This window comes from Mytilus galloprovincialis, chromosome 13 (assembly GCF_965363235.1).
Source record: "Mytilus galloprovincialis chromosome 13, xbMytGall1.hap1.1, whole genome shotgun sequence".
Lineage (NCBI taxonomy): Eukaryota > Metazoa > Mollusca > Bivalvia > Mytilida > Mytilidae > Mytilus > Mytilus galloprovincialis.
In genome coordinates, this window is record NC_134850.1 from 12,673,612 (window position 1) to 12,817,790 (window position 144,179).

General features: G+C 33.0%; 2 protein-coding genes across 5 annotated transcripts; both read left to right on the top strand.

Annotated features, from left to right (window-relative positions):
- Window positions 1-21,073: 21,073 nt before the first annotated feature.
- LOC143055964 (solute carrier family 2, facilitated glucose transporter member 5-like) lies at window positions 21,074-55,835 on the top strand. Of its 3 annotated transcripts, none has more exons than XM_076229025.1 (12): window positions 21,074-21,294; window positions 24,932-24,980; window positions 37,113-37,220; window positions 37,780-38,075; window positions 40,932-41,056; window positions 42,790-42,930; window positions 44,019-44,156; window positions 45,590-45,777; window positions 48,983-49,213; window positions 51,105-51,180; window positions 53,608-53,735; window positions 55,588-55,835. In XM_076229025.1, the coding sequence occupies exons 2-12, from the start codon at window positions 24,966-24,968 to the stop codon at window positions 55,792-55,794; spliced, it is 1,653 nt and encodes a 550-aa protein (XP_076085140.1). In that variant the 5' UTR covers window positions 21,074-21,294; window positions 24,932-24,965; the 3' UTR covers window positions 55,795-55,835. The 3 variants fall into 3 exon arrangements, with proteins under 3 accessions (XP_076085140.1, XP_076085143.1, XP_076085142.1); XM_076229028.1 differs by having other exon boundaries at window positions 21,169-21,291; window positions 24,930-24,980; XM_076229027.1 differs by lacking the exon at window positions 21,074-21,294 and adding an exon at window positions 21,946-22,131.
- A 6,193-nt stretch (window positions 55,836-62,028) lies between these two features.
- LOC143055965 (solute carrier family 2, facilitated glucose transporter member 1-like) lies at window positions 62,029-98,255 on the top strand. 2 transcript variants are annotated; one of them, XM_076229030.1, is made up of 11 exons: window positions 62,029-62,085; window positions 86,963-87,070; window positions 87,757-88,091; window positions 88,917-89,041; window positions 91,375-91,515; window positions 92,093-92,230; window positions 92,713-92,900; window positions 93,864-94,094; window positions 94,479-94,554; window positions 95,186-95,313; window positions 97,867-98,255. In XM_076229030.1, the coding sequence occupies exons 1-11, from the start codon at window positions 62,074-62,076 to the stop codon at window positions 98,059-98,061; spliced, it is 1,677 nt and encodes a 558-aa protein (XP_076085145.1). In that variant the 5' UTR covers window positions 62,029-62,073; the 3' UTR covers window positions 98,062-98,255. The 2 variants fall into 2 exon arrangements, with proteins under 2 accessions (XP_076085145.1, XP_076085144.1); XM_076229029.1 differs by lacking the exons at window positions 62,029-62,085; window positions 97,867-98,255 and adding an exon at window positions 72,092-72,152 and having other exon boundaries at window positions 95,186-95,471.
- Window positions 98,256-144,179: the final 45,924 nt, after the last annotated feature.

A 144,179-nucleotide genomic window follows, 5' to 3' on the forward strand; every position in this document is an offset into this window, starting at 1 on the left:
ATCATTAAAATATGTTCATTATTTTGTTTCGTCTTTGGCAAAGGGCCCATAAAATCTATGTGGACTCTTTCCATAGGGTACCCAGCATGGTACTTGGTCAGAGGACATTTACTATGTCTGCTGGCTTTCTTGTTCTTGTTACAAGTATCACAACTAAGTACAAACAAGTTAATGTCTTTGGTCATGTTATACCAGTGATATTTGTCCTTTATCTTGGACATGGTCCTTGATACACCTTGATGTCCTGCACTAGGCAGTTCATGACAGAGCTCCATTACTGTTTGTCTTAAAGAAGCGGGTACAACAAGTCTTGTATTGGCTCCCTCTGTTTTGGGTCGACTCTTTAAAATACCATTGTCGTCTAAGAAAAATCTTTCTTTATTAATCCAGTGACTCTTGGCTGCTGGTGGTGCCAGGAACAAATCATTGGATAGTGGTTCACAGCCATCTTTTAAATACGGGAGGATAAACATCAAGTCTAGATCACTCTCTTGGCCTGTTTTTATATCCTCTTCACTGAAACCTGAGATAGTTATGCCCTCTTCTTGGGCGATTGCTGCCACGACACAATCAGAAGAGTCATCCATTACAATTCTTGCCGTTGATGGAGTAAAAATCAATTCCATACCTGTACTGAATAGTGGTAAATCACATTCCTCAGATGACTGGCTTGCTATTGGCTCAATTGAGTTTAAGCTGCTAGTGTGACAGCAGTCTTCCGTAACTGCAGATTCAACTGGTACTGCAGGTTGTTCCAAGATTGAAACCTTTTCTGGAGTTTCAAATAACATCATCATTGCTGTTGCTACTCTTTTAAGTAATCTTGGCTTTTGCTTCCTTTTTCTAGCCAGTGGGACTGCTTCATCTACATCACATAAAAACTGTGCCCAACTTTGATGTGCTCGCTGGCAGTAATTACAGCCCTTGCAAGGTAAACTTGCCAGTATGGTGTCTGCAGTATAATGTGGACATTCTTTTAACCTATCCGGGAGACGAGACAAGACATCTGCATCAATGTGTTGTTTACCTGGCCTATGCTTTATGACCAGGTCATATTGGCTGAGCTCTTCCAACCATCTAGCTAATTGTCCCTGGGGCTCTTTGAAATTGACAAGCCATGTCAAACTACTATGGTCTGTCCTCACTGTGAATCGTCTTCCCAGAAGGTAGTGTCTGAACTGTCTAGTAAATCTAATTACTGCCAACAACTCCTTTCTAGTTGTGCAATAACGTTTTTGTTCGGCTGTAAGTACAAAGCTACCATATGCTATGGTCCGTTCCTCTCCATCTTGAACCTGAATAAGTTCTGCGCCTATTGCATTTTGGGAGGCGTCCGTGTCCAGAATGAAATAATCCTTGTTGTTAGGCAAAGTAAGTACTGGTGCAGATAGCAAGTTGTCTTTTAACGTCTGAAATGCAAGTTGACGTTCATGGTTCCATGAAAACAAATTTTTTCCTGTCACTTCATACAGTGGAGCAGATATTTTGGCATAGTCCTTGATAAATGAACGGTGGTAGTTCACAAATCCCAGGAATTGTTCAACTTCTTTTGTGCAAGTAGGCACCACCCAACCACTAACTGGTTGCAAATGTTGCTGGCCTATTTGGAGGCCCTGGTTACTGACACTCCTGCCTAAAAATTCTACACTTGTTCTGAACAGAGCACACTTTTTAGGCTTTAATCTAAGTTCATACTCTCGAAATCTAGCAAATACATTTTGTAGGTTAGTGAGATGTTCATCAAAAGATGGTCCTAAAACCAGTATGTCATCAAGGAAGGCCAAAACAGTTTTCCACGTTAAACCTCTGAGGACAAGGTTCATCACTCTGGCATAAGTACCTGGTGCGTTGCAAAGTCCAAAAGCCATCTTGACGCACTCAAACAATCCATATTTGGTGACAAATGCGGTCTTCTTACGGTCCTCTGGCTTGATCTTTATTTGCCAATATGCGCTATTAGCGTCCAGTTTGGAATACCATATGTTTCCAGCCAAAGTATCCAGACATTCGTCTATCAGGGGCAACGGAAATAAATCACGTGATGTGACTGAGTTGAGCCTTCTGAAGTCTATGCACCAGCGTACCCCGCCATCTTTCTTCCTGATAAGCACTGGTGCTGAAGCCCATTCTGATGTTGAAGGTTGTATAACTCCAGCATCTAACATTTTCTTGAGGTGTGCCTCTTCCTCCTGAACAAAACAAGCTGGTGTTCTCCGCATACGGAGCTGAATAGGCCTGGCATCACCAGTATCAATTTCATGTTCTACATGACTAAAATTACCAAGGTCAAACTCTGTCTTTGCAAAGACATCACTGTACGTGTAAAGCAAAGTTCTCAATTTTGATTTCTGGTCTGTTGTCAAATCCTGACTGGATGTTGTAAATAGTTCTTGAAGGTGATCTGGTAGATCCTCCTGTGGGGGCGGTGTACCTTTTTGACTGTTACCTTTTTTACTGGTTGAACAAGTGCCAACACTGAGCTCCTGAGGATCATCCATAGATTCAATTACTGTCACAGCATGTGCCTCAGCTACTTCTATTCCACCCTGGAGTCGGACAGGGTTGTCCGTCACATTCATAAAACAAACAACTGGACTTTGTCCTTTAGCACAAACTGATCTGGGAATCAAGAGTGTAGTCTTCGAGTTTGGTTCTATCACAAAATCATTATCCTGTACTGGTACTGTACAATTCATTTGCATTACTGAATTAGGTGGGACTACTACCGAGCTTGGTATCGTAATTCTGCTGACTGAGGGTTGAGCAGATGGTGTCTCTCCTCCTAAGACTAGCTTAACTGTCTTGTCGTTGATAGACATGTATCCTTGACCAATGTTGAGTATAACATTATTACTAGCTAGGAAGTCATGGCCCAGTAGCATCTCACAGTCAATTGGAGCGATATATAAGTTGTGATTGAAAAGTAGGTCCTGTATACTAAACAGAGTAGGATTAGTAATTCTGCAGGTCATCTGCATTTCTCGGCCTGCTCCATGCATAAGTGTCTCTCTAATGACATAAGGTTTTTCTTTCAGAGAATCAAAAACTTTGTCCTGCATTATGGTAACCTCTGAGCCCGTATCAATCAATGCAGTTACTAGCTTGTCCTGGATTTTTACCTGTACTCTCAACAGTTGAGCAGTCCCAATTGTTCCTACCACTGTAAACCCATTAGATGGTCCCTCTGTTGCTTGGTCCTCTGGCAATTTCATTGTAAGTGATTTGCGTTCTGTTTGCTTGTTCTGAGTTGGCGGTTTGCTGCCAGGTGAGTTATTTAACTTTGGGCAATCTCTTTTGAAATGTCCTAGTTCATGACAATAAAAACATGCCCCGTCTGGGGTTTGTGACCTGCGGTTACCAGCACGATTATTATAACCACCTCTTCTACCTTGACCACGTCCACGTGAGGTATTGTCTGATCTATAGTCCCGACTGGGCGAAGTACCACTAGATCTGTTTGAATGTCGCATTTCCTCTGTAAGTGAAGCCATTGAGGACAGTAGGCTTTGCATCTGTTGCATGCTCTGTTGTTGCTCTTCTCGTTGTTGACGAAGCTGTTGCTCCATTTGAGATACTCGTGTGTCTATGTTTGGTTTAGATGAGCCTACCCCGTGCACTGATGGTGTGTCACTAACTTGTGCTGTTGGTGTTGGAGCTGACGCCTGTTTGACTTCATGTGTTTTTCCTTGAGCAATATGAGCTTGCACAGCCTTTCTTGAATGCTGATACCACTTAATTATATCAATTGCATTTTCAACCGATACTGGTTTAAATCCACATGCGTGTTGTCCAGCCTCTGGGTCGTTGCAACCTTGACAAAATTTCATTACTGCTTGTTTTGTCATGTACTCTTCAGAAAGGTCTTTGAAGGATTGTGTTGCCAGAGATAATACACGATCCGCCCAATCCGCCAGGGATTCCTCTGTCTTTTGGGTAATAGTCTGAAACTGTATCTGTGAAGTTTCTTGTGGTTCTTGAAAACCAAAGCGTTTCACCATTTTAGTCACTACTGTACTAAAAGCAATGTCTTTGTTGGATTCCAGTAGCACTGTATAAAAATCACTAGCTTTGTCCTCCAAGCACCAACAAAGCTGTTCTCGTTTTTGTTTGTCCGTCCAACCGGCAGCCTCAGCGTACCCGGTGAACTTTGTGTAAAATGCCTTCCAGTTGCCTTTCCCTGTGTACTTAAGGTTCTTGGGCACCGAAAAGAAAAATTTCTTGTCCTGTTTCATTGGAGCTGGCTTCGCTCTATGACGGTTGCTTGAGGAATGGTGACCATCCGTTTCCGACTGACCATGTCTGTCTGACCTCCTTTTGTCATGCTTCTTGCCTGAATTCTTTCGGTGTGGCGATGAGTGTTCACTAGCCTCCTCCTCCACTGGTGAAACATGTCTGCTTGATATACTGAGTCTAGAGTGTGTTTTGTTGCTTCTACTCTTATGACGACTCCGACGATACACTACCCCTGATGTAGAACTAGATGAATCAGAATCACTATTTGAGCAGCTCGTAATACTAGACATACTGCGTTGATCCTGAAACTGAGTGTGTGGACGGTTATTGTACAGCTGTTGTTGTGGGTACACTGGCAAGTGTGGAGCTGTGTCATAATACCCTGATTGAGTCATTCCTTGTACAAGATTTGGTGCTGTTGAAGGCTGATAGGGCCTCCCTTGCTGATATGGTATATTTCCAAATGGCTGTTGAGTCTGATGTATAGGTGCAGTAACATTTTGGAGATGTTGCACCGGTTGTTGCCTGTAAACTTCCTGTTGGTTATGTATGGCCTGAGGCGGTTGCCCCTGCTGACCCATTGTGTTGTTGAGTGGTTGTTGAAAACCTGACTGGTTGGTGTTAGGTTGGTATAGACCTGTTCTGTTAAATTGTTGTGTCGGTGGAACATGGCTGTTGATATGTGGTATATTAACTGGATGGCTGATCGGTGGTTGATGTTGTTGATTGTCAATCACTCTGTTTTGTTGTCCGGCTGTACCGACTGGAAAGGTATAGTTTTGTTGTCTAGTTGACTGTAGTTGACCTGTTGACCTGGGACAGGGTGGTTGATTGGCCCTGTTGGCGGTCGGTGGAAGTTGTTGATAAAGTTCCCTTTCCCTGACGGGTGGAGTAGACCTAAGTGCAGGTAAAGGGTTTGACCTGTTGATGTTGGGTTGAGGTGGTTGTTGACCTGTAGCCCTGTGGTTGATTGGTTGGTTGGCAACAGTCGGAGGTGACCTGTTGAAACCTTGTTGAGTAGGCAATTGTCCGGTAAGCACGGATGTGCCGTGTGATTGATGTGGTACGTTGCTAATGGTATGCCGGGTTGATTGTTGAATTGATTGTTGAATTGGTTGTGTGTTGGTGACTGTATGACCACCAAGTAGATGAATGGCTCTAGTATTGGATCGTGGGTAGTTGTCATTATGTTCAACAGGGAGTTGAACAGCTTGCTGTCTTTGTTGGTTGTGGTTGATGACCTGTTCAACAGGTAGTTGAACAGCTTGTTGACGCTGGTTGATACGTTCAACAGGTAGTTGAACAACTGGTTGAGGTTGTTGGTTGAAGTTGACGGTATGTTCAACAGGCAGTTGAACAACTGGTTGAGGCTGTTGGTTGAAGTTGACTGTATGTTCAACAGGCAGTTGAACTGTTGGTTGTGGCGGTTGAATATAGTTGACAGAATTTTCTAACAACCTACTGCGCTGATTGATTGGTTCCCTAGTCTGGCTCTGTTGGAACCTGTCGTTGAGGTGGGTGTTCTCGAAATGTTGCTCTTTCATAGCGGTTGACGACTCGTGCTCTGTACAATGTTCACCCACTAACCTTGGTTGTTGATTCAGCTGAACCTCTATCATAGTGGTGCTATCATGCTGAATACTCATAGACCGATCTAGACTTGGCAAATCTGGCTTATCTGACGGTTCATATTCTACATAATGTGGTCCGTATGCTGGGTCAATTACTTCTGGTTGTAAAGTTCGGCTGGGAAGTAACGATTCCTCACTACAGGACAGATTATCGTCAAAAATTCTGCAACGGTCCATCTCTTGGGTTGGATATTCATTTTCCTCGATGCATGAGGGCATGGATCTCATTGACGTGCGATCAACCTGCGAATTCCACACTGTATCCATGGCAATCTCCGAGTCAGAAAAAACCGGTTGATTTAAATAAGGTTTTTGATAAATTTCACCCCCCTGGACAGGTGCCTGTGTGGAACCGTGTTGGTCTATCCACCTCTGTGTATCGGTGTTAAATTCTTGCAAATGAGCAATTTCCCGTCTAATAGTACCCGGGGTGAAGGGTGTGGACACAAAATTTGCTGCCCCTCCCTCGTGTGATTTTACATGTGTATCTGTCTCATAGTCTTGTGACTCATGTGGCTGACCTTGATACCTGACATCAACATTGTCCATGTCATTGAATTCACAAGGAGAAAAATCAATCATATCGGACACAAGGGACATTTTATTTTTCATATATGGTATTTGGGCCAATATTTCTGGTGTAATTGTTATGCCATTATTTCTCATTACTATAATTCTACGAGCAGTAGCCGTACCAATGCCAGGTACATGTAGGAGAACAGACTCCGGACTGGAGTTTATTTTGATTTTAAACCCACTCATTGTGCTGAATATTAACCTATATTCAGTGATACTCTCACTATAAATAAATGACAAAACAATAACAAAATAATAAACAAGTCTTTATTGATTTAAATCCCGTTTACAAATAGCAAAGATGTGTATTGCATATGTAAACAAATCACGGAAATCACTTCCGGTATTGATCTCAAGTATCGCTGTTACCTGGTAACACGAAATCACGCGAGACTCAATCTGAAAAAATCAATGACTTGAACAAAGTTTGAAAACTTTCACAGACAGTGAAAAACTTATCATACAACGCTTGGTACCGCTTCTAAAGCTCTTCTTTTAAGCCTAATCCCAATTGCAAAGTCTCAGAATAGCCAAATTAATTCTGCCAATCACGCTTGATTGCACCTGGTCAGAATCCCCTGACCAAAATGGCTAACTAGGTCACACCATGTGTGTTCGAACCACCCGCAACTACCAATAATGTGGTGTTCGTCTTGGGGAAAGACTATTTCCCTTGAAAGGACCCGACCTGGACTGTATGCATATAAGAAGGACTTAGGCTTAAGTACTGTGTAATTACCTATTACTCGGGCGTTGTAAACTGTATCTTCGTATGCGTCTAGCTTGTAGTTGACCATTGGCTGAAGAGGGCGCTGCAGGCGTGCGCAGGCTCTGACATCCGCTGTATCCAACCAGAGGCCCATTGGTGTCCATCGTCTACTCCTGGCAGGGAGAATGGTATCAGTTGTCTACTCCTAATAGGGAGAACCCGGGCTTAGGGTAAAGATACAACAGTTATAATGAATCTTTAATTAAAAAAAAATGTTTTTATATTATTTGGTTTGATGGATAACTATGCAGAAGTGCAAGGGTGGTTACACTGAATGACATGTTATATTCATGATTGTATCAAAACTGTCAACAAAAAGTAGAGGGCTAATACAAGCGAAGTCTAATAGAGGCTTTTAAAGTTTTGTAAAACCATAAAGCCTATCAGTGATGCTCAGTTAATATATATAAAAAGATCATCCGAAAAACTTCAATTAAAAAAAAATATGCATATAATTTTTTATAATTAAATGGCTAGTTTTTATGATAATTAGTTATCAAAGATACCAGGAGTATAATTTAATTTTCGTCTACATAAGACTCCTCAGTGACGCTCAGATCAAAATAGTAATAAAGCCAAAGAAGTACAAAGTTGAAGGGCATTGAGGATTCAAAATTCCAAAAAGTTGTACCAAATACGGCTTAAGTAATGTATGTCTGGATAGAAAATCTTTAGTTTTTGAAAAAATCACAGTTTCGTAAACAGGAAATTTATAAAAAAAAAAAAATACCACATATGGTATTTTTGTCAACACCGAAATGATGACTACTTGCCTGGTGATACCCTTGGAGACAACACGTCCACCAGCAGAATCAATCCAGTGGTGAAAATAGTTGTCAAAGATACCAGGATTATAATTTAATACGCCAGACGCGCGTTTCGTCTTCATAAGTCTCTTGTCAAAATAGTTATATAATGCCAAACAAGTACAAAGTATCAAACTTTTTCTCAAGAAAGTTCTATAATTTGTTCAAATTTAGAAGACACCTACTTGTTTTATTGTTTGCTTCTAGTCAGCAATTCGACGAGATGTTTTCCGTATACAATGAAATCAGTGTGACCTTTCACGTACAAATCCGGTGATCGCAATACCCATAGATTTGTCATTGAAATGAAATATAATCTTATTGTACATGTTATACACGTGCTCAATATCGATGCTTCTTTGTTGATTGTTTCCAAAGGTGACTATCGGTAAACAATATATTTAAAAAACGACATTTCATTTGCTGCCATATTTTCACAATCATAACAGATTGAGATATTTTTTTGACGATTATACGATATGGATGCGTAAAAATGATAAAATCGTGCACAGAAGACCAAGTTAATGGTATATACATGCATTGGTTCAATAATTGGATAAACATTCTTTTTCGCCAGTCACTCTTTTCATATGACTTTAAAACTCATATATATTGTAAACTCACAAATAGCAGTTGACAGCACAAAATACAGTTATTGCAGGTACAAACGTTACACACAAAGATTCACATTTAATTCAAATATAGGGAACGGATTAGTTTTATTTCAAGACGCCACCTGTATATCTACAGAACACTGTAAGAGAGGCAAAAGATACCGAAATTACATGTGAACTCATTAGTCGAAAATAAACGGTTGTCAAATGTAATGACCAAAAAGAGAAGGCCAACAGATAAACACAATATAGAAAAATAAAGAACAAGCAACACAAACTCCGTCCAAAACTGGGGTTGATTTTCGTTGAACCGAAAGGGTAAGCTGATCTTGCTTCACATGTTACGGGAATTCGTCGTTTTCATTGCTCATGTTAGTAAAAACCCGATTTTGAGCCTAAATCAGCAGGTCAAATTCGGGGAAAGATACGTTCAATGGCTCTTCAACACAGCGAAAAAATACCCCACCGGTAGAGGAATTCAGCTGGTCCCTTAATAAAAATGTATATAAGTTCGGCGAAATGAACGCAAACTACAAACATCCATACAAATGAAAAAAAAGAACCCAACATATTACACTAACAAAGGCTAGAGGTTCCTGAATTGTAACAGGCGCAAACATGCAACGGGAAAAAAACATGCTTTGTGAGATCTCAACCATCTCTAGCTAATGTGAATAAACAAAAACACAGCGATACACACCGAGAACTTCGAGCTCAGTATAAGAGAATTCGGTGTCTGATGATAGAACAGGTAACAGAAAAATAAACAAAATGATAATGATATTTCAAAGGCATGTAATTTTTTTTTAGAAATTATTGATGTGCACTGGTTTTCGAAATTGTCAAAGATATTGATTATATAAACCTTTGATATTCATTAAATATATATTTGCCAGAATTGTACACATAACATATTTGCATAAGGGCACTTTAAAGGATATGTTCCCAAGAGGCCTTATTCTTTTGAAAAAAAATCAATGAGAAACACTTAATGTTTTAGGATACTTAGCAATTAAACAATTAGGATACATAATGCTACGGACGTCAGAGAAATGTATTTCCCTTAACATCAGCACGGATACAATCACTATTCTTTTGTTTAACAAATGTCACTCATATCACAATATTAATGTAAAACATTCTTATCATATTACACATTAAGTGACTCCCAAAATTCTCAACAGTTTTGTTTGTGTACCATCGCGAAGTATAGAGAAAAACGTCATGTTATAAAATAATTCCCTACTCGTATTCAAAAGTTATTTAAGGAATGACTGTAATATTTTTTTCTGTCTATGAAGAAATAACATAAAAAATATGGTGCACACTGAATAAAGCGCGTAGCTGGTTATTTAACAGTGTGCACCACATTTTTATGTTATTTTGAAAAGACAGAAAACATATTACAGTCATTTCTTATAATTTAATTCTAAATTCAATTTTAAACCGTAGAAAACCATGAAAAAACGTTGATGACGTCACGGTCACATGACTAAATTATGTCTATCGGCTCATAACAAAATAACGTCAGCCAATCAGAAGACGCGTTACATCCAAAATTAAATTATTTCCTTTTATTAACCCTTTCGGCGCCAAAACGACATTTTTGTCGTTTACCGCTAGCACGCCAAAACGACATTTTTGTCGTTTTTCAGTAGAACATACGAAGCACTACAAACGTATATAAAAAACTTCATTTGACTGCCGAAACCATATTAGGTTTAAAGAAAAAATAATTGACTTTGTTCTGTCATGGCAAAAAAATAATACTGACCAAAAGACAAGTTAAATGTACACAGGCAGAAAAGAATACTCAACATCAACCCAACCAAAAACTTGGGGAGATCATATATACATAACTATTGTATAAGGCATTACGACGACCCGTAGTTTATAGCCTTGTCCCGATGACTTTGGTGGCTATAAGTGACTCATTTGTAATCATTACGTGCAGCTATCATGACTTATTATAGCGAACTCTTTCCAAAATAATACTGGTGCCAAAAGAAAATTCTGAATTGTTTATTTTAACAACCATTATTGTTAAAAAAAAACAGCTAAAGAATAAAACAATATATAAACACGGACGGCAGTGCATAATTCTATAATACTAGTACTGACAATTCAAACCCAACACATGTAATTGATATACGAACTTTGTATATACAGAAGTTAGCATGCAGATCAGTCCATCTGATCCATTAAAATTATTGCACTATTGTCGTCATTTTGAATCGGTGTTTTTCGTTACTAAGAAAGACTAAACAAGACTGCAATCTAGCTACTTCGTATGACTAAATATGAAAAAGATTAAGAAATAATCAAATAAAGCTAAGGAAAAGAGATGAAAATATAAAAACATATAATGAGGCATCTCTTGTAATTCCAGTGTTTTTAAATGTTTCCGTTTGGTTTAAAAATCAAATTTTCAACTTGAAAAGAAAGGGTCGTCTAAATTTGCGTATTATTCACTCAAGTCCAATCTTCTATCTAACTATGGATAGGATTTGAATGACTTCATTTTAACCCGGGACCATTTATCTGTGTCAGTCAACAGCGATGTTTTCCACTCATGTCTGAGAGTTGTTTTATTGTCCCAGTCCAGTCGTTGTTTTCCATAGTAGTGAGTTGGTTTTTTTTTTATTGTCTAAGCGGTTGTGTTCGTTAATATCAGACTTCTAAATTTTAATTTAGGAAGTGAATGGTATAACAACTATGTGTAGCCTCCAATAATTTATTCGCAGCCAATTTATACTTTTGCTTTTAGTGTTTGAAATATCGTATAATGCATATTTCCGACTATCTTTTTTTTGACTAACTAAGTTGACCTATATATATCTTTGTAAATTTGTTTGTGTACTGGAGTTAAAGTCTCATTTTCACTGAGTCTGGCATGCATGGATCTCTGTTTAAAGTATAGAGAAGGGCTTTTAATGTAAGTCGACCAGTTTGTGATTATATTTGTGCATTTATTAAAATCAAATTCATTACTTGAAGAATTAATCTCAGTAAAAAGGAAAGTACGTTGTTCGTTATTATGATTGGAGTAAACTATTGGTACCAACATTTACCTCTTTTATTTCAAACTTCAAACTAACTGTGTACATGTACTAGTAATTAGACACTATACATCCTAATGTAGGAATCAATGAAGGAAAATAGTTCAAGCATTTAGGGCTATATCGATTTTAACGAAATCCCTAAATAAACTCTTGCCAAAAGAATGTGTATTTACGATGAGAAAGTTTCTCCTCATTTTCTGCCGAAATCACACCCAAGAAAAAGGGGTTCATATTTGATTTTTCGATGTCAATGATCGCAACAAGAAACATAAAATTATTTGAGCGACAGGCCCCATTTAATGACAAAACTGAGTTTATATAGGTCAGACATGTATTTAGCTCAGCAAAGTATTTCTTAAAACTGTACATGTTTAATTGTACACTTTTTAGAAATAGTATCTGGAAAAAATCGGCTTACTCTATAAAAAGGTCAAGACAGTTTAAACCACAGGTATTAATACATTAAATTTAGACACCAAGTGCTTCATAAATAAATATTTAGTGAAATTATGAAAATTTGCATGCCGTTGACATGTAAAACATTAATTGACTTGAATTATAGAATATCAAAAAATAAAATAATTTTAGGCTATATAAAAAAAGAAGCAAAATGTATGCTAAATATTCACAACTACATGTACTGGTCTAGTCAGAAAAGTGACATTCTTCAAAACCAAACCGGAAAATCAAATGAAAGATAAGTCACACAATTGTAATGTTAAAGCAAACTTATTTCAGATTATACATCAGAAAAAAGATAAGTTAGTGTTGTGTATTCGTGAAATATTTGCCGCTGAACTATTTATTACTCAATAAGTTGAGACTTATATGATGGTTGAATTATAACAATGCTATATACTGGTATCCCTAATTTTGTGGTGATATGCAAAGATCTACAGTGTTCAGTCGAACTCTTCATCGATGGTGTTTAAGAAAAAAAAACAGACCCGCGCCAAGTATGAAGAAACTGAGAACACTGCTCGTTTTTTTAATTATTCGATGATATCAAATCTTAAATTTGATGATGCTTTATAGAGGGGCGTAAAGAGAGGGGGTAGGCTCTTATCATAGAGTATAACCATACAATTGATTTTGGTATTTGTAGAACACTGTATACACTTAAGTATCGCATGAAAAAGTTTCACGAAAGTTGTGAGGGGAAAATGCATCAGCTTGAATAGTTCTTATGGTGCGAGTTACACCATGTTCCCTAACTACACGAAAAAAGGCAAAATAAAATTGCCATTTAACGATGAACGAACAATTAAAACTTTCTTGCACGTTGGTCTTTTTACCGATTTCACAAATTACGATGAATAACGACAACCTTTTTCACGGCTGCACGTGGAAAAAAATGTCAAAACATGTTGCAGGAAAATAACCCTTTACATGTACCACCTTCTTTATATCAAAATACAGAAATTGAGCTATAGTTTCATCAATATGTCTTCATTGATAATGATATTCATCATGCTGTAAGAATCTTCATTTATTTCCATCATGATTGTCGGGTGTTTTAAATAGTATTCTAGAAAAGGATAAAAAAAAATCGAATTCTAGCCTGAAAATTAAACAAAAATCACTGGAAATACGCATTCGCTACGTGAACTCAAGTTAATTCAAAGGTGGCCGGAGATATGGGAAATTTCCCCGAATATATGAGATGTCCAATTAATCGATTACGGAGGATAGCGTGCATGTGCTTGTACGGTAATGTGTTGACGTTACGTTACGTATCATTTTAGTAACGTCATTGAAATATGTATGGCAACGTAATCATGTGAAAAAACAACGTCTCGGCGCTGAAAGGGTTCGAACAGAACGTTTCTGACTAACAGTGCGGAAGACTTGGTTCACAATGCATAAGAAAGGACATTGAAACTATATTTGTCTTTGAAAGCAAATACCGGATGTCACCTTTCCTCCATTGTCACTTAGTGGCAGCCATTTTCGAAAATTCTATACAGTGAATGCACATATGTGCATAGCTTTACTTGCTAAATCCTTTTTTAAATTTTCATTAAATTTAGGGGATTTGGATTTTTTTCACATTTTAGCCATTTTCATGGCAACGACAGCCATTTTAGAAATTCTAAAGTCCAAAGTCTCTTCTATACTTGCCAAATTAAATTCATAATTAGTTTCATAAAGTTCGGAGCATTTTGATTTGCTTGAGACTATTTAAAAAATAATCATGGCAGTTCCTACATTGGTAAATAGAAAAAACATATCATTCAAGTTTAAATGGATTTTATCTACCATTTTAAGAGAGGAAATACTTCATGTACTTCTTAAAGGTTTAGGAGGATTTTGACCATTTTTGCATTGTTTACATAGTAACAGCAGCCATTTTGAAATTCTACAAAAGCCGATCATTGTTACTGTGAAGTTTCATAATGTCTTCAGCATTTTGGTGTAGTTTACATGGCAACAAAGTAGTTCCAATGATAGCCTGTGTATAGTGGACATCTTCCTTGTATATTCTTAAAAATCTATTTGTTTTTAATATTTTTTTCAGTTACCATGGTAAAAGCAGCAATTTTTTGGTGCCAATGTATAATTTCAAATTTACAAATGATGATAACCATTATGCTTAAAATTGATTAACATTGGTCGGTCGGTTCTACAAGAATGCTCCGGACAAAAAAACGATGGAAGAATAATAACAAGTAAATTTCCCATTGTAAGCAATATCAGATGTCGCCACCCAATCCCCATGCCACTAAGTTGCAGCCATTCAAAAAAAATAATAATTAAAAAGCGAATGCACATATATACATGGCAAAACATCTTTCTGTAAATTTTCCATAAATTTGGAGCATTTTGCAATAAATCATATTTTTGGAAATCCCATGGCAAAAGCTGCCATTTTGGAAATGTTAAAGACAAATAGTAGCTCTGCATATCCCACTAAATATTTTTGTAAAGTGTAATCAAGTTTGAAGCAGGTTTTTTTAAAATGTTTTGTATATGTGTTGTTTCCATGCATACATGGTTGCAGTGACCGATTCTTAATTTTGAAGACAAATTCCACATGTACACATGACCAGGAATATACGATGAAAGAATCACGGAATTTGACCTATCATTTTAAGTGAGTATATGCTACTTTAAAATTTTCCCTTAGGGTCTGATGGTAAATGTTTCCATTGTAATGGCAGTCATTTTGAAATTTCTAAATATGGTCAACACAACTTAGTATGCTAGTGAATATTCCCATAAAGTTTCATCCGGTTAAGTCTTATAATAAAACAAATAATGGAATTGCAATTATTTTTTTTCCCAACATTTTGTATGTGTCCATGGTTACGATAGCCATGTTTTTGTTCTAAAGTTACACTGCAACTCTAAAGTGTGCTTGTTAAATTGAACAATCATTTCGATATGTTTCATTGGCTCTAAGAAAAGACCCGGACAAACATTTTGTAGTTGCAAAAAAATAATAATATTAATATGGAAAAAGAAAGAGGAAAAGCAATATGTCACCCGATCTTGTCTATCGGGTGATAAAATAAGAACAGGGAAAAAAACGGAAGAAAAGCAATACTAGTCTGTTATCCGACCCGTCGATCGGGTTACATAGTAAACAAAAGAATTCACCCTTCAGCTAACTCTATTTAATATTTTTTTTCAAAATTCCATTCTTTTTTCGTATATTTATCAGATACTTTTTTCGTTTATGTCAATTTATAACTAGACACATAATGATTAATGATTTCCTTAATTGAAAACCTTTATTCATCGCAATGCATGTATAAAATACGTGCACGCAACATGTATTTCTGTTTAGATTTCAAGATTTGGAAGACAACAATTAAAAAAAGTTTTATTTTTCTTAATTTGAACAAATTATAGAATTTCTTGTGAAAAAAGTACAATGAAGTATATGTATACATACGTTTCATAATAAAAACTAACCGTTTAGTTATCAAAACATATGCATATATATTTTATTTTAATTTGAAGTTTAATATGACTTTAAGCACATGCATGTTTCGTAATCAGTGTATTCACACAGAACGAGAGACAAACTAGAAAAAATTAGCGGTATTCAATAACATTCTAATTCTGTACTGTATCTTCATTTGTTTAACAGACTGAACAAAGCCCGATTGTAGAATTTTGTCAAATTTAAAAGTACTTTTAGCAAGTTACAATATATTATAATAACTTACATATAAATAGGAACGTTATTTAATCATAGTTATCGTTCATAGTTTCTAACAACACTTCTTCGAACGCAAGTCATCTCATGAATATTATTGCCGGCTCATGAATATTATTGAAGGCTGGCCTCATGAATATTAACGCCGGCTGCTATGAGTTAAACCATAAATCATAAGGTCAAAAGAAAATATTTCAGAGGAAATGCTTATAGATCTTTTAAAAGTCCATTCTATTACTATTGAATTGGTGTAAGATACTATTTATTAATTAAATTTCAGGATTGCATAGAACCATGTTTAATAAATAATTGTCTTTTTGTGTATAAATGTTTCTACTAAGCAAAAAAGTTTGGGACACAAATTGAAAGAAACGCAAAAAATAAGTACAGAATTCCTGCAAGCTGTTATTATGGGGACGGCCGGACGGACTTTAAACATTAAGTTCCTTGAAAGAACATCGATAGTATTCTAGTCAGGAGCCAGTAATTCAGTGGTTGCCGTTTCGTGCTGTGTAACATATTTGTTTTCGTTTATTATTTTGTTTCGAACTATGACGCTAACTTTCTCGTTTGATGTTTTAACATTTGCCATTTCGGGGTCTTTTATATTTTACTATGCTGTATGTGCTTTGCTTATTGTGTAAAGCCGTACAGTGGCCAATATCTGATAAATTATGTGTTAATTGGTCACTTGTGGCGAGTTGTCTCATTGACAATCATATCTCATCTCTGTATATTTGAATGTGATGTTTGGCCCACCAATTTATTTCCTAAAAATGCTTGTATCAAGTCAGAAAATTTATAATTAATTTCTATTCGTTCTGTTTGTTGATAAAGATTGGTTTTATCAGAGTTTATGGACTCTTACTATTTTAATTAACCTTTAAGTTTTATAAACTTTTTTTTATTATACTGTGTTATATTAGAAATTACATCAACGCTAATCTTTTCTACACTTTATGTATTATAAGTCACAGACTATTGAAATGTATTTTAACAATTTCAATAATGAAAGTATCTGTAGGTTTTAAAAAATATGAATAAATTAATCACAAATCGTGACTTTTATGACAAAAGCCTATTGGTGAATAATTTGGGGGAGGTTTTCCCCAAACACATTCTCGTACGTAATTATTTTACAAGAGATCTTTTGTTGTCGTGAAAATAAAAATCTGGTAAGGAGATCTTGCAAAAGAAAATAACTTCTTAACAATATATAAACCCAACATGCAGACATCTTTTACGTTCAGGTATTTCACATCCAATCTTTTATGGTAATATTCTTTACAAAGCACAAAAATGTCAGTATTCACCTCAAATCTTACAAAACCTTTAAACAGACTTATTAAGAAGGAATATAGTTACGATACTGTTGTCAGGTCATTAAAGATTGCATATTTTGGCTTTAATATTGATTCACTTATAAGGGTCTTTGCATCGGAACTAAACACATTTATTTTTTGAAAAACAGTTGGTGGCATGACAAGGGTTTTGTTCTTCTCATATATTTTATGATAGTATGATACTAAACCCCTAACAGGAGGGATTGTGCCTGATATTCATATGTTGAAGACATAACCTTTCAAACAGTTTAATTGAGGTCTGGAGCTTGCATGTCAGTTAACTGCTAGTTGTTGTTATTTATGTATTATTGTTATTTTATTTATTTTCTTTTGTTACATCCTCTGACATCGGCCTCGGACTTCTCTTGAACTGAATTTTAATGTGTGTATTGTTATGCGTTTACTTTTCTACATTGGCTAGAGGTATAGGGCGAGGGTTGTGATCTCATAAACATGTTAAACCCCGCCGCAATTTTGCGCCTGTCCCAAGTCAGGAGCCTCTGGCCTTTGTTAGTCTTGTATGATTTTTAATTTTAGTTTCTTGTGTATAATTCAGTGTTTAGTTTAACGTTTATTATCACTGTACTAGTATACATATTTTTTAAGGGGTCAGCTGAAGGACGCCGACGGGTGTGGGAGTTTCTCGCTACATTGAAGACCCATTGGCGGCCTTCGGCTGTTGTCTGCTCTATGGTCGGGTTGTTGTCGCTTTGACGCATTCCCCATTTCCTTTCTCAATTTTATTATTTATTTACTTATGTTTATATTTTTTTTTCACTTTTTGAAGTAAATAAAATTAACTTGTACAAGTAGTACCCCTGACTGTATTATCAAAGAATTGTTAAAAACAACACAGAAGTTTTCTTTCTAACTCATCTAGCCCCAAGCATCATGTCGGGCATTATCATTCCTAAAAAAACAATAAATTTCTTCTAATCTGAGAAACAATTTGACATTTTAGCAGAATGTTTTACTAATGATACTGACAATCCACCACAAAGTAATATAATAGAACCATACAAATACATGTACATGTAGTAAGCAAATACAAAATAAAAGGTGTGGTACATGTATGATTGCCAATGAGACAATTCTCGAAAAGAGACCAAAATGACACAAAAATTACTACATGTCACCGCATAGTCAGCTATAAAAGGCCCCGAAATGACAATGAAAAACAATTCAAACGAACTAACGGCCTTATTTATGTACAAAAAAAAATTATGTAACACATAAACAAACGACAACCACTGAATTACAATTATATCATGTTCTCAGATATCATCTTCCATATAAGAAAAAATACTTGAAAAAATTAACCTTTTATGTGTTGCCCTCCTAGCTACAAAATGTATCCAAAATCAAAGATGTGGAACATATTCTATCATAATCATTTGGTAATTAATGCAATTAGTATCTCAGTTACACAATTAATAACACCATATAGGAAAAACATAGAACTCCTTTAGTCGTATAAAACACGGTCAAACATCCAAACATACTATCCACACTCATCTGTGTCTACACTTATACTAGTAATATGATATATCTGACTGGGATCAACCTGTACTATTCAATATGGAAGGATTGACAATTTTGACAGGGAACAAAGTGAACTCTAATTAATCTATGACTATCAATCAGTATTTGACTGAATCAGAGGCGTAAACTATCAACATATTTTTAAATATAACAATCTATATTTTTGCTTAATTATTGAGGCGTTAAAAATAAAGAAAGTTGAAAAACCTTTGAAAAAGTTATAATTTCATCATTTTTTGGTTGTGTTACTATTACAACTGAAAATATATAATTTATTATCCTTATGCTTCAACAAACTTAAATCGTGAATTGAGAACAGAGCGACAAAATCTTGACATTTTATTAATTAATTTACTTGCATGACTGGTATCTATGAATCGATGATTGAAAGAAAAAAATATATGGTGATTTTCGCTAACTGCTGAGTAATTTATTTTGCTCATTTTTGACTGCAGAAATGCTTATATAAGTTGGATTATCATAATATTTGTTTACATTTACAAAGAAGCCATGTGTTGTAGCTTTGAAATCATGGTATTTGATCTCTTTTTGTCTGTTAGAGAGTAACTCTTGCACATCAGAATTCGAAAAATGCAAAAACTTGAATTTTTCATCTTCTTGTTCTGTTGCCATGGTAATCATTGTTCGTAGAAACAAAAAAATTGCATTCATTTGATCGTATTGTGAAACTGTATTATTCTGTGTAAGTTTAACAATGTCACACTTTGTAAACAAAAAATTCTCTGAAACCGATATTATCAAGATGCTTGATTTCTTGATTGACAACATATTTGTAACGTTCGGAGGACGTGTTTTTCAACAGACTGTTGGCATCCCAATGGGAACAAACTGTGCCCCTCTACTTGCCGACTTGTTTCTTTATTATTATGAGGCTGACTTCATGCAGGAACTTCTTAGGAAGAAAGATAAGAAGTTAGCCATATCCTTTAACTCTACTTTCCGCTATATAGATGACGTTCTTTCACTAAACAATTCAAAATTTGGTGTTTATGTGGAACGCATCTATCCCATCGAATTGGAGATAAAGGATACTACAGATACAGTTAAGTCGGCTTCATATCTTGACTTACATCTAGAAATTGACAATGAGGGTCGGTTGAAAACAAAACTTTACGACAAAAGAGATGATTTCAGCTTTCCAATTGTGAACTTTCCATTTCTAAGTAGAAACATTCCAGCAGCACCTGCATACGGGGTATATATCTCCTAATTGATACGATATTCCCGTGCTTGCATTTCCTATCATGATTTTCTTGATAGAGGGTTACTGCTCACAAGGAAGCTATTAAACCAAGAGTTCCAAATGGTGAAGTTGAAATCATCCCTTCGTAAATTTTACGGACGCCATCACGAGTTGGTTGACCGTTATGAAAATTTTTAAAAAGATATACAAAGAACTGCTGTTGATCACATTGTCGTAAAGGGTCACGAAAACGATTTTAGGTAAAAATGGTGACCCATATTTTTATCTATATTTTTTTAAAGCTCATTGTATTGACCATTTTATGTCAATTTGTTTTAAAAATATTCATTGGACCATTTTTTTTGGAAATTTAAGTAAAATTGAAATTTTTGACAAAATCTGTGTTTTTTGTGTGCAGCAGTGTTAAAGAAATTGGAGCCGAAATTAATAAATATGAATATGCCATTATTTGTGTTTTATTTCCATTGTTAATGTTAGTTTTGTAATAAATAGAGAACAATAGAAAAAAAGAAGAAGATGTGGTATAATAGCCAATGAGACCACTTTCCACAAGAGACCAAAATGACACAGACATTAACAACTATAGGTCACCGTACGGCCTTCAACAATGAGCAAAGCCCATACCGCATAGTCAGCTATAAAAGGCCCCGATATGACAATGTAAACCTTTTAAAATACTTTTAAAGGCTTGAAAAAAATCCAGAGTTTCTAAATCAGGTATGTTTGGTGACCGTTACCATGGACACGAGTCTGGTGACATACTATTTTTAACTCAAATTTTTATAGAGGCCATAACATAGTATATGTATGCAAATTTTAAGAAAAAGTTGAATGGTTAAAAAAATATGCTATATCTCATTCTGTAGGGATCCACCTTAATATAAAACAGAAAAATATATGTAAGGGTTGCGTTTCTTTTATCACTCAGTATATGATTTAACAATGGAAACGAGATAGTACGACAATTAAATGTGTGCAATGTATTGTTACTAACGAATAAATACAGACGTACATGTTTGTGTTTTCTCTCAAGTTACTAAATATCACTTCTATTTTTTTTAACTTTTAAAAATTGTACATGCCACTTTTTTTATCACAAACTTCTGCCTATGTACTTTAGTATGCTATATTTGGGACACAGGTCAAGGTTCCCTCTACTAACAAACTAAGTCAGCCGACCGATTTGGCAAATGCTTGCGTTGCATTGTGCAGATCTATATATGTTTTAGTCTTCAGTAAAGACGAGCAGTACTGATTTTGTAGCTATCCTTAAAAATGTGATAACTGTTATCTATAGACACAGGTGAAAGGGGCGTGTCCATTCAAAGGTAAGAACAGATTTTTTCAGTGATTTATTCTTATTAAGTACAATTCCTCCAAGAGTTACTGCAAATAACTGTAACGGACTAAAATTCATTTTGTTTTAAATGCAGAAATAACGTGTTACTAATGTAGAATTCTCGAGGTAGAATTACTCTTATCAAATGTTGTAGATTTCAAAAGTTCAATGACACGCTAGTTGTGTATGTTATTATGAGACAACTGTGTTAATAGAACACTTATAAATTTTTTTATTTACGTCCCAAATTGTAAAAAAATGTTCATACCATCCCCTAAGTAAGGAAGAGAAACATTTTAAAGTTTAAGGACAGTTATTAATGTACATGTGTTTTTTTTTTATACATCCTCATTAAAATGGCTATATCAAATTGCACTAATTTTAAATGTCCGTTTAAACATAATTGTTTAGAAATGGTTTAAGTAAATGTATTGATCATTCATTATTCTCATGGCATCATTCATATAACATGACAGGTATTATAATGTCTGAAAATGTATTAAAAGAATGTGAGAAAGAGAAAAACTATTGCCCATCAGTACTTCTATCTGTGAAATGAAAGAACGGCAAGGACTAATTTTACCTTTTTAGAGGATTCAAGGTTAGATAAGAGCAAGTGTGTTACCTATATCATGCATTCAACAACATAGTAATACTGGAATTTGAACAAATTATCAGTGTTGTCTCCATTAAAAAAAATTAAAAAGCATGGTCCTCGGCATGGTCTATAGATAAGTCCTTTAAAAAGAATATAAGGATACAATGTATTAGTGTATGTCACATTTATTATCGGTTAAACGTTTGATACCGTACAGGACATAAATCGGTGAGTTTTATTATTTTTCTTTTTGTTTCGTATTAAATGCAACCACAACGTATCCCTGTGTCTGATTGTTTGGTATATTTAACCCCCTTTTTGAGAGTGGCTAACACAGGGTAGTTTTTCCTATCAACTATTAATTGTGACTGTTGCTTACTTTATTTCCAGTGGGAAATATCGCAAAGACAAAGTCAAATATTTCATTAATATTAGGTATGTTAGGGGCGGGAGCAATATTGGTGTTGATCGGTAAGATTGCTGTTCTTCTTCCGAATACGGGAGTGAACTCCTAGGTGTAAAACTTTTTTGAAAAATGAGGGTATATATTGGAACCATTACAACAAGCTTTCGTCGCCTTCTTATGGTAAGAGTTGTCACAAGTGTTCTCAACATGCAAGCGCTCTCAGCGTGGCATCAAATCTACGCAGTTCCCATTCTGACAGGTTCTATGTGCGAATTTATACATCGAAACCAAAAATGCACCTGAGAATTTGTCGTAAACATGGTAAAAGGAGAAATAAACTACATTTTACACTTGACACTCAACTGCCTATAAAATAATAGTCTTCCATGTTTAGAATCTCCTAGGTCAATTTGCTCAGTCAACTTGTCGGTGAAATGTACTTAAATCATAATTTTTTTTATCCTCTCTAATTTCGGCTGAGTTATCTGTAATTTATTGAAGTTAATAGTATAAACAGATTATGTAAATTAACGTGTACCTTCAACTGACACTAAGACTCCATGTAAACTAAGATAGTGAAAAATATCTTATTCAAACAATTCGTACACATAATGAGGTCAAACATCTGTGTGTATAAATGTTTATTCACACTGACACATTGTTAGAGTGTTCTATGGAGTTATCCAAAATATTAACTGTTGCTTGGTACACTTTTATAATGCATATAATCAGAAAGAAAGAACAAATGATAATTATATCTCAATAGGTTCGGTTGAGCGGATCGAAGTTTCGACTGATTATATTTTATTTGATCTATGTCCAGTGGCGAATATTTCATGCATATTCAGTAAAATCCAAGGTTCGAGGAAAGGGTGCGTTTGTATCCATAATTGTAAAAAAAATAACAGCGAACTAAGCATGAATTGTTTTTCCCGATTAAACAAGAGAAGCAATCGTTTACTACCATATGTTGTTGCAAATGATGTAAAATAGAAGCGAAACAAGATTTTCAATACTTCCCGTTGCCTCGCAGTACATCAAGCTTATTTTTATTCAATTATTCAACATTTATTATATACAATGTAAACTATGAATACATGGAAAATAAAAAATGCATACACTTTCTACTATAATCCTTGTCTCTCGTTACATATTAAGAGATTTATTAAACACGACATATACATTTGGTGAAGTTGAACACGTACTGTACAAATCACATTGTTTCAATTTTATTTTCAAATCTACTTCTGAATTTTAAATCAAACCAATTTGAAATACTATTTTTGTCAACAATATGTCACAAATCTGATAAATAGAAAGTACAGACCATAGGCCGGTTAAAGGGAAGCCACTTGATGTACTACATATATACTTAATATGGGTTATGTTGTCTTGCTGACCCCCTTTTTCAAGATCCGCATGTGTTCACGATACTAACATGCGATTGATAAATGGATACCACATGAAATCACTTGAGAAACATATGATAATAAAGTTTTAAATTGCAAAAATCAATAAGTATAGTCGGATTTATTTACATTATTTACATAACAATTTCTGAATTCTGTGTTTTCCTCTGAAAAAGGTAAGTCCAATTTTCATAACACAGCCCCTTTCCTCCAAACTAATTATATTTGTAAAGTTTTTAGAATTTATCAAAATGTGTTTTTGACGATCGTGTTATGTAACCAAAACCAACATCTTATTATCATATTGTTTTCATTTTACTTGGCATCTCATTCATATTAACATTAAATGGCTTACGTCATTTTGTCTCTAATATGGTAATCATAACAAATGTTCTTATTTTTATATGTACAGTACAGGAAATTAAAACGAGGCCTTCCTTCGGAACATGTTCTCGCTCTCTGCTACGTCCCTGGCTTTTCGCCCAGGGCTATATATAGTGCATTGTCAGAAAATATAAATTTATTAATTTTGACGTGCGTATTTGTATTTGTATTGCTGCGTGTCCGGAGTGAGAGTAAAGATAAGTCGGATGGAATAAGAAATGGGTGTGCTGTACTTGCAGACTTTGCCTTTGTGAACTATAGCACTTAAATATTTTTTCTCAGTCTATAGGTCTTGTACAAATTAAGCAGGGTTTATACTCATATCTGAAATAATAATGTTTTCGTCCTTAATCCACGCTTCTTCATTATCTACTATGTATGACCACTTTAAAATGACAGCCACAGGCACTTGTCTCAGAATAAAAAAATCTTATACCTTAAAATGTAGACACTTGTCATAGAAAATAACTCTCCTATTTACTCTAATATTAAGGTACTTGTCATAAAAAAGTTCTTATATACCTTAATTAGTATAAAGGTATACAGGAAAAAAATTCGGAGCCAAGTGCAGTTGACGCAAGCAACACTCGAGTCGAAAGTATACGTCAACTTAACACGGTTATATATCTGTAAGTAGTCTTATTTGACCTTGAACTAATTTTAAGAAACACGAGATCTTTGGAAAATAATACATCTTATAAAATAATTGCAGACTGTTCCTTAACATGTATATTAAAAGATGATACCAGAAAGTTAAACTAGTTGTCTTTTAATTAGAACATATATATACACCGTACAAATGTACTGAATATTTTATAACATTTTACAGGCTAGCGATCTCAGGGCATTAAACAAAGGCAGCCATGGTTGTGACAGAGGTATGTTTAATATAGTTTATTATTATCTCAGATCAGTAGCTCTAGGAGATGAACATGAATAATATATGTGGGCTTTTTTTTCGGAAAATATTATACCAACCATAACTCCTAGAATGGGACTTTATTGCACTCACCTTGTCCGTCCGTTCGTCCAATTTATAAATTTCCGTATTTTTTTCGGGATTCACTCGACAGAATAATAATCTTTTTGCCACACCTTTCTCAGCTCTACTTTGCACGTGACTTTATATTGAGTTTGACAGTGATGAGTAGTATCATGTCAGCACCTTTCGAATTTGTCCTACACTTACATTTAGTATTTCCGGTTTGGATAAAACGAACACATAAGTTGCTTTATATTACAATTTGAATACTTTTTGAATATAAATGCATATTTTTTTTGTGTAACATAATTAATTTGCATCGTATATCAACAGTAAATATGAAATCATGATAAAAATAAATATAATATTGAGTTCTGAAAAAAAACCCAAATACTTTTCTTTAATCAGATTATTTGTTTCGCGAGAAAAGATGACCCTCCTCTCCACGATAGTTTTGCTGCATGCCATAATATCAAAAGTTCTTACAATCATCTAACCCCTAGGCTACTTAAAATCAGACATGTTCTACTTTAACAATATATGGAAATATATTCAATTATAATAAATGATTGAATGTATTCGAACATTAAGATACACATTATAAATCGTATTACTCATTTCTTCTCAGGTCTAAAATAGTCGTCTTGAATGGAAGATCACATCTACTTTGTCCTGGTTTTTAGGTATATGTCTCCTATATACACCATTGTTTAAGTCATGCAATTAATTAAGTGTCTGCAATCTAGATACTAGTTTTAATTCAGATGTCTGAAAAGCCAGAGGTCAGGAGTTAAATCTAAATAGATAATTATTTTGTATTGCGTAAAAAGATTTAAATGAATGTTGTTTTAAACGTAAGTCGTTGTGCGTTTAAGCTATGGAGAAACATGCTAGTCGAGAAAAAGATTTTCTGCGGTCCCTCTTATGAGAAGTGTATGATCCACTGCAACCTAACTTACGAAAGGCAGCATAAGTCAACAAATTTGATTAGCACCCTGTTATATTAATGTTTAAAATCTAATAGTCGTTAAGTAGGCAACTAGAAGTCTTACTCTTAACAACAATTGATAGTTTTATGCCTATACGCCGTTGCCGTTTCCGTTTTCTATTTTTGACTCAACGAAATGTTATGAAACTTATACACAATGCTTATTACCACAAAATACAGATCAAGAGTGAATTTTGGTTGTGTCACTTTTAAAGTTCTAGAGTAACTAGTATTGCCCTTTATAAATGGAAAAAATGTTGCATTTTTATTTACGTTCTCTTACTTAAGTTTGACACAATCAAATGATATTAAACTTATACACAATGCTTATTGTCACAAAGCTCAGAGCAAGTACATTTGGGTAGTTCTTAGTAATGTCCCTTTTTTAAATGTTATATGCAAGCAGGTGCATTTCGTGTCTGGATTATTCTTTAGTCTAAAATCCTAGCCAGATCCTCGATAATGTGAAATGGGTTGGCGTTACAGCAATGTTGAAGAATTGGGAACTGGTCGTTCAGACTTATCAATTGGTCCACCATTGTGTCTATACACCATATATTATATATACAGTCCAGCATTTAGAGAAGAAAAAAACACTCGTCAACTGTTTTACGGATGAGCATCCTAGTGTGTAAATGTAAATCTTGGTGCACCCATTAAGGAGGAAAACATAATTTAAGTTTGTCGAGAAACTCCCTTCCCTTTTTAGCTCACCTGGCCTAAAAGGTCATGTGAGCTTTTCTCATCACTTGGCGTCCGTCGTCGTCGTCGACGTCGTCGTCGTCGTCGACATCGTCGTCGTCGTTAACAATTTTTCAAACATCTTCTCCTCTGAAACTACTGAATGGATTTGAATGAAACTTAGCATGATTGTTCCTTAGAGTATCCTGCACAAAGTGTGTGCTTCGATTTTTGATCCGTCAAAAAACATGGCCGCCGTTACTTAAAATAGAACATAGGGGTCAAATGCAGTTTTTGGCTTATATCTCAAAAACGAAAGCATTTAGAGCAAATCTGACATGGGGTAAAAATGTTCATTAGGTCAAGATCTATCAGCCCTGAAATTTTCAGACGAATCAAACAAACCATTGTTGGGTTGCTGCCACTTAATTGGTAATTTTAAGGAAATTTTGCAGTTTTTGGTCATTATCTTGAATATTATTATAGATAAAGATAAACTGTAAACAGCAAAAATGATCAGCAAAGTAAGATCTACAAATAAGTGAATATGACCAAAATTGTCAATTGACCCCTTAAGGGGTTATTGTCCTTTAATGACAATTTTTTCACAATTTGTTCATCATATTTGCTAACTTTAAAAAATCTTCTCCTCTGAAACTGTTGAATGGATTTGGATGAAACTTAGCATGATTGTTCCTTAGATTATCCTGCACAAAGTGTGTGCTTCGATTTTTGATCCGTCAAAAAACATGGCTGCCGTTACTTAAAAAAGAACATAGGGGTCAAATGCAGTTTTTGGCTTATATCTCAAAAACGAAAGCATTTAGAGCAAATCTGACATGACTTATGTTCATTAGGTCAAGATCTATCAGCCCTGAAATTTTCAGATGAATCAAACAAACCATTGTTGGGTTGCTGCCACTTAATTGGTAATTTTAAGGAAATTTTGCAGTTTTTGGTCATTATCTTGAATATTATTATAGATACAGATAAACTGTTAAAAGCAAAAATGATCAGCAAAGTAAGATCTACAAATAAGTCAATTTGACCAAAATTGTCAATTGACCTCTTAAGGAGTTATTGCCCTTTAAAGACTTTTTTCACAATTTGTTCATCATGTTGACTTACTTTAAAAAATCTTCTCCTTTGAAACTGCTGTATCAATTTCAGCCAAACATAGGCTAAATGAGTTTTAGAGTTTCAGAGTATCTAGTATAAATTTTATATTTCATTTCCTTGTATGTCAAGAAACATAGCTCCTATGGCTAAAATAGAACATAGGAGAAAATGATTTTTTTTTTGCTTTTGAAGAAAATAGGACGATTCAAAGAACATTTAAATAAATTGAAAAGCCAAAATAATCATTGATATGAGATTAAACCAAAAAAAATTCAGGTGAGCGATTCAGGCTCTTGAGAGCCTCTTGTTTAAACAATGCAAACAAAAGAAAATCAAATCGTTATTTTCTGCTAACTATCATCAAACCATTCATTCGAGTAAAATATTTCGTCCATATTTTTTTTTCGTTCAATTTTGTACAACAATTAGGGCATTAGTCTTTTCGTTTGATTTGCTTTACATTTGTCAGTTCGAGGCATATATACCTGACTATGCGGTTTGGTTTTTGCTCATTGCTCAAGGCCGTACGGTGACCTCTAGTTGTTAATTTCTGTGTCATTTTTCTCTTGTAACGAGTTGTCTCGGATGCAATCACATCAAGTCTTTATATATATGTATTTATATACAACTCGTCTAAACATCAACCCAACAATCTATATATATATATTACAGATCTAACATTGTAGGGTTGATGTTTAGACGAGTTGTATATACATAATGTTCACAACCATGTATCACCATCACTGCTGGTGATCCGATGGATAAATTTGTTGTAGAGTTGTCACTGGCTCAGACGTACTTATAAATATAATTATTTTCTGTGACTGTATCTTACATTAATTTGCAGGATCCTTTACTATAGATAATTTAGCTGATCTATTAAAATAACATCTCCATGCCTTATATATCATGTACAGTAGTACGACGCTAGATTAAAACTGACGTGGAAAGGTAACACTCGGCCACCGAAAGCTTCATTTTTATGAAGCCCAGGTGGTCGTGTGGCCTAGCGGAACGGCTACAGTGCAGGCGATTTGGTGTCATGATATCTCAGTAGCATGGGTTCGAATCCCGGCGAGGGAAGAATAAAAAATTTGCGAAAGCAAATTTACAGATCTAACATTGTTGGATTGATGTTTAGACGAGTTGTATATATATATATATAAATGACTGAATAAATAGTCAACAATCAATCTTACAGGGCGATGGATCATGTAATATGATTCTGTACACTACAAAATATAATATATAACAATTCAAAAAGGTTTGTGCTGCAGTCATGTGGTAACAGACGTTGTCTGACTTGTCAACAAATACTTAATACTCAAACATTTATACTTGCCACTCGACTGTGTACACTATATTTTGCAATGTAACTTGCAAAACCCAGAATGTTGTATACCACTTTCTGTGTCGATGTGACAGGCAGTATGTTGGCGAGACAGAGCAACCATTCAGCAAACGCATGAATGGTCATCGAAGTGACTACACTTGCAAGCCCGACCTACCCGCAAGTCGTCATTTGAGATCACCTGGGCACACACAAGCTGATCTCATAAACCTTACCATCACAATCATAGACCACAACGAGGGTTGGTCGAAGGTCGACAGAGTCGCTCGGGAAAGATTTTGGATAAGAAAGTTACGGACAGTTTCCCCAGAGGGCATAAATGAAAAAACATAGAATAATTGCCAAACACCCTAAATTATCCAAGATCTTTCCCAATCCTCCTGTCTTAGTTTTTCGGAGACCAGCAAGTCTGAAAGACTTATTTGTTAGAGCTGACGTCTCCTCACATAAAAGCTGTTCAATTGCAGGATGGTGCAAGTCATGTGGTAACAGACGTTGTCTGACTTGTCAACAAATACTAAATACTCAAACATTTACTTGCCACTCGACTGGGTCTGTGTACACTATATTTTGTAATGTAACTTGAAAAACCCAGAATGTTGTATACCTCCTTCAGTGTCGATGTGGCATGCAGTATGTTGGCGAGACAGAGCAGCCATTCAACAAACGCATGAATGGTCATCGAAATGACTACACTTGCAAGCCAGACCTACCCGTAAGTCGTCATTTGAGATCACCTGGGTACACACAAGCTGATCTCATAAACCTTACCATCACAATCATAGACCACAACGAGGGTTGGTCGAAGGTCGACAGAGTCGCTCGGGAAAGATTTGGATAAGAAAGTTACGGACAGTTTCCCCAGAGGGCATAAATGAAAAAACATAGAATATGTCCCTCATTTTCCTGTCATCACTTTACTGGCTTTACAGTTCGAAATTCTTTTTAAAATACCAGTTTAAATTACAGGGCTCTATTCATTCGGGATGGATGTATAAGTACGTAGCCACGTTCAATTATTTTACCTCATTAGATCAAACTTATTCTTCTAATCATTATTAGACTGCTATTCGTTAGGGAGGCTTAAATATGTAGTTTCTGTTGCAATTGCCCTACCGTTGTCAAATTTGAAATATTATACAAACTTGATTTTTTTATTTGAGGACTGCCCTCAATGCAGTTATAACATCTAAACTGTCACAACCTTTGGAAATTTAGAGTTGTGCCAGTTCACATCGAAAATAACTATTTTCATTTGGCATATTTTTGTATTCTTTGCGCCGTGTTTGGAAATTTTAAAATTGTATCAGCGTCTGTGGTGTTCGCTTAAATTGTATAAATTTCAAGATTTAGAAAAAGTTTCTCAGTTTGAATATATTGACATGATTCATTTGACATCGTGCTATTAATGAAGAAGGATATCTGTTATCCGAAATATCTAATATTTGTTCATTTTATAGTTATTTAATGGTGATGTTGTACCCTTTCTGAATTGTTATATATATATATATAAACGCCTAAAAAGTGCACATAACAACACCAAAAACATAAAAAGGAACTATAAATGTAATTATTTATAAATATTTCGGATAACAGATATTACGGGGCGCCGAATGGGACTCTTGTGGTTTTGTACTCAAAATTCAATTTTGTACGGACAAAAGTGACTTTTGTTCAACAAAAATAAGTTCAGTTTAACAAAATTTGTATCATACTACAAATTTAAAATTTTGTCATACAAAATTATCTATCAGCGGACAAAAGTCACTTTTGTCATGACAAAATTCATTTTTGTTAGTACACAGACTTGAATTTTGTTACCTAATTTGAAAATTGGGCGACAAAAGTCAATTTTGTATTCAAATTAGTTTAGTTTGGTTTCTGTGAACTAATTTGCATACAAAATCGACTTTTGTTACACAAAATTGACAAAAATGAATTTTGTCTCAACAAAATTGACTTTTGTCTCAACAAAATGGACAAAATTGACTTTTGTCTCAACAAAATTGACAAAATTGACTTTTGTCTCAACAAAATTGACAAAATTGAATTTTGTCTCAACAAAATTGACAAAATTGACTTTTGTCTCAACAAAATTGACAAAATTGACGTTTGTGAGACAAAATTGACTTTTGTGAGACAAAATTGACTTTTGTCTCAACAAAATTGACAAAATTGACTTTTGTCTCAACAAAATTGACAAAATTGAATTTTGTCTCAACAAAATTGATTTTTGTCTCACGAAAGTCAATTTTGTCACATAAAAGTCAATTTTGTTGTTACAAAATTGAATTTTGTCGTCACAAAAATGAATTTTGTCGTCACAAAATTGACTTTTGTCTCAACAAAATTAACAAAATTGACTTTTGTCTCAACAAAATTAACAAAATTGACTTTTGTCCCAACAAAATTAACAAAATTGACTTTTGTCTCAACAAAATTGATTTTTGTCTCAACAAAATTGATTTTTGTCTCAACAAAATTGACAGAATTGACTTTTGTCTCAACAAAATTGACAACATTGAATTTTGTCTCACAAAATTGAATTTTGTCTCACTAAATTGAATTTTGTCTCACAAAAGTCAATTTTGTCTCACAAAAGTCAATTTTGTCTCACAAAAGTCAATTTTGTCTCACAAAATTGAATCTTACCTCACACAATTGACTTTTGTGATTTAATTTCCATATCAGGTAACAAAAGTCAATTTTGTATGCAAATATGTTTAATATATTTGCATACCTTTTAGACAAAATTGACTTTTGTCATGACAAATATGAATTTTGTCTACAAAAATGAATTTTGTCATGACAAAAATGAATTTTGTCATGACAAAAATGAATTTTGTCTACACAAATGAATTTTGTCATCACAAAATTGAAGTTCTCACAAAACAAGTCTGTAGCACATAGTTTTGTAAGACAAAAATGATTCGTTATGACAGAATTGAATTTTGTACAAAACCACAAGAGTCCCATTCGGCGCCCCGTAGATATCCTTCATCGGTATATATGATTGTGGTGTTGAATTAATCAATTATCAAAGGTTTCTGGTTCGATTCCCGTCTGGGATGAAAATTTCAGGAACTGAATTTTCGGCTCTCCCTTGACACCATTTGCGAGTATGGTCTCGAGGAAACGATGATAGTCCGTCGGAAGGGGACGATAAATGGCTGACCCGTGTTAAGAGAGAGCCATTATCTTGCACGTTAACCCTTTAGCGTTCCTACCGGTCAATTTGACCGATAAGCAAAATTTGTGGCGGAGTAGTTTGCATGAAGTTTTGTATCGTTGACAATTTTTAACGTACATATGTGGTTGTGGGCTCAAATTGAAGATCAGTATACCACCAACTTGATTTTTGGTGTCTGAAACCAACAAAATGCAATGCATCATGTCAATTTGCCCTATATTGACAAGATTTTTTTGGGGGAAAACTGTTTTATTTCTATTTTTAAATAGAATATTTTCACAAAATGTCACAAGACAAATTGTTGCTGTTTTTTGTTTTAAAATGACAATTTTGATAACTGTGCCGTGATCATTTACAAGAATACTATCAAAACTGTAAGTAAAACTCATACACATACAAAAAATCTGATTCATAGAGTATCAACACTGAAACAAACTCAAATTACAAGGAATTTTCATGTTTTGTTTTGTCAGTTTTTATAGCAAAAGAGATGAGAACATCCAAAATGTGTTAAAAATTGTTAGCCAAGTCGAAATAGCAATAACAAATCTTTGTTTCTTTAGTGTCTGGTTATGAGGATGTTGGATATCGTATCGCTAAGGTATAGAAATAGTGACATATAGACGAAAAAACGAACATTTCTGAATAACTTTCTTACAAATTTGCTTCAAAAAATAATAATTTTCAAAAAATAGCTTCTTAAGAAAACGAAGTTTGATTATGTTCTCCCAACATTAATTTCTAGTCTTACAGAGAAGGTGACTTATATGCTTAAATTTCATAAGTTTTCCAATGGTTTCTGTGGCTCAGTGGAAAGATGCACAGTCTAACACCCGGATGATCGCGGGTTCAAACCTCACTGCCGGAGGATGAAAAAATTAATTCCTATATTAAATGTAACTTAACTTAACTTACTACTTTCAATTTCAATTAAGACAACTGAAATACATGATTTACATTAAAAAGAAAAATCCCCCCCCCTTTTTCTCCCCTCTCTCTGTTTTTGTTACATTCTTAGCCTGGGCACTCAAAAATACCAGATTTTCATTCAATATTTACTCAAAATTCTATCCTAAAGGCTTATTCTGTAAGCAGTTATGAATAGAACATCTTTAACATAAACTTGGGCCATTTATTTGACTATGACAAAAATTCTCAAAAAAATCCACTATTTTTCGGTGTTTCGAGTCTTGATATTTCTACCAATCAGACAAGTTTTGCATCTTTCTGTATAAAGTTTTCACCGATAACGTTTCCGAAAGTCGTCTTGCATTAATTTAACACTAAAACTATGTTCTATTTTTGTCACTAAATGTCTGTAAAACCGCTTTTCCGCTTGAATTGTACATTTTTGTCACTTTAATTCAGCATGTCACGTGACTTTTGAGGGATATCACGTGACCAACGTAAGAAATTATTTTCCTTAAATCAAGTTTTCCTGAAACCTTGGTCAATTATCTATCAGATGAGTCTAACTTGTCCTTTGAGTGAGCTTTTTATCGAAATGTGCAATTGATTGAAAACAGATATCCTTTATTCGGGAAGAAAAGGTAAAAAATCCTTGAATGTTAAAGGGTTAAAGACACCCTTGTAGATTTCGAAAAAGAGCAGGCTAATGCCGCTACAAGGCAGCACTCGCACCCGCAAAGTGGAAAGGAATTAATATAAGTTGCAAAAACTTGTTTCCCAATCCACTATAAATAAATATGTTTAACTAATCAATTATCAGTCGACTTAGATTAAGCTGTTACAATCTTGAAATTTATACAATAAAAAAGTCAAACCAAACATCAGGTAAGACGCTTGCACAATTCTAAAAATTTGTGAAACACGACATACAATGTAGGTTATATGACTAATTACATCAGAGAGTTCAAGTATATGCTTTAAATAAAAATAATAATGTGCGATATGAACTAGCACAATTCTAAAGCTTTAACGGTGTCGACAATTATGATGTTACAAGAAAGATTGCGTCAATAAGAATTCCAAATAAACAGCACTGAACGATCTAAATTTGTAAATATTTCAGATTTGACAACGGTAGTGTAGTAACATTAGAGTCTGCGATGTTTAAAACAAACGGCCGTTAAAATGTAATAAAAAAATTTGACTAGAGTAAACTAGTTGAACGTGGCTTGGTACTTATACATCCCTCAAAAAATTAATCAATTTAAATTGTTATATTCAACAGATTTATTTTAGAGATGAGTAAGGTAAACATGGTAAAGAAATAAAAACAGAGACTGTAATTATAAGTAATATAACCCAGATGTGAAGCACTGCATGGTGTCGAACTTCATCTTTTCATTGTTAATTTAGACCATTACAATCATTGACCACAACTCTGCATGGTCAAGGGATGATAGACTTACTCGGGAAAGATTTTGGATAAGAAAATTAACAAATGAAATTCTGACTGTAACCCTGGATACTGTCTTAATAGTTGAGTGTCTTCTCAATGCGTCTAAAAGCATCACATCCGTATCAAAATCTACAAAATGACATTTTGGATATGAAGGTTAGATTATGGTTACAGTTACAATACATTTACAATTCAGCAATTTAAAGGAAAACATAAAACCAAGTATGACATTTAATAACAGTTATCTTATTCCTGTAAAGTTAAATTTGATCAGGTTACGTTTTTATGTAAACATGTTGCTAGTAATTAAATGTTTGATCAGATGTTTGATATGCGAGTCTCTGGAGGGGGGTCCTTCATATCTTTAATCTTAAAATCTTTAGGCCATTCTCTCTATTCTTTCTATATCTTAATGTCTCCACCGCAGAGGATGAGAAATTAAGTGTTACCATTGGCCTTCTGTACATCCGTCCTTACACGTCCGTCCTTAAAATGATTTCTCTAATATTAGTTTGCCTCAACTTAACTTAATGAATCTAATACACAATGGTAGCATTTATTACCACAATACTCAGACCAAGTTAGAATTTAGGTGGCGTCCATAGTGGCGTTACTGCAATGATGGCGTTCTAGAGTAATGCCCCTATATATATGAAAAATTGCTGAAATTTTCGTGTTTGTTCTCGTAACTTCAGTTTGCCTTAACACAATATTGTAAAACATTAATATTACCGCAAAACTCAGTTCAAGTCAGATTTTGGGTGGCGTAAATATTACATTTTTCTAGATATGTCCCTTTTCAACGCCATGAACATCATCTGTGTTCCATGGGCACATTCCCCATGTATTTGCCCATAATTCTCTATATTCTTTGCATGTATTTCATCTGCTTGTGTTGTAAACGTATTAAAGTGTCAATCGACATCGATGACATATCGTCGTCATCATCAGATTCAGATTCATGGGTTTGAGAATCCCTAAAGTCTTTGGGTATTCTAGTATCATCTACACCCTTTCCAGATTGCTGGCTAGTGTTAGGGTTATAGTCATCATCAGTTAAGTTTAATGTCCCACTTTTTGGATCATCATCAACCTGAGATGCCATTGTGCAACAAGTTATATAACTTGCACTTACGTGGTTACGTACTGAAAACCGTGATTTCACGTTAATCTAATTTCAGAAACGCCAAAACTTCGAAATTGATAAAAGTTTTTATAAGTTTAAATCCTGGCACTATATAAAATCCAAGAGTTCTTCAAGACAAAAATTAACAAATGTTAACAATATAATAGACGAGCATGTTCTGACATCATGACGAGGCTGTTCATCTCACGTGACAGCTATGTACCATATTTGTGAAATGGAACTTAGTATACATGTTCCCTATGATATGATCTTTTTAATTTTAATGCCAAATTAGAGGGTTTACCCCAATTTCACGGTCCACTGAACATAGAAAATGATAGTGCGAGTGGGGCATTCGTGTACTGGGGACACATTCTTGTTTCTTGCTAATTTTTTGCGCAATATGGTCCATAATTCTCTATTTTTTATACTTTTTTCTCTATTTTTCAAACCAATTTTTCTGTAGTATTGGTCCATTATTTTCTACTCAGATTGGTTGGTTGATGTTTACTTAACGCTGCTTCAGTGCAAAAGGATATATCGCATTATCAGTGCCAATTCAGCATACCAATGCTGTATGTCGAGTCGATTACATATTCTGTAAACTCAATCTAGACCCTCATGACTATGTCAATACACGGTTCTTGCTTTATATCTAAAGACAATTGTGTTATCAGACAATATTTGTACAAAGCCTCATCTAAAAGCAATTATACTTTTAAAAAGATTCATCAGATAAAATTGTTTTTCGAAATAAAAATTATATAAAAAAAAACATAATTTAGGACCTTTTATAAGCTATTTACATCTTCTATGAAAAGAAAAGTGGTACGTGATATAGGGCAAGCTATTGTACCCTGTATCTTAGCAAAAGAACCAAGAAGTACGAACATCTGACAAAAAATCCTAATCCTGACCGGACTACATCCTTAACAAACCCATCGTCGTTGTTTGTATAAGACACAATTCATAAATACAATTAAAGGCAGATGTAAATATAGATGATAGAGGACAGTGAGACAACAACCCAACAACAAAAGAGGCAATTTTAATTTTGAGTTCAATATATTATAGTCTGTTTTTATAAAATATGTATTTTTTTAATAAGTCGCTTAGAGTCTAGAAAAGTTCATTTGATTGTGAAAGTGATTATACATTCGTTTTAGACCATTATTCTCACGACCACAAAAAACCGTTATTCTTTTCAGAGGAAGGTGAAATACACAAGAACCCTTTTATTTAGTATATTTATCGCCGTTTTTGGAAATTCTTTCCTCTATGGATACAGCATCGGAGATGTCAACAATCCTGCCGGGGTGAGTGTACTTTAATATAAGTCAATTTCTTTTTTTGTTTGTTTAATAATTTGTTGAATACGCCACTGGTGGCAGTGGTTGTTAAAATAAGAAATTAAAAACTGGATTGACTAATACTACTTGGTTGAATATACAACAATGTAGTTGAAAATAATTGAGAAAAATATAGCCACTCTTTTCTGGCATGAATAAATTGCCCAAATAAACCAAAAGTAGACATTCAAGAAGTAGTGAAATTACTAAGTTGCATAGATCAAAAACAGCGGCTTTTTAGTCTCATATTACTTATGAAGCAAATCAAACCTGTGTTGAAAAGAGGGGAGAGAAACCAAGGGGACAGACATTCAAAACTCAGAAGTCGAAAAGAAATCTGACACCGTCATTGCAAATAACGAAAAGCGACAACAAAACGCTGAATTGAAACTTGTTTACTACTTATCAACATGAATAGGTTGTATTGGTTCTTCATTTTAACAAAAGAAACAGAAAAGAGGGGTTTGATCCATAGAATCCACACAGACCTTCTTTTAATTCATACATATGACTTTTACTTTTACAGGTAATGAGAGTTTTCTACGTTAAAGTTCTGTGGGAAAGAGCTGGCAAAATACCAAAAAACTGGGATGGAAGCGACATATCACCGGTAGTTGCACAAAATGGAACCGCCTCTACTACTACACTAGGGCCAGTATCTAATTCAACAAATACGTCAATGAGCTTATTAGAACAAATGAAGAAATATTCAGAAGAAGACGATTTTGTAGAGCTTTTATGGTCAATAACTGTTTCTATTTTTGTATTATTTGGAATGATCGGATCGTTTATGTCAGGAAAACTTGCAGAAAGACTTGGAAGGTATTATAAACATGACGTTATTGATTTGATAAGAAGCTTGGTTTTAATTAATTTATTGATTGCTTTTTTTTTCTTCCACTATCAACACTTTTGGCTGGTTTGTGGCGGTCAGTTTTTATTGGCGGAGGAAGCTGGAGTGCTCGGAGAGAACCACAGAACTTCCAAAGGAATGCTTACAATCCTAGCCAGTTCATATTGGGGTCTAATGCACCTGCCACGCACTATTTGAAGTACCAGAGTCTTCGAGTTAATAGGCTAGTGAAACAATTGTTGAACTAGTCTTGTTAGACTGTTTAACGACACACCCCCCTACTACATCATATAAAAAAGAAGATGTGGTATGATTGCCAATGAGACAGCTATCCACAAAAGATCAAAATGACAGACATTAACAACTTTAGGTCACCGTACGGCCTTCAACAAGAGCATGGCCCTTACCGCATCGTCAGCTACAAAAGGCCATGAAAAGACAATGTTAAACAAGTTTATTTGATAATTGGTATTTTGATCAATAATTATTTCAACAATATAAAGTTGACTTAGAATTATCATCGACCGACGATGTATTTTTTTTTTCATTAAATATCAAGAGTACCAAGTTTTAAAAAGTTATAGACTAAGAGTTAAATCAAAAAAAGATAAAGTTGAATTATATGACAATGATAGAACTAACCGTTGACGATGCAATGTTGTTTAGATGAGAAACACTATGTCACTATATGACTTTCAACATTATGCCGACACGGAGGTGCAAACAGTTTTACCCTTGTACTTACATCCCAAAATTAGTTGTCCTTCTCTGACTTTCGTTTGCCGCAACAAATTGTTATGAAACTTATACATGATGTATATGACTACAAAACACAGATCACCTTTGAATATAGGTGGTGTCAAGTTTATTATGATAGAGCTAAGCACTTTTCAAATGGAAAAAATGCTGAATTTTCGTTTCTGTCCTCTCAGTTTAGTTTGCCTCAACTAAATATTATGAATTTTATACACAATGCATATTGATACCACAAAACACCGTTCAAGTCTGAATTTTACACTTTTACAGTTCTAGAGCTTTTCACATGGAAAAAGTTGATAATTTTTTCGTTCCCGTTCTTTTACTTAAGTGTTCTGCAACCAAATGTTATGAAACTAATACACAATGCTTATTACTACAAAAGTCAGATCAGATACAAATGTGGGAAGCGTCACTTTTAACATTCTTGAGTTATATTCCTCTTTAACATCATATGCAAGCGGAGGCATCATCTGTGTACCACGGACAAATTCCCATTTATTTTGAGAATGAAAAGCTTTTGTAATTTCAGTTTGTAAAAGAAAAGCAAGTGTGTAAGAACCAAACCAGAAAAACTAAAACCACTTAAATCTATAATATAAGGAGATTATACATATACATTCTTATACTAATCCGTTATGAAAAGAATAAGATCTTTTTAGTACTCAGTATATTAAATGAACATCTACTCAGTACATCTGAGAAACAATATATAAATAACACATAACTAAGAGGGTGACAGAGCACATTGTTACCCCGAGAAAAAAAACCAACATATTCAACTGAAGCGAAGCCGAGGTCGACAATGTGTTTTTCGAGGGGTAACAAATTGATATATCACACTTTCAAATATGCGTTACTTAATTTATTATTCTGAATGGTCTGTTATATTTCAAGTTCAGTGAAATAAACTGCACGACGTCTTGTACATAACAACCATCCGTATTTATTAAAGCGCACACTTGATCAAAAAGTAAAATCACAAAAATACTGAGATCGGAGAAAAATTCAAAACGAAAAGTCCCTATCAAATGGAAAACTTAAAAGTTCAAATACATCAAATGAATGGACAGCAACTGTTATATTCCTGACTTTGTACAGACATTTTTTTTTATTTTGAAAAATGGTGTATAAAACCTGGTTTTATAGCTAGCTAAACCTTTCACTTGTACATGACGGTCGCTTTAAATTTTATTATATTGACAAGGACGTGTGAACAAAGCAAACAGATATAATAGGTAAAATGTCAACATACAACAGTCAACGTTGTGAAATAATCTTAATCATAATAAAAACAAACAAATATGCAAAATAACACATAGAGAAAGAACATAAGCAAACATTATATGTTCCTCTTGACTTATAAAACAAGTGACACAATGTCCTTTTACCAAAATATACAAGCATCGAAATTTTAAGATACTTGCAGATTTTTTGAAAAGAATCATGACATTTTAAAAAAAAAACTTTAATTAATTTCTTAAGTTTCACATGCGATTGGTATTTATTCAATGTCAAATCAATGGGTCAACATGTATTTATTTAAAATTTGCTGAAATAGCTAATATATTCAGATTAATCAATCAACTCATCAAGAAAAGTTTTGTGATTAAGCGTCCGGAAAAGTTACGACTTCAAATTTGGCCTAATAGAAGGTCTAGATGAAGAAGGGGTGGGATTCGATTTTTGTATTCTTTATATTTTTATGCCATTTTGCTCTATTCTTTTTCATTTTTGTCCATTATTTTCTATTTTGTAAACACTCATTTACACCCTCTTAGAAGTTTAGCAATCAATAGACCTAATTGCAGTTTCAGAATCTTTGAGACTGAACATGAACTTTTGCATTGTTTTGTCAGACATTTATGACTTCTAAGTTTTACGGGAGCGTCTGAAGATGCATAATATCAGACCCTTTAAACAGCGATAACATATTTAAAAGGAAAACATCAGAACATAAACGCCAATCGAATAGATTAATTGATCGTTAGCTGCTCATCGTCCAGTGGCATATGTTATTTTTATATGGTTTGAGTTTGTTTGACGTACTTATATTTCTATATTTCCAGGCGAGGTGGTATGATGGCAATCACTTTCATCATGATGATAGCTGCAGTGATTGGTGGAATACCTATCGCGGCTCAATCATTTGAAGTTATCATAGTTCACAGGGCACTAGTAGGACTTCATAATGGTATTCAATAAATTCCTTTCTGAATTTTTGCCTTTCCGAATTTTTCCAAAAATATTGTCTATTTGATATGAAAAATACTACTTTTTGTGATAATGATCGATTCATTATATAAATAACACATAGCTGAGAGGGTGATAGAGCAGATTGTTACCCCGAGAAAAGATTGTCAACCGTGGCGAAGTTTATATTTATTATACTGAATCATTATCATTATAGTCTTTTACATATTAATTTTATAAAAAAAAAGTAATTTCTATGACGTCACGCACGCGTACATAACAACGTTACGGGTATTAGAAACAAACAACAAAAGATGTTTCATTTTTTTTATTTTGACAGTCAAATAATAAAATCTGAGCCACAACGTAGAACTTAAGCATTGTATTTAATTACTTGTTGCAATTCTATTTATTGTCCTTTAAATTATCGATTTTGATTGGTCTGGACGAGAGGGTACTATCATTCAAAAAAATTGTCACCCGCTCAGCCATGTGATAGATATAGATTATAACATGGCATTTTTTATATCAGAACCCTGATCAGTAGCCCTAGGTCATACTTTTTTTGTTGGATACAAAAAAACTTTGTTATGTTTTACACAAAGAAACGTACCAGTGAGGTATATTTTCCGGAATTTGCCGAATGACGTCGAAATGTCATCCGATAACAAAAAAAGTATTAGGAATCAGGAACATATATTATTAAAAAATGCAAAACAAATATAACAACAAACGCATTTCTTCAAAGTTTTAAAAATAGTTTTTGTCTGTATGTCTTCTGTTGAAGTATATGATAAAAAGAACATAACATGTCATTTTTCATATCAGATCCCTTATCAGCCCATGGCCAAAATCATGACCTAGGGCTGTTGATAAGGGGTCTGATATGAAAAATGCCATGCTATAATTGTACCCCATGATAAAACGTATTTGTAAATATATTTATTCATTAAATTTGAAGAATTGCCTCAGCCGTGTGATATGAGTTTTGTTATCAACTGCTTCCGGTTTATATCAACTGCTTCCGTTTCATATCAACTGCTTCCGGTTATTAACGTGTAATATAATAATTTTCATTGGCGTTATTTACCATTCTATTTTTCAGTGAGTTGCACTACTTTTGCTCGTAGTTTTAATCGCGGAACTTGAACAAAATCAGTTGTTAATTTCTAAGAGAATCTACCATTTGCATAGTGGTCCATGCTTAAGTGCTGTCGTTATTCACCTACTAGAGGTTTTTAATGACATTGTTTCCCCACAAGGGTCTCGCACCTTCAGTCCTGCATGTTTTACGCCTTTTTTTTTGTGTTTTTGGCATTTATATGATTTCACCTTACGGCAATTAATGTAATCCAAAGTAACAAAAAAACATAAATATTGAAAAAGCAAGAATAAAGTATAATTTGATAAAAAAAAAATAATGAATAAATTGATAGATTGAATAATAAAAACATATATTAGACTAAATAGAAAAAAAACCCCAAAAGAATGAATAAAATAAGATCGTTCTACTGAGTCATAGAGCATTTAATTAACTAACTGTACACAGTCTCTATTGGTAAATTGTGTAATTATTTTGGTAACGTGCAATATTTGTTTGTCGTTTAAATTTCGTCGATGAAAAAGTGAATTTTATATTTTTTTATGATTTTATTTTATGGAATTTTTATGATTTTTTATGGATTTTTTATGAATTTGATATGATTTTTTATGGATTTTTTATGATATTTTTAGGTCTTAGTTTGAGTCTAAATGCATTATACTTAGCTGAAATTTCACCGAAGAAAATACGGGGAGCTGTTGGTACCTGTCAACAGTTATTCATCACAGTAGGAATCTTAACTTCCAACATCTTAGGTGTTAGTAAAGTATTTGGTAAGTATATCATCTTATACTTCATGTTTCCTTCTGAGTATCATATTCACTTTCCAATGTTTGGATTTCCTCGTGCGCCGTTACAAATTTTCTTGGGTGAACAAATCTTCATAACTTCCTAAGACACAGGAATATTGGTTAAACTAGATCGAAAGCGCCAAATATTCCCTAACCTAGGACAGTGCTGTAACAGTACAACATGAGAACAAACTATAAAAATCAGTTGAAAAGGGCTTATCTCATCAGATAGATGCAAATAAAAATACATCTAGCGAAAACACAAAGTGAACGTGGCCGGATAATTATAAATCCCCACAACAAAAGGACATCTAGTACTGATCGGAGAGTCTCATAGTTACTGACAGCTAGTTCATAGCCAATAACTACTTATAAAAAACTGATACATCTAAAACTAATATATCAATCAGGTCATGAAATGTTTTTTCTCGCTGTGTTGTAGACCCATTGGTTGCCTCCGGCTGTTTTCTGCTTTGGTCGGGTTGTTGTCTCTTTTACACATTTCCCGTTTCCATTTTCAATTTTATTTATTAATTTTAAGACGTCATTAACAGTGAGAATAGCATTAACCTATTATTAATAAAAAAAAAAAAAAACAACCCACAAAAGTGAATAAACTTGAAAGTAGTTCATGCTTGAAGAAAAAACCTGGGTTTTTTTAAGAAAAAGAAAAGTGTTGATCACGTAAGGCAAACTACGAGTTAAATCTAACTTAATAGTTAAACTCAAACATGTAAATGGTGGAGTTGGACAAAGACATACATGCAGTAGCGAAAGCGAACAGAGAAATGTTTCAGATTCATTTAATTAAATCAGATTGAGCGGAACAAACTCTACCGGAAATGCTCTAATAATTCATGGATAGTAAGAGCCGAATTTTAATGACACAAGACTTTAGTAATTTCAATGAGACAAGACTTTAGCAATTTCAATGACACAAGACTTAAGCAATTTCAATGACACAAGACTATTTTTAATCAACACTATAACATAACCATATCACAATATTTACTTATCACCTACTTAATAGTTTTATGTCACATTATATGCATGGACTCCTTTTTTTGCAGGTACTGATACACTCTGGCCTGGTGTATTTATATTTAATGCTTTTCCTGCTATCGTTTGTCTAATTGGACTTCCATTCTGTCCTGAGAGTCCGAGGTATCTGTTGATAACAAAGGGGAAAGTAGAGGAGGCACGAACAGGTAGGTATGTGCTTTAATCCTTTATTCTTCATGCGGTTTATAACATTATCAATAGAATGTTTTAGTAGTTGTTTCATTAGACATGCCGAATGGGTTTTATTAATCATCTCTCGACTGTTTGGTGTCATTGTTATGTGTGAGTGCTAATAAGGGAATACTGCAAGTTAATCGCAAGATAAACATTAAATGGTACCGATGTCCAAGCACATGTTTGTAGTTTTTTTTCAAGTTAATAACCTTGATCAGGTAATCTCGAAAAGATTAGAAATCCATCGAATAACTATTCCTAATTCTATAGTGCTGTACTTGTGTACTGTCGTATATTAGTTTTTGGTGTTCATTGTTATTCTGCGGCTTATATGTTGAAATGTACTATTATTTTGTTTATTTATTTGTACCGGATTCCTGTCACGTGTTTTTGTCATTTTAGCAATATGTTTAACATTGCCATGTGAGTGGGATGATTGACTAGCAATAAAACCAGGCTCAACCAAACATTTTTTCTCAAAATGACCTGTTCCGAGTCATGAATTTGGCAGCTGTTATCAAGTAGTCTGTTTCTTTGTATGTTGGTGTTTGTTTTTGTAACAGTTTAATGTTTCTGTTGTTCTGTTGTTTTCCCCTCAGTTTTGGTTTGTGACCCGGATTTGTTTCAGTTAAATCAGTTTAGGACATTTGAACAGCGGTATACTAGTACTTCTATTGTCTTTATTTACATTTTTGTTGTTGTTGTTGTTTTCTCATGTGCATCCTATATCCGGGTCAATACCATGGTCTGTCAACTTGTTTTCTCTTCTTATCCTGTATTGATGTATTGCTATCAAGAGTTAACAGAATAATGAAACGGGGGATGTGGTGGGCTGGGTTTCCAAAATATAGAAGACATATGTATGCCAAAATCTTTCTCGGTCTTAGATACATTTAATCGGGAAACAGCAGACAATCCATAATTATTGTATGGTTTGATGAGGATGACATACTAGTTTTCGTATAATAATTGTAAACATCAAATAATTTTGTGTCCATATTGCTCTCTTCAAATATAAGAAAAACAAATTCTTAACATCCTGTTTTAAATGATGAGCAATGTATGCACAATTTGTCTTATTCTATGGCAATTTAACCCTTTCCGGGCCCATTGTACAACCGTGTGGCTGCCGATGATCTCAGAAGATAATTGGATTAGTTTACGGATAATAACCTTTATCAGCTCACTGAATGTATTGGAATGGAGTTAATGAACTTGCCAACCTTGTGGAATATGGAAGGCACTCATGTGGATTTTCGTTTCCTAGATAGTTACTGATGGATAATCCACTGGTACCAATGTAAGAATCTATATGACACTCTTAAAAAGTTCAAATAATACATACATCAATTGAGTAGATCATATATTTTTGTATTTTAGATACATATTAATAATTTTTTTACAGCAATGAAAAGATTGACAGGGTACAGCGATGTGGAAGATGAACTCGATGAGATGAAAGCAGAAGCAAGCAAACAAAAAAGTGTTAAATCATTTACCTTAAAACAACTGCTGGTAGCCCCAGAGTTACGGCTGCCTGTCATCATAGCATGTGCGCTACAAGCTGGACAACAAGCTTCCGGTATTAATGCTGTAGGTTGCGGATTTTATTTATTTGTTCCCTACCGACGAAATCTGATTCGAAGAGGACTATATGTTTGCACTATATCAAGGTTCGCAGTATCGTTCCCGTTGGGGACTATATGTTTGCACTCCATCAAAGTTTACAGTAACGTTGCCGTTGGGGACTATATGTTTGCACTCCATCAAAGTTCGCAGTATCGTTGCCGTTGGGGACTATATGTTTGCACTCCATCAAGGTTCGCAGTATCGTTGCAGTTGGGGACTTTATGTTTACACTCAATTAGGAGATAACTGTATTGTATTTTAAGCTCCGACGGCATCAATTGGGGATTTGATGGTCGCAAATTAAGTTTACTGGCGACGCGGGTATTTGCGACCATCAAATCCCAAATCGATGCCGTCGGAGCTTAAAATACAATATTGTTATCTCCATTCTAATGAAACTAACAGAAAACAACGTTAAAACATGTATTTAAAATCTGTCATATGCCGTCTGCGCTTGCGCGTACGTCCCATAGCATCAATTGTCAATTCTAATGCAACAAATTTGTAACGTTCATTTTGATTGGAAAACGTCACATATTTACATGGCATCAATTGTCAATTGATGTTATGGGGACGTACGCGCAAGCGCAGACGCATATGGCAAATTTTTAATACATGTTTTAATGTTGTTTTCAGTCAGTTACATTAGAATGGAGATAACAATATTGTATTTTAAGCTCCGACGGCATCAATTGGGGATTTGATGGTCGCAGATACCCGTTTACTGTCTCCGCTAACGCGTCGCCAGTAAACTTAATTTGCGACCATCAAATCCCCAATTGATGCCGTCGGAGCTTAAAATACAATACAGTTATCTCCTAATTGATGCCATGTAAGAAAGTGACGTTATCCAATCAAAATGAACGTTACAAACGTTGTTGCATTAGAATCAAGGTTCGCAGTATCGTTGCCGTTAGGGACTATATGTTTGCCCTCCATCAAGGTTCGCAGTTTCATTGCCGTTGGGGACTATATGTTTAAACTTAATCAAAGTTCGCTGTTTCGTTGCCGTTGGGGACTATATGTTTACACTCCATCAAGGTTCGCAGTATCGTTGCCGTTGGGGACTATATGTTTGCCCTCCATCAAGATTCGCAGTATCATTGTCGTTGGGGACTTTATGTTTACACTTAATCAAAGTTCGCAGTATCGTTGTCGTTGGGAACTATATGTTTACACTCCATCAAGGTTCGCAGTATCGTTGCCGTTGGGGACTATATGTTTGCCCTCCATCAAGGTTCGCAGTATCATTGTCGTTGGGGACTTTATGTTTACACTTAATCAAAGTTCGCAGTATCGTTGTCGTTGGGAACTATATGTTTGCCCTCCATCAAGGTTCGCAGTATCATTGCTGTTGGGGACTATATGTTTACACTCCATCAAGGTTCGCAGTATCGTTGCCGTTGGGGACTATATGTTTGCCCTCCATCAAGGTTCGCAGTATCGTTGCCTTTGGGGACTACATGTTTGCCCTCCATCAAGGTTCGCAGAACCTTTTGCGAACCTTGATGTTGCGGACTATATGTTTGCCCTCCAACAAGGTTCGCAGTATCGTTGCCGTTGGGGACTATATGTTTACACTCCATCAAGGTTCGCAGTATCGTTGCCGTTGGGGACTTTATGTTTGCCCTCTATCAAGGTTCGCAGTATCATTGTCGTTGGGGACTATATGTTTACACTCAATGAAGGTTCGCAGTATCGTTGCCGTTTGGGACTATATGTTTGCATTCAATCAAGGTTCGCAGTATCATTGCCGTTGGGGACTATATGTTAGCACTCTATCAAGGTTCGCAGTATCGTTGCCGTTGGGGACTATATGTTTGCCCTCCATCAAGGTTCGCAGTATCATTGTCGTTGGGGACTATATGTTTGCCCTCTAACAAGGTTCGCAGTATCATTGTCGTTGGGGACTTTATGTTTACACTCAATGAAGGTTCGCAGTATCGTTGCCGTTCGGGACTATATGTTTGCCCTCCATCAAAGTCCGCAGTATCGTTGCCGTTCGGGACTATATGTTAGCACTCTATCAAGGTTCGCAGTATCATTGCCGTTGGGGACTATATGTTTGCCCTCCATCAAAGTCCGCAGTATCGTTGCCGTTCGGGACTATATGTTAGCACTCTATCAAGGTTCGCAGTATCGTTGCCGTTCGGGACTATATGTTTGCCCTCCATCAAAGTTCGCAGTATCATTGTCGTTGGGGACTTTATGTTTGCCCTCCATCAAAGTCCGCAGTATCGTTGCCGTTCGGGACTATATGTTTACACTCAATCAAGGTTCGCAGTATCGTTGCCGTTCGGGACTATATGTTTGCCCTCCATCAAAGTCTGCAGTATCGTTGCCGTTCGGGACTATATGTTTACACTCAATCAAAGTTCGCAGTATCGTTGCCGTTCGGGACTATATGTTTGCCCTCCATCAAAGTTCACAGTATCGTTGCTGTTCGGGACTATATGTTTGCACTCCATCATCGCAGTATCGTTACCGTTCGAAATCAGTATTTTACAGAACCATGAAACAAGGGAATTTATTTTCGCTTAATCGATTTATAACTGTTGAACAGCGATGAACTTCTGTTGTACCTACTTGCACCATAACAACTTAAAGATAAAATATGCATTTTATTCCAAATTATTGACTTTTAAACGATAGGAGACTATGGTTGGTATTACCTTAAGTATCAAGGATGTGGTGATGCAGTCAAACCTTCTTTACATATCATGTCTATTAAATGTTTACATTTCTTGTTTAGTCGCCATCTTTTTTTTTCCGATGGCGTAATTGGTACCGATAATGTTAATGCTAGCTCCTCTTTTTAATGTAGAAACTCTATTGTTTCAAGGATGACCTTTATGTACAGGTTGTATGCCCCACTTAGAGGCATTGTATTTTTTGGAATGTGTGGTCGTTGGTTCGTCCGCTCGTCCCGCTTCAGGTGAAAGTTTTTGGTCAAAGTGTTTTTTTGATGAAGTTAAGAGTCCAATCAACTTGAAATTTAGTACACATGATATGATCGTTCTAATTCTAATGCCAAATTATAGATTTTACCCCTAATTTCACAGTCCACTGAATATAGAAAACGATATTGCGAGTGGGGCATTATTTACTATGAACATATTCTTTTTTACTATGTTATGATATTTTATATGAAGTATACTTCTTTTTTTAGGTGATGTCTTATTCAAGTTTCATGTATAAAAACGCTGGTGTGCCAGCTCACACCGTAGAATGGGTTGTCTGTGGTACCAGTCTTATAAACATGCTAACAACAATCCCAGCCGTACCGTTGATGGAACGGCTAGGCCGGCGGCCTCTTTTGATATATCCTATGTCATGCATGTTGGTGTCGTTCATAGTTCTTACAATATTCCATAATTTACAATACGTAGATCATATGGAGGTGAGTTGTTTTTACCTATAATTGAGGGTCTTGTTAGGGTTTACAGAATAGATTGGTTAAAAAGTGCAAAATAAAGGGTAAAAAAGAATAAAAGAATATAGAAAAAAGGCCAAAAGAAGAAAGAATTTATTACATTTCCTCTACATAAGACGATTAAGACATAAGACATAACTCGAATAAAATAGTCGAATAAAACAACAACAAAAGTTCAAAGCAATGTACACCAAACATTTCATCTATGCATTGGGATTCAAAATCTTAGTGTTCCGAAATAATTGAAAACTTATAAAAAATTACAAACAAAACAAAAATATGTAATTTGTTTCGTTAGATGCGCTGCGCTTTTTGTCTAAAGGACACGGCAAGTAACATTACACCACTGCATGGATCAAGACCACTGATGCTTAACTATAAATCCTTTAAGTAACTATCTGTATACTTCTATGCACCAGGATGTGTGAGGAATTATAATCTATTTTGTCCTCTTGTAAGATCTGAAATGTCAGCTTCGTCTCTTTTCTGTAGTCTGTGCGTGATTTTAATCTTCACTTGTTAAATCGAGATGTTATCAAAATGTAATTATATTGCATCAGTGCTTATAACATGAATTATAACAGCTTCAATTTATGTTCTAAATTGCAACATACTCGTTTAATTCTTTTTGCCAGAGTATTTTAACTAAACACATCATATGGGTTACTTATTGAGTTCCTCTAGAACATCTAAGACCAAAACCAGTCTGATAATTAAGAAACAACTCGTTCTGATATACATATGACTTTATATTTCTGTAAATGTTAAATAAATTTTATTTCGTTTGAAATTGGTGTTTTCCCGTTTGCTATTAGTGGTAATTATTTATAGATGGGAACTAGTATAACTAGTTCTGCAACAGTATGTACTATTTATAGAGTTTGATGTCGGGTGAATAATGCACGAGGAAAGTTTTGGCGGTTTCTACGGGTGGGATTTAATGGTACTATATAAAGTTTGGCATTTAAATGTAATATTATCGAAGGTGCTCGCAGTTGCGTCGAATTGAAGTTGGTCACATTGGTAAATTGACAGTTGCTGCTTTGTTTATTACATACCTACAGCCGTTGGAGGTATTAACCAAGGAAAAAGAAAAGATGCGAATGAGAAACAATGTTATATGTCATGGATTCATATGTCAGTGGTTTGAATCGAAGAAATATGTAGAAGAAAGTAAAATAAAATATTGTATCGGGAGAGAAAATGATATGTTACTGCGAGCAACTAATCCTATATCTGTGTTTGTTTTGTTTATAGCCTATTGAATTTAGAGATTAAATACTTTAAATTTGGACGAGCAGGGCGAGGGAGAATTTAACTTTAAGTTAGTTCGTCTCCATAAAAATTCCCACTACTAAGCATGGAAAGTAATTTATATTTCTGTAAATGTTAACTTGGAGTTAGTTCATTTTATAAAATTGCACTTTGATGTAAAGTTGAAGACCTGCTTCTCTGTACTTCATATTTTTAATCCTATGTGTCTTTCTATGTTGTGATGTTACACTATTGTTTCAGGTAAAAGTGAAGGTTGGTATCTATTAAAATGTTTAAATCCGCTGCATTTGTTTGAACCTATCTTTAGCCAGGAATCTGATGTTCAGTAGTTGTCGTTTGTTGATGACGTTCATAAGTATTTCACGTTTTTCGTTATTTATATATTATTAGATCGTTTTTCCCGTTTAATTGGTTTTACATTAGTTTTTTGGGGGCCCTTTATAGCTTGCTGTTCGGTGTAAGAAAAGGCTCCGTGTCGAAGACCATACTATGACATATATAATGGTTTACTTTTAAAAATTGTGACTTGGATGGAGAGTTTTCTCCTTGGCACATTTGTTTATATCTATGTTCTTTATTTCAGTCGCATCATAATATATTTGCCATCATAGGCATCATAGCTATGCATACATATGTAATGGGATTTGCATTAGGACTAGGTATGTATTTGTATGTTCCTTTATCACACAATTGATATAACTAAGAATAGATCTATTGAGTATATACCGATAACAGATATCTATATCCGTAGTAAATAGTAGAATAGCAAAAATACCGAGCTCTGAGGAATATTTAAAACGGAAAGTCCTTAGTCAATTAGCAGAACCAAAAGCTCAAACACATCATACGAATGGATAACAACTATCATATTCTTGAATTGGCACAGGCATTTCATATGTAGAAAATTGTGGATTTAACCTGGTTTTCTAGCTTGCTAAACCTCTCACTTATATGACAGTCGCATAAAGTTCCATTAATATATTGACAACCATGTGTGAACAAATCAAACTGACATAATACGTAAAAATGTCAAAAATAGTGTTCAACAGTCAACATTGTGTATTAACCTGAATCACTATAGAAACACAAATAGAGGTACAACAGTCAATAGTGTGTTATAACCTTAATCACTATAGAAACACAAATAGAGGTACAACAGTCAATAGTGTGTTATAACCTTAATCACTATAGAAACAAAAATAGAGGTACAACAGTCAACAGTGTGTTATAACCTTAATCACTATAGAAACAAAAATCGAGGTACAACAGTCAATAGTGTGTTATAACCTTAATCACTATAGAAACACAAATAGAGGTACAACAGTCAACAGTGTGTTATAACCTTAATCACTATAGAAACAAAAATCGAGGTACAACAGTCAATAGTGTGTTATAACCTTAATCACTATAGACACAAAAATAGAGGTACAACAGTCAACAGTGTGTTATAACCTTAATCACTATAGAAACAAAAATAGAGGTACAACAGTCAATAGTGTGTTATAACATGAATCACTATAGAAACAAAAATAGAGGTACAACAGTCAATAGTGTGTTATAACCTTAATCACTATAGAAACAAAAATAGAGGTACAACAGTCAATAGTGTGTTATAACATGAATCACTATAGAAACAAACAAGTATGTAACAAAGATACACAAGAGGCATATAAATAAAGCACATAAAAAAATTAAAGACAAGAATACAAATGAGCATTAGTATTCAATTAAAGTGAAGTTTCGGTGTACACTTTTCAGAATTATAACCATAGTAGTTGGGAGGTATTTGAACAAATTTACCTTTTATATATTAACTATTCTCCTGTTATTGGTCCCTTTACATTAATTTCTGAGACGTATATGAAGGTTTTCGTTCTTATAATTAAGTGTGAACCTTTTTTTTTAATCTTGCAAGAAACATTTCTGCTCTCTACCTAGAAAAATACATGGATGAGTATTAGTAACATGATTTGTCATTTTATTGTTTTACTTATAATATAAAAAAAAAAGAAAAAGATGTGGTATGATTGCCAATGATACATCTCTCGACAAGAGACCAAACTGACACAAAAATGAACCACTATAGTTCAACGTACGGCATTCAACAATGAGCAAAGCACAAACCGTATAGTGAGCTTTAAAAGGCCCCGAAGTGACAATGTAAAACAATTCAAACGAGAAAACTAACGGCCTTATTTATTTATAAGTAAATTTTCGAAAGGGGATGTTACAGATGGGGATTTTTTTAAACCACGTTCTGTACTGATAAGGTATTTGACTATCACTGATATTCATCAAAACAAAAACGGTTATCTCCCTTTGGTCATACTTGATGTGTAAAATTGTCAAAATACCAAACATGATTTGACAATATTTACTTAAATATAAGTGTAAAATACGGAGCTGTGTTTTAGTTCCAATAGATATAATATATGAAGATGTGAATATCTAATGACACAACTATCTAACAGAGTCAACATAAAGAGGATTCGAACAACTAGCTCACCGTACGACCAACAAAGTAAACAAAACACATGACCTATAGTCAGATATAAAATGCCCCGACAAGCAGCGACGACCACTGAATAACCATTTGAAAATGCCTGTACCAAGTCAGGAATATGACAGTTCTTGTCCATTCGTTTTTGATGCGTTTTGTTTTTTGTTTTTTGATTTTGCCATGTGATTATGGACTTTCCGAATTGAGTTTCCTCTAAAGTTCAGTACTTTTGTGATTTTACTTTTTACATACGTGAACCCGAGACACATTACATATCGATCTATGGTAATCGTTGTTACTGAAAAGTAGTTCCAAGCCGTTAATAAAATATAGAAAATAAATCTTATTCCCACATACTAGATGCTGAGTCTTTCGTATACCAGTTGTAATGTGTTTAAAAATATTAAAGCATCTTACGAGCAAACTATTTGCTTGCCATCATTTCTCAGTCATAATACCTTTTAAAGTACTAGTAATATATATCTATATATTTATTAATTTGAAAACTTAAAAAACTGTCTATTAAGGCAAACAAAATTACTTAATCCTTGTCGTGTTATAATGATGTTTTATTGCATTGTTGCAGGTCCTATTCCATTTTTTGTTGTCGGGGAAATTTTCCGACAAGAACCCCGATCTGCTGCTATGAGCATTTCTCTATGTTTCAACTGGGTGTGTAACTTTATATTGATGCTTGTGTTTCGTTTTATGCAGGTAAGTGAATTTTAGATATACATGTACACTCTTGTTTTACATTTTTTTCACGCGCAGTATAGTCTATTGCCGTTCATAAAACGAGCAGGATGATTATGCTCTCAAGTAATTTATGGTTGCTACCATAAGTTGTAGATTAAATTAACACAGATTTTGATCAAGTATTTCCAATAATGTAAATCTAGATTTGTTTTAAGTTGAGCATGCTGCTTATCTTAATTATCAAGCACCGCAGTGACTGTGCAATATGCAATGATTTGTTAAACTAAATATGCACGCATAGGAAATGCTTGTTATGTCTAAGACGGAATATAGTCACCATTTCTTAGTATTATAAGGGATTATCTTCTCTTTTCAATATAAAGAAACTATAAACAACTGTCATATAACTGTTAGGTGTAGCTAGCTGTAACTATAAACAACTGTCATATAACTGGTAGGTGTAGCTAGCTGTAACTATAAACAACTGTCATATAACTGGTAGGTGTAGCTAGCTGTAACTATAAACAACTGTCATATAACTGGTAGGTGTAGCTAGCTGTAACTATAAACAACTGTCATATAACTGTTAGGTGTAGCTAGCTGTAACTATAAACAACTGTCATATAACTGGTAGGTGTAGCTAGCTGTAACTATAAACAACTGTAATATAACTGTTAGGTGTAGCTAGCTGTAACTATAAACAACTGTCATATAACTGTTAGGTGTAGCTAGCTGTAACTATAAACAACTGTCATATAACTGTTAGGTGTAGCTAGCTGTAACTATAAACAACTGTCATATAACTGGTAGGTGTAGCTAGCTGTAACTATAAACAACTGTCATATAACTGTTAGGTGTAGCTAGCTGTAACTATAAACAACTGTCATATAACTGGTAGGTGTAGCTAGCTGTAACTATAAACAACTGTAATATAACTGTTAGGTGTGGCTAGCTGTAACTATAAACAACTGTCATATAACTGTTAGGTGTAGCTAGCTGTAACTATAAACAACTGTCATATAACTGGTAGGTGTAGCTAGCTGTAACTATAAACAACTGTAATATAACTGGTAGGTGTAGCTAGCTGTAACTATAAACAACTGTCATATAACTGTTAGGTGTAGCTAGCTGTAACTATAAACAACTGTCATATAACTGGTAGGTGTAGCTAGCTGTAACTATAAACAACTGTCATATAACTGGTAGGTGTAGCTAGCTGTAACTATAAACAACTGTCATATAACTGGTAGGTGTAGCTAGCTGTAAAACCAGGTTAAACCCACAAAATAAAACATTATCTATTGAACTGAGGACAGGGGACTTTTAAAATATTTACTTTTATTGTATATATTAATGATCTTGATGTTATTTTTTATTTTCATTTTGTTATGTTGTGTCACATACTATAAATATGTAGTTTTATGGTAATAAAGATTTGAATTGAATTGAATTGAATCAAATAATTGTAGTAATAAAAAGGTTAGTCCCACCATGTAACAAAGCAACAGGCCGATTTCTTCACATTTAGTTTAACCATTTATTATACATGTATGTCATCATGAAGTTGTACTTCGTTTTACTGTATCTTACTGCATCTGTTTATCATTAAATACTAGTATTATGTGTATTTATATTGTAGTTGAACTTTCTCTGTAAACTTGCATTTAGTTTTTAGAGAAGAAGGTATCTTCATTCGAGTGTCACTGATGAGTCTTGTGTAGACGAAACCCGCGTCTGGCGTAAATATAAAATTTTAAGCCTGCTATTTATGATGAGTTTATTTCCTATCTTTTGTCGAAACTATAATTCAGAATTTCTCCTTCATACTTATTCTTTTCAATTTTTTTATACGTTTTGTTTCTATTTTCAGAAAGGATTATCGGGATATGTTTATCTGCCGTTTTGTGCTGTTCTTTTGTTAACAATAATTTTCATAGTATTAGTTGTTCCCGAAACAAAAAATCGCACGTTTGATGACGTAGCAGCAGAGCTGTCACATGGATTTAGACTACTAAAACGAAAAGGAGGCTTACCGGAAAAGGAAGAGAACAGTGAACTTAAACCAATGACAAGCTGATAATCTGGAAAAATCGAAATAAATACAATTTTTCAAACTGATTTGTTAAATATTGGTTTAATATTATATTTAACATGGCCATTAAAGCGGGATGTTTGGCATGCCACAAAACCAGGTTCAACCCACCATTGTTTTCTTAAAAAAATGTCCTGTACCAAGTCAGTTCATTGTTATATTATAGTTCGTTACTGTGTGTGTTACATTTTAACGTTGTGTTTCTTTTGTGTCGTTTGTTTCCTCTTATATGTGAGTGTGAATTCACATAATTGTAAGACGTGTCACGGTACTTTTCTATCCCAAATTCATGTATTTTGTTTTGATGTTATATTTGTTATTCTCGTCGGGTTTTGTCTAATGCTTAGTTCGTTTCAGTGTGTGTTACATTTTAATGTTGTGTCGTCATTCTCCTCATATTTAATGCGTTTCCGTCGGTTTTGGTTTGTGACCCGGATTTGTTTTGTTTTTTTCTATCGATTTATAAGTTTTGAACATCGGTATACTACTGTTGCCTTTATTTATACAATTTTAATCCCATCATCATGTTACTTATCAACAACTTTCTCAATTTCTAAGGCTGCATGCATAGGGAAATTAAGAACTTAATTTAATGACTGTTGTCCATTCGTATGATGTGTTTTATCATTTGATTTTGCCATTTGATTAGGTTTTGAATTTTCCTCGGAGTTCAGTATTTTTGTGATTTTACTTTTAAATGCGTTCACGAATACACGTGAATACCTAAATCCGCTATAGTTATATAATCAAAAGCGACATAAAAACATTCCAAAATATGATCAGCTTCATAGAGAGGCGGGAACTCTTTCTTGATAATTTCTAAAATTATCAGCGCACAATGAAAAAGAAAACTTTATAAAACATGTTAGTACCGAAGCCATGGCTACTGAGTTAGTGATACTTTAAGGGACAAACATTCCAGTATTTGCATAGTTGGGCCGTTACCTCTGCTGGTTGACTCTCGGTCCCAACAAGACAAAACGCCCATTATATATAGACTATTTGTTATTTGCGTTTTGGTCAGGTCGTTGTCTCTTTGACATATTCCCAATTTCCATTCTCAATTTTATCTGAAAACAACTGCAATATTTCTGAAATGGTATAAGAAATTTAAAGAAGAAATGGTTAGTTGAGCCTGGCTTTATGGCTAGCCAAACCTCTGAATTGTAATCAGATCCTAGAGTGTAATTCTGTTTACATTTTGTCTAAATCTCCCGATTCACAAGTATTAGACCGCTTACCAGTCAATATTTTACGTTGAAGTGTACATATTTATGTTAATTTCTCATCACTTGGCGTCCGTCGTCGTCCGTCGTCGTCGTCAACTTTCTAAATTTTGAACTTCTTTTAGAGAACCACTGAATGGAATGGAACCAAATGTAGCATGAACGTTTCTTATGAGATGCTGACCAAGTATTGTTACTTTGTAGCCGATCCATCATCCAAGATTGCCGCCAGCGGGGGACTTAGTTAAACATAGGAGCATACGGGAAATACATACAAATGTCTTCTTTAAGAGAACCATTAAATGGAATGAAATTAAACATAGCATGAATGTTCCTTATGAGGTATTGACCAAGTGTTGTTACTTTGTAGCCGATCGATCATTATTTAAGTATCTGTTAAGATTTTATCTTTTTTTTTATATGATTTCAAAAACCCAAGTAGTCAGGTGAGCGGCATATGCTCTTGGGAGCCTCTAGTTTACTTTACACATAAAGAAAGGGATGATGGTGAAATAAAACTTAATGAAATGACTACTTTTAGATAGAATAGATTTTCCTAGGAACATAGCTAAGATTTAACAATTAATGTGCAACCTAAAGAACCCAGAGAACGGAACTAGTCGACTCAGATGAAATAGGGAGCATGTAGATGTAAACATACTTTCTTTTTAAAGGTTGCATACTTAACTTATATACTTTAATGTTGTGTTCAATTAATATATTTTTTAACATCGGTATCAATCCGATATTTATATATTGGAATTTTAGAGATCCCAGTTCACAATCTTCGAACATAATCATTATAATTTTGCAATATAATCAGATACTTTCAACTGGTCATTATGACGAGAAGTATAAAGTGTAACACATCATTCAGATATTAAGGCAAAACTTCGATTACTGAAATGAATCTATACTATTAAACCAGAAGACCTCATTTTATGTGTGGCTTCTCTTCCTTCCACAATTAACCAATCATCATGATTCTGTTTCCTATGGGTACCATGGAAAGTCGCATGTGTCATCCTTGCTTATGAGAATTTAAATTAGGTTATTTTGAAAGAAAAATGAAAATAAAGGTGTCCGTCATCGGGCGGACTTTTAAGTCATAGTCAAGACTCCCGTTTCGGATTGATCACAAATAATTTTCATAGTTACTTATAGACAGCACAGTTACTTCGCGTTTTTCTGTATCCTACGATCATACATATACTATAAAGGAAATGTATTTGCTATTTATTTATATCAATTCCAAGTTTACTATCCGCAGTTGTCACTGATATTTATTATATAAGGAGACTCTTTGATGACTATATTGCCTAGGATAGTAGCCTTGGAAGGAATAGTAAATAGCAAATACACTTTATTTATAGTATATAGTGTATGTTCATAGTATACAGGAAAACAGAAAACAAACAATAACGGACTTTGGAAAAAGGGGAGGGCAAAGGATAATGTCCTGTCACCAAATACCTATGACTTTTTATACCTTTCCTGAAATTCTCCAGTCATAAAAGCAAAAACACTTTATTTATAGTATATGTATGTTCATAGTATACAGAAAAACAGAAAACAAAAAATAACGGACTTTGAAAAAAAGGGGGAGGGTTAAAAAAAAAACTGTCCTCACCAAATACCTCTATTAATCTTTATACCTTTCTTGACATACTCCAGTTATAAAATCTTTAACAAAAATTCATCTTTCAACAGTACATACTTTCAACCACGCTCTAAATAAACTCATCATATATACCAGGACTAAATTTTGTATATACGCCAGACGCGCGTTTCGTCAGTGACGCTCGAATCCAAAAAAGTTAAAAAGGCCAAATAAAATACGAAGTTGAAGAGCATTAAGGACCAAAATTCCTAAAAGTTTTGCCAAAAACAGCTAAGGGCAATCTTAATGCCTGCGATTTCGCGGGTGTGTTCTAGTTCTTTTTTCAGATAATAGATTGATTGAATATAGTGCTATACGTAGGGCAAAACTATTTACAACCCATGTTCATCCCTCTGTTTTATGGTATTAGAGTTGGTTAATGTATCAGTGAAAACAGCCCGAACATGAGTAGATAACAGGCCAAGGCCACCAAATGGTCTTAATCACGGCGAAAAAATATCGTTCAAGTAGGTATTCAGCTGACCCTTAAACAAAAAATGTGTACTAATTCAGTGAAAATATAGTTACTAAATAAAGTTTGACTTATTTGTAAGTTCTATCTGAAATATTCAAATTTTCTACACTTTCATCATTATCTTTTTGATTTAAGTGAGCTGCGTCAAACACAGCATTACTTATATATAAACTCATCATAAATACCAAGATTAAAATTCTGAATGACAGACGTGCGTTTGTCTATAAATGACTCAGCAGTGACGATCGCATCAAAAGAGTTAAAAAGGCCAAAGTACGAAGTTGAAGATAATTTGAGGATCCACAATTCCAAAGGTTTTGTCGAACCAGTTAAAATATTCAATTCCTTGGGTAGAATATCCTTAGTTTTTCGAAAAATTCAATTGAAAGTTGTGTAAACAGCTTCAATGATAAATGATGTTTTACTTTTAGTTAATTTTATTACACCTTAGATAATATATATTAAAGCAAACACAATGTCAAATTGTAAGTGTTTATCAATTCGTTTGGAGTATTATAGTTTTATCATGTAAAAGTAACAATGAGCTAAAAAGATTTTCCAATCGATTGAACTACTGTCTGCGGCAGATGTGTTTGTCCACATAATATACAGTCAGGGTGACTTTCAAATGACATTCAAGATTATTACATCATTTGATTCTGATGTAAATCAATAACGATGATGATGAAAAGTGAATTAACAAAAAGGTATCTAGCATATTTCAGTTACAACACCTGCATAAATACTGAATTCCAAGGAAAATTCTAAACGGAAAATACATCTGGCGTACTAGATTATAATCCTGGTACCTTTGATAACTATTTACACCACTGAGTCGATGCCACTACTGGTGGACGTTTCATCCCCGAGGGTATCACCAGCACAGTAGTCAGCACTTCGGTGTTGACATGAACATCAATTATGTGGTAATTTTTATAAATTTCCTGTTTACAAAACTTTGAAATTTTCGAAAAACTAAGGATTTTCTTATTCCAGGCATAGATTACCTTAGCCTTATTTGGCACAACTTTTTGAAATTTTGGATCCTCAATGCTCTTCAATTTTGGTCTTGTTCGGCTTTACAACTTTTTTTATATGAGCGTCACTGATGAGTCTTATGTAGACGAAACGCGCGTCTGGCGTACTAAATTATAATCCTGGTACCTTTGATAACTACCTAAGCCCATGGCAAAATCAAGCTCAAACACATCTAATGAATGGATAACAACTGTACGAGGTAACATTATACTCATATAGTATTGATCGATCAATAAGTTTTGCTAAAACTCAAACGTTTGAGGAACCAAAACACAGCATTTAAAGGTCTAGAGGGTAAAACGTGAATTTCTAAAATCGAAAGAATATACCATTCAATACAAAAGACCGATTAAAAAGAACCTTGACCTCTCTTATAAACGCTGGGTCGATCTCAAATGCTCCGGAAAGGTCAGCTTATATTATCTGCTAGTGATACCAATCATATTGCTGAAGGTAAGTAAATATTGAACAATAATTTGCATTTGGTGATTAAAAATCGAGGAAAACATGTGAGTGATTCAAATTAAGCAGAAAACATTGTGGAAATCTTTATATGAGAACCAAGCTCAGCACGATCACATTAACTGCATATACTGACAATTCTATCTATTTTGGGTAAGTTTACGGGATTATTTATTTCAAGGTTTGCGATCGTACCAAAGACCCGAACACTACTTCAATGAAAACAAAGGCAACAGTGTATTTAAATATCAAATATCCATATTCACTTAACATTTTTAGGGTGTAATTAGCTTCAACTTAGCATTTTTGAATGAAATCCTTTTAACTGGATTCTTACAAATAAGTACAGTAATACTAGATTACAAATAACTTCTGACATTGATAACAACAAAAAGTATAACAACACTGTAAGTTCAAAAAGGGGGAGTTCATGAAAACAAAATCAGACAAGTAGAACACAAATCCTTACTTGGTACTTGCTGAGCAACCCAAACAGATATAGTAGGCTAACGTTACAATAATTGGGATCCGACGGTTAAAACTATGTAAACATACAATGCAGACATACAGATGAAGTTGACGTGTCATCGGTGTAAACATACAATGCAGACATACAGATGAAGTTGACGTGTCATCGATATATAACCGAAATTGTGATTAGCATATTAATTCCGAAGAATACAACATTAAATAGACTAGGTAAATGTCCAGTTGCATATAAACTTTTCCATGCATTTGACGTATTTCAAAACATATCTAGGATCTTTAAAATAGGCAATTCTTATCAATATATAATTCGTACGTGAAAAAATACCGCATATTAACATTTAATCATAAAAGACTACAGATAAAAATAAAATACAATATGCTGAGTTAAGTTATAACACAGTGTGGAGCGTGTGTTGTTATTGGTGTTGTTGTGTTCTTGAATTACCATCTAATTTGGTTCATCGTATCCAAGGAGGAATCAAAATTGGCAACAAAGTGAACCGTTGATAATAGTAAGATATAACCATTACCTTTTTAATTTAAAGTGGTAGTAGGTATAAAATCAGTAATAAGAAATTGCTACTGAAATCACGTACATTTCATTATAATAGTTAAATCATGACACACTATGGGTGGAAGATATATAAACATATTATTACAAATTAAGTGTAATTGGTAAACAAACTTTAACCACTTATAAACCATCTTAGCCCCTTATGTGCATTGTCTTCCTGGAACACTTAATTGTAGGACTTAAATATTATGAATAAGGCTACTTAAGAACGCATTAAAATGTTTATATCGGAAATACCTATCCCCGGAAGCTGAAAACATGTTTATATGGATATCCCTGGATTGGTAAATATAATTAGGAGAAGAAATTAAGGTGAATTTTATTACAACAAGTTATAACAATGAAGACAGAGGTCAGTTTTTTTTTTCTTACTGCATGCCACTGATAGATATAAGAAGATGTGGAAGAGTGCCAATGACACAACTCTAAATCCAAGTCTCAATTTATAAAAGTACACCATTATAGGTCAAAGTACGGTCTTCAACACGGATCTTGACTTACACCGAACAGGAAGCTATAAAGGGCCCAAAATGAGGAGTGTAAAACCATTCAAACGGGAAAACCAACGGTCTAATCTATATATATATATATATAAAAAAAACGAGAATCGAGAAACACTTATGAACCACATCAACAAACGATAACTACTGAACATCAGATGTCTGACTTAGGACAGGTGCAAGCAATTGCAGCGGGTTAAAACGTTTTACAGCAGATTTCAGTCAGTATGTAGCTAATGGTAATATATTTGGTTAGCTTGCTTGTTAGCTGAACCGTGAAGTCATTGTTAGGTAAGGTAAACTTCCCTCCTTTATTAGTAGACTAGCCCAACAGATAAAAAATCTATCTCTCTGTAGGACTAAGCTACTTTAAAAGGAGGGTAGTTTACCTTACCTAACAATGACTTCACGGTTCAGCTAACAAGTAAACTAACCAAAGATATTACCATTAGCTACATACTGACTGAAATCTGCTGTAATGATATAAAACCTTCGCCTTCATCTGAAACAATAGTGTAACACCACAACATAAAACAACAAACTAAAGACTATCAATTGAAATGGCTAAACTCAATCAAAAGACATATTAACACATGTGAACGTAGTAAACACTGAACGAAAAGATTTGATCTATGATGCAATGTAATGATGCATGAACATGTTTTGCATTTGATTACTTAAATGGCATGTTCACATTCGGGGAAATAAATCAAATTGCTGAAAACCCTGTAACTACATTTCCAAGACCAATATTTAAAGAAGCAATTGATCAGGATCAATATTATAAAATTAATCTTAGTTGTAAAGCAACATTCTGATTGGATTAACTTTTCAGTTGAAATGTTGTTATAAAGAGATTGTATTGAACAGTTCCTCTATGATTAATCATAATGATACGGATATAGAGCCAATTGACGAATGATACCATCGATGATAGTCCAGTTGCAGATCTAATTCAACATTTTTTGTGAATGAAATATAAATATTTTAGTGTTTTTATTCACAGTATTTGAAGTTTGTATTCATTGTTTGGATTGTTGCTTTTACAGTGATATCCGCGTAAGCAATGTTACAAACGACGGCATTGATTAGAATAAGTACGTAAATTTTAAAAATGACGATCAAAGTCCTTTTTTCGTTTCTGTTTTTATTAAAGAAAAAACTTCATTGGTCTTCAATAAAAAGTTATCTAGCAACGTTTTACCTCTATATTCAATGATAAATAACAAATACTAGTAAAGGATGTAAATTAATATTGTTTTACATGTGTTATAAAATTCATATTATAATCCATCTACCAATGGTCTCTTCGTTCGGCGTCTTTTCAATTTCCCTTGCCAAGTCAGGAACATGGCAGTTATTATCAAATAGTCGGTTTTTATGTATATTGGCATTTGTTTTTGTAGCTGTTTAATGTTTCTGTTTCTTGTTTTCTTTTATTTTTGTTGTGATTTTGGTTTTTAACCTCTAATTTAGTTAAATCAATGTATGACTATAAAACAGTGTTAAACCTATTCATGATGCTTTTCCATTTCCATATATATGTTTGTTGTTTTAAGTTTAAATGATGAATTAACGTCACAGTAGCTGTACCAGTGTTAAAATTTTGTAAATCAATTGTGAAGAGACAAATCAATGTTACAAATTATTTGAGCGGATTACATCAACCCCAAAAGGAGCGAGATCGGGTGTATCGACAGGATAAACGTTTCTTGCTATGCAGATACCAACCGCGTGTTACCAATCGCCATTCGAATCAAATAAGCTTCTGTATCCTGTAACTGTCAATTACGCTCTAATGCAACATGGTTAATGATCCAGTAGTATATTAAATATTTATAATATCCTGTTGTTATTGTTTACGTCGGAAAAGTAAACATCTTTATATCAAAATAGAAGGAAATTAAAATATTTTATAAGTTCTCATATATTGTAAATCATATACTATCTATTAATAAGGGCAGCATTAGGCGGAATGATAATTTGATGTTTACTGAAATTTTGAAAATCTTTCATTGTGCAAACTTTAAATAAACTGTATATCACATTATAGTCTTGTAGGAAATTGATGTTATGAATTAGAAGTCGAAAACAAGAGGTATCGTATTTCGGCCAATGAAGAAGATGAATATAAAATAAGACCATGTGGTATGATTGCCAATGAGACAACTGTCCACAAGATACCAAAATGACACAGACATTAACAACTATAGGTCACCATACGGCCTTCAACAATGAACAAAGCCCATACCGCATAGTCAGATATAAAAGGCCCCGATATGAACACTTCTTTTAATTTCATTTCCACTTAATAATTAAGTGGGGACTATGTAATACCGGTATTCTGATAGATTGGAGTACCAAATAACTATTACTTCAAAGTTTACTTTCAACAACCACTTACTCTCATCAGTAAGAATAACAGACACAGTGACTTTCATTGTGATCTAAGACTTCATTAGCTTTCGAAAGTTTATGTGAGGATACAGTGAAATCGGAACCTCACGTTTTTATCGTTAATTGAAATCGATTTCTTACATAAATGTGTGTATACAGTGAACATTCCTTATATATGACACATTAATTAGCATGAGATTTGATTTTGACCTTAATTTCCCGAATAACAAAATAGAATGCTCTTCTCTTAAATAATTATGGTAGTTTGCTATACCAGATTGAAACAGATTGTAAGATAATAGGATATGTTTGTACCTTTCTAAACCCATCTTCAAAATTGAAGAAAGACAAATTTTCAAAAAAGTTGCGCTAAATACGGCTAAGGTAATCTTGGGATAACAAAATCCTTAGTATTTCGAAAAATTCATACTTTTGCAAACAGTCCATTTTCCTTGGAATTTACTCGGTCTTCAGTTTTTGTGTAATTTTGGTTGCATGCTTTTTCATTTCAAATCTGATTCGTTTATTGCCACTGGAATAGTTGTTCATCTAATTGTTATTATGATATAAACAATTACGCTTACAGCATTGTTCCTCTCTATTATAAGATAAATGCAATCATTGTCTAATGTATATTAGAAGACACGACGCAATCATCTTTTAGCGTAATTCATAGTTTATTTATGATAATGAGTTTGCTATTGTTGAATAAAATACACCATTCAAAATTATATTGTTGGCCATCGATCAGAATTTGTAGATTTTTATCTCCTATAGTACACATTAACCATTGCTTTATTTTATTCGAGATTAAATAGTTTAGTATTAGTTAAATTTAAAATACAACAGCAGGTTTTTGAAATATAATTTATACTGTTGCTACCAAAGATGTAATAAAGATCATATTTGAATGCTTATACAATCCTTAATAAACACAAGGCTTGTTAAAACCGTCATCGAATCACTAAGTTTAAAACTTGTATGCCTGTGTAACGTACTTTATGCATCATAAAGAAAAAGCCTGTGGTGCCATGTGCAAGACACATTTGATCACGAATAGGGATCAGACACATTAATTACAGAAATGAAAGTACTGCATTAAAACTGAGCCAAATGTTCATTCTCGTTGACCTCCTGTACGTGCAAAGGGTTGAATCATTTTGTCCCATAATAGCATATCAGTCCATTATCATTTATTTTGGAAAAGTATGAAAACGGCGGGTGGTTGGGATAAAAAAGGTTAGCTCATTCAAAGCGGAAACATTCAAACATGCAGAGAGTTTGCTTTTAGTTTTGAAAAAAACAATTTCCTTTCATACTAAATGTTAATAATTCTTTTGTTGGGAATTCAATGTGCTTGACCTGCTTACAAGGTTTTAGCAGACAGTTTTTTGTGAGGGTGAAAATATGCTTTCCTTTTATAGAACATCATGTCATCTCGTTTTCATCATATCTAATATTTTAGATTAATGAGTCTCTATGTTGTTTCATCACTTTCCTTCTGTTTGTGTTGACTTTTAATGTTCATAAGTCATCTTTTAATATCGTAAGCTTATAATACATTAACTTATGAGCCCATAGACATAATTTAGTCATGTGACCGTGACGTGATCAACGTTTTTTCATGGTTTTCTACGGTTTAAAATGGAATTTAGAATTAAATTATAAGAAATGACTGTTACATTTTTTCTGTCTATTCGAAATAACATAAAAAAATTAGGTGCACACTGTTTAATAACCCGCTACGCGCGTTATTCAGTGTGCACCAAATTTGTTATGTTATTTCTTCATAGACAGAAAAAAATATTACAGCCATTCCTTAAATGTAACAGATGTTTGAGACTCATGAATAGAATGAATTTTACCAATGAAATACATTTCTGGTATTTTTCCTTGTGATGTAAACTATTGTTTTAATTTTTTTTTTCAAAATGGCAAATGAAAATAATGCACCCGAGTTAACTATTATATTTCCTTTGATTGTATTCGATGAATTGTGTTTTGAATGACATTTTTTTGTACATCATTTTTTGTTAGATTAATCATCTGCTACTTTTGATGGGACATATAGAATTTTACATGTGTACATCTCATCTAGAATTTGAATTATTTTTGCTGATTGATGTTTTCTATCAACTATGTTATGTCGACGTTCTAAGCTATGTGTTTTGTATACATTGTTATGTATTATATTGTTTATTTGCTACTCTTCACGACAAATGTAGAATAATTATTTTTGTCCTCTTTTGGTTCCTTATGAAATTGTTTTTTGCTTATCTATGTGTTTTGTGGCATTTTTTATTCATGTATTCTCTAATTAGTTATCAAAAGTACCAAGATTATAATTTTATAAGCCAGACGCGCGTTTCGTCTACATAAGACGTATCAGTGACGCTCAGATCAAAATAGTTAAAAAGCCAAACAAATACAAAGTTGCAGAGCATTGGGGATCCAAAATTCCAAAAAAATTGTGACAAATACGACTAAGGTAATCTACTCCTGGGGTAAGAAAATCCTTAGTTTTTCGAAAAATTCAGAGTTTTGTAAACAGAAAATTTATAAAAATGACCATATAATTGATATTAAATTACTATTCCTATGTATGTCTTCGCATTTATAATGCATGTCTTCCCTAACGTGTTTCATTGGCGCATCTAGGGGGGGGGGGGGGGTTCCGGGGGTTGGAACCCCCCTGTTTTTGGCCGATCAATGCATTTGAATGGGAACATATAGTTGGACCCCTCCCTCCTTTGTCCTGGGTTGGGAACCCCCTCTTTTTTAAATGACTGGATCCGCCACTATGTTTCGTTACAATTTTAATTGAGAAGGTAAAGCATGTATAAAGCTCAAAATACTTGTTCTAAATGGTTATAAATAGAATTCTATTAAAATGGAATCCGCATGAACCAAAATAATGCATACTTTCACGTTCATTCTTTTGCTCTAAATACAGTTTATTTTGACATTAGAATTGTTAATATTAGATCTACAAATAGCAACTGTTTTGTTCTCGTAAACAAAAATATTGACGAGCTCATGCAGTGTGTGTAGGTTACATATTTGTACATGCCACTGCACCAGGTGACAAAAATCAAAATAAAGCATTTTAACCGGCAAAATTTTTAACGACGTATATTATATAAAATTTTAACCTAATGCCCGACATATATTCAATATCAGTTTTAGAATGAAAAGTGTTTCTAACGGTATTGTAACCTCCTTATTAATTTATAGACAAAAATAAATATAGGGTCCAAGTGATGCAGTAGCAGTGAGTTACATGCAGGAGATTCTGTGCTAGGTCACTTGAGATTAAGTGACTCTAAATGCAGTTGATAATCTCTGCTATAAGTTACTTGGGCGCAGGGGATTATACATGTGCTCAGTCACTTGATTGTAACTCCCTGGATGCAGTTGATATAAAGTCTGCTTTGAGTTACTTGGGCACAGGGGATTCTGTGATAGGTCACTTTCTCAAATAATGAGAAAAGCACCAAATTTTGCATGATGGTACATTTTTGTGTACTGAGAAATATTAGCTATGGACCCACCCTATGGCGGCTTATATCAAGATGGCCGCCATGCATTCTAAAATATTTTCCAGTATTGCACAAACCACACTTGATTTGATGCTGGAGGCACAATATTTAACATATTTGAATGACTTGGTGTACTTAACAAGATTTTGTTTTGATCTATCTTTGAAATTCAAAATGCGGCTATTTTCAAGACTTTCATTGTACCATATTTTGTCCTTACAATGACTTTGTAAATTTGAAGGTAGCTTGTATTGTATTATTGTAATGTACGATTCAACATTAACATTATTTATGAGGATTTTCGGTGACATGATACATGTATAGTTGTTCTATATCATAGATATTAATAGTGTTGAAGATTTCAATAGTATTACAATATCAGATCTTGAACCACTAACCTAGTGAATAAATGGTCCAAATAAATGAAGAAATTCATTGGATTTTTTCCAAATATTTCAGTAGTATATCTGATACTTGTATTACAAATTCTACAGTATACATCTAAACCGACTCGAAATGTTTTTATGAAATACAATTAAAATTCACGCCAAAACAGTAAAAATATATTTTTTTAAATTAATCTAATGTCAAAAATGAGGGTCCCCAATCCAAACCTTCTTCTAAATATCTAATAATTTCAGTTTTGTAACATATCATTGGTTTTCACATTGTTATCTTACGAATGAAAAAAAAAAATCTATTAAAGATAACATTGTGTAATCTACAAACTATCATATGATATGTCTAAATGCAGGAACTCACTACTTAAATGCGAGATTTTTTAAAGAAGGGTCTCCCATTGATAACTTTTAAAATAATCAGGAAGTTTCGTTTTAATTAACAGGAAATCTACCCGGATTCAACGAGTTTTTAGATTACAAACTTTAGTGTTAAACAAATCTTATTCAAGTAATTCAAAAAAATACAATTATTAGTAATAATATACAAATTATCATATATTTAACTGATTTATAAGCTAACAAAAAACATTTATACAAACACTTCCCGGTAATCATTGTTTGATTCGGACCAACTCTGTCATTCAATATCTGAGCTTCTTTTACTTTAAGGGTCGCAATTCCCATATAGTGCTATATTATCTAAATTTTACCCTAAACCTTATCCTTAACCATGCAGACCTAACCCTGACACCAGCCATAACCCTTAAGCTTAACCCTGTAACCTACAACATGATATGTCTAAATGCAGGAACTCACTACTTAAATGCGAGATGTTTTAAAGAAGGGTCTCCCATTGATGACGTTTTAAACAACTTTTAAAATAATCAGGAAGTTTCGTTTTAATTAACAGGAAATCTACCCGGATTCAACGAGTTTTTAGATTACAAACTTTAGTGTTAAACAAATCTTATTCAAGTAATTCAAAAAAATACAATTATTAGTAATAATATACAAATTATCATATATTTAACTGATTTATAAGCTAACAAAAAAACATTTATACAAACACTTCCCGGTAATCATTGTTTGATTCGGACCAACTCTGTCATTCAATATCTGAGCTTCTTTTACTTTAAGGGTCGCAATTCCCATATAGTGCTATATTATCTAAATTTTACCCTAAACCTTATCCTTAACCAGACCTAACCCTGACACCAGCCATAACCCTTAAGCTTAACCCTATAACCTACAACATCTCCTATCCATTACTATACTGAACCCTTATCCGTAAGAGTACGGACACATAAAGTAAAAGAAAGTCCTTTTATGTAGATGATGTATTTTTATTCCTTTGTGATATATCTTGTGGAGGATCCAGAAATGTTCATAAGTGGGGGCCCACTGACTGCCTAAGAGAAGGTCCGCTTCGGTCTTGCTGCAGTTATTCCCTATATAAGCAACCAAATGTTTTCTTGATCTGGATGTGGTTCTTCATTTTCTTATTCTACAATTTTTTATGCTATTTTTTCTATCCTTTTTTTTCTTATTTTTTTTTTTAATTGTTGATTTCTTAACACTCCATTATTCTCTTTTCTTTAATCAATAAATATACAATGTAATTAATATAGATAGAATGTGTCCCCGTGCCTGCAGTGAGAGTTGTTTCATTGGCAATCGTACCACGTCTTCTTTTTTATATTTACTGCAGGGTTTGTCACAAGTTACTCGTGCTGTGTGGATGCAGTAGTATGTGTGCGTGTCTGTAGTGTACATACAACGTACACATAAAACAATTTTAAAAGACTTAAAAGACATTACAACATGTGGAAAGAGAAATCAATTTTAAAGTAGAACAGTACAAATTAACCAATGATAGGAACACACGTTCAATAGACTTAATAGACAGTACAAATCGTGTACAAAGAAATCAATTTTAAAGTAGAACAGTACAAATTAACCAATGATAGGAACACACGTTCAATAGACTTAATAGTTAAAAAATAAAATTATATGTTAACAGTAAAATTATTACCAATAGAAATGAAATGAATATCCGTCCCATTGCCGTCAATGTTAATATCAACAGAAAGCACTTTTACGTTGTTCCCGGTAAATTTCTCTATGTTTCAATTGCAAATATTCCTTCCGGTCGTGACCGGTCACCGTAACTAAAGTACTTTGCATATTCGTATATTTTCTATGTTTATTACCTGCCAATTATCATCAACAGAAATTGAAAGGTGAAGCGAAAATCTTTGTTTAAAGGAATGTAGTGTTGAATAAAAATTAAACTTAATAGACAGTACAACACGTACATGAAAAGAGAAATCAATTTTATAGTATAGAACAGTACAAATTAACCAAAGATAGGGACACACGTTTAATAGACTTAATAGACAGTACAACACATGAAAAGAGAAATCAATTTTATAGTGAGAACAGTACAAATTAACCAAAGATAGGAACACACGTTCAATAGACTTACATCGTGAAAAGAGAAATCAATTTTATAGTATAGAACAGTACAAATTAACCAAAGATAGGAATATTCTTTCAATAAACTTAATAGACAGTATATATACAATATATTATACTAGAAAACACTTTATGTGCCGTGGACTTAATAGACAACACAGCATTATCATATATACGAACAGTACAACATAGACGTAATCATGAGACTTGATCCACTGTGACTTGATCAGACTTAACAACTTATGACAGGAAAAAACACTTTGTCGCGGGCCCCCTACCCTAACTGTCCTAACTCTGCTTCTGAAAGAAAGAAAAAAACTAAATTTCAATATGCTTAAAGTAACGACCATTTAACTTAAAAAGGGGGGGGGGGGGTATATGGTTGTTTTCCTAAAATATATATATTCTAATCCCTCATTCAATGAAGAAAAAAATCTGTTCTGGCTATTGCAAAAAAAATATTCTGGTTCCAGATGTTCACCATACCAAAAGCGTAAAATTTGAAGAAAAAAATATAATAGCTTTAAAACCCCCAATGTTAATTGCGCTTTGTGTTAAGACTCTGAATAAAAAAAAAACATATGTAACCCTCCTCTTGGTTGCTCCCTAATAGATATATCATATGATACCAAGCGGATGATCATGTGTGTAGTAAATAGTGTAAATTTAAGTAACCGTCAACTCATTGGGATGGTGAAGACCTATCCTAGCTATGCACTTTCTTACTCTGCTTGACCTATTTAACACAGTGTCAGTGAACATTTTGCACTGTACTTGGAAGATCTCGGAAAGACATTTTAGAGAAAAATAAACCGCATGATAATAAATATACATAACTCCGGCATATTCTGTCGTTATCCTTGTTTGAAAAAAAAAATAGTTTTAAAATCTATGATCATCTATCAGTGCACTTTATTATTACTAAAGTGAAAACGTGGTCTTTTGTTTACAAATGTTAGTGGGTGTGTGTTAGTTCAGCATTTTGATTGGCTGGTTTTTTTGACGTACAACAAATCGAGAATTTTCTGTACAATTGACCTTCATATGATACACAGGACACTAGACAGAAAAGAAATTTAGTAATCACGCTTAGAAATCATGACAGAAGTGAGTATAATAATATCATTGGCTTATGCCATTATCATTTCACTATTTTAAATTTAGATAAAATTTAAAATTTCAAATCAGTACATACACATTTCTGTGGCAATACACGCACATGGATTGTATACAAACATGGCTACCAGCACGTCTAAGAATAAATATCATGTTTTGAAAATTATTCGGGTCAATCGGGATTTAAAAATTGACACGTATTGAACAGTTTAACACTGAATTGTATCTAAGTTTTTTTTTATCTTTGTTTACATGATCTGGAAACGTTATATATATGATGATGACAGTGTTGTGTTTTGTACAAATAATAATAACATTGGCAAATTTATGCTTGTTCTGATATCAATTATTTGATTTTATACATACATGTATTAATTAAGTCCAATGATTTCTCAAGGAAATAGTCATAGAAAATACTGGTGGATAATATCAGAGACATATAATAATATTATATGTCTCTGATAATATTGAGGGGGGGCGAGACCATTTTCGGGACGCCGGGATTGGCCGATTTTAGCAACGGGAAATTGGGATTGCCTTGGTTAAAGATCGGGAATTCGGGATAGAAAAACATCGGGATACGGGAAACCCACGTTTTTAGCCATGGGAAATCGGGATTTTTGTGTTGAAATATAACGGGATTGACAAAAAACTGTACCTTGGACAGATATAAGACTTAGTGCCATTTTTATTATACTTCAATCAGAATCGCATCTAGAAACAGAGTAGATCCAGATCTTATTGTTATTTTCTGCTCGTTTTTTTTTAAAGTAACCGTAGCCAGTGCCATATCTAATATCCACTGTACGCGAATGAAATGCTAACCAAAATGCATGATAAATGTCTAAGCTCCTTGGTATTAGTGTCGTTCTGATTTAGAGCATCAGTATACCCAAAGAGGGTGGTAAAGGTTTTGTTTCCTGCAACGTGTTTTGCCATTTTAAATTTCAACCTTCCGTGAAAAAAGTTTGTGCTTCACTGTGAAATTGGTAAAAACGGCAACGTGCAAGCAATTTTTTTATTTTTTCGTTCATCGTGAAATTTGAATTTTATTTCACTTTTGTCCGTGAACACAACGCCTCTTTACAACCCTTCCCAAAAGTTAGACTTGATTTGGATATTTTCAATAAGAGTAAGATTATGTAAGACCTAAAAGAAAACATGTGTTTCCGGTACCCCTATGTTGTATATGGGCGTTTTTCAATAAAAGCGTAACTTTCAGACCTAAAAAAAATGGAAAATCAACTCGTCTCAAATTTAATTTCAAGAGTTATTTTTGAATACCTCTATTATAGACCTGTTTGTAGACAAAAAGTACAATCTTAAATATTCTTTAAAATGATATTATTTTCATAATTTGTGTACTGTTTCGTAGGGGACAAAAAGTTTCGTAGTTGACATCAACCCTATTATATGTTAATAAAAACATAATAAAAATTACATGAAACTAACCCTTGTTATTTGTTTTGCATGAATATAATTGAAAAAAAAAGATTAAAAAAGACTGCATGGTAGTGGTAGTGTCCACTACGAAACGTTTTTCTCCCATACTTGTTTCGTAGGGGACATAGTCGCATGTTTTATTTTTTTTCCCTACAATCCCTTTATTGCAATAGTAACAAAACTGATTGTATTCATCAAAGCATTAATTAAGCTGAACATGATTTTTTTTCATAATTTTAAAACCAGATACTGAAGGAGATTTGACCCGTTTCGTAGTGGACAAAAAATATGGTATCACTCTTGTCCGTTTGATGTGCTCAATTTTTCTTACCAACAATTTAATTGCCGTTATAAAAGCCTTACTTCTTTTGTTAGACCCTAATGTTTATATATCTTGCAAACAAAAATTACATTGATTTTATAAAACTGTTTATTGGCAAATTTTAATGACTTCGTTTCATAGTGGACATTTTGTGAGGGACACACCTTCTGAAATTAAAAATCCTATATTGAAAGCTGTTTATTAAAATATGTTGGCTCTGAACATACTTTTGAATTATTAAAGAACTTATGTAAAGTAAAAATAACATTTATTTCTTCATTTTTTTACGATATTTTAGAGTATGAATGTTGAATAGGCGGTTCAGGGACATGCCATTTTGGTTGTTTTAGACCATTCAGGAGTCAATATCTTATCAATCCCTCTAAAAATAAACTGTTTCTTTGCTTAAAAATGTTAAATCTAATTCAATGTACCATTACATACTGACTGCACAAAAAATTACTTGCAAAGATCAAACATATTTTTTTTAAAGTGGCTGGGACAAGAAAATACGTTATTATTGAAAAACGCCCATATATCTACCCTAACTTTAATTAAGTACCTATACTAGTAATCTAACTCTAGTAGTTTTTGGATGTTATGTGGACAAGCACTTATAAATTCAGAATTTTTCTACCACATGAACCAGTCAAAAACGTTTGAAAAAAATACTATTTTGCTTTCCTACCGATCCTAATTTTTTAGGGATGTTACCTGAAACACATGTATTTTTTTCTTGGCCTTACTACACAGATAATTTCACAGACACAGTCTTCTCTATAATCGAATATCATATAAGAAATATTTATGGCATTCTGCAATTTTGAAGAAAACAAATACCCCAACTTGACTTGTTTAAAATGTACGTACTGAATATATTGGTCAAAATGCACAAATTGAAAGCAAATGATTAAGAACAACATTACTCAGAGGGTTTAATTTTCAAAGTTTACCAGGACGGCCTCCTTAAAAAGTTGTTTCATATCATGTGTTTATTCGTTACCTAAAATAGGACCTCTTTAATAAATAAATGGTGATTTCTTGTTTATCGGGATCTGGATTTTTATGGAAATATGTCCGGGATTTCGGGATTCTCTGATATTAAAACTGGGAAATCGGGATGAGACCCCCTCTAGCCCCCCCTCAATATTATGACTAGGAACAGTGTTTCACATTTATGCATTTTTGATTGTATATGAAATGATAAATTTTAGGCTAAAGTTAAGGACAGGTGCGATTGCTTGAACTATATTGAAATTATTCATTTTTAGATATTCTATATTATTTTTATGCCCCATTTATGGGCATTACGTTTTCTGGTCTCGTCGTTCATCCATATGTCCCGCTTCGGGTTAAAGTTTTAGGTCGAGGTAAGTTGAAGTTTTTGGTGGAGGTAGCTTTTGATGAATTTGAAGTCCAATCAACTTGAAACTTACAAAATGTAGTACACATGTTCCTTAGGATATCTTCTTTTTAATTTTAATGCCAAATTAGATTTTCCCCCATTTTAACAGTTCACTGAACATAGCAAATGATAGTGCTGATGCCCCATGTACTTAGGACACATTCTTGTTTTACTTCTTTTTTATGGCCCATCTACGATAGTAGAGGGGCATTATGTTTTCTGGTCTGTGTGTCCGTTTGTTCATCCATTCATTCATCTGTTTGTTCGTTCATCTGTCCCGCTTCTGGTTAAAGTTTTTGGTCAAGGATTTTGATGAAGCTGCAGTCCAATCAATTTGAAACTTAGTACACATGTTCCTTATGATCTGTCTAATTTTAAAGCCAAATTAGACTTTTGACCCCAATTTCACGGTCCACTGAACATTGAAATTGGAATTGCCAGTTTCAGGTTAAAGTTTTTGGTCAGTGTAGTTTTTGATGAAGTTGAAGTCCAATCAACTTAAAACTTAGTATACACATCTTCCCTATGCCATAGTATGTTCTTTCTAATTTTAATGCCTAATTAGATTTTTTACCCAATTTCACGGTCCATTGAACATGGAAAATGATAGTGCAAAGTGGGGCATCTGTGTACTTTGGACACATTCTTGCTTAGGATACTTTTTCCTTTGTTATAAAATTTGGCTGTATTATAATTATTAATAGAGTCAAAAGTGTAAGCAATGTTAATCCAACTAGTAATTAACTGAACCAGAGTTTACAAAAAAACAGTACATGCATCAACAGTTCTGTATCAGGAGTTGATTTCACCAAAAATTTTATGACTAAGATTGGTCATAAGTCATGATCAATTCAGTATAATTAAGAAATAATTCATGGGGGCTTGAACTTATACTGATTTTACCAAAAGCCATAGTGAGGTGTAAAATATCAGCATAAAGGACAAACCTGTGGTAAAATCAGTATTAATTCAAGCCTCAATGAATTATTTAAGAGTCCAATAGGACAAATACGGCAATACTTTTGAATCTAAGCGCTCTGGGTGAAGACAAATATTTGCCGTTCTCGTAAATGAGTCTACTTCTACGTGTTCTACATTGGTGAAAAAAGAGCGGAGCAAACTGAATCAATGATCATCAATGACAAGACATGCTTATAAAACTATTTATAATGTATTCAGTTGTTTGATTGAATTTAAATGATAATTTTACTTATTTGTAAAAGAAAATTGGGTTATGACTTTTTTGCATCGTTTGTTTACGTATCACAATCGAGCATTTTCCCATAAAATGCTTCTATTCATATGTCATCCTTCAATGATGTCGGGTATCTCATTCATAAAATAACATGATCGGAATGGCCCAAACAATATTATTATAAGTCATATTTTACCATGGGAGTCTTCTCAAAGCGTTTGAAGAAAGTCATATTAGAATTATGATCAATCTAAATCATGTTATCGTAAGTTTTTTTGTAAAACTTACTCCTGTATCTTGAGTACCTAGAAGAATCCTAAGTTGGCTTCATTACAACAGGGTTTCTTACACAGCAACATTTAGGTAATACATGTATTTGCTGTCAGTCATACAACTCAATTCAGTACAAAATTTGTGCTCAAAACACCAAATCCAGTACAATTGTATTTTGATTGGTTGATTTCTGAGTCCAGTAAAGAATAATTGTGATCAGATATTGTGGAATCTGTACAAGTACCACATATTTTTTAATATTAACAAGACTAAAGTACATGCATAAGTATATGTACACAGACTTGTACATTGTGTACTATGTACTATCATGACTATGGGCAGATCCAGCCATTTTTAAAAGGGATATTGCTCTATGTTCTCATTCGAAAGCATTGATCGACAAAAAACTAAGAAATACCTAAAAAACCTTGCATTTCTTAATCTGACTTTGGAATGGCAAATGTCTACATTCCATTTGCCATATGAAAATAAAAAGATGTGGTATGATTGCCAATGATATAACTCTCAACAAGGGACCAAATGAAAGAGAAATTAACAACTATAGGTCACTGTATGGACTTCAACAATGAGTAAAACCCATACTGCATAGTCAGCTATAAAAGGAATATATATATATATGAATTGCAGTTACCACTTGCAATTTTTAAGAGGGATGTTATTGTTTATGATCATGGTGATAATTAAGTGGCAAACAAACAATATACATGTACATGAAGACACGATAAATCTGTTAAAAAGATACAAATCAAGGACAAAACTCTGGGAATATGGCACATAGACCTCAAAAGGAGCAAGACCAGGTGAATATAGGATAATATTAAGGTCGTACAGATCACTATAGGGAGATAACTCTGTAAAAATAAGCTGAATGTTTTATTTATGAAGTGTTATATTGTTAAGGATATAAATTTATAAATGATGTAAACTACTATTGAGGGTTTGTCAAATTATTATACATTATATTAAACTGATTGTTTGAACTTTAGTAATCATGATAATAGATAATTAAATAATCTGCTTATTTTACAACCGCACAAAAAATTGATTATAAGTTAGAGCATCTGTTGTTTTCTTGATTATTATTCATTTATCTATATATATTGTTCAGACAAATGTTGCATCAAGACAATTGACGTGGCTAAAAATCAAATTGACAAAAATATCAAATCTTTATATGATACTGAGAAAGTTGTATAGTTTATAATAAGCGATTTAAAGTTTTTGATAAAGATTATATTCTGCACAATATGAAGTCAGAATTGAACCAATAATTTTAGCCAATTACTTTGATTTCCGTTTTACAATCATAAGATATATATATGATATGAAAGAATTTTCTTGAAGGTTTGCACTTGAGATGTGATCTATATCCTTGGCATCTTTTCTGGTTACCATTTTCATGATTTTATACCTAACAATAAAATGGTACTACCCAAACTTAATTTGTTTGTTTCTTTTTTTTGGTAATGACGTGCATATTATCAATTGTAAAAGTACCTCAAAGCCTTGAGACTTATAAGTGTCCATACTTACAAGCCTATCCAGACGTTCTAAGGTTAAATTTTCGTCGTTTTAGACATTAATATGTATACTTGTACATGTACATTGCAGTGTACATGATATGTAAAGAATCTCATTTGTTCAATACCCAAAAACATGTTTGGAGTTAAAATGTTAAATATGTCTAACCTATAGACATACAATGAATGTACTTTTGGACTTGAACAGTGTAGTCCAACTTGAAGAATTTCATTTGATCAATAGCATGAATAGAGAAGCATGCTGTGTGTTCAAATGTTCAAATAAATGTCACCTTTTAAACATAATTGTAGACCTCTTATATTACAGTATCAAGAATTTGATTCGTTCGTATGACCTTTTTTCAAGGACTAAATATATATATTTACAGCAAGCGTATATGGGTCAAAATACAAATGTATAGATTAATAGACTAAGCCTATTTGATTAATTAGTTTTAACACCCAATGTTTAAATGATCATATTAGCTTATATACACTAAATTTGACCTTGTCAGCATTTAATATGACAATTGACAAAACTCATTTGTCTAGGTTGTAGATGAAGGATATGTACATGTAATAGAATCATTTACATGTATTAGGCTGTTAGCCTGTTTGGTTGTACATGAAAATGTTAAATTTACACCAAGATACATGTATTATATTCAATGCAAATGGATAAATTTCATTAAATTAGGAAGGGGATGAGCCTTAGTCAGATTTTTCAGCAATTTTATTGTATTTTACAGTATTAAAAGTATGATAATAAATGCTTGATATCTAATTTCTGATTTTCATTTATATTCAAGTGAATAAACTCATCATAGATATATACCAGGATTGAAATTTTGTATTTGCACCAGATGCGTGTTTATATAAAAAAGAAGGTATGATTGCCAATTGACAACTACATGTATAGGTCACTGTCTGGCCTTCAACAATGAGCAAAGCCCATAACGCATAGTCAGCTATAAAATGCCCCTAAATGACAATGTAAAACAATTCAAACAAGAAAACTAAGTCTACAAAAGACTCATCAGTGACGCTTGAATAAAAAAATGTTCAAAGGCCAAATAAAGCATGAAGTTGAAGACCACGGAGGACCCAAAATTCCTAAAATTTGCCAAATTCAGTTATGGTAATCTATTCCTGAAGTACATTTAGAAAAGCCTTAATAAGTCTTTAAATTCAAAGTTTTGTATACAAGTTATTTATAATTATAACACATATAAGTTTGGACTACTTGGCTGGTGATACCCTTGGGGAATAAAAACTCCACCAGCAGTGGCATTGACCCAGTGGTCATAGATGCCAGGACATAGGTCTTAGTCATGTAAGTGTAAATTAGTAATCAGTTATACAGCTACTGCATGGATTAAATTTATCTTCTAATAGAGTACCAATTTTATTTATTTTTTAATTTAAAGAGAACTTCTTCTAACACACTGTGGTCTGACATTTCAGATCTGCTTTGAAAAGAAGTTGAAATAGTTGTAGATTTTCCACTAATAGAAGAATATCAAGTTGACATTCATACAAAGTCTTAGTAATTTTGTACAAGGAAATTAAACCGTAAGAAAACCAAACGTGCATACTGACTATATGAAAGTTTTCCCTTTCTTTGACGTCAGATTCTGTTGAATGATTATGTAAAAGTTAATTTTCTCACAAGGATTAAAAATAAATTGCCTATTAATAACATGAATTCAATAATAAAAATAAATTCATTTAAATCTTTAATTCATGAATATTTTTATTTGCCATATTTTTATAAATACTTAATTTAACATGTTTTAACAGTAAATTTTATTGTAATTTAAATGTACTTTTGTCAATTTTAATACAGTAACATCAGAGTTTGTAAACATCGCCTTTTTCGCTTTAAGCTGTTTACTAACAATACATGTTCTTGTAACATGCTTAAAAGCAACAAAGTCAACCAATTGTGTTGGTCAAACAATCAATTCAAAGATGATACTGAAATTTACATTTTCTCCTTTAAGGCAATTTAGGTCTAAGCATGAATAACGTAAAAACAATGAGTATTTTGAGAGATTTCCCTGTGTATGGCTGAAACGTTTACCTAGAGGTTTTTTAAGAGCAAGTCTGACTCTTGTTATCTCCCTTGAATTAAGTACAGGTACATTTATTTTTTATGTATCTGATGAGTTAAGCCTTTTTCAACTGACTTTTATCATTGCTTATAGTTTGTTCTTATGTTGTACTGTTACACCACTGTCCCAGGTTAGGGGAGGTTTGGATCCTGCTAACACTTTTAACCCCACCACATTATGTATGTATGAGCCTGTCCGGAGTCAGGAGCCTGTAATTGAGTGGTTGATTTTTGTTTATGTGTTACATATTTGTTTTTTGTTCTTTTGTTTGTACATAAATTAGGCCGTAAGTGTTCACGTTTGAATTGTTTTACATTGTCATTTTGGGGTCTTTTATAGCTGACTATGCAGTATTGGCTTTGCTCATTGTTGAAGGTGACCTATTACTATAGTTGTTGATTTCTGTGTCGTTTTGGTCTCTTGTAAAGAGTTGTCTCATTTGCAATCATAGCACATCTTCTTTTTTTTTTTTTTTACATATTTTAATCTTGCAAAAGGCGAAAAAAGATGAAGACATTCTATTTTCCTATTGAGTGAGGGAGCCAGGCTCCAAGGAACTTTTAGTTTTACTCTAAATGATTTGGTCTCTTGTGGAGAGTTGTCTTATTGGAAATCATACCACATATTTTATTATATGATATGTAACCTGCAACTTTGATGACCTACGTTTCAATTGATTAGACTTCTGTATTGCTACATGTTGAAAACTTGACAAGCCTTATACATGTTATAGATTATCATGAAAAAGTATAAAATTTTATGGATAAGAAAGTTTATCAGGTACATCAAATGTTTGTTGTATGATGCAATAAAGTTTGACGTAGACTTATTATAAGTTCAATGAATATATGTACATATTAAAGACATAGTGACTTTTAAATATGTATGGGAAGAATTGAAAGCTTATAAAACCATACCTTTTCATATAAATGGGCTAAAATATGATTAAATTCAATGAACGATAATGACATTTAAATTTTCTTAAGCCCTTTACATTTTTGTAATACACATATACATGTAGAGATTAAAAATTAAGTAATATGCATATTTGTTGTGTCTAGAGCTTAATCAAGTCACGATCATGATCTACATTTGTACATCAAGTTTTTATATTAGTATACATTTGTTGTGTCTGAAGCTTAAACAAGTCACGATGATCTATATTTGTTTATTTATGACGTTTGAGAAATCTTATTATTCAGATTTTTCTATAATCTCCGTTCTTCAATTACTTGTTTTTATATGTAATATATATTCATCATGCTTTATGAATGAAATGATGTCATTAGATTTTGAATCACTGGTATCACGTTATAAAAGTATACATGTATGTATATACACATGTATTATTTGAAAGTCGATATATATATTATGGTCTGGTTTAAAGAAGTATTAGTATTAACATGATAAAGTACAAAATGAACGATGGATTAGTATGCATATGCACTCAGATTGTACCTACTCAAGTAACTGTCCTAGTTCTTAAAGCACATCTTTACTGAGATTGTACCCACTCAAGTAACTGTCCTAGTTCTTAAAGCACATCTTTACTGAGATTGTACCTACTCAAGTAACTGTCCTAGTTCTTAAAGCACATCTTTACTGAGATTGTACCTACTCAAGTAACTGTCCTAGTTCTTAAAGCACATCTTAACTGAGATTGTACCTACTCAAGTAACTGTCCTAGTTCTTAAAGCACATCATTACTGAGATTGTACCTACTCAAGTAACTGTCCTAGTTCTTAAAGCACATCTTTACTGAGATTGTACCTACTCAAGTAACTGTCCTAGTTCTTAAAGCACATCTTTACTGAGATTGTACCTACTCAAGTAACTGTCCTAGTTCTTAAAGCACATCTTTACTGAGATTGTACCTACTCAAGTAACTGTCCTAGTTCTTAAAGCACATCTTTAATGAGATTGTACCTACTCAAGTAACTGTCCTAGTTCTTAAAGCCCGTACGTGTCTTTAATAGAAAAGAGAAAAACTTGATTAATAGTAATTTACATTGGACAAATATACATTTAGGTGCAAAATAGAACAATTAATGTAGTACTAGTCACTAATGTAACTATTTGTGTCATTGGTTTGCTGTCCTGTTGATGTATAACCTACACTTCAATTTAATATTTGTTGATGTCATTCTAGAGGACTTTTGGTCTTTGACAACGAATTAACTTCTGTAGTTATTTTAGCATATAATATGTTTGAAATGTGGCTCTTTAATTTGTAAACATTTAAAATGAGAATGGGGAATGTGTCAAAGAGACAACATCCCGACAAAAGAGCAGACAACAACCAAAGGCCACCAATGGATCTTCCACACAGCAAGAAAATCCTGCAACTGATGCATATGGTGGGCTTCAGCTGGCCCCTAAATAAATAATGTGTACTAGTTGAGTGATAATTAAGGCCATACTAAACTACAAAACGTATAAATGAACTAAAATTAAAAAGAAAACAAGACTTAACAAAGGCCAGATGTTCCTCACTTGGGACAGGCACAAAAATGTGGCGGGTTCGACATGTTTTGTGAGATCTCAACCCTCCCCTTCACCATGATTACAAGTATAATTCTTTTTAAAAAATTACCTTCAGAATCACTTCACATACATTTTTTTTGTACATTACATCAACAAAGGGGATGCACAAGATTCAATAATTCAAAGTAGTTAAAGTTAATGTGTAGGTCTAGTTTGGTACAATTTTGGTTCTAGCAGAGTGAACGCTCGAAAATTATTATTCATTCATTAAGTAAATATATGAACTAAGTGACATTTTGACTAATCTATTATCAAAGAAAAATTATATTTATATTCAGACCACACTTCCTGTTTACACTAATTTTTAGAGCTATTTTTGGAATTATTTGACTATATTTGGTATTTTCAATTATCGGTCATGTTTGAAACTCTTCCCGCTTGCATTGTTAACATTTTTTGGGGAAATTCGTCAACTGTTTTTAACCATGTTAACTGTTTGAAGTATTCTGAAATTCCGCAAAAAATATATTTCCTTTATTTTCATTAATCAAATTGACGTAGGTTTCACACCTCTTGTTGGAAATTTAAAAGATTTCATAGCAGGCTATTGTCAATTTATTGACTTTGATTTCAAATGTACCCTTGTACATTTAAATAATAATTATCTATATAAACATCAGATATTGATTATTATATATTTGTGTAAGATATTTGAATAATGATTATTAGACATGTTTTAAATTCTTTTGTACATTTTCAAACATTTCAAACAAATTTTACATGTGAATTTGTTAACAAATGTACTGTTTGAACTTTAGTTGTTGACTTGTAGGCCAAGAAATATATTTGTTTGTTTTGGGTTACCCTGCATACACTTTCTCAAATAAGGAGTTGTTGTCATAATGATTGCTAATTAGACAAATATGTATTGAAGGCCAAATGACATTGATATGAACTTTTAAATATAAAAAAGAAGATGTGGTCTGATTGCCAATGAGACAACTATCCACAAAAGACCAAAATGACACAAACATTAACAACTATAGGTCACCGTACATGTATATGTTCATCATACTGCAATAGTAGTACTTCCTTCAATAATGAGCAAAATTCAAACACTTAATAGTAAGCTATAAAAGTCACCAGTATGTCAAAATGTGAAACAGACGAGATCTTAACACAAAAGAGAAAACCAGTGGTCTGATCAATACTGAACACAATTTGACAGACGTAAGGTCACTACTGAGGGGGGATAGGAGGGGTCTTGAAAAAACGAAATCCCGAGGTCCCGAATTTAAATAAAGCAAATCCCGACATCCCGAAATCCGAAAAAAGGGATTCCCGGATTCCGAAAGGGTCAATCCCAAAATCCTGAGCTTAAAACACCCGATCCCGGAGTCCTGATAAAGGTCCTATCCCCCCTCACTACTGTCTAGCCACTAGACTGATACCTCAGACCAGTAAAATTTTATTAGGACTAGTAAGTTTTTGTAAAACTTTGTTTAGACATGTAAGAAAAATGTCTGAATATTTGTTTTCAGACTAGTAGTTGTAAAATATTTTGGTGCACACTGCCAGGGGTAACTTAAGTTTAACCTTAGATTATGTAAAAAAGATGGAATTCAAAGCATACGTTGTAAATTATTTCACATATAAACGCTTGAGGGCGTAAGGACCCCAGGCCCCTCGTTCTAGAGTCCAGTATCACATCGACAATAAACATATTATTCAGAGTAAAAGATGGCATATTAGTACTTGTATATGGTACATATAACTGATATATATTGTAAAAAAGAGGATATATGATAATGAGGGGGAGGGTCCAAACATAGGGCCTGTCCTCAAACAACTTTGGTTTTTGCTAGATTATTTTATTAATGTTGATGATTAAGATGCAAGACCAACAATGAATTGTCTACTACATAAGATGGGAGATTAAATACATGTGATGTGCTCATAAATGTTTTTCTCACTATTTACCCACTCACTTGTTGAAGGAAGAAAACCATCCTTGGCTTATAAGTGTATTCCAAGAATACAAAAAATTTTCCTGTAACAAGAACTAGAACTTAATAATAACTCCTTAATTTAAAAAAGAAGATATGGTATGATTGCCAATGAGTTTAACTTTAGTTCCTGTTTTTAAAAACAACAGAGTGTGTGATAAGAGTCTCATTTTGACCTACCGGTATTTTTCACGGAAATTTGAAGAAATTATAACTTGCAATTTAAATTTTGATTTCTATTTCAAAGATAAAGTAATACTAAGATAAGAAAAGAAAAGAGTAGGTACATCTGTAGTTAATGTCAGTTACATCACAATAACTGAAGTGAACTAAACGAAAAGTCGGACTGTTCCTTTTTGAAAAAGGATCTAGTTAGGTCAATTTTCAGATAGTTATAGGACTCCCAAATATTGAAAACATGCATTTGATACTTATGAAATAATTTAGATACCAGGATCTTAGTCTACATGTATGTACAAAACTTCCTGTGTAAATATATATATGTGGACCTAGAGTATGGGTGCGCACAAAATTTATTACTAAAAAATCTGTTTCAAAATAAGCAACTTGTAGAAAAATGAAAATTTAGGCTATTGTCGTGATTGTGTTCAACCTAAAATATCAGAGAATATTCATGACATTTGAAAGTTGTCACATTACATATGTGTCTGTTAGTATCTTGTTGGATAAGTTAAGTAGATTGACAGCCACATTGGTCAGTACAACACATAACAATTCCTCATTGTTGACAGATGTACTTTACATGAAGAAATAAACAACCTCAGCATCATCCATCACAGTTAGCATACACAAGTACTAATTAACTTTCAGCTTTAACATCTTGTAGTTAGATTTTTTTTTTGTGTGTAATATACATAAAGCAAAGCAGACTGTCATCATGGTCATTGACTGTTTGGTTAATAGAAAGAAAGAAAACAAGACATTTTTAAAAGTATTTATTTTTTCTTTACTAGTTTTCAAGGTTACGTTCTACAGAGGTAGGCATACTGTGGGTTTTTTCTTTATTTTTTATAAAATCCTTATGAATGCATAATTGTATAGATTGTTCAGTTTTTATTAGTTTATTACACCAAGTGGACTTTGGGAAATTTTGCTTGCAGTTGTGTCGGGTTACACAGCCTTGACCCTTCCTTTTTTTGCTTTACCAAGTATACTTGCTTCAGGGTTTCTGTTGATGGAAGCAATTTTGGGTTAAGTGACTTGGCAATGAAACAGAGTGATTTTCGGTGACACAGTAATGAAGAGGGACTGGGTGAAGTAATATTTATCTTTATTAAAAATAAGTTCCACTGTAAATCTCACCCATTCATCAGCAAGTTAATTCTCTTTCACTGTAAATCACTCAAATACTGTGAAAAATCGCTACAAACTTCATTAGAAAGTTTATCGAGACTGTAGCTGCAAACTTGCAATTATTGTTTATTTTTGTGGTTTTTAGTTCAAATTTAGGGTTATGAATAAGTTGCTAACCTGCAATATCATTCAGCAAATATTTGTTTACCTCTATTCATCATGTTCATTTAATATGTTTTAAAGAAAAAAATGTTTGGACAACTATCTGTAGTACCTTTCAAGTTTTCAAATTATCTAATCTCCCAGTTAATCTTCTTGTTCTGTACACATAGACATTCGACTCATTTCATGCAACTGGTTACACAAGTTATCTCCCCATGCTTTTTACAGTTCATTCTATAGAAATTAGGAACACGTTATTTTAAATCTTTGCAACATATAATTTCTTTCTGTATCTCTTCCTTTACCAATGATATACGATGTATATATGTACAAAAGTACAGAAAATAGTTACATGATGAGGTAACTTATAATGACTTAATATTTAAAGGTTGATATTCAACTTTGTTAAATGTTTTAAGAAATTTTTTACATAAATGATTAAAACATTTCCAACAAAAAAACCAAACAACTTCTAAATGTTAAAAAATCATGAATTCACTTATTTAAAGTAAAGTTACATTTTTTTTTTCTCTCTTTTTCAGCGAGAGATAAATTATACTTTCACACTACTATTCAGTGTAGCAATATGTGTCATTGGCAACAGTTTCCTGTATGGGTACAATATTGGTGTAGTCAACAACCCAGCAGGGGTAAGTCTTTATATAATTAATTTTTATAATGAAAACCTGGTTATTTTGATAGATTAAACACAGGTTTTCACATTACTGTAAAGAACATCTTTCTTTGTTCTACTGAGGACATTAAAATTTTCACAAGTTGTTATCCCAATTTCAATTCATAACCCATTTCCAATAGGGGTTTAATTGATTCTCATTCTTAATTTCTCAATTACTGTTGCTGCTTTACAAATAGATTCTACCACTGTTTCGTTTTTAAGTGTGTAACAATATTTCTCCACTCGAGACAGTTAAATATTCAGATTTAAAACGTGAGGCTTGCAGAGAGAAGTTACAAAATATTTATTACGGTAGTACCAAAATATTCCAATGTGTAAATTTTGATAATATTCCCTTGCTCAAGCTGAACAGGGATTGTGTTTATTTTTTATTTAGGAATCAATAGACGCCATACATTTTGTATGCATGTACTTCATCAGTTGCTCCAAAAGGCACAGATTGATCTATCAATAATACTGAAATAAGGACGACGAGAAGAAATAGCATTAAAGCACAAATGTACATGTTAAGACCACTGATGAGTTAATTGCCATCTTCTCAATGCATAAAAATAAGAAAACAATATTTTTTTTAGCTTTTTCAGGTTTTTCAAAATGAATGTTTCAACACATAAATCTTTCATTCTTATTTATTTTCAGGTGATACGTGTATTTTATGTAGAAACAATTATGATAAGAAAAGGAATGCTCCCGGAAAATTGGTTTGAAATCAAAGATCAATATCTAGAAATGATGGAAAATATGAAAATGCAGAATCTCACCGTGAATCTCACCGTGATATCAGACACTAGTAACGCTACAGCACCGGGTAATGCATCCGGTTTCAACATCAGTGAAACTATGGCCAAGATCAAATATGTTTCAGAAAATGATGACAAAGTGGAACTCCTCTGGTCTGTGACTGTGGCCATTTTTGTTTTGTTTGGTATGATAGGAGCTTTTGCTTCTGGAAAATTTGCAGATTATTTTGGAAGGTAATTTAGGCAATGTTCAAATATTTGGAAGGTTAAATTTAGGCAATGTTCAAGGATTTGGAAGGTAATTAAGGCAAGGTTCAAGTGTTTGGAAGGTAATTTACGCAACTTTCAAGTATATTAGGGAGGTAATTTAGGCAACTTTCAAGTATATTAGGGAGGTAATTTAGGCAACTTTCAAGTATATTAGGGAGGTAATTTAGGCAACTTTCAAGTATATTAGGGAGGTAATTTAGGCAACTTTCAAGTATATTAGGGAGGTAATTTAGGCAACTATTTGAATTTTTGAGGTTTTAGAATACAACTTGTAGTGCATCACTAACATTATATTAGTGAGAAAGAAAGAAGGATACCAAAGTGTAAAATGAAACCATGTATTGAAAAAGATGGACCAATCTGTCCTAAAACAAAATACTGCAAGAAAAATAGAAATGGCCCAAAGAACATGACATGGCTCAAAAAACATGACACACAGATGAAAAAATTAAATTAAGAAAAATACCTATGAAAAAAGGGCTCAACCTATTTCATTATCTCAAGCTGCAGATGGCGAAGCTTTCATTCATTTGCATTTCATCTGCTGTTTACAACAAGAGACTGAAATTTACTGAACAATAAACACTTAAAACTAGATAATGCAGTATAACAGTGCATCATGGAGTTATTTGAGTGACTCCAAGTCGAAAGGTGATTGTAGTTATTTTACACTGTAAAAAATATATAATAGAGAATAATAAACAAAAAGTATAAAGAATAGAGAATGAAGGACTCTCCTCTATCTATTAGTTATCACCGTTAACAGATTTTGATTTATTTTATTTTCAGAAAGAAAGGGATGATTATTATAACTGTAATCATGTTTTTGGCGGCCATTTGTGGCGGTATTCCAATCGTTGCACGTTCATTCGAGGTCATCATAGTTCATAGAGCTTTAGTGGGATTGCATTGTGGTATGTTTATTTGTGATTAATGCCCCATTTCAGAAAAATATGCATTCTGGGTAAAGTCATTGAATGCAAGGAAGTAAATTTTCACCCAAAAGACATACTTCCTATCAAGTTATTGCATTAGCTATTCATGATTCATTTTGATATTGGTCAATAAATCCTTATATGAAATTTAATCTAGAAAAAGGGGCCATGTTAGATCTTTTTTAAACCTACTCCTTTCATGTTTGATTTTATTGTCGAGCCTGCAACTTTTGTTGCAGAAAGCTCGACATAGGGATAGTGGTCCAGCGGCGGCGGTGTTAGCTTACTTCTTAAAAGCTTTATATTTCAGAAGGTGGGAGACCTGGATGCTTCATACTTTGTATATAGATGCTTCATGTTATGAAGTTTCCGTCAGTCACATGTCCAATGTCCTTGACCTCATTTTCATGGTTCAGTGACCACTTGAAAAAAAAGTTCAAATTTTTTGTAATGTTGAATTCTCTCTTATTTTAAGTAATAGGATAACTATATTTGGTATGTGCGTACCTTGCAAGGTCCTCATGTCTGTCAGACAGTTTTCACTTGACCTCGACCTCATTTCATGGATCAGTGATCAAGGTTAAGTTTTGGGGGTCAAGTCCATATCTCAGATACTATAAGCAATAGGGCTAGTATATTCGGTGTATGGAAGGACTGTAAGGTGTACATGTCCAACTGGCAGGTGTCATCTGACCTTGACCTCATTTTCATGGTTCAGTGGTTATAGTTAAATTTTCTGTTTTGGTCTGTTTTTCTCATACTACATGCAATAGGTCTACTATATTTGTTGTATGGAATGATTGTAAGGTGTTCATGTCTTGCGGGCAGATATCATCTGACCTTGACCTCATTTTTATGGTTCAGTGGTCAAAGTTAAGTTTTTGAGTTTTGGTCTTTTTATCTAATACTGTATGCCACAGGTCAACTATATTTGGTGTATGGAAATATTTTATGATCTTTATGTCAGTCGCGCAGGTTTTATTTGACGGTGACCTCATTTTCACGGTTCATTGCACAGTGTTAAGTTTTTGTGTTTTGGTCTATTTTTCTTAAAACTATAAGTAATGGGTCAACTATATATTTTGTATAGAAGCATTGTTAGCTGTACATGTCTGCCTGGCATGGTTCATCTGACCTTGACCTCATTTTCAAGGTTCATTATACCCCCGCTTTAAAAAATGGGGGGTATACTGTTTTACCTCTGTCTGTCCATCAGTCCGTCCGTCAGTCAGTCCGTCCCATGAAACTTTCGTCACATTTTTCTCAGGAACTACACATCCACCCTTTCTGTAATTTGGTATCAACATTTGTATATGTCAGCCACACCGTGTGATGCGTTTTCAGATTCATCACTTGACAACTTCCTGTTTACCGAACACTTGTCTGATTTTACACATGATAGCCAAGTTGAAAATTTTCGTCACATTTTTCTCAGGAACTACAATACAAGGATTTCTGAAATTTGGTTTCAGGATTTATATATGTCAGCTATACCGTGTGATGCGTTTTCAGATTCATCACTCGACAACTTCCTGTTTACCGAACACTTGTATGATTTTACACATGATAGCCAAGTTGAAAATTTTCGTCACATTTTTCTCAGGAACTACAATACAAGGATTTCTGAAATTTGGTTTCAGGATTTATATAAGTCAGCTATACTGTGTGATGCGTTTTCAGATTCATCACTCGACTACTTCCTGTTTACCGAACACTTGTATGATTTTACACATCATAACCAAGTTAAAAATTTTCGTCACATTTTTCTCAGGAACTACAATACAAGGATTTCTGAAATTTGGTTTCAGGATTTTTATAAGTCAGCTATACCGTGTGATGCGTTTTCAGATTCATCACTTGACAACTTCCTGTTTACCGAACACTTGCATATTTTTACACTATTTATTTTTTCCACTTGTGGCGGGGGTATCATCAGTGAGCAGTAGCTCGCAGTTTCACTTGTTGGTCTTTGTTTAGTTATCTTGGTTAATGTTAAGTTGATGAGACAGTTGTTATAAAACTAAGCTTTATACTTAGGACTATCAACATAATATCAATGATTAGTATAGAAGGCGAGACATTTCAGCGTGTGCACTCTTGTATTTGATATTTCCCATTTTAGTCATTGTATAAGCTTTGATTCATTGTGATATTGGTCAATAAATCCTAATATGAAATTGAATCTAAAAACCACTGGCAATTGTAGGGCCTTTTCAAACCTACTTTCAATTTTATATTTATATTTGTCAATCTTGGGACTACTTTTTAAGTTTTTCCTGTTTTATTTATTAATTTTGTTTATTCTACTTCAGGTTTGAATGTAAGTTTAGCATCATTGTATTTGGCGGAGATTTCACCAAAGAAGATACGAGGTGCTATTGGAACTTGTCATCAGTTGTTTATTACGATCGGTATCCTATGGTCTAACATCATGGGAGTATCTAAACTTGCAGGTAATTTTACAAAATATATATTGGTTTTAAATCTTATTGCTGAAAACTTTTGAGATTAAAAAGTGCAGAAGAAAATTCTACCATATAGCTCTTCATATGTTTTGGTACTCATAAATCCTAAGGACTTTGAAATATTTTGCTCTGACCATTCCTGAGGAAAATAAATTCAGAATAGTTGTTCCAACGCACAACATGAAGAAAGTCTTATTCTAAACACCTATGTAAAAGAATTGTTTAGAAAATGGGGGAAAAAAATCAAATTTGATGAGCAACATTATCATGAAGTTTTTTTGTTTTTTTTGTGTCAACTTTTGAGTATAATTCTGATGGAAATTTAGGAGCCCAAAGATATAAACTTAATATTTAAAAGTGAAACCATTTTATGCTCAAGTCTGCATACATGGCATATAAGCCATTAGAAAATTTGTTTTTTGTTGAACACTTAAATTTTTTGGTTTACCTATATACATGAAAACTCATGAAAATTGAAGTAATTATGAATCCATAGTTAAGAAATCTCTCAATAAAACAACAATTGTCTTACAATATTTTATGCAAGTATAATTATTTATTTTAGGAACTCACAAACAATGGCCATGGGTGTTTATTTTTAATGCTTTCCCAGCATTAATTTGTCTTGTGGCCATGCCATTTTGTCCCGAGAGTCCACGGTACCTGCTTATCAATAGAGGAGACGAGGAAACTGCAAGACATGGTAAGAAGTACAACATGGCTAAAAAATCCATTGAAATTTTATTTCCTGATAATCCTTAAAAAAATAATAATGGATAAACATTTGTAAACTTAGATACTCTATAGCTTGGTTGGATTTGGCTATTTTCACTCAATTTGAATTGTTCATGAACAACAGACAGCCCCTGGTAAATCTTTCGTACAAGCAGCTAAAGAAAAAAGTATTGTTAGATGCCCTCTTCTTTCACAATTAGACAAACTTATAAATAAAAGCAATGAATTTGATTTTATTCTATTCAAAATGCCATTCATGGTTTTAAAGATTTCAGAGTCAATTTAATGAGAGTGGAACAGGGGGGTGTCCTAAATTTTATCAGTGCCTTTTGGAGACTCATACCATTTCTAATGGACTATAAAAAGCTTGTTTATCTACTTACACTAATATTTTGGTCTGATATTGATTTTTCAATGCTATATTTAAACACAGTATATTTCATGCTGTAGGATTAAAGTCTTTAAGAGGATACCTGGATGTTGAAGATGAGATTGATGAAATGAAAGTTGAAGCCAGGAAATCACAGAGTGTTAAACAGTTCTCCCTCAAAGAATTACTGACCAGTCCAGAATTACGTGTACCTATTATAATAGCCTGTTGTTTGCAGATCGCACAGCAATTCTCTGGAATCAATGCTGTAAGTATACACACATAGCACAGTTAGGGGAGAGTGGAGCTACACACATAGCAGAGCAAGGGGGGGGAGGAACTCGGGTAAGTATACACCCACAGCAGAGCAAGGTGGGTAGGGGAGCTCGTGTAAATTTACACCCACAGCAGAGCAAGGAGGGAAGCTCGGGTAAGTATACACCCACATCAGAGCAAGGGGGAGGGGGAGCTTGAGTAAGTATACACCCACAGCAGAGCAAGAGGGGAGGGGGAGCTGGGGTAAGTATACACCCACAGCAGAGCAAGGGGGTGGCAGGGTGGAGCCCGCGTAAGTATACACCCACAGCAGAGCAAGGTAGTGGGAGGGTGGAGCTCTGGTAAAAAAATGCAAATGGGAAGAAACATCAAGTTATTTTCCTGTCAGTTTATACAAGGAAAATTCATGTTCAGTGAGGGGTTAGAAATTCCCTGAACACCCAACCATTTTATTTTCTTCTGATTTTGCTACTTCATTATATTAATTTTACTATTTATAGTAAAGCCACTGGAAGAATATTCTTATTGGTGAAATTGCCACTGGGTTTTAAGAAATCAAAAATCTGAATCCTTGCTATGAATTTGAAAATAAAATGTGGTATAATTGCCAATGAGACAGCTCTCTACAAGATACCAAATGACACAAATACAGTAAAAAAATAGGACATTAGTATAATGGAATATGTAGACAGCTCTCTCGCAAGCAAATATCCCCAACTGTATAAAAATAAAGGCATACATTGCAGGTACAGGGTTATGTTCGTGGATATTTAAGTTCTTGGTTTAGTTGAAGTTTGCATACAAGCCTATAGGAAATTTATCATTCCTTAAACAGGTAATTTTGTGGTTCACCCATACTCACAAAATCTATGAAAATTGGTATCCAATGAATAATAATGAATCCACAGTTATTACAGACAATATAAGATAATTACTCAAAATTTGTTCTCTGCAGGTGATGTCCTATTCTAGTTTTATGTACGAGAATGCCGGTGTTGACCTTAAACTTATTGAGTGGATAGTGTGTCTGACCAGTCTGATCAACATGCTGACCACCTTACCAGCTGTACCTATGATTGAGAAACTTGGCAGACGAATGCTTCTTCTTTTCCCCATGGTTTTGATGGCAGTGTCTTTTGTAATATTAACAATCTTCCACAATCTGCAGTATGATGAGGGACTACAAGTAAGTGTTAATCATCTTCCACAATGTAAGATATAAATACCACTATATTATTTTGTTTGTATACTACAGCCCAAGTGAATTTTGCAAAATTGTACATGTCCATGGTGAGAAGAAATTTTATATTTTTTTATATGTCCAAATTTGTTTAGATTCAGTAAAATTATATTTTTGTGAATTTTTGTTTTCTGGATTTTCTAAAGGTTGCATACGAACGAACCATTTGAAAAATTTATACTTCATTTACTGTTGAATTTAGTTTTACTCAGAAAATCTTGCATTTTAAAGTTGTAAAATTGATATATCTTGATTTAACAAATATTGCAATCTATGGTGTGATTGACTCTTTGTTTCTACAATAGAACTAATTTTTGTTTCTTTTTTCAGGGAAGTCGTCATATCTTCGCCATTATAGGTATCGTCGCCATGCACACATATGTCATTGGTTTTGCTGTTGGTCTTGGTAAGTTTATTTTAGTAGAGGGTATGCAGTGATGCAAAGGAGCAGAACAATATACGGGAAAGAAGCATGATAATCTAGTGTAATAAAGCTTTTGTATGTCAAGAATTATATCAATAGATATAAGAAGAGGCGGTATGAGTACCAATGAGACAACTCTCCATCCAAGTCACAATTTGTAAGAGTAAACCATTATAGGTCAAAGTAAAATCTTCAACACAAAGCCTTGGCTCACACCAAGTGTGAAGCCATTCAAACAGGAAAACCAACATTCTAATCTATATAAAAAATGAGAGACAAGAAACACATCAACAAACGACAACCACTGAAAATCAGGTTCCTGACTTGGGACTGGTTCAAACAAATGCAGGAGGATCAAATGGTTTTTAAAAGTTACCAACCTTCACCCAGTACCCTAACCTGAAACAATAGTTGAACATCACAACATAGAAAAACAAACTGTAAAATATCAATTGAAATAGCTGAACTCAATGAATGTTTCTAAATAACAGGCCAGCCAAAATTTAGAATAAATTTGTTCCACTTAATATGACATTATTAAAACAGAGTTTCAATAAAAAGTTATTTTCGCAAACCAATAATTGCCCTTTTTTTTATTTATCTCATTAAACAGGACCAATTCCTTTTATTGTTGTTGGTGAGATATTCAGACAGGAACCCAGAGCAGCTGCTATGAGCTTATCATTGACCTTCAACTGGATCTGTAATTTTATTCTTATGATGGTATTCAGATTTATGCAGGCAAGTACTTATGTAGAAAATTTATTGATAAAAAAGGAAGATGTGGAATGATTGCAAATGAGACAAACCCCCAAAAGAGACCAATTGAAGCAGAAGTTAACAACTATAGATCACAGTACAGCTTTCAACAATGAGCAAAACACATACCGGTACATTATAGTACATAACAGGGATCAAATTCATATTGCTATTTAATGTTCTTATCATGTATATGCATGATTTTGCAGGATTTGAAATTAATATTTCATGTATATATATATATATATAACAAGTCTAAAAGGGTACAACATCACCAAAAACACGATAAAACGAACAATATGTTAGATATTTCGGATAACAGATATCCTTCCTCGGTAATAGCACGATGACAAATTATTGTGCTATTACCGAGGAAGGATATCTGTTATCCGAAATATCTAACATATTGTTCGTTTTATCGTGTTTTTGGTGATGTTGTACCCTTTTAGACTTGTTATATATTATATTTTGTAGTGTACTGAATCATAATTATATGATCCATCGCCCCGTAAGATTTATCGTTGACTATTTATTCAGTCATTTAATATATATATATTAATTTAATTTAAAAATTTTAGCGCTGTGGGCTACAATGCCGAAATTTTAACTTTAATCCATGATTTGCCAGTGGACATTTGGAACAGCCATCCATATTTGTATTAACATTTATTGTATTTTTTGTTGCAGAAAGCCATGAGGGGATTTGTATATTTGCCATTCATTGGAGTGCTTGTGTTAGCCCTAATCTTTATATTGTATTTTCTGTTGCAGAAAGCCATGAGGGGATTTGTATATTTGCCATTCATTGGAGTACTTGTGTTAGCCCTAATCTTTATATTGTATTTTCTGTTACAGAAAGCCATGAGGGGATTTGTATATTTGCCATTCATTGGAGTGCTTGTGTTAGCCCTAATCTTTATATTGTATTTTCTGTTACAGAAAGCCATGAGGGGATTTGTATATTTGCCATTCATTGGAGTGCTTGTGTTAGCCCTAATCTTTATATTGTATTTTCTGTTACAGAAAGCCATGAGGGGATTTGTATATTTGCCATTCATTGGAGTACTTGTGTTAGCCCTAATCTTTATATTGTATTTTCTGTTACAGAAAGCCATGAGGGGATTTGTATATTTGCCATTCATTGGAGTACTTGTGTTAGCCCTAATCTTTATATTGTATTTTCTGTTACAGAAAGCCATGAGGGGATTTGTATATTTGCCATTCATTGGAGTGCTTGTGTTAGCCCTAATCTTTATATTGTATTTTCTGTTACAGAAAGCCATGAGGGGATTTGTATATTTGCCATTCATTGGAGTACTTGTGTTAGCCCTAATCTTTATATTGTATTTTCTGTTGCAGAAAGCCATGAGGGGATTTGTATATTTGCCATTCATTGGAGTGCTTGTGTTAGCCCTAATCTTTATATTGTATTTTCTGTTACAGAAAGCCATGAGGGGATTTGTATATTTGCCATTCATTGGAGTACTTGTGTTAGCCCTAATCTTTATATTGTATTTTCTGTTACAGAAAGCCATGAGGGGATTTGTATATTTGCCATTCATTGGAGTGCTTGTGTTAGCCCTAATCTTTATATTGTATTTTCTGTTACAGAAAGCCATGAGGGGATTTGTATATTTGCCATTCATTGGAGTACTTGTGTTAGCCCTAATCTTTATATTGTATTTTCTGTTACAGAAAGCCATGAGGGGATTTGTATATTTGCCATTCATTGGAGTACTTGTGTTAGCCCTAATCTTTATATTGTATTTTCTGTTACAGAAAGCCATGAGGGGATTTGTATATTTGCCATTCATTGGAGTGCTTGTGTTAGCCCTAATCTTTATATTGTATTTTCTGTTACAGAAAGCCATGAGGGGATTTGTATATTTGCCATTCATTGGAGTACTTGTGTTAGCCCTAGTCTTTATATTGTATTTTCTGTTACAGAAAGCCATGAGGGGATTTGTATATTTGCCATTCATTGGAGTACTTGTGTTAGCCCTAATCTTTATATTGTATTTTCTGTTACAGAAAGCCATGAGGGGATTTGTATATTTGCCATTCATTGGAGTACTTGTGTTAGCCCTAATCTTTATATTGTATTTTCTGTTACAGAAAGCCATGAGGGGATTTGTATATTTGCCATTCATTGGAGTACTTGTGTTAGCCCTAATCTTTATATTGTATTTTCTGTTACAGAAAGCCATGAGGGGATTTGTATATTTGCCATTCATTGGAGTACTTGTGTTAGCCCTAGTCTTTATATTGTATTTTCTGTTACAGAAAGCCATGAGGGGATTTGTATATTTGCCATTCATTGGAGTGCTTGTGTTAGCCCTAATCTTTATATTGTATTTTCTGTTACAGAAAGCCATGAGGGGATTTGTATATTTGCCATTCATTGGAGTACTTGTGTTAGCCCTAATCTTTATATTGTATTTTCTGTTACAGAAAGCCATGAGGGGATTTGTATATTTGCCATTCATTGGAGTACTTGTGTTAGCCCTAATCTTTATATTGTATTTTCTGTTACAGAAAGCCATGAGGGGATTTGTATATTTGCCATTCATTGGAGTACTTGTGTTAGCCCTAGTCTTTATATGGTTTATGGTTCCGGAAACTAAGAACAAAACATTCGATCAGATAGCTGCTTCAATACACAAGGGTGGACGGAACCAAGACAACATGTTAAACCATGAGGGGGAAGAACTACAATCGATGAAAGCTTGATGAATGCATATCTTAGGTGTTGTTTATTTTTAGTGGATATTTTGACGTTGATTGCTTTTGTTGTAGACTTAGAATTGTTTTGTTAAGTGTGTTCCCGACATATTCATTGAGGCCCTGTTACAGATGCGCTCATTATCATACATACATACATATTATCATGTATGTTCATTCACTATTGCAGTTTTATTGCGATTCTTCATATCGTCTAATATACAAACCATTCCATAAAAAAAAAAAATGGATAAGATTCAGTTATATTAAACTTTAAAGTAGGGGAAATATTGTTTGTCTGTTTTATTGTTTAACACTGTTTATATGGTCACATGCATTTGTTAGGCCCTTATTCTGGAAATGTATTTGTTAGGTCCTTCCATATTCTGGTCATGTATTTGTAAGGACCTTAATCTGGATATGTATTTGTAAGCCCCTTATTCTAATGAAGTCAGATTTTTTGGCATCTGTAGGATTTTGTAACAGGGCCTGTTGTTATAACCTTTGATTGTGGCTTACCTCATTGTTAATGCAGCTAATAGTTTATGATTGTTGTTGTTCTGAAATAATATCAGTATGTAATTATGATATATGCATTATATGTAATAGTTGAACTTGTTTAAATCTGTCATTGGGCATTATGAGCTACTTGTAAAATATTTCATCTTGGAGACAAAAAATTACAATAGGTTTATAGCATTCCACTTAGGATTGTTCCTAAAAAACAAATGATGGTCCATGCATAAGGACCTTGGTATGGGATCAAATATATATTTTGGTACAAAAAATGTGTTTGAAAATCTCTGTACTTAAAAACCCCATTTACAAATACAAATGTAGCCTTTTTCAGGTCGCATATGTTTAGACGGAACAGTCCTCAACTCCTAATCATGTTAATATTAAGCAAACAACTTGCATATTAACCAATTGATAAAAAAAAAATGTTATCTCATGCGTGGGTGTTTTTAATAGTAGCTCTGTTTAAGAGTGTCAATGGAAACACAACTCTCATCATTCTTTGCACTGCCATTCTTTCTAGTCATTAACTCCTAAATTGTGAGGGGAAGGGTACGCCTCTGATATTGTGGTTCACAGAAATAGAAATAGACTTTAAAAAGTTGTGGTATGTCATCAACAACTAAAAGTAAGATTTATGAATATAAAATTCAAAATTAGAACAATTATTTTACCTTAGAATTTACAAACATATTTTTACACATTTTTGCAGTTTATTCCTGAATTAGATATGTATTCAACCACACACTGGAAAATCTAATAAAACTTCATGATCAACAACAAAACAAGAAATGATTACATGTTTTTATCATAACAGAACTATGATATAGGTGTTGTGTTTCTTTTGGCACTTAGTATATAAACATTTATCAGTCAAAATAACAAGTGCCAAATACCATCAATTATAAATCCATCAGGTATTTATTCAAAATTGTTGACCCCACTTCACAACAATGTTTAGAAGTTAAAGACTGTTGTAATTAAGGCTTATAATTATCCTATAGCTGAATGTATGCCTTGTATGAGTAAAACTATTGTATTCCTTCGAAGGCTTATAATTATCCTATAGCTGAATGTATGCCTTGTATGACTAAAACTATTGTATTCCTGCCACACCAAATCAATTATATGTTCTTTTGAAAAGCCTTAAATTGTAGTAGATCAAATTATATCATTTACAACAAATGTTGGCTTTTTTGGGAGGGGGAGTGTAGCAAGATAAAAATAAAAAAGATAAAATGAGCATGGAACTTTTAACTGCTGTCAAAAGTAGAAAATGAAAGTGGAAAAAACAAAATTGTGGCAAATAGACATATTGTATAGAAAAAGGTGTGTACAATAGATATCCTTGTCATTTTAAATAGGAAATATGAAAACAAAAATAGGTATCATATGATTTAACTATTATTTAGATGCTCTTTGTCATAACACAATGGAATCTCCTTTATATACATGCTGTTGATTGTTGTTTCCACGGAAGCCATCTTTAGTTATTTTAGTTTCCATGGAAACGTCATTTATACTTTTGCCATAGCTTTGTTTTTTAAGTCGCATGGTGAATGAGAGAAAATTTTTGAAATTTTTTGAGTCAATCCTAAATTTGTAAACAAGAGAGTAATACTCTGTTTTGCCTTAAAAATGTGACTTGGTTATTGTTTGAAAAACTACTTTTTTTATTAAATTAAATGTTTCACTCTTTGTACACATGTTAATCCTTGAATCTCACACACACACATATCTTTACTCAGAACAAATGTTTGCACCCATGAGCACATGTTACTTTTGTTAAATGCATATATGTATTGTTAAAGTTTTTGTTAATTATAGTGAACTTTGTACCTGCATCTTTTTTGTTGCATATTTTTTGCAAAGTTTGTTTCATGTAAAAAAAGAGACAGTAGTTTTAAGTTTTTTTTATATGACATATTTCTTCCTTACGAGAAATTAAAGACTTAAAGTAGTCATAAAATCGCCAAAATATATGCAACAGTAACTAAACTATGAGTTATATTATTATTGTGTGTTTTTGATAGGACTGTTCAATACTTTATTGGAACTCCAATTGTGATATGACCCCCTGACCCTTGACACTAACATGTAGTTTAAATAGCTACAGGTGAATTCCTGCTTTGGTTGTTGTACCTAAGGATTGGGTATTAAGAAAATTGAGAGAATACCATTTGTGACTCTTGCTTTTGCTACATAAATTATTTTGTTGAAGATTTTTTTTTAAAGAATGGAGCTAGTTTATATAATAAATAAGATCTGCTATTATTGGATTTATGTAAACTTTAATTCCAAAATTTGTGAAATTTTTTATCATGAACCTGTAGTAAACTGAAATTTTGTACTTCCAATATAAAATTCATCATGTTTTTGTTAAGTTTCTGTTTTGAATTTAAATGGACATTGGTTAAATGAGAAAATTGCTCCAAAATTTTGTTTTGAATTTGAAAACAGTTTGTTCAGAGATGGATGGGGATGAAGAAAAAAAAGTAAGGTATGATGATCTCACAAGCAGAATAAGTTTGTTATAGGTTGGCGACTAGTTCAACACAAAATAATCTAACAATAAAAAAAATACAAGTAATTTACATTTCAGTTATAATTTATTAAATTTTGGGGTGAATAATTTTTTATGAAAGAGGCACAGATACTTTTTAACTGTTTAAAATATAAAATGAAAAATTGCTGCGTTAAATATTTTTCTAATTGTTTGCAGTATTCATGCAAAACCAATTTCAATGTTTTGCATGCTAAGGGAGACAATTCAAAGGAAAAAAAATACTCCGAATGGAAGAAAATACAGCTTATTTCTAAATACAAATTATTTAATGGACAAATCTATTCTTTTGTAAAAACTACTTTGATTCCAGTATTATATTAAAAGTATGCTGGTTGGAGAACTAAGAATTTATGACCTATGTATGTGTTCGCATTATCTGTTATCAAGGATTTGTATAGTTAGACATACTATACAAATACTTACTTTTATAAAAGATCGTTTAATGATTTTTTTTATAAAATTTTTAATGCCATATTTATATTTGTAAATGAATTGTGAAATATTTAACCAAATGAAATTTAAACACATTTTATAGTTTAAAGATCTATAATTTATTTAATTTTATCTTTTAAGAAATGTTGTTTTTAGAAATTGGTTAAATAGTTATCATATACTTGTGCTTTATATTATATGCATTTTATCTTCAGTTTTGGTAAATTTGCATGTGATTTAAATAGAATTTGCATTTAAACACTAAAAATAAAAAGATATTAATATAACAATGGACATGTGCATATTTAAAACAATGTTGGTTTGACTTTTTGTATACTAAAACTGTATATATATATATAGTACAAAATGTATATAAAGTGGGAGTAAATTAGGTCAATTTAGGATATTAACCCCTTTTTTAGGTCAATCTACAAATTAAGATTTGATAGTTGTAATCACACAAAAGGACATTTGCATATTTAAAAGAAAAAGACATTAACAGTGTCTTATTTTAATAGAATACCAATATATATATATATGTTTAATGCAAAAAATATACATTTCTTAAAGGGATAGTAGCTACGATTTTGACAAAAATATGAACAAGTTTTAAAGCTGCTAAAATCATAGATATGTACTAAATATAAGCAATAAGATCGCTAGAATGTTTTCATAAACTACAGAAGTGTTAATAATTGATATTTCATATCGTGTTGTGTGCCTATTCATCTCATTAATTATGCATCGGTTTTACTTCCCGAATTTTGCCGACACAGCGAGTGAGATAACCAATATATATATAGATACGAACACGTGCTTTTTGTTTTCTTACATATTTGATAATTACTCTATACTAAACGTACATATTTGACGTCATTTATCAAATTATGTAAATAAAAAATATAACAAATACCGGCATATTATTCCAACCCAAGATTCTCCAACAATGGCGATATTATACACTTGTTATTACATTTGTATGACTTAACCATGCCGATAATGTATACACGTGTTTGTGTGTTAAATCGGGGCCTCCATGAAGGATACACTTGAAAAATAATACTAAAGTTTAGGAAGTTGATTTATAATTTCTTCTAAGGTGGGAGATTACTGCCCGTAAATTTATAAACATACTTTTGACAATTATGAACACGTTGAGATTTTTGTTCGTGTGATCTGGAAAATTTAAGAAATGTAAACATTACGCAAACCGTCGGCTACTTCTGTTTGACTTTCCCTGTGTCGCAGGTGTTTTGAGTGATTTTAATGACCGATCTCGTTGCATTTTTTTATTTTTAATTTACAATAACTTGTCTGCACCTCTTTTTTATTTCTTTTCTGGCTGAAACTGTAAATTCACGTACTATTTCCGCGATAACATTCCCCTGTTCGACCATTTTCCCTTCGAGGCACAATGTGCGATTGCGCATTAGGAACTGAAGAGTAAAGGTCATATGAATAAGGCTTAACATCGAATTATTATCTATAGACAATAAATAAATGTAGGTGCTAAACGTTAAAAATCTTCTAAACACTTAATGGAACGTAACCAGTAATTGTTTTCATCATAATTATTTTACTTTTTGTACAAAATCCAGCATATAGATTAAAAAAGTAATTTTAATGAAAATCTTAGCTACTATCCGTTTAAATTTTACCGACTGAACATCTTTATATTTTTTTTAAGATGCAAAGTCTTTTCAAAACAAAAGTTTAGTACATTTGTAATACAAAACTGTAGTAAGATTTCAGTGCTGTCTTTGTCTATGCTTTCCTGTTTATTTTCTTTTTCATAGTGCTTTATTTACAAGCTTAAAATACTCTTAGTATTATTTTAGTGCTGAATTTTAAAAAAAATTGTAAACGCAAAGAATCTCAAGAAATTTGTTTATGTCAATGTTTGTGTACATTACTTTGCTTACTTACAAATTATCTTGTGACATTTTATCAGTGCTATAATAATCAAGTCTTTTTAGTGCTTTTCAGATTTTAGACGATACTTAAAAAAAAACTATGTATAATTCATTTCATGAAAATTGTGCGGAGAGTAAATTTAGATATTAAATATTTTTATAAAATAAAAGTTTATATGCTTGTCAGCCTTTTATCGCTTTGCAAACAATAACATATTTTTTAGTAAGTTTTGCATGCTTTATTGCTTCACAAAATTCTGTTTTTTAATCAAGGGAGATATTGTTTTATCTGTTTTTTAATCAAGGGAGAAATTGTTGCATACTAATTTCCAAATACAAAGAAACATGCATTTACAAAAAAGTCCAAAAAGTTATTTGTGAAAATGATAAATCTTTAATCATATATAATGTGATTGTTGCTATTTTTAGGACTTATTTATCTCTGAATCTCAAATTAAATTGATTATCTTTTTAAGAATCTCAAATATTGTTTTTTGGTGGTTTTTTTTTTGTAAATAGTTATACACTAATATTGATTTTATAACAATATAGTAAAATTAGATGATATTTAGTGAATGTAGTTTTAGACATAGAGCACCATGCACACACCTTTCTTTTGTTTGTCAAGTTTTTCATTAACAAATAAATTTTAACAAATAAATATGAAAATTATATATTTAAAAAAAATTAATAAAAATGATATTTCTCTTTCTTAGACTCGCTTAGAAATGTTTTTTGATAATGGAATAACAGTGAATACACAAGTATAATTATATGTAGCATATACATTTCAATTAAGATTTATTTTTCAATAAAAGACTAACATTTAACTACATGTATGTTATTTTTGTTGCTTATATACTTTGCCATAATGTTTCATGTATACTCATTCCATTTTTAATTGTTTATATTGCCAATATTTTAGATGAAATTATTTATTTTTGGATTGTTTTTAATCTTTTATTTGTCAATTTGCTGTGAATATTTTAAAATATGTAGCTAGTCTGTGTTAGAAAATTTTCACCCAATATGTCTATTATTTTGTGTAATATTTTGAAAGCAAACTTGTTTCTGAATGAGGACTGATCTGAATGCCAAAATAAGTGTATTTTGTTTTTTGTGACACAGTGAGAAATAATAAACAGTTGTCTCCCTTATGAAGAGATTTGTTACCTCCCTTTTACAACTAGGTAACAGCTGACAATATCAAATATTTCTCACTTGTTGCTTAATCAAAATATAAAAATGTGTTTTGAATGAAAAATTATAATTGTGGAGATCTTTTTTTCAAAATGAGATTCGTTTTCAATACAAATGACAATTACAGTTACCATGGTGATTAGACATGCAATTTTGTTTTCATTTATTTTTTAACAAAAGCAGTGATTCAAAAATATATTAATAAGGAGTCTTGATATGCATAATTTAACAATATGTAAAAAAAAAAGCCTTTCTATCAAAATAATAGATTAGATAATAAAGGAAATTGTTTTAAAAGTGAAACATGTGACTTGCATTCAAAGGCTTTAGCCTGATGTCTACTTATAACCTTAAAACAGCTTATTGTCATAGTCACAAGCAGTTAATATCTCATTTCCATGGTAACAGGTTGTTAGAAATGTATTAAAATCGTACATCAACAAGCATTATTTAGAAGTAAGTTCAAATGTACAAAATCATAAATATATTTATTATTGTGTGGTGTTCAGTTGTAGTGGATAATTAATAAATAAGGAAAAATCATTTTGTTTTCATTTTCTTGTCCATAAAATTTTCATGCCTCCCATTAAATTTTACCCTTTTCCATTAATACGACCTTCTGTATGTCCCAAAATTGGTTTCCGTTCTCCAACTTAAGTTTGCCTCAACCAAATGTTATGAAACCTATACACAATACATATTACCACATAACACAGATCAAATTTGAATTTTGGTGGTGTCTGTTCTGTCTGATACCGGTTTTGACAGTTAGTTTAACCGGTTGATTCCAACATGCATTGAAAAAAGCACAAAGTTCTCCAAACACGTCTTTATTGGATGTCAAAAGGTAAAAACTACAAAAGATAAAATAAAAACAACCTTAAGTGAAATGTGCATCTGGTGCAACAAAATTGGCACTGTTAATTTTATTTTTATTACAAACACATACATAGTCAAAAATACAATTTTCAATACAATGTCAAAATTGTTTACAAAAATTTATTCGATCGATTCAGGCTCTTGAGAGCCTCTTGTTTATTGAGAAACATCAATAATTTTTAAAAATCGGCCTTCCAGATTTTAGCTGCAATAAAAACGTCCATGGCCTTGGCTGAATTGACTTAAAAATTATGGTGGATGTGCATTACACCCAAAAGCAGATGAGCTACTGTATGAAATCTACATGAAAGTACAGTGATCTCGTAACTGGATTATTTGTATGTCGACACCTCATTTACATTTACCCAAGAATGGATATTACTATTATTCATAAAATCATATTTCCAATCAATTGATTGATTTGAGGCAATTATTTTGTTGTATGCATTGGAGCTGAGACTACTTATAGTATTGGAGGTAATACTGCAGAATTGTATGAAGTTTTGAAAGGCTATTTATTCATTTTTATACAACAGCAAAATTTTTGCGGCCGTATATTGGTATCACGTCGTCGTCAGCGTCATCCGAAGACGGATGGTTTCCGTATAATAACTTTAGTACAAGTAAATAGAAATCAATAAAACTTTAACACAATGTTTATAACCACAAAAGGAAGTTTGGGATTGGTTTTGGGGGTTATGGTCCCCAAGGTTGAGGAATAAGGGGTTCACAGGGCACAAAACAAGCATTTATCTAGTGTCAGGACAGTAAGTTGTGTATAAGTATTTCAAGGTTATGGGGCAAACAGTTTAGGTATAAAGGGCCAAAAACAAGCATTTTTGTAGTTTCAAGACAATAAATTGGAGTTATCTTTCTTTGTCCAGAATGGTTGTTGAATCATCTAAAACTAATGCTTATGAAATCTTTGAAAATTAGAGTTATCTTTCTTTGTCCAGAAAAATAGTTGAATCAACTTAAATCAATGCTATATATACAACATACAATGCAATATTCACTTTTACTGTCAACTGATAAATTAAAGCAATCTTTACCATTCAGTGATTACAAGCATTTTGATTACCATTCTAGGGTTATGCCCCTTTACAAGTGGAAAAATTGAAGGATTTTTCGTTTCTGTTCTCTTAACTTACGTTTGTCTCAACTAAATTTAATGAAATGTGTATATGTTAGCGGCAATAAGTGAAATAAGGCATTAAGTTGTTGCCTGAAATTTTCAGGCATTAAGCTTATTTCCTGAAATCTGATGATGATTATTCATCCTATTGCTGAACATAATTTTAGGCAATAAGTAAACTCTGGAATGTATGCATATTTGGTGATTTATTCTTGATTTAAAGTAGTTTCTCAATTATATTTCTAATATTACATTGTATAAATATACATATAATTGATAAATCTTCAAATTTAGTAAGTTTAGTCATTTTAGCAGCTAAAAAAAACAGAAGTAACTCATACAAATACATTCATGTTTTTGAAGTACTACAAAATATTAAAAGATTTAACAAGAGTGCACACACTGAAATGTCTGGCCTTCTTTAATAATCATTGATTTTATGTTGATAGTCCTAAATGTAAAGCTTTATTACAACTGTCACATAAACTTAACATTAACCAAGAAAACCAAACATTGATCAATGAACCATGAAAATGATGCCAAGGTCAGATAAATATGATAAACCACGCCAGGCAGACATGTACAGCTAACAATTCTTCCATACAACAAATATAGTTGATCTATAGACTTACTGCCTATGCGTTAGCTTATTGCCTAGGATTTAAGCTTAATGCCTAATTTCACTTATTGCCGCTAACATATATAATTCCTATTACCTCTAAACTCAGTTTAAGTTCAATTTTTGGCAGCTTCACCTTTATAGTTCTTGAGTTATGTCCCTTTATAACGTTATATGCTAGTGGGGGCATCATCTGTGTTCCTTTGGACACATTCCCCATTTATTTTTTTAGAAGTTACTTTTAATTAATATTAATTTTAACAATGACTGTATGACATTTTGTATTTTAATACTTATAATTATTGTTGCAAACTTCATTAGAAATTTGAATTGAGATCATTTTTGGAATAAGGGAGAGGGGAGGTGAAAAAAAATTTGTCTCATTTCAGATTTCAGATACAAAAAGAAAATTTCTTCAAATATTTTTTTTTTAGAGGATTAATATTCAACAGCAGAGTAAATTGCTCAAAAGCAAAAAAGAAACCTATGCTGTGTCAACTTTTTAATCACAATCCAAATTCAGAACTGTATCCAGCTTGAATGTTGTGTCCATACTTGTTCAGGGTTCGACATCTGCGGTCGTATATAAAGCTGCGCCCTGTGGAGCATCTGGTTTAATTCATTGATGCGGTATTTCGAAAGGAAGGTGTCAAAGTAGAGCAACATGACGTAGCCTTTCAAAATATCATAATTATTTGACGGGAAATTTTAGATTACCGACCGTTATCGTAATTAACATATCAAAAAGGCACTGGCTACGGTTACATGGAAATGTAACAATAATAAAAATATTATTGTTACATTGGGGACTAAATGCCGGAATGCATGGTTGGATAAGGAACCGATTAATTACGAATGTAACAATAATTGTTGAGGCTACGGTTACATTGCGTTATTGTTACATGAAAAACAGCAATGTTTGATGGGACTAGTAATATGTACTAAATAATAAAAGTTGAAGACATTATCTTATATTTACAATACATACAAGTATAACATACAATTTTTTTATTTTTTTATAGTACGTCCTCCATGGATTCTGAAATCGGACTCGGACATCTCTTAAACTGAGTTTTACTATGCGTAGTGTTGTGCGTTTGTTTTTTCTACATTGGCTAGAGGTATAGGGGAGGGTTGAGATCTCATAAACATGTTTAACCCCACCGCAATGTTGCGCCTTTCTCAAGTCAGGAGCCTTTGCATGGCCTTTGTAAGTCTTGTATGATTTTTTAATGTTAATTTCTTGTGTATAATTCGGAGTTTAGTATGACGTCCATTATCACTAAACTAGTATACACATTTGTTTAGGGGCCAGCTGAAGGACGCCTCCGACGGGTGCGGGAGTTTCTCGCTACATTGAAGACCCATTGGTGACCTTCGTCTGTTGTCTGCTCTATGTTCGGCTTGTTGTCGCTTTGACACATTCCCTGCCATTTCCATTCTCAATTTTATACATGTATACAGAAGTTCACAGTGTTAGTTCACAGTTAGCAATCTTTGCTTTTGATGTATCAATTTTTGGTAAATGCGTTTGTATAGCTGTATGCAATTTGTGTCTTGCTATTGTTTCAGTTTCGTTTCAAACGCATCCAATACAAGTTTTAAATTTTTCACCCAAACAAAATTGGTAATAGGAATCTTTTCATCTTTTGCTCAAAGTATAATGACAGCAATACGAGTAGGTGTGCAGTTAAATACTTAAAAGTGAACAGTTTTCTCAGCCCGAGTTTTCAACAACAAACCATTGAACTATATTTTTCGCCTTTGGCACCACTAATTTGAAGTAGTATCTTTAAGAACATCAAATCCATTAATACCTAAAACTGTTTAAACACCATTTGTTGAATAATAATATTTATTATTATAACAAGTATTATTTAGTAGACATGAATGAATTAAGCAACAAAACTATATAGAAGATTTAAGTTTAATAAATCTAGCGTACATTGCTGTTTTTCATGTAACAATGACGCAATGTAACCGTAGCCTCAATAATTATTGTTACATTCGTAATTAATTGGTTCCTTACCCAACTTTGCATTCCGGCAATTAGTCTCCAATGTAACAATAATATTTTTATTATTGTTACATTTCCAAGTAACCGTAGCCAGTGCCTATAAAAAAGGGTGAAAGATACCAAAGGGACAGTCAAATACACATAAGAATTACTGTAATTCAGGGTCTTATCAAAAGTTGCGAGTTAAAAATGGAACAATTCGGAATTAACCTCCCTTACACTAGTAAATTATGTATAAAGAAATGTCAGGTTTTGGACTAATTGCGAACAATGGGGGTGATAGATTTTTTTCCCCCAAATTTCTCAAATTCCAAATTTTTGAAAAGTATAAAGAAGAAATCTTTAATTGCACAATATTGCGCAATAGATTTGTAACATCTTGACAATTGTTTTGTGTCAGAAACTCATATTATGTCAAAAATTCGATCACAATCCAAATTCAGAGCTGTATCAAACTTTAATGTTGTGTCCATACTTGCCCCAACTGAAAAGAAAATGCGCCCGGGGGAGAAAATATAGCGTCCGGGGAAAAGAAAAGGCGCCCGTAGATGTAGCATCGTACATATCCCCATTTGTATTAAGGACAAAACAAGCAATGATATATTTTTTTTCAGGAAAAAAAATATTGTTATAAAATGTTATTGTATTATAATTTTCTTCTCCGGGCGCTACTTTTCCTTCTCCGGGTGCTTTTCCTCTCCCGGGCGCTCTCGGGCGCTTTTTAATAGTACCGCATAGACGCATATGTCTAGGAATATTTTTAAACCTCCCTAATTCCAAACACAGTTTTTCACAATCATTGATGCATACCAAGTTTGTAAATACTGGTCCTTTATACGAGTTTTATAACATCTAAAAGTATATTTACATAATTCTGTGCAGTCCAAACATATTGTTCATACCATGATTAAACAATAAATCACGAACACTAGACGCCCAGTTCTTTTTACCATTGTTTGCATCTTCTAATAAAAGTTGATAAACATCATAAACAATAGGTGGCTTATTTACAATAATATGAAGCCAATTATGAATATTTCAAAATAATTGTTTTCTTGAGATATACATGTTCACCACATAAAAAACTTAAAGGAACATTTTAGTAGTTTTAAATCAAATCTACAGAAAGGGTTGTGTATTTGCTCTACATCATTTACACGGTGAAAACCCCATATTTCAGATGCATAGTTTAGTACGGAACCAACCATACTATCACACAGTAGTCATTCTTGACTTGTGGATATAAACACATGTTTTAGAGAGTTCAGAAGTGACGAAAGCGCTCTTGATCCCTGTTGAGATAATCTTTTTTTTTGGGTATGTAAGAATTTTCCATTATAATGAAGTAGCATACCCAAATACACGTAAGAGATCACTACCTGTAGTTTTTGTCGAGCCTGCAACTTTTGTTGCAGAAAGCTCGACATAGGGATAGTGATCCGACGGCGGCGTTAGCTAACTTCTTAAAAGCTTTATATTTTAGAAGGTGAAAGACCTGGTTGCTTCATACTTTGTATAAAGATGCCTCATGTTACGAAGTTTCCGTCAGTCACATGTCCAACGTCCTTGACCTTATTTTCATGGTTCAGTGACCACTTGAAAAAAAGTTCAGATTTTTTGTAATGTTGAATTCTCTCTTATTATAAGTAAAAGGATAATTATATTTGGTATGTGCGTACCTTGCAAGGTCCTCATGCCCGTTAGACAGTTTTAACTTGACCTCGACCTCATTCCATGGATCAGTGAACACGGTTAAGTTTTGGTGGTCAAGTCCATATCTCAGACACTATAAGCAAAAGGGCTAGTATATTCAGTGTATGTAAGGATTATAAAGTGTACATGTCCAACTGGCAGGTGTCGTCTGACCTTGACCTCATTTTCATGGTTCAGTGGTTATAATTAAGTTTTTGTGTTTTGGTCTGTTTTTCTCATACTTTATGCAATAGGTCTACTATATTTGTTGTATGGAATGATTGTAAGCTGTACATGTCTAGCGGGCAGATGTCATCTGACCTTGACCTCATTTTCATGGATCAGTGGTCAAAGTTAAGTTTTTAAGTTTCGTTCTCTTTATCTTATACTATAAGCCATAGGTCAACTATATTTGGTGTATAGAAATATTTTATAATCTATATGCAAGTGGTGCAGGTTTTATTTGACCTTAACCTCATTTTCACGGTTCATTGATCAGTGTTAAGTTTTTGTGTTTGGTCTATTTTTCTTAAACTGTAAGTAATAGGTCAACTTTAATTGTTGTATGGAAGCATTATGAGCTGTATATGTCTGCCTGGCATGGTTCATCTGACCTTGACCTCATTCTCATGGTTCATTGGTCTTTATTTAGTTATCTTGGTTAATGTTTAGTTTATGTGACAGTTGTAATAAAGCTTTATACTTAGGACTATCAACATATAATATCAATGATTAGTAAAGAAGGCGAGACATTTCAGCGTGTGTACTCTTGTTTACCATCATGCATGAAACTGAAGTTAGCTGACTGCCATCCATTTCTAAAAACAACAATTTTGGTTTTGTCTGTATTTACCTCAATGTTCCATTTTTAACAATAGATTGATAGAATATCTAGTAATTTTTGTAACATTTCGGGAGACTTACAAAACAATACATTGTCATCAGCGAAAAGAATTAAGTGTATTAGAAAACAATTGAGTTGTACAACGTCATCACTAGCATTTACGGACATATCTTCTATTATATCATTGACGAAGAACACTGAAAAATAATAAGGGAGACAATGGGTCCCATTGTTTCACACCAAGTAAATTGTTAATTGCGTCTGAAAGTATACCACCAGATCTAACTCGTAGCAGGACCGCAGACGAATAAATAGATTTGATCGTATTAACAAATTTGCTACTGACACCATTTTGTATATAATAAGATCCGTCTGCTTAGTTTATCAAATGCTTTACGGAAATCCACAAAGGTACAAAACAGGTTCATTTTATGTTGCAGGACATGTGTAATAATTCCATGGATAACAAAAATTGCATCTATAGTTGAACTGCCTGGTCGGAATCCAATTGGTTATCAATTAACTTTCCCTCGTCTTCTGACCACGACAGTAAGCGACTTGTTAATATAGACGTAAATTGTTTAGATAAGACACTTACTTTTATAATAAGTCTATAGTTGTTTGAGTCCGTTAAATCACCACTTTTCGGAACTGCAATAACAAGTCCTTCTGTCCAGAGTTCAGGAAAAATCACACTTTCAAATACATTATTAAATAGTGTTTTTAAGATCGGCGCAAACAATAGTGGACCTTCTGAGAACATTTCACCTATAATTTTGTCATTACCCGCACTTTTTCCGGATTTCAATTTGTGTATTGCTTAAATAACTTCTTCATCAGTAATTTCAGAATCTAAAAAGTCAACGTGGGACTAACTTATTAGTATATTATTTAGTAAGTCTAATACTTTGTTGCAGATATCTGGTGGGCTGTCCCCAAGAATAGTTTCAAAATGGTTAAACAGTACATCATTGTCTATACTATACAGCGTGATTTAGTCTAAGGTTTTATGGTTGACCAAAATTGCTTAGGGTCCGTTTTGGCAGTTGCACATAATTCAATTCCTTTCCGACGCCTAAACCTTGCCCTGGCTTGTCGTTTCGCTTTGTTAAATACATTTCTGGATGAAATATAGAATTGTCTGTTAATATCTGTCGGATGACGCAGAAAAGTGTTCCGAAATTTATGAATGTTCTCTCGTTCTTTAGCGGACTTTTCATCAAACCATTCATTATTTTTACGAATATTATTTTCATTTTGAACAGGGCCGTAACTACATTGAGGCAAATGAGGCAAATGCCTCGTGCTTGAAATTTAAAAAAGAAAAAAGAAAAAAACCCGACGATGATGAAAAAAAAGATTGTCTTCATATCAAATTGTTTTCAAGGAAAGTGTCTTCCAAGAAGCAAGTTCTCTTCACTCTCTGATGTCGCCTCTGTATTTATTCCGTGATCCAAGTTTCTATTTTACTTTTGGTGGTCTATTGTTTGTACTTCTGTGTCTCGGGTTTGTCTTTTGTTATTTTATTGTTCGACTTTATGACTATACTATTTTTTCTTAGTATGGATTGTAAAATTGGGTATTTTCTTTGAGTCGTTTAAATCACTAGAAATTAGCTATATATATAGGTGGAGTAAACGTGCATGGGACCTAATCGCGCACAAAGTCAATGAATAGAAAAAAAGTTTTATTCCTGTTCTTCGTCTTGATAGTTGCTGGAGGGTCTTCAATAATAAAAGAATCATTAATACCGTAAAAGAAGGTCAAGATGGTCCCTAGTGTCGACTTAAGCAGTACTAGTACTTAAAGTATAATACTGCACTGTCACTATATTTCAATCTAGTCATAAAAAAATCACCAAAGTCAGCACATTACAAGCCAAGAGCAGACATACAGACCCGGTATTAATGATTATGAAAAAATACGATTCAGTTTACTTTATCCTACATATCGGTCTTTTAATGTTGTCCCTAAAACCTCAAAGTCTTAAACTACAATAAATCTATGTTTTTGCTTTGAGACCAGAATATTGTCGGATTATTAGCGTTTCAATGTAAGAAAGATTCCGCGGAACGCTCAAAATGCACGATTTTGCGTTTTTTTTCTCAGAGTTTCTGGGGGCCTTGAGCGGTATGAGTGGCATGAACGCAATGAGACAACTCCCCATCCAAATAACATTTTATAAAAGTAAACCATTATAGGTCAATGTACGGCCTTCAACACGGAGCCTTGGCTCACACCGAACATCAAGCTATCAACGGCCCCAAAATTACTAGTGTAAAACCATTCAAACGGGGAAACCAACGGTCTTCAAAGCACAGACTTGTCTCAGAAAAAATAACATATATGTACCTCACTTTCATGTACAATTAAGGATGAGATATTTTTCAGACAATAGCTTGTGACCATCCACAAGAACTTGCTGTCATCTGATGAAAGTACTTCAGTACTTTGATTACAATGCCTTTTGTACGAGGTTAATTTTCGGGATTTCGTTTTATTTTTTCGTATGTTTTATTCAATCAAGTAGGATGAAAGCTCAATATTATGGGTATCGAATTTCAATCTTTATTTTACAATATTTTATTAAAGTGAAATATCCCGTAGCTGATGATTTGCCTGTTACCACCTCTGTGTCGTTTGGTGTTAATAAATAAATTTCGAAAACTAAAATTTGTGATACAATTATTTGCGAATCGTCCCATCTGAAAAAAATCGTATCCTGAAAATCGGAAAGCAATCGTTTCCCAGAATCAGTCTATGGAAGAAGCGTATCGTCGGATTATTAGCGTTTCAATGTAAGAAAGAATCCGCGGAACGCTCAAAATGAACGATTTTTAAAAAGCATATTGCACGGTTATTTTTAGAATATCTAAAAACCGATATACTTTGTGACGTCATGTAATGAATTTCAGGATATTGTTTAACGTTTTGAAACAAATGATATCTGTGATCCATTATTTGACGAAAAAAAATCTTCGAATACAAAAAATCTTCGAATACACAAGATGTTAAAAAAAAAAGTAAATGAAATAACAACTAATATGTTGTTATTGTCAAGGAGACAATGTAATATCTATAAAGTTCCAACAAACCTAAACGACGATTTTGATACAAACATGGTCGGAAATTCGTCCTCAGTCAATATACTTCTTTCAGGTCAATATATCCTTGTATCGACCTCATACAAAGGCTATATTTGTATAATATCAATTGTAAATATGCAGACATTCCATGCGGAAAATGTGTTGTTTTTGGCAACGAAAAATTAAGAAAATACTAACTTTAAAACTTATTGTTCAAATATAAACAACATACATTCAGAAGTTAGTTAAAAGCTAAAGTGTATGTCCGTGTAAAATTTGAAGTGCTGTACTTTTCTTATATACATAAATAAACAAATGCTATTTTGTCTTATATCAATGCGATACTTTTAAAATATCATAGCGGTGTTTTTGTTATATCAATATAAGAACTTATTAGTATTTAAAATATTAGACTGCTGTACCAATATTTCGAATATTTCACCTATTATGTCTGTGTTGATCACGCATCGTTGTAAATATGACAGAATTTGATACGACTGTCATACACGTGAGAGGTTAAGCGCTATAAAACCAGGTTCAATTCACCATTTTCCAAATTTGAAAATGCCAGTACCGAGTCAGAAATATGACAGTTGTTATCCATTCGTTTGGTGTGTTTTATTATTTGATTTTACCAATTGATAATGTGCGAATTTCAAACGCGCAATTTTACACTAGTACTCAAAACCCTCCTTCCTTGAAATGTCCTTCTGGGGGGATTCCCTGTTTTTTTTTCCACCAGTAAAAACACTCGAAAATCCGCATATTGGACTTTCATCCTTTTTGAGTGTTAAATTAACTACTGATCACACCTATCATAATATATGTAAATCGAAATATTGATCAAAAAGCATTTTAATTTTTTGTTTTTATAGTAAATTTTATTCCGTCGGCACTTTTTGAAATTGGCCCTTCTGTGAAAAAAATCCCCGGCAAATTGGCACTACCTCTTTCTTGATCCGCCACTGGTTTTGTTGGTTGTTGTCTGTCGGATTTAAGGTTTTTTTATGATTATTGAAACATGCGTTACTGATGAGTCTTATGTAGACGAAACGCGCGTCTGGCGTACTACATTATAATCCTGGTACCTTTGGTAACTATTTACACCACTTGATCGATGCCACTGCTGGTGGACGTTTCGTCCCCGAGGGTATCACCAGCCCAGTAGTCGGCACTTCGGTGTTGACATGAATATCAATTATGTGGTCATCATATATAAATTTCCTCTTAACAAAACTTTGAATTTTTCGAAAAACTAAGGATTTTCTTATCCCAGGCATAGATTACCTTAGCTGTATTTGACACAACTTTTTGAAACTTTGGATCCTCAATGTTCTTCAACTTTGTTCTTCATGCTTGTTTGGCTTATATAACTATTTTGATATGAGCGTCACTGATGAGTCATATGTAGACGAAACGCGCGTCAGGCGTACTAAATTATAATCCTGGTACCTTTGATAACTATTGAAACATGAATAAGGCTCTCCTTTTAATTGTATTAGTCAAACATCTACCTATATGGTATAGGTTTTACTCATTATTGAAGGCATTACAGTTACAGGAAACTATACGGCACACCATTGTCCTTTGGAATTATTGGTAGTTGTCTCATAACCATATCAAATCTCAATATTCTTCTCTCTCTTTTTAACTATATCAAGAAGAATAAAAATCCGACATGTTTAGTCAAATTAGTTTTTTTTAAACATTATTATCCTTCTCAGGAAAACAAGAGAGCACATGCTGAAATGCCTGCTATAAAAATAAGATTCATCATTTATTTTATGCTGATGGTTTATCTGAACATGACCCAAAACTAAGAAAGGCACATTACACTCATTACAACACCAAATATAGTTGACATACAAGAAACATACCAAATCATAATTACTTCGATATTGATAAAAGAACAACGAAAATGAGGAAATCTGCCAGATATGTACAATCTTTCTATACATAATTTACACTGATGTAAAGGAACTATTTGTTTTATATATGTACAACTTTTCAGTATGTTCATTTCTTTTAATTGGGCTTGACTGCAATCATCTAACTATATATCGATATATTCCACTCAAACCGCCGCCAGGTGTCATCTTAAACTTGCAGTGCAAGTGGGGCAATTTGTTTGCTCTGTGTTGAAATCCTCACTGCGACTGAGATAACGAAAAACAATAACAGCTCTTTTCCTTTGTATTCCCTGTTTAAGAGAGGATTGAGCCCTTGTTAAACCCTGTCACATTCTTAAGTGTCTTTGACGAAGCCAGGAACCTGTAGTTGGTTCATATCTTGTAAGTGTTTTTCACAAATAGTTTTGTTATAAACTAGGTCGTTCGAATTGTTTCATATTTTTCATGTCGGGTCTATTAAACAGGTCGAGAACTCTAGATTTCCTGACGTCTGAATATATTTGCATAGTAATTTCCCAAACACAAGGCAAACGATGGCCTTGAAAAACTGACTAATCGATTCAATGAACTACAATGCATTGTGGGCTACTACGAGTGTACTATCACTTGACAACACGTGGAATTCATGGAATAAGTGAAAACTAATAAAGTGTCTGGGATTCTCAAAATAAATGGGTTCTGCAAATATGTTTATTGAAATATATATAACACAATCTTCAATTTGCATGCTCAGATTAAAAATGTATTGCTTACGGGCTTCACAATTCGACTTTCTTTTTCGCCTTGTAAAAGTAGTTGAACAGGTTTGTTCCATTATAGTTATGTATTGTATCTGTGCACTAATTTCACGGCGTGAAACATTGGAATTTCAGAACGTAAATATGTTGAGCTCTTTAAACCTGTATAATGTCATTTAAAAACATTTCTGCCTCGAAAACAAGACAACTGGCACAGAAACACGTCTATCTGTACTGGATGACTTGTGTTTATCAGGACCTAAACTATAACAAGTGAGAACATCATACTATTCACCCATGTTAAAATACGTGTTAAATAGAGGATAGGAATTGTGTTTGATATTCGAGGGATGGACATAATCTTTCAATCAGTTTACAGCCGATTGCAGGTTACAAGTTAGGTAAACTGCCATCCTTTAAGAGTAGACAAGTCCGAGTATAGCCAATTTACATGTCTGTAAGTCTAGACTATTTCGAAAGGAGGGAAGAATACCTTACATAATAACGACTTTACAGTTCAGCTAACAAGCAAGCTAACCAAGGATTCTAAATTTCATTACACACTCAATGAAATCTGCTGTAACTGAGGTCTGGAGCTGGCATATAAGTAACTGCTAGTAGTCCTTTGTTAATTTATGTATTATTGTCATTTTGTTTAGTTTCTTTTGTTACCTATTCATTCTGACTCGCACTTCTATTTTACTGAGTATTACTGTGCATATTGCTGTGTTGGATACTTCATTGGATAGATGTATTAAGTTGGGGGGGGGGGGGGTTAAGATCTCAAAAACATGTTCAACCTCGCTGCATGTTTGCGCCTTCCCAAGTCAGGACACTCTGGCCTTTGATAGTCTTGACTGATTTTAATCTTAGTTTCTTGTGTATAATTCGGAGTTTAATATGACGTCCACTGTCACTGAACTAGTATACATATTTGTGCCAGCTAAAGGACTTTCGGGGTACGGAGATTCTCGCTGTATTGAAGACCCATTGGTGGCCTTCTGCTGTTGTCTGCTCTATGGTTGGGTTGTTGTCCTTTTGACTAATTCCACATTTCCATTCTCAATTTTGTACGGTATAGCTTAAACATATTTTGTATTGTTTCATCCATTGATAAAGTCCGTCGGTTGCGTATTTTATCCCAAAATATACCTCAGAGGTATTTAAATCGTTCGGCTGCTGTCCTGTTGACGTATGTGCAATATTATACAATTACTGTCTTTTGATGAGGTAAATATGCGGTTTTATTGACTTTTGAAAAAATGATATTCACTGAGGCCAGAGTGTCAAAAGTCAATAAAACCCCATATTTACCGAAACAAAAGACAGTAATTGTTTTATTCCATAGTCCGAGAGAAGAAAATGTATCTAATGACAAACATATACCAATTTAGCGCGGTGAATGACACTTTTTCAGGTGAATATGTTTTTTTTAATTTAAAATCCAATTCATATAGAGAAACCTACTAAAATAATACCAATATGGAATAACTCAAATTATCTAAACCCTGTGGATCAAATTGGATGTTATATTACCTTCTAAGTTTACTGAAATCGTGCTTTGTATATATAGAAAGAAGACGATAAGGTATGAGTGCCAAATGAGATCTCTTACCACCCAAGACGTAATCTACTAAACTAAGTTTGTCTTATGGGGTAAATGGGGTAATTGTGTGCATCACTGTTTGTTGCTGCCTGGTATACGTAGACGACTACGTTAAATCTACGTGTCATCACCAAACCGTGATATCTATGACTATATATTGGATAATTCAAACACTTGTTTCTTCGCAAAGAAACAACTCTTCGTTAATCTGAGCATGGAACGAATACTTTATATCACGAACTTGTTTGATTGTAATCACGTAGTAGTCCATCATGCATTGCTACTCATTTAGTGGATTGGTCAAAAACCCAGGTAAAATTAATTGCGCTAAATAAACAGTTACATGTGCGAGGACATAAACATACTAATTTATGCATGGCCATATAAGGTAGTGGTCCCGATCTGTTAAAGCAGACTAGACAGTATTGGGTTTTCTAACTGCTGAAGGGTGTTCTGTTGCTTATAATACTTACATCCACTTCATTTGAATTATAGTGGATAAGTTGTCTCGTTGGCAATCATACCACATCTCCTTATTTTCGTATTAACCAGGAAAAATTGACATTCAGACGATGAAAATGAGGCCAAAGTCAGACAATAGCTGCCACTGACATGTACACCTTACAATCATTTCATACACCATATGTGCATATCAAACAAAGGACACAGATGGATTCATGACAAAATTGTATTTTGGTGTTGATGATGTGTTTGTAGACAGTGGCGGATTTAGAGGGGGCGCAGGGGGCCCTAGTCCCCCTTTTTTGGGAAAACATTTGGTGTGACTAAAGTGGGCCTCTCTTAGGCAGTCAGTGGGCCCCCACTTATGAAAATTTCTAGATCCGCCACTGGTAGATCTTACTTTACTGAACATTCTTGCTGCTCACAATTATCTCCATTTACAATGAACTTGGCCAAGAAGTGATAATGGAAAATATTTTGTAAAAATTTTCCAAAAATCCAAAAAGCTTTGTCCGTTTGTGTGTGTGTTACATTTTAATGTTGTGTCGTTGTTCTCTTATACTTAATGCGTTTCCCTCAGTTTTAGTTTGTTACCCCGATTTTGTTTTTTGTCCAGCAGTATACTACTGTTGCCTTTATTTGAAAATGGTTAAATTGAATATAAAGGGCAATAACTCGTTAAGAGGTCAATTGACCATTTTGGTCATGTTGACTTAATTGTAGTTCATTCTTTCATGTACATTATTACTGTTTACAGTTTATCTCTATCTATAATAATATTCAAGATTACCAAAAGCTGCAAAATGTTTTTAAAATATCAATTCAGGGGCAGCTACCCAAAAACAAGATGCCCGATTAGTCTGAAAATTTCAAGGGCAGATAAATGTTGACCTAATGAACAATTAAATCCCATTAGATTTGCTCTAATTGCTTTGGGTTCAGAGATATGAGCCAAAAACTGCATTTTACCCTATGTACTATTTTTAGCAATGTCAGCCATCTTGGATCACAGTCTGGGTCATCGAACACATTTTTTAAACTAGATACCCTAATGATGATTGTGGACAAGTTTGGTTAAATTCCTCCCTGCAGTTTCAGAGAAGATCTTTGTAAAATATTACAAAAGTTTACGAAAAACTGTTAAAAATTGGACTATAAAGGGCAATAACTCATTAAGGGGTCAACTGACCATCTTGGTCATTTTGACTTATTTGTAGATCTTAATTTGCTGAATATTATTGCTGTTCACAGTTAATCTCTATCTATAATTATATTCAAGATAACCAAAAATAGCAAATTTTTCTTAAAATTACCAATTCAGGGGCAGCAACCCAACAATGGGTTGTCCTATTCATCTGAAAGTTTCATGGCAGATAGACCGGACATATTTTTAAACTAGATACCCCAATGATGATTGTGGCCAAGTATGGTTTAATTTGGTCCTGTAGTTTTCGAGGAGATTTTTGTAAAAGTCAATGAAGGACGACAGATGAAGGACGACAATATCTCTAATATCTAATATTAAAAGAATTCTACTTCGATTAAACATGTAAACTTTAAAGCCACTTTCAATACATAAGAAAAATGTACAGGTTGCCAACCAATTTAATATATATAACTAATGAAAGGAAAAAACTTATCGAACACAAATCATTCACAATAATATATGTTGTATTTAATTTCATAAATATATTTGGGGTGGGTTTGGGTGTGAATTTTGAAGCATACTCACTATTTACACCATCCTTAATGTTTATTATCTAGAACTTTGTTTACAATTTGTAAAAAAAATAAAAATGACAAAAAATAATATGAAAACAGAGTTCTAGGTAATAAAAATATTGGATGTCTAAGGTTCAAGGTGTAAGCATGGATAAGAATATTGCAAATTTATGACACTATTAGAGTACAATAAATCTATATATAGAAAAGAATAGGTTTCGTCTCCAAATATCTAAAATCAAAAGAATTGTACGTATAATTAAACATTCTCAATTATAAGTTTTAAATTTCATAAATATATTGGTGAAAAAAAAGAAAATTTTAAATATGCCCACTTTTTACACCACCCTTACTGTTTATGATCTAGAACTCTGTTTGAATTTTGTTTTCATGTTATTTTTCACATTGTTTTTTAACAGAGCTCTAGATAATAAAAATATCAGATGTCTAAGGTTAGACACATCAACGCAAGCCATGTGTTTTGGTTGAAGACAAATTTACAAGTTGCAATATTTGTTTTATCTCTCTCCCAACTCATCATTATAAGTGTTCTCCCTCTCCCTCTCTGACCATTCTATATCTTTCTCTCTCTCCCGCTGACCATATACTATTATGAAAATTCATTCATATTTAATTGACAAGAATATAAGTCTTGGACGTGTTGATTGTTTTTCTATGCTGTTAATAATATGTTGTTTGTTCTATGTTCATCAGTTGAGTTAGTGATAAGGTAGCTGCTATGTTCATTGTTTCTCTTGTTAAGTTCAGTATTTTTCTAATATCATCTACCCTTTAGTCTACAAGTTCATTTTTCTCTTCCTTATTCCATGTGTTCTGTTATTCTCATATTGTATAACCTTCAGATGTTTATATGATCATCCTTTGAGACTGTCAGAGACCTAACCTCTTTCTGTATTGGTGATTATTTCTCTCGTTAATTTCAGAGTGTTGCTAGTTTCAATTTTCCATTTACTCTATGATTTAATCTGTCTCTTTCCTTATGCTATGTAGTCTGTTTTTCTTTCTTTCATATATTTGTAAGTTCATCAGTTCAATTGTTCCTCCTCACTACAAACAACAATTTAATTAGTTAATTCAATTGGATAATACAAATTTAAAAGTTGAATGGATACATAACTTGAACCTTGAAAAAAAGTTTTACAGCAATCATGATCAGTACAGTACTGTTCTGAAGACTTAATTACAACACCGTGAAATATTTCCCTTGATGTTGTCCCCTAAAAGCAGGCTTAGTATATCAAAGTCTCAATAAAGCCATGCAGATATGAATACAACGTGAGGTGTACGAGAAGATATTTAATGCAGTTGAAGTAATGTTACCGTTATTGAACATTTACTGTTCAAGTTGACCATAGGGTTCATAGTTCATAGCTGAAAACACTGCAGCAACTATCTGTTATTATGAAGAACAACAAAAGTACATTTACTTTAATCAACAGGTTATTTTCCAGTACATCATATTCACAAGTTGAACAAGTCAAACAGCTAATTTATAAGCTGCTCTGTCTTATTGACACTATGAAAGATATAGTAGCTAACTTCTACATTATTTGGTCTCTGGTAGAGAGTCGTCCCATCAGCATCCATACCACATCATCTTATTTTTATCAGAACATTGTGACATCAGATGGACGGATAGTTAATTTCCTAAGGAAGTTGAAGAATACCAACCTTGTATGAAGTAAGATTCAGTGTTATGTTTAACTCCCATCAGTTTATTTTGCTGGTTTGAACTTGTAGCACAATTGTTTGTACATCTGAAACATGGAAAATATTTCATAGTTTTGGGGATGATTTGCATGAACAGTATTTAAATATACTTTATACCTTTTGAGAATTTTACAGTTCTTTGTAATAGTGAGAATACCTCTATAAAACTGATCACTTTGAGCCCATAATTTGGTCCCAATACATGTCACATTACCCAGAAAAATATTTCTATCAATTTGTTAAAACTTACCAGACTTGTGACAGATTTACAAGATATTGCTAGGAATTTTGGAATAGACTTCAATTAAATATTGGAAGCATATGCTGAATACTATTGTAGTGCTGTAAAATTGTTTTATTTATGTATTTATTCAGGTATTATGCATAATTGACCACAATCAAACCACTGGATTTCTTCATGTAAACACTTACCATTAATTAATCAGAATATTGTCCATTCTCTTTAGATATTCAATGCTGCATCAATCTGAAGAACAAAATGGCATCTGATTAAAGTGATTATTATCAAAGACAGAATCATTATCAACCCTTAATATCCGAGCATGAAAAGATTATTTGTTGGCATTTTAAGGAAATTTCATTTTGCTCGATTGAATAATATGAAAATGCTGAACCTCAGAAAAAAGTTTCTAGGTAAAAGGTGTTGTTTGGCAATCCTTGTTTTTGTACGAAATAATTAATTTATTTTCTACCCCTTTTCAACATTGATAAATAACATTTATTTCTAAATAAATAGTATGTGTTTAAAGTAATGTGTTTATACCTAGATTTAATAATCTTATGCTCCAAAGTCCTAGGATTTTCTTTAGAACAGGTTGTGGAACAGGAAATCTGAAGTCATCAAGTTTGCAAAGAATCCTCAATTCATGATCTTCACCAGCTTAAATTTTCACCTATTTCAATTTTCAGGAAGAATATGAACAATTAATCTGCAATAAAATATTTCACCTTTTATGAATGGCATGTCTGAACAATTAATTGAAATAATCTGTAAGTGTAACTGTTCAAATTAGCTTTTTGTAGTGTTGTTTTTTTAATTCTATAGCTTTTTGTAGTGTTGTTTTTTTAATTCTATAGCTTTTTGTAGTGTTGTTTTTTTAATTCTATAGCTTTTTGTAGTGTTTTTTTCTGAATTCTATAAGAAACTAATTGATTTGATGTGATCACTGAAGTAAAGTTGTCTTAATTGGCAAATTCATACCACATCTCATATTTTCATAATCGAGATGGTATTTGTTTTATACATTTCTGTTGTCCATGTTATTTCTCTCCATCAGTGTTATTCTTCTCATTGAACAAAGAATTCCTTCAAATTTGGCCATGATCTATAACTTGCAATTAGATGAAAGCTTACAGCTTACACTCAAAGTTGTTACTTTTTGAAATTCAAAATTCATATTCAGTGAAAATAACACACTATTTACAGACTATTTATTAATGAGCTGAAAATCTGATCAGCTATGTGTTCTGGATACTTCATTGTAAAAGGAATCTGTCTGTCTTCTGAATACTTCGTGCAACTTAGGAACATCTGTCTGTGCTATATAACATTTGTCTTCACTATAGAGCATTATGTATGAACTTATCTTCTCTTTAGCACATTATGTAGAAGCATTTCTTCTTTGTAGAACATAAATGTTATTATACAAGTCCTTTATTTTATTTTAAAAGCTATACTTATAGCATGAGTGTGCCAGTTGTCCAACTGTTCATGCAATTAATCCACCAATCTCATAGAAAACTTCAATTTGAGCTTTTAGTATTTCTCAGTCTTTCATCTCTTTAGATATCATTGAACACTTTTGTTGGATATTTCTTTATATAAAAAAGTCAGTTTCTTCATGGCAATATTCTATTGTCCTCCATTGCCATGACAATCATTGAAGACTGAATATATACATCTCATGTAAAAACAGTTCCAAAGTTTCACAATTTTCCCAATACTTCAGAATAAACATATTTACAAACTATACAGTGCACTATACATAATAATAAACATAATTTTAAATATGCCTACTTTTAATTAAAACCACCCTCAATGTTTATTATCTAGAACTCAAACAATTTTGTTTTCATGTTATTTTTTTGTTATTTTTTTAATTTTCATATATTTCTTTTTCTTTTTTTTTTTACAGAGCTCTAGATTATAAAAATATCGGATGTTTAATATTATAGGTTATAAAGTCATTCAAAATCAAATTATTGCAACATTTTAACACAATGTTAGCATTATTTTTGGAAAAGATAGATGTTGTCTTCAAATAAATAAAATTAAAAGAATTGCACTTCCAAATAAATATTCCAACTTTAAAACAATTTTTCAATACCAGTCAAAATGTATAGCTAGACAAAATAAGTCAATATATACAAATGAAAGAAAAAAATGTTCAGCACAAAGAGGTCACCAATAAGTAATGAGTTGTAATCATAAATAAATTGAATAAACAGAAATTTTAAATATGCCTACTTTTTATTCCACCTTCAATGTTTATTAACTAGAACTCTGTTTACAAATTTTGTTTTCATATTATTTTTTGTAATTTTCTTTTTTTTTCACATATTTTTTTTTTTTTTTTTTTACAGAGCTCTAGATAATAAAAATATCAGATGTTATATGTTACAGGTTTAAACAAAGTCATTCAAAATCAAAAAAATATTGCAACATTTTAAGGCACTGTTAGCGTTATTTTTGGAAAAGATAGATGTTGTCTTCAAATAACTAAAATTAAAAGAATTGCACTTCCAAATAAATATTCCAACTTTAAAACAATTTTTCAATACCAGTCAAAATGTATAGCTAGACAAAATAAGTCAATATATACAAATGAAAGAAAAAACCTGTTCAGCACAAAGAGGTCACCAATAAGTAATGAGTTGTAATCATAAATAAATTGAATAAAAAGAAATTTTAAATATGCCTACTTTTTATTCCACCTTCAATGTTTATTAACTAGAAATCTGTTTACAAATTTTGTTTTCATATTATTTTTTGTAATTTTTTTTTTTTTCACATATATTTTTTTTTTTTTTTTTACAGAGCTCTAGATAATAAAAATATCAGATGTTAAAGGTGACATGTATAAACAAAGTCTTTCAACATCAGAATAATGTAAAATTTTAAGTAAATTTTATAGTAAAAAATATTGATAGGTTAATAGCTCAAGTTATTTTCCAACTTCGGAGCCATTTGAAACCCCTGAAAAAAGGAGATTGACAAAAAAAAAAACCTACTTTTTTTCATTTTGCCATGTTGATGACATTCTTATACTTTTACCTCAATCCTTCCCCATCCCCCCAAAAAACCATTTTTTTTAATCTTTAGTGACCCCGCATATAATCAACAGATAATCAAATAATTTTACAGAAAAATAAATTTGATGTGAAAAAGTTACACCTATGGCTATACTAAAAATAATTTTCTAATATTCTATTTGTTGTGTTGTATTTTTAATAAACCCATGGCCAAATATTTTGATTTTTTTTTCATCTTTTTGATTCGATATGTCAAAACAGAGAAGAAATGAACTTAAATATTCATTGTTTCAATTATGACCAGTTGCAAATATCTCATGTATATTCTGAGAACTAGAAAACTAGAGGTTCTAAAAGGCCTGTGTCGCTCACCTTGGTCTATGTGAATATTAAACAAAGGACACAGATGGATTCATGACAAAATAATAACAAAAAACAGCAAAATTTCTTTAAAATTACCAATTCAGGGGCAGCAACCTAACAACCTGTTATCCGATTCATCTGAAAATTCCCAGACAGATAGATTTTGACGTGATCAACAATTTCGCAACTTGTCAGATTTGCTTTAAATGCTTTTGTTTTTGAGTTATAAGCCAAGAACTGCATTTTACCCCTATGTTCTTTTTTCAGCCATGGCGGCCATCATGGTTGGTTGGCTGAGTTACTGGACACATTTTTTAAACTAGATACCTCAATGATGATTGTGGCCAAGTTTGGTTTAATTTGGCCCAGTAGTTACAGAGAAGATTTTTCTAAAAGATTCCCAAGATTTACGAAAAATGGTTAAAAATTGACTATAATTATATATATCTATAAAGAGCAATAACTCCTAAAGGGATCAACTGACCATTTTCGTCATGTTGACTTATTTGTAAATCTTACTTTACTGAACATTATTGCTGTTTACAGTTTATCTCTATCTATAATAATATTCAAGATAATAATCAAAAACAGCAAAATTTCCTTAAAATTACCAATTCAGGGGCAGCTCCTAACAACGGGTTGTCTGATTCATCTGAAAATTTCAGGGCAGATAGATCTTGACCTGATAAACAATTTTACACAATGTCAGATTTGCTCTAAATGAGTTATAAGCCAAGAACTACATTTTACCCCTATGTTCTATTTTTAGCCATGGCGGCTATCTTGGTTAGTTTTAGAGATGATTTTTGTAAAAGTTAACGAAGGACGACGACGATGAACCAGGTGAGCTAAAAATGTATGTTATATCCGTTTATTCAGTTGTCTTTTATTGCTGTCCTTCTTTTGTTTTCCAAGGACTAATTTCATCACAAATAAGGCTGTTGATTTGATTCCATTGAATAGATTGTTATCTCCAATTAAGCCTTTTACTGCTAACCTATATTGGATTTTCTCATTGATGAAGTCCTTCAGAAACCTATTTTTAACATCAACATTATTTGGTCTCTGTAGAATAGTTCTCTTACATCTCTTTATTCCATAACACATCAATTTTAAGTTCAGATGAAGATGTTAAGGGAAATTTCAACTGCCAACCGAGAGGAATTTAGCCTTGCATTAGCCCACCTACTGACCCTCAAAAGAGTTGTGGCTTAAGGGTTCTTTTATATGCAGAGTGGTACTGTCCTTACAGATAGGAACTATACTTTATAAATTGCCATTCCAATTTTTGTTTGTTTTAAACATGATAATTTTAGAAAACTTACAGGCAGGGGTCATAAAATTATTAAAATAATCTTAACATTTGCACCACCCTCAATGTTTATTTTCTAGAACTCTGTTTACAAATTTTGCTTTCATATTATTTTTTGGTATATCCTTTTTTCTATTTTTTTCAATTTTTTTTACAGAGCTCTAGATAATAAAAATATCAGATGTTAAAGGTTGGAGGTATAAAAAAAGTCATTCTCAATCAGAATATTGCAAAATTTCAATGTTATTGGATTTTCTCATTGGTGAAGCCCATACAGTAACCTATTTTACATTAACACCATTTGGTCTCTGTAGGATAGTTGTCTCACATCTCTTTGATATCATAACAAATCAATTTGTAGGTTCTATAAAGTGGGCCAACGGTGAAGGTAGGGGAAATTTTGACTGCCAACCGAGGAGGAAATTGTTGGACAGAAATTTGGCCTAATGCAACAAGCCACGTCCTTCTGACACCTCAAAAGAGTTGTGACAAGGGTTCTTTAACATGCAGAGTTGCACTGTCCCTACAGAAAGGACCTATACTTTTTAAACTGCCATTCCACTTTTTGTTTTGTTTTAAATATGATAACTTTAGAAGACTTAAAGGCGGGGGTCATAAAAATATCAAAATAATCCCACCCTCAATGTTTATTATCTAGAACTCTGTTTTCTATTTTGCTTTCATATTATTTTTTGGTATTTTCTTTTTTATATTTTTTTTTCTTTTTTTTTTTACAGAGCTCTAGATAATAAAAATTTCAGATGTTAAAGTTTGGAGGTATAAACAAGTCATTCTAAATCAGAATATTGCACAATTTTAATGTTAGAGGATTTTCTCATTGTTGAAGCCCATACAGTAACCTATTTTACATTAACATCATTTGGTCTCTGTAGGATAGTTGTCTCACATCTCTTGATATCACAACAAATCAATTTGTAGGTTCTATAAAGTGGGCCAACGGTGAAGGTAGGGGAAATTTTGACTGCCAACCGAGGAGGAAATTGTTGGACAGAAATTTGGCCTAATGCAACAAGCCACGTCCTACTGACACCTCAAAAGAGTTGTGACAAGGGTTCTTTAACATGCAGAGTTGCACTGTCCCTACAGAAAGGACCTATACTTTTTAAACTGCCATTCCAATTTTTGTTTTGTTTTAAATATGATAACTTTAGAAGACTTAAAGGCGGGGGTCATAAAAATATCAAAAAAATCCCACCCTCAATGTTTATTATCTAGAACTCTTGTTTTCTATTTTGCTTTCATATTATTTTTTGGTATTTTCTTTTTTATATATTTTTTTTTTTTTTTTTTAACAGAGCTCTAGATAATAAAAATTTCAGCTGTTAAAGTTTGGAGGTATAAACAAGTCATTCTAAATCAAAAATTGCACAATTTTAATGTTAGTGGATTTTCTCATTGTTGAAGCCCATACAGTAACCTATTTTACATTAACATCATTTGGTCTCTGTAGGATAGTTGTCTCACATCTCTTGATATCACAAGAAAACAATTTGTAGGTTCTCAAAGGTGGGCCAATGATGAAGGTAGGGGAAATTTTGACTGCCAACCGAGAGGAGGATAATGTTAGACAGAAAGTTAGTCTTGCAACAAGCCACATCCTACGGACACCTCAAAAGAGTTGTGGCAAGGGTTCTATAACATGCAGAGTTGCACTGTCCCTACATAAAGGACCTATACTTTTTAAACTGCCATTCCAATTTTTGTTTTGTTTTAAATATGATAACTTTAGAAGACTTAAAGGCGGGGGTCATAAAAATATCAAAATAATCCCACCCTCAATGTTTATTATCTAGAACTCTGTTTTCTATTTTGCTTTCATATTATTTTTTGGTATTTTCTTTTTTATATTTTTTTTTCTTTTTTTTTTTACAGAGCTCTAGATAATAAAAATTTCAGATGTTAAAGTTTGGAGGTATAAACAAGTCATTCTAAATCAGAATATTGCACAATTTTAATGTTAGAGGATTTTCTCATTGTTGAAGCCCATACAGTAACCTATTTTACATTAACATCATTTGGTCTCTGTAGGATAGTTGTCTCACATCTCTTGATATCACAACAAATCAATTTGTAGGTTCTATAAAGTGGGCCAACGGTGAAGGTAGGGGAAATTTTGACTGCCAACCGAGGAGGAAATTGTTGGACAGAAATTTGGCCTAATGCAACAAGCCACGTCCTACTGACACCTCAAAAGAGTTGTGACAAGGGTTCTTTAACATGCAGAGTTGTACTGTCCCTACAGAAAGGACCTATACTTTTTAAACTGCCATTCCAATTTTTGTTTTGTTTTAAATATGATAACTTTAGAAGACTTAAAGGCGGGGGTCATAAAAATATCAAAATAATCCCACCCTCAATGTTTATTATCTAGAACTCTGTTTTCTATTTTGCTTTCATATTATTTTTTGGTATTTTCTTTTTTATATATTTTTTTTTTTTTTTTTTTACAGAGCTCTAGATAATAAAAATTTCAGCTGTTAAAGTTTGGAGGTATAAACAAGTCATTCTAAATCAAAAATTGCACAATTTTAATGTTAGTGGATTTTCTCATTGTTGAAGCCCATACAGTAACCTATTTTACATTAACATCATTTGGTCTCTGTAGGATAGTTGTCTCACATCTCTTGATATCACAACAAATCAATTTGTAGGTTCTATAAAGTGGTCCAATCCTATGGTGAAGGGAGGGGGAATTTTGACTGCCAACCGAGGAGGATATTTTTGGACAGAAATTTAGCTTATTAATGCAACAAGCCACATCCTACTGACACCTCAAAAGAGTTGTGACAAGGGTTCTTTAACGTGCAGAGTGGCACTGTCTGTCCCTACAAATAGGACCTATACTTTCCCGCTACCTCTATGTGTAGACAACATTACTGTTGTTGTGACATTCTTATTTCTAAGCCTTAATTTATGTCCGTTACAACGCCCTTAGGGAGGAAATAGTCGCAGATAGTACTACACCCTCAAATGGATTGTAGAAGTCCAGTTTACAATAATGGTACTTTCAGCACCATAACCGGCTTTGGTTGTCTTGTCCAGCTCTTAATGGTCCAAAATGCTGTACAATGGATTATGATTTAAAAATTGAAGATAAAAGATTAAGTTTTGAATATATCTACTTTTTTTCTTTGAAGATGGCAAATCAAATTATTAATTCATTAAAAAATCAGAATAACTCAAATCTTTACACCACACAAACGCGCCAACAAAGAATGTGCAATGAAAAGAATTGAGTTATTGTTTGAAACATCAAAAATGTTAAAGTTTCACGCATTGTTTTTTATTTGAACAGCAATTTTCAGATCTCAGGACAAGTTTTCTTTGGAACACACTCAGGACAAGTTATCTTTGGAAGACATTAAAAATTTCTGTTTTGCAAAAGATTAAAAGTTTTGGATACTTCCTTTTTTTCTTTGATAACAAATCTAATTATTAAAAATCTAATTATTAATTCATTAAAAATTCAGACTAACCCAATCGTTTACACCACACAAACTTTCCGCAGTATCATATTTATATTTTGTCCATTCTTTTTTCTTTCTTTTTTTTTTAAAATATACCGCAGTGCCAACAAAGAATGTGCAATGACAAGAAATGAGTTATTGTTTGAAAATCAAAAATGTTAAATGTTCACACATTGTTTTTATTTGAACAGCAATTTTCAGATCTCAGGACAAGTTTTCTTTGGAACACATTATAAATTTTTGTTTTTCAAATGATTTCAACTGACATAAACAAGAATGGAAAGGTTGAAATTACCAAAATGCTAATTTCACTATTATTGGTTCTTTTGTCGTGCCCAGCTCTTAATGATGGAAAACCCTGTATCACAGTAACATTCCTTTAAATGAACTGGAGAAGTCTTGATTACAATAATCATATTGCTTTTTACTTTTCAACATTATTGGATCTTGTGTCAAACCAGCTTTAGATGGTGGATGGAGTATATGGAGGTGTTAAGAATTGCACAAGAGGTGTTCCTGCTACCTCTCCATATGTAGACAACGTCACTGTTGTTGTGACGTTCTTATTTGTAAGCCTTAATTTATATCCGTTACAACGCCCTTAGGGAGGAAAACTACACCCTCAAATGGACTGTAGAAGTCCAGATTACAATAATGGTACTTTCAGCACCATTGCACGGTTTGGTTGTCTTGCCCAGCTCTTAATGGTCCAAAATGCTGTACAATGGATTATGCTTTAAAAATTGAAGATAAAAGATTAAGTTTTGAATATCTTCTTTTTTTCTCTGAAGATGGCAAATCAAATTATTAATTCACGAGCTCTAGATAATAAAAATTTCAGATGTTAAAGTTTGGAGGTATACATGTAAACAAGTCATTCTAAATCAGAATATTGCACAATTTTAATGTTAGTGGATTTTCTCATTGTTGAAGCCCATACAGTAACCTATTTTACATTAACATCATTTGGTCTCTGTAGGATAGTTGTCTCACATTTCTTGATATCACAACAAATCAATTTGTAGGTTCTATAAAGTGGTCCAATCCTATGGTGAAGGGAGAGGAAACTTTGACTGCCAACCGAGGAGGATATTTTTGGACAGAAATTTAGCCTATTAATGCAACAAGCCACATCCTACTGACACCTCAAAAGAGTTGTGACAAGGGTTCTTTAACGTGCAGAGTGGCACTGTCTGTCCCTACAAATAGGACCTATACTTTCCTGCTACCTCTATGTGTAGACAACATCACTGTTGTTGTGACATTCTTATTTCTAAGCCTTAATTTATGTCCGTTACAACGCCCTTAGGGAGGAAATAGTCGCAGATAGTACTACACCCTCAAATGGATTGTAGAAGTCCAGTTTACAATAATTGTACTTTCAGCACCATAACGCGATTTGGTTGTCTTGTCCAGCTCTTAATGGTCCAAAATGCTGTACAATGGATTATGATTTAAAAATTGAAGATAAAAGATTAAGTTTTGAATATATCTATTTTTTTTCTTTGAAGATGGCAAATCAAATTATTAATTCATTAAAAATTCAGAATAACTCAAATCTTTACACCACACAAACGCGCCAACAAATTTTAAAGAATGTGCAATGAAAAGAATTGAGTTATTGTTTGAAACATCAAAAATGTTAAAGTTTCACGCATTGATTTTTATTTGAACAGCAATTTTCAGACCTCAGGACAAGTTTTGTTTGGAACACACTCAGGACAAGTTATCTTTGGAATACATTATAAATTTCTGTTTGCAAAAGATTAAAAGTTTTGGATACTTCCTTTTTTTCTTTGAAGATAACAAATCTAATTATTAAAAATCTAATTATTAATTCATTAAAAATTCAGACTAACCCAATTGTTTACACCACACAAACTTTCCGCAGTATCATATTTATTTTTTGTCCATTCTTTTTTTTTCTCTCTCAATTGATTTATGCGGTATATATATACTACTGTTGTCTAATTCATTTTGGTCTCTTGTGGAGACAATCTATTAAGGAAACAAGTACAGCACATGCTAAGAGTGGAATAATCAACATGGAGATACAAAATCCATATATTCAAGTATACCTGGATTATTGCTACATAATAATAGTTAAGGTTCACAAACAGAAAAAAAGAAGTCTCCTTTGTTGTAATTTTTTATAGTTCCCAACTGACCTCACCAACGACCCCCAGGCTTAGGTCAAGATATTGGCCAGTCTTCCTATATCGGATGCTCCTTACAACTAGCTATATATGAATTACAGAAGGAATCAAAAATGTCAACAAACTTTGAATTATCTTGATATAAATGAAAACCAATAATAAAAAAAAAAAAAAAAAGAAATTTTGAATTTTGAAATAAAAAATGCCTAAATTGGGGATTGTGAAGTAAAAGTACAATGTAAGATCCTCTGTTTTCCCTAAGAAGCACCTAAATCAAGTCTACTTCAGATGTAAAGATGGACATAGGATGGATATCTAACACCAGCAACATACTTGTACCAATGGCAATCATACCACATCTGATGTTTATATGTAAATGTGATTTGAATATGAAATGTTAGGTCATTGCTCCATTATTAAAGACCCTGCATCAATCTCTGACATGTGGATTTGATGAGAGTTTGTCTTATTGGCAATCATATCAGATCTCCATATTTGTATTGTTGAAGACAGTATGTTGTCTTAGTTATTATGTGTCTTGGCCAAATTTGGTAAGTTGCTGTCTCATTGACGTTAATTACCCCACATATATCATTTAAAACATATGCCGAGTCATTTTTGGAACAGTTACTAGATAGAATGAATATTCATCTAGTCTTTTCCAAAGCCAACTTGTCTTTGCTCTCTCTCTTAAGGTTTCTTTGGGTAGTAAACGAATAGCAATACCAATTTTGAAGTCTCTAACTTTGACTCAGCAGGGGCGGGGAATAAAGGATTATTGAGACTGCTACATGGGGATGACCAAGACTAGAAGAAGAGCATACTGTGAACCAACTCATTTTTTGGACAATTTATTAAAAAGACTTCAAAGAAAAATAGTTAGCCGAATATAAATCACGAGTATTTCAAAATAGAATTGCGAAATAATCCGAAAAATTAGATAATCACGATATTTATCCAAAAATGCTAAAAATGGCTATATGGTCCTTAAGTGTGTTCGTTTGAATTGTTTTACAGTTGCGATTTCTGGGCCTATCAAAGCTGATTATGCGCTTTGGTTTTTGCTCATCATTGAGGGCCGTACAGTTACATATAGCTGTTAATTTCTGTGTCATTGAGTTTCTTGTGGAGAGTTGTCTCATTGGCAATCGTACCACATCTTTTTTTTTTAATATAAAAGCAGAAAAAGTCTCGTGAAATATGATAGAAATGGCAATATGAGAAAAAAATATCAGCTGAGAAATATGATAGAAATGTCTGTATGGTCGTAAGTTTTGTGGTTTGAATTGTTTTACATATGTGATTTCTGTGCCTAAATAGCTATGCAGTTCGGGCTTTGCTCATCATTGAGGGCCATACAGTTACCTATAGTTATTAATTTCTGTGTTATTTAGTCACTTGTTGAGAGTTGTCTCATTGGCAATCATACCACATCTTCTATATATATATATATATGGCGAAAAAAATCCTATTAAAAAAAGTGACATAATTATGATAGAAATGGAGATACACAAAAAAATATCAGTTTTTTCGTTTGAATTTTTTTTTGCATATGTGATTTTGTGGCCTTTCATGGATGACAATGCGGTTTGGGCTTTGCTCATCGTTGACGGTCGTACAGTTACCTTAAGCTGTTAATTTTTTGAGTCATTAAGTCTCTTTAGGAGAGTAAAGTCTTATTGGCAATCATACCTCATCGTCTTTCTTATATTTACATGAAAATTTTTTTTAAGTGAAATATAATAGAATCGGTGATACACGGAAAAAAAATATCAGCTGTGAAATATGATAGAAATGACAACACAATTCAAAGGTCCACAAAATAAGTTGGTTAACAGTAGTTGGTTCCTATAGAAATGTCAACTGCATGTGTTACAAAAATAGGAAATTAAATTGGTGATAAATTGATTTTAAAAGGAAGATGGCCATTTATCTGTTCCCCATCAAATTAAAATTGGAATATAAAAATAATGGTCAATCGAAATGAAAAGAACAAATGTAAACAAAATTCTAAACGTGAATAGATCTGAATAGAGAACATTTTTCAAATTTTACATTTCATCACGGCCCAAAGAGATTCCTTATTATAAGTTAATATAAAGGACTTGGTTATTGTGGGTTTTTTATAATTTGTCCTTGGCCATTATTAATTGAAAATGACTTTAGGGATTATGTTATTGAGACAGGAACTAAACAACACAAAAAACCGGGACCCAAGAGGTCAATATAGTGTCTATACTTTAGGTTAAGTACTTAATTGTATGTTTTTGTGGGTTTCTTTACAACACAAAATTGTTTTAATAGAGTGAATTTTTTTTACTCAATTTTAATGAAAGGAATTCCGAAACACGCATAAATGTTAAAACCAAAGGTTTCTAATTAATTGTTCAATTGATATTCTAAAGTTTAAAAGGTACACTTTGGTTCTTGTTTGACGACTTTAAGAAAGACCACTCTAATGGTTAATTTGAACACTGGAATATTTTATCAAAAACTGAAAGTTTAAACCGGAATATTTTTTAATTATTATTTTTATCCAAAAGTACTGGGGTATTTGTGCTCCACAAACTTCAAAGCAACAATAAAATCATCACAACAATGTGAATACAACATTAACACATAACTTACTTCATTCAATGGACAGCAACTCTTTCCCCATTCATTCTTTTATCTCCCCCTGTTCACCAGCCCGTGGATGTAACCTTCTCCCTCTTTTATCTCCGCAAATACACCAGGCCCTGGATTTCCCCATTCCTTTTATCTCCCCACTTCACAAGTGTCACTGGGTTTCCCCTCCCCTTTCTTTAAGCCATAAAATCCCAGGCCAAGGTATTTCCCTTATTCCTCCCTACCTGCCCAAAATACCAGTCCCAGGTCAATTTTAAATAGATGTTGCTATATTGGACTAGGGGTTAATTGAATAGAACAATGAAAGAAAACATCAGCAAGCCAGCATAAGCTTTACATGTTAATTTATATATGCAATGCTAATTATCCTATGCAGGTATGCAGGTTTATGCAGATTGTGCAGTGTTAGATACATTGTTATACTCGACTTGCCAGTGTTAACTTTGGATATACTTTATATTTTTGTAAAAAAAAAAAGAAATTTGAAGCCAGCAAGTTATGTAATAATGTTGTACTCAGACACTATAATAATGCAATATCATTCACATCAAGTTGGTGAAAGCCCAAATCTTTTGCTGAATTAAAAATTTTAAACTTATTTAATTGCAAGAATTTTAATTATTTTTTAGATATTTAGTAAATTTTGTAGACTCTTTTCTTTACAGACATTTAGTCATTTTTGTAGACTTTTTTCTTTACAGACATTTAGTAAATTTTGCAGACTTTTTTCTTTAGAGATATTTAGTAAATTTTGTGGATTTCTTTCATTACAGATATTTAGTAATTTTGTCAACTTTTTTCTTTTAAAAGATATTTTTATATTTAGTAAATTTTGTGACTTTTTTCTTTATAGATATTAAGTAAATTTTGTCGACTAATTTTTTACTATAAACACTTAACATATTGTATAGATGCCTATCTTTGTTGAAGACTAGGTTGACCTGAAGAGAGAACATTTTTCCAATTTTACATTTCATCACCCCAAAGAGATTCCTTATTTAAAAGAGGGAAGAAAGATACCAAAGGAACAGTCAAACTCATAAATCTAAAATAAACTGACAACGCCATGGTTAAAAATGAAAAAGACAAAGAGACAAACAATAGTACATATGACACAACATAGAAAACTAAAGAATAAACAACATGAGCCCTGCCAAATACTAGGGGTGATCTCAGGTGCTCCAGAAGGGTTCCATTCTGAATTGTAAGTATTAGGTATTTATCTGAAGTTAAAATCATGTAAGACTAAATTTATGGCAAGTTCTGTCTTATGAAAGTTATTTACTAATGACAGTCAGTCTCAACCCAAAACATGCTATTCTGCACACATACTTAATGAATAAAAAGCAACCATATCCCTCCATCTGGTTAGTACCCCAAACCCTTACTAGAATGTCATACACCAATCTCTTTCTCTCCTTTATGCCATCTATCACGCCACTTGAATACCTAACAACCTATTTAGGAAGTATCATGTTAGTAAACCCCCAGGTTAGTGTTGATACTTCATAGAATGAAAAGATTTTTAAATGAAGTACTAGATATGGAGGGACATAAGTACAATTTTTTAAAGAAATTAAAATATTTTATAACTTTAAATGAATTGATGCAAAACAATTTTCAGTGTAGCTAACTGATTAGTGGAATAACCTTCATTAAGATTGACAGAGACCAAAACTTTGTGCAGCCAAAATCAAAGTTGTTCATGATCATTAAAAAGTCAAAAGAGATATATAATATTTCAAAACTAATAAACTGGAAATTTAGAGGAATAAAAATAATAATTTAAATTTTTAAAGGCATTACTGCAGACCTGAATACTAATTCAGAATGAGAACTAGATGTGTCAAAGTGACACGAATGGCCCCGTCCCAAAAAGTTGAAAAATCTGCAATTTCAATATAAACACATGTGGACACAAACATGATGGTAGCTTCACATATCAAAAATCAGCTCAAAATCTGGAGGGGAAAAGAGAGAAAATCCGTATAACTGATTTTCAATAATTTATCAAAGGCCATAGACCGTAATTTCACATATCAAAAATCAGCACAAAATCTGGAGGGGAAAAGAGAGAAAATCCGTATAACTGATTTTCAATAATTTATCAAAATCCATAGACCGTAATTTCAGCGAAAATTATCAGAACGGAGCGAAACTTAAGCTTGACCTATAACTCATCATGGTTAACTAACATAGCAAATATCATCAGCCAAATATCTGAAGGTGTTTAGAAAAAAAAGTCTGTATAACTGATTTTCAACAATTTCTCAAAAGTCCAAAGCCTGTAATTTCGGCAAAAACTAGTGGAGCAGAACAAAACTTAAACTTGATCTGTAACTCATCATGGTTAACTCACATACCAAAAATCAGCCCAATATCTGAAATTGTTTAGAAAAAAAGTCTGTTTAACTGTAATTTTCAACAATTTCTCAAAGAGCAGAACAAAAACCTAAGTTTGACCTATAACTCATCATGGTTAACTCACATACCAAAAATCAGCCCAATATCTAAAGGTGTTCAGAAAAAAAGTCCGTATAACTGATTTTCAACAATTTCTCAAAGCCCGTAATTTTGGCAAAAATTAATGGAGCGGAACAAAACTTAAACTTGATCTGTAACTATCATGGTTAACTCACATACCAAAAATCAGTCTAATATCTGAAGGCATTGCAGAACAACGGAATTACGAACAAGGGTAAAACTATATGGCACCGACAACTTCGTTGCAGGGCCATACAAAAGGTTATAACTAATTTAATAATGAAATAATGTTGAAGAGGGAGATTTTTTTTAAATCTGAAAAAAGGAAAAAAATGGCATAGAAGAACTATTAAAAAATTTAAAAGAGAACTAAAATAAAAAATGTTGACATTGCTATGGGAACCCTGCCCCTTTTAAGACAGACTTCATACAGGCACTTACCAAGGATAAAAAGAATCCAGCATTATCCCTTAATTTCACATTCCACAATGTAGGCAATCTCTTTAAATAGATAACTCAAAAGTTGACCACACCTAACAAAATACCACACCTAACAAACTGAACCAGCAGAAGGATACAACACTGATACGGCGCTGTGCTTCAATACTTGCCATCACCTAGAAACCGTCAGCAAGGACCAGCTGAGAGCTATAATTTGACAAAAGAGACTTCAATTTTCCCATTGTGAACTTTTCTTGTGTAGCAGCAAACCAATTATACCTGTTAATGAATTTCATGTCTCCTTGCTAATTATTCCACTCTATGCATCTCATGCATGCAAGTAGATATTTTCTTTAAAAAAATAGTTGCTGCTTAAAAAAAACCTTCTGAAACAAGGATTGTTAATGATCGTGTTGATTGAAAGTCATTCTTTACATGTTTTATTGTTAACAAAAATTCTAGATGTGAAAAAAATAATCATATACAGTCAAACCTGCCTTAAGGTTATCACCCTTATTTAAGAGGTCAACTATCTCTAACTCTAACGGTCTCTTGGATACCATATCAAGAATTTTCTCTATATATTTCAGTGGTCACCTTATTTATGGATCTAGAAATATGAAGTAAATTTGTGACTACTTGTATACCTCTCCCTTCAATTAATACCACTGAAAAGCATTTCATCAACTTATTTAGCCAATAGTATCAACACCTTTAAATGTCTTCTTCAAATTTACAGAGCAAGAATCCACCATTTAATATATTTGTCTGCTAACATATGAACAATAAATCTTCCAACTGTAACACTTAACCAAGTTTCAATCCCAGCCACGTTTTGTGTTTTTTTGGACTGGGAATATTTCAGAACCTCTTTTGACACTTCCCATCAGTGACATGCTTAAAACAGGCTCGACTGTTCATGATCCTTAATACTTAGATCTTAATATGTTATAAAGGGCCTCGGTGGCTGAGTGGTCTAATTAGTTGCTACTGTAATCACTAGTCAGTCAACACTGAGGTTGTGAGTTCGAACCCGCTGGTGTGGGTGCATTCGACTCCAATCCAATATTTCATATTTTTTTCAAAATTTTTACCTTAATTTCAATGGCTGCTTAAAAAGAATCTACGGAACAATTAGGGTTTAAAAAGATAAAAGTTTAAAGTCAATTCTATCCATGATTCATAAACTAAAATTCAGGGTGAAGTTTAAATGCAATAAATCATCTGCAGACTTCATTTCTGAGAACATGTGTATTAATAAAATAAAGGAAACAGATCTTTGGCTTTATATAACAGTTTAAAAAATAAATGTCTTGTATAACAAATCAATTTCTTTCAACTCAAATTTAGAGAAACTCAAAACCTCTACATTCCTTATGAAAAGAGAAACATTGCTGCATGTTACCTTGCGGTAAGGTTGCAGCAATCTTTTTAGTTCGCCAGAAGACATGAAAGTTGTTCACCCGTGTTTGCCGCTAGCAGCAAACTGTCCACAAACATATGTTAAAAGTTGCTGCAAGGTTGTCACAAACTCTTAACGTTCTTAAATTTAAAGGAACTAGGTAAACAAACTTTAAAGCAGTCCTCAAGTTTGCTGGAACTTCTACACAAACTTTATAGCATACTGAGCATGCTCCCAGTACTAAAATCAGACTTCCTGTTTCTTTGATAACAGGAGGGAAGTTAATTTAATGTTCTTGTTTTCATATAAAAAATAAATGGATGTTATATATGAAATATGTCTGAGTTATATATGATTCAATTAGTTCTTGAAACAGGCCATGCATCATTGATCATCTCTTTGGAAGTTAATTTAGGCAGTTTTTGTATGTAAATTTGCTATTATTAGTACAAAAATTACCAAAGTCACTTAATTTGCCAGTAGTTCACTGCAAACTACATAAGGCTTTGAAAGTTTGTCAGAATTTCACCCCAAAAATTGCCAGAAGTTCGCCACAAACTATATAAGGCTATCAAAATTTGCCAGAGATTCACCACAAATAGTCGCCAGAAGTTCACCACAAACTATATAAGGCTATAAAACTTTGCAGCAAGTCTGCCGCAACCTTCATTTGCATGGTAAAAAGTCGAATTGTTGTTGCGGCAAACTATTTGCAGCAACCTTACCGCAGTGTTACCGGCAGAACAGTTCGCAAAAAGGCTGATTTTTCAATCAGGGATAACATAAGTTTTCAGCAGTATCATTTTTTTCTAACAGTTCTCCACAATTTTTTTTCATTTTCCTGATCCACCAAAAGATGTGTAATATAAAGGCTGCTTTTCATTTAGAGTTACGACAACTGAAATGCATTATTAAGCTTACAAGAAAATCAATTCCCTCCCCCCCCCCTTTTTTCCCCTTTCTTCTCTCTCTCTGCTTTTGTTACATTTTTAGCCTGGGAACTAAACCATAACAGATTTTCATTAAATACATGAAATATATTCACTGAAAATTCTTTCTTAAAAGTTCGATCATTCTGTAAGCAGTAGTGAACACCACATCTTTTACATAAACTTGGGCCATTTATTTGACTTTGACCAAAATTCTTAAAAAATCCACTATTTTTCGGTGTTTCAAGCATAGATATTTCTACCCATCTGGCAGGTTTTTACATCTTTCTGTATAAAGTTTTCACCTACTACGTTTCCAAAAGTCTTCATGCATTACATTTACACTAATGACTAAAACTATGTTCTATTTTTCTAACTTTATGTCTGTACAACATTTTTTCCGCTTAAACTATACATTTTTTTTCAGCATGTCGTATGACTTTTTGAGAGATACCATGTGACTTACGAAAGAGTTATTGTCCTTTAATCAAATTTTCTGGAAATTGGCCTCAACGAAATGTACAATTGATTGAAATTATACAGCCTTTAATTAGGTAGAAAAGGTAAAAAGTTATTATCCTGAAACCATCTGTCTTCTAAAGATGCTGGCATCAATAAAACATGATACCAATATATACATTGTACGACCAAATATTTTAAATTTTTTGCAGATGTATAAAAATAAAACTAGTTACATGTAAATGTTGACTAAAAAAATCTATACATCAGTGAAATAAGTTTAACAAGAATGTGTCCATAGTACACGAATGCCCCACTCGCACTATCATTTTCTATGGTCAGTGGACAAATTGGGGTCAAAACTTCAATTTGGAATTAAAATTAGAAAGATCATATCATAGGGAACATGTGTACTAAGTTTCAAGTTGATGTAACTTTAACAATGTTTAACTTCATCAAAAACTACCTTGACCAAAAACTTTAACCTGAACTTCGCACTATCTTTTTCTATGTTCAGTGGACCATGAAATTGGGGTGAAAACTATAATTTGGCATTAAAATTAGAAAGATCATATCATGGGGAACAAGTGTACTATGTTTCAAGTTGATTGGACTTCAACTTCTTCAAAAACTACCTTGACCAAAAACTTTAACCTGTACAGACGGACGGACGAACGGAGGCACAGACCAGAAAACATAATGCCCCTCTACTATCGAAGGTGGGGCATAAAAATTGTAGGGGATACTGATTTTTTTTTTAGAGAGTCTTATAACAACAACACTTTAGGGACTGCTGCAGAAAATTTATTGATCGACATGTTTCGGTGCCTAGGGCAGCGTCATCAGGATAAAAACAATACATAAAATCATGTTTAAAATTTAAACGTCACAGTGTCACAATGGTAAGTAACGTTATTAATAGCAACGTACTGAAAGTGAAAGTGAAAGTTCATTGTAAGTATGTAAATAAACTTTTTTTTTAATTATGAAATGAAAAAGCTTCAGCTGTTTGACAATATTCCAAGAAAAAATAAAGTAAGTAGTGCCTAAATAATAAAAGATTAAGAGGAACGTGTCTGAGGACACTCAAGCTTCGCAATAAAAATTTACCAAGTAAAAAAGGGACCTAACTCTAGAACTATAAATGACTCACTGCCCGAAATTGATCTCTGTGCATTGTGGTTCTGTTCATAGTGTATGAGTTTTATAAAATTTAAGGTAACTTAAGCAGGAGTGGGGAGTGGAAAATGGGACAGAAGGATACAGAAAGACAAACCTCAAAAGTAACACTTAATGCCCCAATTAGCTATATTGGGTGCATAAATATTTAAACTGCATGTATATATAGTAAACTAAATTTTGCATCCTACTGTAGGATGCTGCAGGCAAAACCAAAATAGTAGGCACTTTTTTCATAAATGCATTTTTTAAATTGCACTGAAATTGAGGACAAGACTTTACATGTATGATTAATATTAAATTGACATTAATGACCGAGGTGTCCAAATAGTCAACTACTGTATACTGTCAATACTCACAGAGGTTGTGAGTTTGAATCCAACTTGTGGCAGATACACTACAAAAATATTGGATCAACAGGATAGTAATTTTTTCAACTTAGTGTTGTAGATGAATCACTCTAGGCACTTTAGCTGGCATTAAATCAATAAATTGACATTTAAGGAATAGACTTTTTTGTTTTTAACTTTATCCCTTGATTAACATGAGGTTGAGAGACAATGAGGGAATTAATTACAAAAGATGCTTACCATTATCTTTTCTAGTGTTGCCTGCCACAATGTTTTGGCTAGTGTTGCCTGCTAGCGTGTTATCTAGTGTTGCCTGCCACAAAGTTTTGGCTAGTGTTGCCTGCCAGCGTGTTATCTAGTGTTGCCTTCCTTAATAGTTTGTAAATTGCTGGACTGGAAGCCTGAAAATAAACAAGAAGTAATTGTAACAGGATGCTGTTACGAAGTCTCCCAAACAAAGCTCCCATATTCATTACTTGCCATTCATATGGTCCCATGTTCATTTGATTTGATTTTTTGTCCCATACAAGAATATATATGGCTTACGAGTGGGGATCTCCACCATTTACAAGTATTCAAACAGGAGGGGGTGGTGA

What these genes read in the sequence shown, in the direction of transcription:
- LOC143055964 (XM_076229025.1), top strand. An exon ending in AGTAGAGGAGGCACGAACAG is followed by an intron (nt 44,157 to 45,589) that starts GTAGGTATGTGC and finishes ATTTTTTTACAG; the next exon opens with CAATGAAAAGATTGACAGGG. An exon ending in AATACGTAGATCATATGGAG is followed by an intron (nt 49,214 to 51,104) that starts GTGAGTTGTTTT and finishes TCTTTATTTCAG; the next exon opens with TCGCATCATAATATATTTGC.
- LOC143055965 (XM_076229030.1), top strand. An exon ending in TAGTCAACAACCCAGCAGGG is followed by an intron (nt 87,071 to 87,756) that starts GTAAGTCTTTAT and finishes ATTTATTTTCAG; the next exon opens with GTGATACGTGTATTTTATGT. An exon ending in GGGAGTATCTAAACTTGCAG is followed by an intron (nt 91,516 to 92,092) that starts GTAATTTTACAA and finishes TATTTATTTTAG; the next exon opens with GAACTCACAAACAATGGCCA.